The sequence below is a fragment of the Rissa tridactyla genome, chromosome 1 (assembly GCF_028500815.1).
Source record: "Rissa tridactyla isolate bRisTri1 chromosome 1, bRisTri1.patW.cur.20221130, whole genome shotgun sequence".
Taxonomy (NCBI): domain Eukaryota; kingdom Metazoa; phylum Chordata; class Aves; order Charadriiformes; family Laridae; genus Rissa; species Rissa tridactyla.
The window spans coordinates 144,920,273-145,064,451 of record NC_071466.1 but is presented as its reverse complement, the minus strand read 5'-3'; the positions used below and the strand labels follow the sequence as shown (position 1 = coordinate 145,064,451).

The 144,179-nt window shown below is 41.5% G+C and overlaps 1 protein-coding gene across 2 annotated transcripts; it reads left to right on the top strand.

Annotated features, from left to right (window-relative positions):
- The first annotated feature begins 52,651 nt into the window (after nt 1-52,651).
- On the top strand, nt 52,652-143,908 carry RASSF8 (Ras association domain family member 8). 2 transcript variants are annotated; one of them, XM_054207858.1, is made up of 6 exons: nt 52,652-52,810; nt 94,002-94,091; nt 121,014-121,209; nt 132,863-133,752; nt 137,483-137,627; nt 138,806-143,908. In XM_054207858.1, the coding sequence occupies exons 3-6, from the start codon at nt 121,107-121,109 to the stop codon at nt 138,925-138,927; spliced, it is 1,260 nt and encodes a 419-aa protein (XP_054063833.1). In that variant the 5' UTR covers nt 52,652-52,810; nt 94,002-94,091; nt 121,014-121,106; the 3' UTR covers nt 138,928-143,908. The 2 variants fall into 2 exon arrangements, with proteins under 2 accessions (XP_054063833.1, XP_054063838.1); XM_054207863.1 differs by lacking the exons at nt 52,652-52,810; nt 94,002-94,091 and adding an exon at nt 120,422-120,538.
- The last annotated feature ends 271 nt before the right edge of the window (nt 143,909-144,179 follow it).

Below are 144,179 nucleotides of genomic sequence, written 5' to 3'. Positions count from 1 at the left end.
ACTCCCTATCCCAAAAAGGTTTGGTAAGCCTGGGCTTAAGACTTCATATTGTGTCCCAGCTCTATGTAGTAGCACGCCCCTTCATACACAGGCAGCCCTAATGGGAGTTGCTCCTTAAAAAGGTGGAAGTCCTACTTTGATTCCTTTTTTTTTTTTCGCTAAGCTAAAACCAGAAGAAGATACGTTTCTATAGACTTAACATTGCTATTTGTTTATCAGATGCTCTCACTTAGATTTTCTTATTAAGGTTCTTTCGAAGAGAAATAACATTTCAAATGAAGACGCATCTATTAACTTTCAGAGGCATTACTTATTTGATAGCAGAATTGATGCTTCACTAATCAGCTGTTAGCACAGGGAATTGAAGAGAAATCCACGAGAACATGCCAAGAATAGGACAAGAGACACATGGCTTAGAATAATACAACACCCTTCTTGGGCCTTCTCAGACTTCCTCAAATTTGCGTATTTGGGAAGAGCAAGACACATTCAGCACTTCAGTTAGTATGACTGGCTCATTCTTACTGGTCCATAAAACTTATCAGAAGGAACATATTTTTCAGTCCTCCTATAAAAAGATTAGCCAATTACTCATATTATCCTTCTGTTTTGTTTCTCATACACACACACACTTCATTGGCATATTCTTGTCACTGGTTTTTGACTAATACATTTTTGGTGTCATTTTTCAGAAAGCAGGCTGTTGATTAGGAAGAAAAATGTAATTGTGCTTTCTCTTGAAAAAGGGACTACAAACTGTGCTTTATGACAGCATGTTGACTAGGTACTGCTTTTTTATCAAAACAAAAAGTCCATCAACTCTGCACTGTATTAACAAGGTTCTGGCTCTCAGAGCCCTGAGGGCACCTGGGGCCTTAATGACCCTGGCCAGCCTCACCCAGGACTCCACACACTCACCGCCCTGCCCATGGGCCCCATTGCAGCTCAGACCTAGGGCTTCATGCCTATGCCCAGCCCCATCCTAGCTCGCTGACTGGGCTTCCCAAAAAGCCCCAGACCTATTCTGTAGCCAGACTTATTTCCAGCCTTGTTTCTGACCCTCTATGCTGGATAGTTCTTGTACCGACACTCTTAGGCAGCTCCATCTCCAGTCTGGTCTCCTGCTGTCCTTGACTGGACTGTCCTGGACGTATCCCAGACCTGATTCAGCATCTCACCTTCTTTAGGTTTGTCAATGGAGTCTGCCATTGTCACCAGGTAACATAACCTTGGGCTCTGGGGAAAGAGGGTCTTGCATAGCCTGTGCCAGCATCACTCTTGGTCACAGCTCATCACCTCTGTGTAGGGTAGCCCCTATCGGGCTGCTCCATTACATTAGGTTGAGACAAAAACACGAGAATATGTGTTCTGACCTGAATAACAAGATCATGTTGGAAATCCAAAGGGAAACATCTTTCCCCTTGATCTACGTGCATGCTATGTATGAACAGCCCATTCTGCCTCAGCACAGCTAGTCACAGTGCTGTAGCAAGGCAAACACTGCCCATTCCAAGTACAGAAGAGAAGAGATCAAAGACTTGCTTCAAAATGCTTAACTGCTGCTTTCAAAGGCTTACAGTCAGGAAACAGGAAATACTGCATGCAGAGAGGCAGGTAGGACACAGGCTATGGAAGTTCAGACCAGAATTTCACCCACTGACTGCTGTCACTGCTACTACAGATAAATGAACTGGACAACCCAAGATAACACAGAAAGCTCACTGGGAAGTACAAGCGTACTTGGAACTAAGGGAACAGGAAGGATTTTAGAGAGGAGGAAAAAAAGAGGAGCTGATATCTCAAAATATCTTAAGATAGTCAATTATTCATATGCACTAATGGAGAGGGCGAATAGCAGTATTTCCAGTTCAGCATCAGCACATACTTAAGGGGCTGCAAAAAACCACCAGAGGTGTGAAACAGCTGTCAGTCATATTGTGAAAGGCCAAGATTAAATACCCCTCTCACCCAGCAGTCTTAGTCTAAGGATAGCAATCACGAACCAGTCATTCAAAGCTCCCAGAGGGCTTATTCCTGGAAAATGCCTTTAAGAAGGGCCAAGATGGTTTGGAAATACATACAGACAAAACCACATGAACAATCTGCCCACAAATAGTTGTTAATAACTAGAGAATATACATTCACAAGCAGACTGCTCCAAGCCACACTGGGTGTGGGGCAGGGGGGCATATCCTCCTATTCTGACTTCTTCAAATGAGCAACTGAGTATCTCACTAACGTAGGAAATGGAGAGGAAGGAAACCTCATATTTTATCACAAAAGGCAAGTCCAAGAAAAGCAGATGTTTATTTACAGTCTTCTAACGTCCCTGCCTGCCAGACGGTCCTTTGGGCCTCCTTAGTGTGGCACAGCTTAATTCTTCCCAGAGCTGGGCTGACCCTACAGCAAGAAGGAATTGGGGATTTGTACCAAGTGCCAATGACAAGATGACACCACACCGTATCAGGTGCAGATGACCTCATTTTCTGTAGAAGATGACATTAAGAACAGGGCTGTGGGTTTTTTTTTCCAGGGTTGGGGTAAGGAAGAAGGCTACTTTCGGGGGAAGAAAATAAAACCCAGAAATAATCCTAGGAAATAAATGTCCTGAGGAGGTTACACTAGATAGAAACCTAACTACCCTTTGTTCTTCTTGAAATACCTTCCTCCACCCTTAGCAACCAAACCAGGACCCCATATTACCATTCTAAGTTAAACATGGGCCTTATTGACTCTTGGGAGGCCAGGATTTAAACCTCTTTGTTTTCGTAGAGCAAAACATACATGCTTGCAGAAATCACTCTCATCTGATTCATTTCCTCTGGCATTGTATTGTTAAGTTGTTTAAACAAAATGTTCAGTTTTCTCCTTTTCCTCCCCCTCTCCTTTAGGGCCCGTTTTTCCCCCAGCTGGGAGAAAGTCTAACTTTCTTAATAAGCTGTTACTGTAGCTAATAGCCTAGAGGGAGAAAAGTCCCCTTGTGAACCCTGAAAATACTGTGTATTAGTTCTTGTAAAGTAGACAAATGAAAGCAGGAACACATGTTATACATTAGAGGTTCAAATTTTGATGGTAGGCTGCTGTAGCCTACTCTTGAATTCATTTCACCCCTGCTTCATTGCCTTCTCAAGTTTTCTGAACTTTAGCCATTAAATCTGTGTTTGTATCACTCAGTTTCTGAAGGTTTCCTTTTAGGTGGAGCAAAAGAGCTTCTGACCACACAAGTCCCACTCATCTGCTGGGATCTCTAGTATTTTACGAGATGAGGGATGAATTGAGACAGTCTTACAGACAGGCTGTAAAAAAATAGTCAAACATAACCACATAGCATTTATTACCACAAAAAAAAAAAAAAGGGAAAAAGAAAGAGAAACTCAGGTTCTGTAGCCATGCATCTGCTGAAAGAAACCAATTATCTGATTGCTAACCCCAGTTTTAAGAGAGTAACCTATAATATGCCTATGCTCCTCGTTAGACTCAATTACAAACTGCTGTGGGCAAAAGGGCATAAAACAGGAGAAACCGAACAAACAATCCAGCAGCAAACGTAGGATTTACTATACTTTTCAAGTCAACAGAAGAAAAATGTTTCAGTTGCAGCCTACTGCATCCCAAGGAATAAATACATACATTAAAAGTAATGTAAAACTGTTCAGACCATACCTGTCAGCTACCACCTATAAGAGTCAAGGGTAGGCTTTAACCCAAAGTAATGAAAGCATGCCTTAAAAATGCTTTTATCATCATCACGGCAAGCTTCTCCATAGCCCTGTTGTGTGCAGCATCTCTTGCTTTTCAGAGTAAGAGATAGCTTGTCACCACACGCACCAGGCCATATTAGCCTTAATAACTTGATGCTTTTAAAAATAATGGAAGATCATATCACACCATCATCTCAGTGCAGAGCTGCAAATTACAGGACAAGCCCATAGTCTCCTTTCCACAATACAGTGTGGAAATATATACATTTCCTCACAATACTTGTGAAAATATATACATTTCCTCACAATATATGTGAGGAAAAAAACAACCACCAAAAAAAAAGGAGATTTGGGATTAAATTGAACAGCAAACAAGCAGGGGAAAAAACTGGGAGTTCTTGGATAACCTTTCATTCATGCAAAGGCATCTTTGTTTATGCAACAATACCAGATATTAATATTCCGGGAATTATATTTTAACAACAAGCTCCAGCTATTTGTTTTACAGTGAAAAACCCTATGCGACACTTGGTGCATGATGTTGATGAAGAGATGAAATTCTACTCCAGTAAAAAGCAATTTTATTTATTATTACACACAAATATATGGGATATGAATTATATTGAGTAGCTAGGTCATGTGAATCATTGCTCTTTCTAGCTGTCTCAAAGCTTTAGTTGGGCCTAACTGCAGGTAATAGTTTATGCTTCAGATGGAATGACTCTTCTAGAGCAACAGTAAACACAAGCAGAAATTCAGACAGATGACCTAAGTGCTCTGTGTACAGTGTCAGAAGCTAATCCCATCTCTGCAAGGAAGGTGCAAGGGAGAAATATCAGTCAGCGTCAGAGAGGGGGCATGTTCAAGCTCCCTGGCTGATGAGATTCACAGAGCTCTTTAACACATGTTAGGCAGTTACATCATATGCATCGTTCTGGTTCCAGCAGTCTGCTTAATGCATCAAGAGCTGCTGTGGGGGAAAGGAGGCAGAAGAGTGAGCAAACTTCTCATCTGAGTGACCTCAATTAATGCCGCAGCCAAGTCTGTGAGGTTTGGATCCAGAACACCTCCTCTCAGCATCCAGATCTAGAGCCTCAATTACTGCCATTACAGAATGAGGGGCCAACAGGGGCAATAAATAAATAATAATTAAAAAAAAATAATGCATCTTCAGCTGTGACTATCTCCCTCACACATAAAGCCTAATATGCTTTCATCTGTGTTCATTTGTCCTTGGCACAAGAACGGTCCAGCCAGCAACAGAAGGCTTCAGGAGGATAGGCAGAGACCGTCCCCTTCATGCCAGAGGAAACACTTCTTGCCTTTGGCACTTTTCCCACACACATTAGTTCACCTCACTTCATGCTCGAAAATAAGAAGAGGGGGAAAAAAACCCATCATCATTCAATAAGAGCAACATCAATTCACCAGGGGAAACAAAAAAGGCAGGGGAACACTGGGAGGAAATGCTTACATAGGTGCAGGAACAGCCAAGAAAACCAACTAATGAAAAGACAGAAAATAAGCAAATCCCACCCTGCCCTACTCACCCCCCACCTCCAGCTGCAAACCAGCCAGGACATTGTGTCAACCTGGTGCGGGTGCCAAAACTTCCTACTGGCAGACATCCAGACAGCCAGGGGTTTTTGCTCCCCCCAGGCAGAGGGAAAGCAGGCAGTTCTCTTGGGCAGTAGAATAGCATTGGTGGTTAAAATAGCCATGCCCTGCTATTTGCTTTGCTTGTGGTCCACTGGGCTTGCTACTAACAACTGCCAGATAGGAAGCAGTCTGAGTGCACAAGGCTGCTCTTGCTGTGATGGGACGAGCAGGAGGCAGAGCATGCAGTGCAAAAAAAAAAAAAGGCTGTGATTGCCAGCAATCAGGCTGTCCTGCCTCAGCCACAGAAGGACATAACAGCAAGCTCATACCTCCCTCACGCCTATGAGCACGCATGCAATCCAAGTGCTGCACTAAGCCTCATGGAAGGTGCAGCCGACTCACAGCCTGTCCCTAAATACGTTCCTCTAAAGTGATTTTGTTTCTGCCACTGAGAAACTTCCATTTCTCATTGCTCCTTTCTACTTCATCATACTCTATGTAGAGTAAGCACATGGATTTGGAGTGTCCTACATTAGAAGATACCGTCACAAGGCAACTGCATAGCATCTACATGTTGACAGCCATTCAAGGGTGGTGGCAACAACTTTCCACAACAGCTTTCTAGTAGCAAGTAGTCCACAGCTGGTGACAGCTTTACAAATAGACCCAGGAACTGATTCTGACTGAGCTAAAGCAAATCCCCAATTGCCATCAACTCATTTGAGCTGACCCCACTACCCAAACCACTTCACATCCATCCAAGCTTTGAGGTCTCCCACAGGCAGTCCCCAGCCTCACTACCTTGCATACTTTCACCGTGAAAGGCTAAAACATCCGAACAGGTCATAAAGCAGCAGACTTTGTCCGCTCATAGCTAAACCTCTGTCTCCAAACAGAATGATGCTTCTGCTTTTGTGTTGTATTATAGAAATGCCAACAGGGACGCAGAGAGAGGGGAAAGGGGCGCAGAGAGGTGGAACACTTTATGGGAAAAGGTCTATACTAATGATACAGGAAACCTTTTACCTGTACCATAGCCAGTAGTTACATACCTGTGCTGTAGCCAGCTCTTACGAGTCAGATCCACAAGAGAAGGGAGGAGGAGGGGAGAAGAAACACACGCACAAACAAAAGACATTGCACCCAAGAACTCCCATGCTTTTCTGTGTTCCACTTTCCTCTGGAAGCAGCCAGCCATACACAGTGCGTTGCAAGAGACTAGTCGCATTTTATCTACCCACTTGCAACACTAGATTGTTAAGAATCAGCTTTTTCTTTTTTACTCTGCACACAGGCTGAAGTCATGTTCTTGTTGCCATTTCTACTCCTGAATGTACCTGGAGTCAAGTCAGTTACTGGGGAGCACTGAGTTTTACCATAGAACATATGGAAGAGAAGAATGAAGGCATACTGCATTCAGACAAGCAGTGATTTCCCAGAAGGTACGCAGGGCTATTCAAAGTTACGTACAAGTCAAGACTGAGGAATAGAAGAGACTCATCTTCTTTCCCGCGTCTGAAGGAAGACTCCAGTAGTCTTCTGTTGATATCTTCATTCTGTGTACTTTTAATATCACTGGTGTTTGTTCAAGGTTTAAAACCAGCAAATGCTAATCATTGCCTTTGCTGTTCCCATTCAGATCATTAACCTAAAGTCAATGGTCCTGCTTTTGGCACTAGCACATACCCTGTGCCTCTGAGGGAAGGTTGAAGACTTCTTACTGTGCATTAGCTCTTTTGCCATGTGCATACAGAACAGGGATTCCTTTCCGGCCAATGCTAGAAAGCAACATGTTCCCTAATCAACAAATTTAGCTCTCATCTCCCCTTGTGCATTTTTAAGTGTTGTAGTGCATAGAGCGATCCCACACAAAACAAACCACACACAAAAAGCCTCAAAAAAAACCCTAAGCACTTACTGGCATGACTCTTACACTGTTCCCATAGAGAGTCTCTTCTCAAAGTGAATGGCTGTAAAAATGAAAATAAATAAAAGGAAAGAGTGTGTAGATTCTGACAGAGTAAGCTAAAAAGGCAAGTGAAGTTATTTTAAAAACAAAAGGCTTCCCCTGGGGCAAGATGATCCTAAGAAATACTCTCGCATTTTCTTCCCACTTTCCAAAAGGCTGCACAACTCCAGCAGGTTCCTTGTGTAGATGGACAAGAGGCTAAGTGACAACCATTATCAGAGAATTCAAGCACCTTAGCCAGCAACCATCTAAGGCAAGGAGTATCTCACTTTTAGACAGAAAACACAGAGATATACTAAATAGAGGACACAAGCATTCACAACCTACCTGTCCCGACAGCGTAAGTCAGTCTGTGCTAAACATCTAGGCACAAGGGGAGAGCAGAGCCATAGTTTAATAGCTGTTCTGGAGATATCAATAGTGTTTGAAAACAGCTCACAAAAGCCTCATGTGAGGATTCAGGCCTACATGGCCTTCCGTGAGCTTCATTTCTTGCAGAAGCAACCAATGTTCACCTACTAATGAGACCTCATGGCCTCACAGTTGGCTTTTCCTCACCCAGCTGTGCTCCAAAGCTGTTCTTGCTTGCATAAGCTTAAAGAGATGGAGAGAAATACTCACTCAGGTCTCTAGAGTACAAAGCCAGGAACCTAAACATAGAACCACTCCTTTTCCTTTTGATGGGCTTTCATTGTCAGTGCTGAGAGTGTCATTATGGATCAGCAAGGTGACTACCAAAACACACAAAGGGCTTTTTGTCTTGTGACTTTAACTCCATTCTCTCAAGTGTCTGTCTCTCAAATACAAATGCTAATTCATGCTTTGCTTGTTCTTTTTAAATTCATGCACAGGAAAGATTTCTGTTGCCAAATTGTTATTTTAGTGGTTTCATCAGAAACAAAAGCAGACTAAACAGAAAAATTAACCCTGAGGTTTCAGGAGGAAACCTGGAAAACCTGAACCTGGCAATACCAATCACAATTAACATACTTTCAGGAACACTATTTTTGGTATAGTATCTGCAGCTTGACTTACTGAAGTTTTAAGGACCTCTCTTCCACTTCCTTATGACCTCAGGTTTTCATTCTTGGGTATATTTTATTTCAAAAAGGAAAGAAAAGCGATCCCAGGTGATCTCAGCTCTCTTCTCCATCCCCTTTCATTCTTCCTACCCTGCCAGCTCCTGTGCCTCAGCTGTAGTAAGTTAAATGACCACATCCCAAACTCATCATCTCAGCAGGGAAGAAGTTGTGCTCATTTATGACTGATAGAGGCAGTTCCAGAACTAACAAGAGCTTAAACATCCCTCAGTCCTGGTGGGGTGGGAAGCCATCAGTCCAGGTGGAAGTGTTCCCATGATGCTCACCAGGAACAAGATTTAATATTAAAACACATTTTAATAATCTAAGTGCTGACAGACCCTTTAATGAAACAGCTCTAGCACTCAGTTTATAGCAAGTTAAATAATAATCTATCCCTGAAAGCTTACACCATAAGACCATTAGTAATCTTTACAGCTCTCAAGTAACTTATTCACAGAATTTTAAAAACACTTAGCAAACACTAATGAATTAAGAGTCACAACACCTTCCAAAGCAAGTGACTGAAATGACCATGATAACATATTGGCTTTTCCTGCCTGTGCTTCAGGTTATTCAAATAATTTGCTTTCTCATCATTCTCCTCAGATGCAACACCCACTCTTCCCTTAGCAACCAATGCATTTGAACCCACTATAGATGCAGAGGCACACAGACATTTTGAATGAATGGGTTAAAAAGGGATTTTCACCTTTTACAAGCTCAGTCATTGCAAAGTCCAGCATTATTTTCCCCATCATCAGCAGGTGGGCTCCAGGGAAGTAATACTGCATGCTGGCTATGGAGGTCGATCTATATTAGATGTTGTTAGAACAGAAGATACATTCCAGAAAAGCAGGCTTCCCATCACCGCCACCCCCTGTGATTTGGTTGATAAGACAGAGAGGCTGAGAGCCCATATGGCAGACTTCTTTCAAGTGAAACTAAACAGAATGATCAGCTCCATTTGCTAATGGACGTTCAGTCTGCTAGATGAAACTAAGAGTAGCCCAAAATGCATGCGCTGTAGATACCAGGTCCTAAGCAACAGCTATTTTGTGCTCTAAGTCAGTTCCTATTGGGACACGCAATTTATTAATAGAGATACAGCCAAAAACAACCTACTCCTGAGAAGAAGCGCATGCTGAGGCTCTTTAAATTCACATCTTATCAGGGCAGGAAAGTCAAAGCATCAGGAGTGGAGGTTTCAGTTTCTTCCTTTCACACAGCAATTTGCAGAGTAAAAAAGCTTGCTTAAATTCACACAGAGGCAGAGCTGGTTGCCTAGGGCAGCCAGCAGCCAATGGAGCCATGGCTTTCTTAGCACTTTGAGAACTCTAGAGAGCCAGCTAGAGGAATGCCCTTGGAGGAAAGGGCCTAGATCTACAGAGTAACACCTCCTCCAGCCCTGACAATTTTCCCTCCTTCCTGCAATAAGAGCACCTGTACCCCAAGCAAATTTGAATTCTACATATAATGCTAAGAAGTTTTGAGTCACACCTACTAAAAGGCTATTTATTCCTCTTCTAGAGGACCTGCAACAAGTCACCAACAAACAAAATTAAGAAGTGAAATGGAGTAGAGTTAGCACATGCAATCTCACACTATTCACTAGACAAATATACCTCTGCAGATAACTGCATAGAGTACAAAGTAAGAGCAACTTTACATCCAGGCAAAAATCATTCAGTATCTTAAATCACAAGAGTTACCTAAGGCCAAACAGAGAAAACCTCAAAAGAAGCCAGCTTCACATCACAAGTAGACTACTAGACCAGACCCAGGATCTCAGCTTTCTCACTCTACCTAAAAGACAACATTGTCTGGCCAAATACAAGGGAGGGAAAAAAAATTGCTACCAGGAAGCATCAGCAGCTGTGATTGATACAGCAATGAGGCACAAAGGCTTAATTTGAGCCAGTCAGCACCAAAGATAGCTTATTGAGTCCCAGTAACACAAAAGTCCGGCAGGCAAAAATGGTGGGAAAGCCTAGAGCTAGTGCAAAATTGTGCACTGTAGGGAGTTTCTTGTACCTTAGCATTTAAGTGTGTGGCCATTTAAGTGCTCACTTGCACCACTGCTGCAGCTCAGTTCCATTAGAGGCTATTCAGTTCAGTTGCATTAAATCTGTGCTAATCTGCTTTTGAAGGAAAGTCAGCTCCATGGCAATAATAGCATAATGAAGAGGCACCGAAGATGCGTGTTTTAAAGATAAGGTTATTTTTCTCACCTGTAAACAACTTTGAACTTCCAGCTGGTGTTGGAGTTGCAGTACTTGGTCCTGTAATTTTAGTCGCTGTGAAAACTCTTTCTTGTGCCTATTGTTTGGGGTGATAAGAAGAAATAAACTGATATTGGCTTTGTTTGGTTTTGTGTGGTTGTTTTTTTCTTTTTTTCACAGTGAATCAATTCCAGTGAGTACTGTTGTGAAGTCACTGATTGCTAGCATCGAGAGGTGGGGGTAGAGAAGGCACTGCAATTTTGTGTGGCCAGTGTTGCTTTGTCTCTCCGCTACCCCAGTTGGTGTCTGTTGAGTAGCAGCCATGGTGGCGAGGGGGCAGATTCATCAGCACAAACACGTTCTCTGGTCACACTCCTGCCTCCCTACTTCTCCTAGTGCCTTTTGCAGCATGTGCCACTGATCTCGGTGAAAGCAGGATTTCACTCAGTGAGGCTTTCCAGCATAGACTTCTGTGAACCTTTAGGGGGTCGACATACCCAATACATGTCTGCTAGCCTGTAGGTTAGTTTTGATTATTTATAGAACAGATGTGACAGAAAAGCAGCAGTTTTTGTTGTTCTTTCAAAATGCACCAATTTGACCTTTCCAAGAGACAAAGACAAACCAAGTGGGGGCAAACAGACTTAGATCCTCCCTTCTTTGTTTCTTAACAAGACTGTTGGAAGCACTCACTTGGCTGCGAGGAAAATAGTTATTTGTTTTAGGACCCTCTTAGTAACCGCTTCTTCACTCTAAATAGATCATGAGCCATTGTTTTCCTCCTGTCTTTCAAACTACTGCTGGGGCCCAATTTTGCTAAAGTGACTGATTGTGGAGGAGGCTTTTGACTTCCTGGTTCAACTTCTGGCAAGCAAACTACTTGCTGCAGGGTGGTGGCCCCAGGTAGATACCCGTGTTAACTTTGTGTAGATAAGAAATATAATTACACCGAACCCCGATTCAGCAAGAACTTAAAAGAGTCCTCCCTTACCAGACTCAAGCTCTTCTTTCTTTGAGTAGGAGAGAGACAGAGTGTAAGCAAGTCACACATTGTCACTGAAGATTAAAAACTGCTGCTTGTTTATTTTTAATTTTAATGAGTGGAAACTTTTTTTAAAAAAGCTATGTAAAACATTAGCCTGAGGATCACAGAATCTGGCCCAAGATCTTTCAAAATTTCACTCGCATGGTTAAATACACACTGCAAAAAGACAATTGTGTCATATATTGTAGCCCATTGCTATATAGAATATCTAACTAAAGGAATGATCCAGATACTGAAGGCACTACAAATGTAAATAAAGTTCACTAGGTCGGGCTTGCTTAAATCCCTATTATGCTTCTTTTTCTGAAGGGGGAAAAGTGTTTTCAAATAAGGAAACGTTATTCTCAGAAGGCATCTGGTTTCTTCAAACACATTTGGAAAAAAATCTCTGCTTTGTAATATATAATCATAATTTTTCTTCCACAGAGATATGTTGTAGGAGAACTTGTTTCTAGCCCTGTTCTTGAATTGCTGTTTCAATTGGCCTCACACATGACCTTGCTTTTCCCTGGGGTTCACTGAACCCACAGGACAGGACCTGTTGCTATCACTGCCCCTGCTCTGCTCACAAAGCTCAGATTCAGTGGGTCTGTGCCCTGTGGCATGGGGAGCGCGTGGTCCTGGGGTCACCCTTGTCCCTCTGCTTGCCCTCCCTGCATGGAGCAGGTCCCATGGGCAGCTCCCTGATGCTATTCAGCTCACTACTTTGCCCTTTTCTTGGTCAAGGAGTTTTCATGCTGTTGCTTGTTTATTGTATGGCTGAGATGTTACACAGTTGTGCAGTAGGTTTTTCACTGGTAATATTAAGGCAGAATACTTAGCAGAAGGGCTGGTCACCTCGAGAGGTTACAGCAAAGAATTCAGAACTCTTGATTTCTGTTATTCATTACACTCTATTCATACCAAACTAAATTCTTCATTTTCATGTTACCTCACTCAACTGTCTCGTGGTAGGAGTAACACCGCTTATCTACTAGTTGGCTTGTCACAGAGCTTAAGTATACTTTACATTCTTTCAAGGTTTCTTGATGAAATGAAACATTGTCAGTGTGAAAATAATTCTTTATAACTGCTGCAGTGCCATCACGCACTCAAATTGCTGTTGTTACACACAAACACCAGGGTATATTGACATCTGATGTCTGTAGAGAGTTGAGGATGTGTAGAAATGCCTGGGGTTATGCTGACACTGGATACTTCAACACCCTGCTCAATGTTCTTAAAGTCCCAGGACATTCAGCAAACAGTGATACCTGGAGGCAATTCCTGATGGCTTGTTGGCAAGGAGAAGGCTTATGAGCTTCATGAAGCTTTTTCTCTGTTCTTTTCGTTCCTTTTTTTTTTTTTTTAAATAAGTATGCAAGGAACAAAAAAGCCAAGCTGAGATAATTTTATATTTACCTAGAAATGCAGAATAGTTACAAGGCAACTCCAAGCCAAGGCTGCTGCTGTTCCATCTCAGGTGATGGCTGGAGTCTTGGATGAGTGACATTTTGTGTCACACCAGCGCTGTTGACTCAACAGGAACTAAGCTGAATTCTCCACATGTCACTCAGACTAAATGCCCCTTGACTCCAGAGCAAAACCTGCCTGATCAATGCCTGAAGGATGCAGCCCTGAAGTATACAGTTCGCTGTTACTGCAAATTAATTGAGAACACCATCTCCATCACTGACTGGGACCATTTCCACTATATCATTATTAATGTTTACATGTTTTGCCAGTGCCTAGAAGGCTTAACTGAGTTTGGAGATACAATGTGCTAGGCAGGGTCTCAGTAAAGAGATAGCATCTGTCTCCAGGAGTCAAAGAGCAATACCTGTAGGAGCAGGGAAAAGAATAATATGCAAGTCCTCTCACTTTCTGCCCTGAGCTCTATCCATCAGGATGCGTTATCTTCCCTGAACTGAAACCAAAAACCAAGGTGTTCTTCCTCCCTCTGCTTAACATAGAAACTGCTAAGGTCATCAAAGTCCAGTCTGCCACAATCACAGAAGACAATTTTTAGTCATGCTGCTCCTACAACACATGCAATAGGTAAAAATGCTTCCTGGTGTTCCAGCACAGAAAAGACAAAAAGTCACAAACAGAAGGGGAAATAGGGTGTAGTAAATTGCTACATTGCTAAAACCTAATTTTTAAGATTTTGCTTCCAGCCCTGGAGAACTGCCAGGTTGCTTTACAATGCAGTGTTTTCCTTGGTGTTTTGCTTTCCTATTACCAGGTGCTAAACTGGCTAGGCTTCACGCTTGCCTCTCACACAGCAATCTTGGGTCTTTGAAGTAATAATACATGTGTTCAGATGTTGCACAAATAACCATGTCGTGTTGGCCAATTATACTCTGCTTGTCTGTTGTTAACAAACCATGCAATTTCTAGTTTCCTGTAATAAATTCAAGCATAATTGTCTTGTAATCTTACAGGTATAAATGTAATTAAACCAGGGAAACATGGTAATAATTACCAGGGAGATACAAAAGACACTATGTTGATCCTAAATGCTTCTGTATGACGCTAATCATGCCACATGGTATTTGTATTTCTTTGATACTTTCCTTAATATCTTTGAGAACAGCTATGTGAAACTGATTATCTTGTACATTATTAACTGGGGCCTTCAATTTAAATTGACTTTCCAGCTTGCAAGGCAATCACATATCTTACATGGGACAGATATGTGACTATTTGGTTCCTAGATAACAACGCAAATGTGAGACTAAGCTACGAATAACAATTGTAGTCGCTCACACCAAAGTAGTTTCATGTTGAATTGCATTGCTTGGTGAGTTTTTTGAGATAGCAGAGATTCTTATGCCCCACGTCGCCTTCCTGACAGGAAACGTCATCTGCCAAACTTCCTGCTTGCCACAGTGGGGAAGGAGAAGACAATAAACATTTTCTTTAGCAGGGCCATTGCATGGCACAGGACATCTGTGGGGAACTGGCTCCCAGCTGGGCAGGAAGAACAGTGAATAAATAGCAAAAAGGGATGAGAAGAGACAAGTACAGTGAGGAGGACAAGTTCAAAACATGTGAGACCTCTGAAAACAATTCACCTGGACACCCCTTCATTTTCTAACACAGTATGAAGCTGAGACCAGCACGATTTTGTGGGTGTCCCTGTACTTTCTGAAGACAGAACCATTCAACAAAGAATATTTTTTAAAGTCCACAGAAGTACTCATGTTTTACAGGGAAAAATAAGTTCTTCTCAAACTTATCCTAAGGGACAGTAGTAATATGTCTTTCTAATAGGCAAAGCCAAAAGGTCAGTTGTTGGGTCACATACGCCTCTCTATAGAGGAAGGACAGAAGGTGAAGGCCCAGTGCACCAAAAAGCTATTGCTCGTGCAAATGCATACATGAAGGCAGCAGTTTTGTCTAACTTAACAGAAGTTCTGCTGGCTTTTCATCTCCCTGGGGCTCATTCCCACTTCATCTGCTAATATAGCAAGTTATATTGAACTGATTCTCATCAAAGGTTGCTGATCAGGATCCAGATTTTCAAGCTGGCAGCAAGCCTTAGGTATAGATTTGTCACAATGGTAAGCAAGGCTAGGATATTTTGAATAAACATGGGCTCCCGTGGTGCAGGGTCAATTTGTCATCTGAATATGAGAAGTGTAGTTATGGGTAGTAAATGCCAGAACAGTAAAAGCCTGGAGAGTCCTGAGAACCCTACCGTGAGTCAGCTCCCCTATCTTGTGCACCTAAGCAGAGCAAAAGAGAGAAAAACCCTGGACCGTATTTGCACTTCAAAGGCATTTACATTTAATTTAATAATATTTATAATACATTCAGTGAATAAGCTGCAGTGAATTTCAACAAACTCTTTTATACCTAAGCAAACCTGGGCTCCCAAAGGAGCTGCTGACTCGAGTTAAAGGCACAAGCAAAGCAGACGTTTACGTGACGCAGCAGACTGCTGGGGGCAACGGCATGGTCCTGCTGCCCACTGTTTGCCATGCCAGGCTGATGCCTGCTGCTGCCCACAGCCAGAGAGGGCTCCACGTGTATTGGGCAGCTGTAGCTGCTGTCTGGGACGAGTCAGAGGAGGGGGATTCCTTCTTCAGGAGGGGTAGCTACCCTCTCACGCTCCCAGGGTGAGAAGGAAGAGTAAATGTGCCTTTCAGAGACTTCTCTTTGCGTCCTCCCCTGTCTCTGTCCCCCACGGCAGCTTTGTCGGCCCCTCTCCCAGACCGTGGCCTCTCGTCCCAGGCAGCAGAATTCACTGCTACCTGAGCAGCCAAACAGGAAGACGTCTCTTTAAAGGTCAAATGCCCTCACACTGGCATAGGTGCTGTTTGCACAGCCATGCAAATAAAATGGAGCCTATACACTCGGTGAGGAGTGCATTAGGCCCAGGTTCTGGTTGCTCGGGTTGCTCTGTTGGCAGCCAGCCAGCCAGCTGGTATTTAAGGGCAGCGGATGGATGCCATGGCAGCATGGCTGAAAAGGGTCCGGGGCAAGAGCAGAAAGGGGGCTTTTTAGCTAGCCAGTGTTTCTTCTGTTTTGGCGCTGACGAGCTGATGCCTGAACCCTGGCCAGCCCCCGACACAGGCGCTGCCACCTCCTGTAAGCACCAGCTGCAGAAAAATGTCTCCCTGTGCCATGGGGTGCGTAGGATCCACCCTCACACAGAGCCGGGGACACCCCTCCTCACCACCCCGATGACAGCGAGCAGTAATTTATGTCCAAGGCTATTATCAAGCCCAGGGGGTGCCAAGCACACACGAGAGGAAGCTGAGCATCCCACACTTGATGGAGCCTTGCCTGTTAGCGGCTTTCTGTGAACACCCCAGACATAAGAAACCCATGTGCCTTTTTCTGAAAACCCAGCTTCATTTCTTACCTTCTTCGAGGTTTGATGATGTGCCTGTTGCGCTGCTTAAGCTCTTTCCTGGCAAGACCCAGCAGCATGGAGGGTCCCCTTGGTGCCCTCAGCCTACACAGGTTTCCCTCCTCCTGCACTGAGAGCAGTTGCAGGTGCCTCACCTCTTCATGGCTCGCCAGAGCTCCAGCGCTGAGCTCCTCCGCTCTGTATATGCAAAAAAACCCCAGCTTTATCTAGTAATGGCCTGGAAATTTTTCTCATGCCTAGGGACACCATTTAGCAAAAAGCCCCTCCTGCTCCCTGAGAGGTGCTGTTTACCGGGGGCTACCACCCCAGGCCTGACCGTAGCCATGCTGCAGCTGCATCACAGGCCGGCCCCTGCCTGTCCCTGTGCCCACCGATCAGGACCTGCCCTGGCCCTGTGGATGGACCCCGGCTGAGCCCACTGCACCCCAGGGTGTCCTCTCACCCTGAGGGGCTGCGGGCCTGCTATGGTTCAGGAAGGGCCTGCCCTCATCACTACTCTGATTAGCTAAGAGAAGTGACTTCTCCTTAGGAGGCGGAAAGGCTTTCCTTAGGAAAAATGGCTCCTCTGTAAAAGGCAGCAGAGAACAAACCTGGTTCAGCACATGATTTCCTCTGGGGTTTTGTTGTTGCTGCTAATTGCTCCTCTCCTCTTGCCGCTTGTCACAGGTAATGGCTTTTTGTGAGGACTGGCAACCACCTCATCTTCTAAATGGCGAGCACTGGATGAAAGATTCATCTGCCTGGGGGAAATGAAGTTATGTGACCATTCATCAATCCTAGAGGATAACTTAGCGAAGCTAAGCTACTAAGCCATCAGCTGTTGCTTTCACAGTGCCTCAGACCTGGTCCTGCAATGGCAAGTCTCTCTGATGAGGCAGAAGATCATAGGATCATAGAATCATAGAATGTGTTGGGTTGGAAGGGACCTTTAAAGGTCATCTAGTCCAAACCCCCTGCAATGTGCAGGGACATCTTCAACTAGATCAGGTTGCTCAGAGCCCCATCCAACCTGACCTTGAATGTTTCCAGGGATGGGGCCTCCACCACCTCTCTGGGCAACCTGTTCCAGTGTTTCACTAGCTCCCCTTTCTCTCCTGACGTCTAAACTATCCAAACTATACAGTTTTATCTTCTATTTGCATCACCTTGCTGCAGCCTTCACATGCTTGGCCCAAAACAGTCCTATGCCCCCTGATCCAAGACTGCAGACTGGTCTGTCACCCACACTCAGGATGAGAGACTGCTTAACTCAGCTCAGAGACCTCTGTGGTATCCCTGAAGTGATCCACTCTTGCTCTTCCTTCCCATGTGGGGAAAGGCTAGCTGTCTCCAGCACTTCGAAAGTTCATTTATTAAGCTCATTGAATAAGCACAACACAAAGCCTGCAATATGAACTTGCAGTAATGTAATGAAATCATTTGTAGCAGTAACTAGCCATACCTAAAGCACGTTATGTTCCGTACAACCATCAAGCAACAACAGCTCTCTGCTGCAAGGTAGGGTCTTGTTTCACTTTGAACAAAATCCTACCTCACTTCTAATATGAGACTCTCCAGAGGAGAGAAAGCAGAGCTTTTGCTGATGTAGAACAGCTGCTCCAACTCATTGATTCGTGTGGGACACCCAGAAACCTGTACAATGGTGCTTTGTTACAGATGATGTAAGACAAACTGTTAAAAGCAGTTGCGACACAACATTAGCACCTCAAAGCTTCTACCAGGAACCAGGCGGTGCAGTGAGCAGGCTGGTAAAACACTCATTAAGAGATAAACTCTTCTCTGAACAAATTACAAACCAAACATGTAAGGCAGGCATTATATGGAGTTATTGTGATGTTTAAGAGGGTGAAATTCACCCTTAAGCAGAAAGGTCTGGGTATCACATCTCACTTAAGCCTGCAAAAGACACTTTAGCTGATACATAGATGTCACGTGTGAATTGCACCCCAACACAGCAGTGTATCAGTATGAGGATCTTGATCCAACAACTTCATTCCTCCAAAGGAACCCCAAAACCCAAGAGGTCAAGAAACAGCTCTTATTCTTGGCTAGGTGTAACTATGAGCATTAGAACATGATGACAAATCTAAATCCTGATGAAAAATTGCCAGAGGCCCATAAAGCTGCCAAAGTACAGTAGGCAGGCTTTCACATAATTGCAAGTCTTTCTTTCTCAAATGCCCAACCTGATTGACCAATTAAAGTGTTTAATTCTCTGAGAAAGAGTCTATCATTAACTGTAATTTGTTCTAGTCTCACCGGTCCTTTCATGGCTGCCTCTGGTGAAAGAACCATTATGTAAGATCTCAATCTCCATATTATAATGTGGAATTTTTGATAGTTTGCTATAAATAGGAATTGATTCATAAGGAGAATAATGGATTCATTGCCAGTCCTTTACCAACTACTTAATGACTGTCAAGATACATTAAACATCCTTTGCTCTACACTGGGGCCTGAGCTTATTCTTGGCTAACATATCTGACTGTATTCTGCACTCAGTGCATTAATGCTGAGTGAAAAATAGTCTCAGTGACTATGAATAAATTTTAGAGTGCTTTATTTCATCATAAATATTGACATTGACCATTATAAATGCCTTCCAAAAGAGGTGATGATATTGACTAGACAATCTATCATCATTAAAAATAAAGCAAAAAAAGAAAAAAAAAAAAACAACTTCACCCAACCCAGTCCAGCATAGCATATTCTTACCAAGTTCTCCTGGTTATTCTCACCTGAGCGAGCTTGTCACCATGTTAGGCCCTGACCGAGCTAAAGGCATTTTTTAAGCTATACATTATTCGGGCTAGCTGATTAGAGAGATAGATAGTATAAATCCATGTGTATCTTTATTTTCCTCAAACTTCACTTTGATCCCATGTCTATGTGTCGGTGTAATTACCAGTGTATTGACCACTGCATTTAGCTTCAGAATACAGCAGGTCTTGCCTGAAGATCACAGACCACATCCCCTGCTCTTGCCCAGCCTCTCCTCCCAGAACCAGCTGCGAAGATCAGTCCCGGGGCTGAGAGGACACACAAGCTCCTGAGATTTTCTGTGCTATCCAGGTGCTCCCTTACTGCAGGCTCATGGATCCCCAGGAAAAGATGCTGCAAAGATGTCCAAACAAAGCCTAAGATCCGACCATTAGGACGAGGAGAGCCAAGGGGACAGGAAAAATATTGTTGAAGGTTGTATGTCTCAAACCAGCATTCATTTCCAGCTCTTGCATTTACAAGGCCTGAGGAGGAGTATCTGTTATGCTACAAGAACATAAATCCATAGTATGTATTTTTAAAGAAAAACCAAGCAGATCTAGGCAATATGGTCTACAGGGAAGGTCTATGATGTGCAATTACACTACAGAATATTAGCTTGCATAATGTATATTGGTACTGGGAACAACCTGGAGGCTTCTCTGTGATTGTTTATGAATTCAGCATGAGACCTCATTATTTGTCATTGCACTTGGTACATACATTGTGCTAATTCAATAGCATGTTGTCAGGGACCGCAGGGAGGATGGATGACTACAGTCCAGATTACAGTCTCTCAATACACCTCCAGGATTACTAGGTTGCTACCTTTTCTTTTTCCTTTCTCCAATCACTTTAAATTGGCTGAGAAAGCACAGAAGAATTTTAGAGTTTGTGGATAGCTTCAAAGTCATTTCCTAAGAGAAAAGGGAACAAACATGAACTTTAAGAGTCTAGACCAAATAGGAAGTTATAGCTAGCTAAAGAAGCCACTCTCGGAAAGGAGACGATAGCAACAATTGACCTGTGCCGCCTTTGCTGGGAGCTGACCACTTGCCCCCTTGTTGTTCCTAACAACGTGCAGTAGAACCTGGTTCCTCACATTTCTTCTAAGGTCCCAGCTCATCAAGTAATAACAGCATCAGATCTGAGCAAAGAAGAACATCTGTTGGTGACACTTGCAGCCCAGAAAGCCAACTGCATCAAAAGAAGCATGGCCAGCAGGTTGAGGGAGGTGATTCTGCTCTTCTACTCCACTCTTGTGAGACCCCACCTGGAATACTGTGTCCAGCTCCGGAGCCCCCAACATAAGAAGGACGTGGACGTGTCACAGCGAGTCCAGAGGAGGGCCACAAAGATGATGAGACGGCTGGAGTGCCTCTCCTATGAAGACGGGCTGTGAGAGTTGCGGTTGTTCGACCTGGAGAAGAGAAGGCTCCAGGGAGACATTATAGCGGCCTTCCAGTACCTAAAGGGGGCCTACAGGAAAGATGGGGAGGGACTCTTTATTAGGGAGTGTAGTGATAGGATGAGGGGTAATGGTTTTAAACTAAAAGAGGGTAGGTTTATGTTAGATATTAGGAAGAAATTCTTTACTGTGAGGGTGGTGAGGCACTGGAACAGGCTGCCCAGAGAAGCTGTGGATGCTCCATTTCTTGAAGTGTTCACAGCCAGGCTGGATGAGGCTTTGAGCAACCTGGTCTAGTGGTTGGTGTCCCTGCCCAGGGCAGGGGGGTTGGAACTAGATGATGTTTAAGGTCCCTGTCAACTCTAACCATTCTATGATTTCCATATAGTCATGCTAATCCCTGCAATACATTTTCTTCTGTGGTACCTAGAATCCTACTGATCTGATCAATATCAGATTAAAGTTATCCTTGCAAATGTTAATGAAATTAATCCATGACATTTGAACATGGTACAGACACTTGAAGCTTTGCTTCTCTCAGTTCTTCAATAAACCAAGAAGAGACAGAAATAACAAGCCTTGTAATCTGGAAAAAATATATATACGAATTACCAGTCAAAGAGAAAGGAAAGTCTTTAGTCAATATTCCTGAGGCAAAAGCATTAAAAATATGTATTACCTTGTATATATTGGTTTATATACAAGAAGGAGCTGACACAGCTTGCTGGCAAGTAACACTAAAAACATACACGTTAAGAACTACTGTCTCAGTTTACTGAAGCACTCACCTTTCCCCAGATGCATTCACTAATCACTGACCATCCAAGAATATAATCCTAGTAAATTAACACTATTCGCTAAATTGGAGAGTATCACGTTCAAAATATGTTCTTTTCTGGCTATAACAAGCCCCATGTCCTACAAAAGCTGCTTGCATATAACAGCAGTACAAATAAGAAGGAAAGATTGGAAATCCAATTATTTAAATCCTGATTCAAATGAGGTCGAGGAAGCCACAGCAATAAATCATCTCAAAGCACAAAATACACTTCTACGGAAAATCTGGAGTAGTAGGTAAAGAAGCAGCAGCTATTATGAAAACAGACCCTTCCTGGTGCTCCCAAAGCAGAAATTTATACAATAGACAGATAGGGTCTAATGTTTACATAGGTACTGAAGCATGACGTATTCCAATTAAGCCTAACCACTGTTTAAAATGTCCAGTGACTGTTAGTGTAGCAAAGACTCTGATTGCTAAGTGCCATTTATCTGACAGGGGAATACGTAGGCTTCAGTAACACAATTTACATTTCCCTCTCCTTTGTATCCCTTCTTAAAGGAAGTGTTCAGTAGACAGTAGCAGAAGAAAGACATATGACCCTAAATAATATTCCTCACAGTCACAATGCCTCAGTCTGCAGCAGAGTCTTTCCAGAGGATGCTTAAATCCAAAGAACGTCAGCATTTATCAGCAGATATAATATCAACAGGCCAGTTCTCTATTCTGAGAATAAGGACTATTCCCAATATTAGAGCTGTCTCGGGAGCACTGATGAATGTTTTTCTTCCTGCAGAGAGATGGAAACGGAGAACAGGCTCAGGCATGAGAGTGGGTGTCAGGGAACAGGACTCTTCTGGGCTCTGCCACCAGCCTATTGGGGCACCCAGGGCAAATCACCTCATTTGTCTGAACCTCAGATGCCTTAATGATATGGCAGGGATAAAAATTAGAGCTGCCTGAAAGCTTATGAAGTCAAAAAGAAGCCTTGGGTTGAACAGATGCTGTTTGCAAGAAAATTCCTATTTTTGTATAAATGTTTTGGCTGTTTGCAATAAAAAATCACACAAGCCAGATTTTTTTTCTTCTCATTTTTGGCAATGAAAACTAAAGCTTTTCAATGAAGTCCAATGGAAAAATAAAAACTATGTTTCTTCCTAAAACCTTATTTTAGTTCTGTGAAAAAAATTGTAACAATAAGAAAGTAAATCTTTGACTAGCCCTAGTGAATCTTACTCATCATAGAAAAACACTTTGGCTGAAAGGCAGCATATAGGAGCCAAATACTGTTACAGATCAACTCTCTCATGGTAGTACAGTTACGCTGAAGTCGTAGTCCAGCTGACAGCATCCTGACTTTCACAGGTCAGGTTGGTCACACAGGTGGAGACAAGGTCAAGTTGTGTTGAAAGCACGTTAAAGTCCCATGCTGAACCATTTTGCCATCACTTACAAAGATAAGATTAAACTGAGCTACGTCAAGGTTAAAGCACTATTTTGCTTGAGCCAGTGACTCAGACATTGAATAAAATGAAGAGTTGATGGTACCTAAAATCTCTTTTTCATGATGGTCAAGGAAACCGTGCCAGACCTCTGCTTATTAAATCCTTGTTTAAACACAGTTGTTACTAGCTTCAGTTTCAGGCACAGTGAAGGCTCTGAAAAGAGTGAGGAACCCAGGGCTGCCTTAACAGACCAGTAAAAACAGACAAACCTAATCATGTTTTAAACTGCTTTTCTATTCCAACACAGAAAAGTAGCCTTACTGAATGAAACATCACAGCAATGGCTACGACTACACAACATTAAGAACATACAGTGTTTGCATGTTCGGACACCCAGCAGCACTGAAAACCTATTAGTAGTGTTGGGAAGGAGAGACAAAGGGATCTTCAGAACACGAACACATTTATTTCATAGCACTTTCCCAAAATAGTTTTAATGGATGTGGTGGTTAGATGCTCTTTTCCCCCAGGGATTTCATTTGGATTGCCCAGGGTAAATGATTCTGATGATGTTGCCTCTGCTTACTCTGGTTTGTAATAGAGCTATTACTTCCAAATGGACTTTCCAAATAACAGTGGAGATGAGAGGCCATCAAACAAACATCTGCTGTAAGCCTTGGGGATGCTAACCGGAAACAGTGTCAGAGGCATTGTTTGAATAGGCAGTCAAGAAAATACCCATCTTGATGAATGTGTACGGGCATTAGTCTCAATCATCATTTCCTACCAAAACAAAGACCTTGGAAATGAAGCACTTGAGCCCAGCTGTATTCACCGCTTTGGACATGTTCATAATGTCTCTTTCAAAACAGATCTTGCTGGGCTACTTCCCTTGACCTGTCAGAAGAATAGAAAATAATCTGAAGTATGCTAAATGCAGCTAATTGCTCTAAACTGTGACCCGTGACTAGGCACATAACAGAAATAAAAGGTATTTCTCTTTCCCAGTAGAAATCAACTACAGGAATTATTCATGTGGGAGAGAAAAGAATGATGGTCATTTGACATCATAAACCAATTCCCTTTGATGTTTGCAAAACAGAGCAAGATCGTAACATATGAGCAGAGTGAAATTACAGCTGAATAAATTTATAGACTTGTTTTCATTCATTTTAAAATGAGATTGTAATGTCTAAAAGCAATCAACTGATGGTTTTGGTCCACTTCTGTCTAATCACTGCTTCAATTGATGTATCTCCTAAAAATACTTGAAATTGAAACCGTCAGATGTTAACAATATCTCTTCTTCTGCCATTAGATAATACCCAATCAGTGATTATGGGCAGCAATGAAGCTTCTTAATTCAATGACTACACGCCACCTATCTGTCCCATTTTGCTGACTGAAGATCCGGCTGTTTCTGGTTTGTATCAATGCACTTCAAAGATTGGCAAGTATAGCTACGAAGCTAAAAATAGGAACACTCTGCATCCCACATCAGTTACCCTTTTGTAGTACAAGAATTTTAGACAGTTCTTGAATGGGACAGAAAGACAAATGGAATTTATTTTTAATAAGCAGCAGACACTCACATTGGTAATCGTTGTTATCTATTTTCTCCAAGTAACAAAAAATTACCCAAAGTTACCCACCCTCATTGGTGGATGGGTTGACTCTTGGGCTGCTTTGCCTCCAAAATAATTATTCTAGACAGGGAGACTGCTGCATCAGTGTTTAAGCCAATCCTTGCCTGCAAAGTGACTTAGGATTTGATCAGATGAGATAGTACATGTAGGTGTTAAAACGACTGTACAGCAAAATCAACTTGCAATTAAGTAGGCCTGCTTTGAGGATAAAGAACATTATTAACTTCAAAATGTTTTAAAGAAGTGTCTGACCACTGACTTCCAAGAGCTGAGAACTGTTTTAACCACAGTGTGTGCAAGGACAACTCCGGACATTGTGTTAACTCAAGGCAGTTTGGTTTACTCACTGCTATTTTTAGATGTCTGTAAAAAGGGCTACTTGACGCAGTGACCATGATTACTTTATGCATTTATCCAGGGTTTGTGTGGTATACTGAGCTCCATTAGCATACGTGCTCCTAAGTAAGTCAGTGAGGCTCATCCATGAATATCCACCACAGAATATTTGGTTTGGTAGATAAATTCATAAATGATGAATGCAAACCTGAGGGCCTGCCCAAATCAATTTTTGTCAGGTCCCTGGGAGCACTGCCAGCCATGACTGCCCCTGCCCAGCGTCCCCCAGGGCTCCCATCACTCTGCCCACAGCCCAGCACACCATTTAGATATGGAGATATGAGATATAGAGATATGGTTTGGTGATGGTTTTTGTCAGAGTTAGGTTGTTGGTTGGACTAGATGATCTAAAAGGTCCCTTCCAACCTAGGCAATTCTATGATTCTATGATTTCAGCCCAACCTGGGGCCATCAGTTCCTGCCCCAGCGACACTGCAGCAGTGCCACCAGTCCGCGCTACCCTGGCAGTTCTATGCTGGGGCATTTTGATGCTGTGGAAAGGAGAGCACACAATGCAGTGAGCAATACTGCACACGATGCTCCTCAATACAGGGACCACAGGAGGCACAGCTTCGGAAAGTGCAAAGGCAGTATTGATGTCTCTTCCATTTTTCAGAGTAGAGGTGCTCCTCTAGATCTATCTGTAAGTACAAGAAGCTGCTCTGATTTATGTCACGCTAGACCGGCTGCTGTCAGTTTTCTGGGGCACAGGTTTCTGGCCTGTAGTGTGCCCGGGTCATTCCCTCTCTTTCTCCCAGCCCTCCCATGCTGTTGATGCAGTGAAGAAGCAATGTGGAAAGCCTGTGACGTGCTTTCGGGTGGGGAGATCCCCTCAGGTCCTCCCAGCCTTCTTTCTGCTATGAACAGAGACCAAAAGGGCTGCAGTCTAGCCTAAGGTGCTTTATCTGACTTGTCTCTAGTAAATACCACGGTCCCAATAGCAAATTCTTGCACAGAACTATTTATGGTCAATTCACAGCCTGAAGAATAAATGCCATTACAGAATTAAAATACTTTTGAATTACAAAGCTGGAGAAATTGTGTTCTGCTTTCAGGGAGACCACAAAAAAAAAAAAAAGAAAAGGCAAAAAAAAAAAAGCTGCCTTCATCACATGGCCTTGACTTGCAAACTCTTGCAAGGAGGGGGAAGCAAAAGCAACACCAGCAGTGCTCCCAGGGATCTGCTACAGGATTTGCTACATCAGTGGGGTCTGTAGGGCCCCCGGAGCCTTCTCGGGAGCATTACACTTCCCGAAACTTGCTTCTCCCTAGACAGTTCTTTGCCTGTTGTCCGTCTCTTGTGGCTGGTTTTCCTTCTTCCATCCCTGCTGGGTGTGGATTTACTACTAGGAGCAATAGTACTGAGCAAGGAATGTAGCCCAGTATTTTATTGCATTGTGTGTGTCAGTGCACAAAGATGCATGTCAGCCCAATCCCCTTTTATTTGCATCGGTTTCCCACCATGGGAACTCAGGTTTGGGTAGGACTACCATACATACGCCTGCATTTCCTGGGTGTGGCCAGATTTTCTAGCCAGAAATTTTATCTCGTAGGTTAAAAGAGGAGTTCAGACATATCCCTCGGATCTCTTTTCCAGGAACTCTGTCAGAACAGTATTTCTGTCCAGACAGTCTTAACATTTTACTATGCTGCATAGTTGGTCACTATGCATGTACTGATACGCTCTATAACATATTCCCAGTGGGTTCTACACATCTTGATTGCATCAGAACTACCATGCATGCACAAAGCCTCTGTGCAATGGATGTGCAGTGCCTTCAGCATGTCTACGGCATGCTGGACCCTCCACATGTGTGCAGCCTGGCACAAATGGTTATTAATGCATACTTATTCAGAAAACACCAGAAAATAATACGGGAACGCCAAAATAAAGGAGAATAAATTCAAAATATATTTAAACCTACCTGAATGTAAGCCACAGGTATAGATCTATACTTCCCTTTAAGTCTAGCATTTTTTTGTACATTGGGTATTCGTCTAGTATATTGGCACTCGGAGGGCTAACAGGACCTACCTACTAGTCTCTATAGAATGTCTCCAGGGATGGGGCCTCCACCACCTCTTTCCCAAGCCCTGCAAGCAGAAATATGGGAGAAACCAGCACTGAAACTGGGCTTTCCAAAACATGGCAGCTTCAATTTAAAGAGATTTGTGGGTCCCTCTTCAGTTTGAGGTCAAAACTATGGTAAAAATGGAGGTGAAATAACTGAATTTACCTAGTTGCCATGGCATGGCCAGAGGACTACCCCCATGGATAGCTTATATTGTAGGGACAAAGTTCCCCCGTCATGCGAAATAAAGCCATGTTTACTTGTGCTGGAAACAGATGAGTTCTCAATACTTGGGCAACCAAATGTGAAACTGGTATTTTGTGAATTGGATAGCAGAGTTAAAGCTGATTTATCTCTGCCTGCTTCCCTGTATACCCTTTAAAACAAAGTCCCTCCATCCCAACTTCAGGTTTTCCCTAAATTCATGATACTGATCAGTCCAGGTCTAGATACTAGCTGTATGGTCTAGATGTGCTAGGCACAACTGGTTTTTCCCCATTCCAGCCATATTTGGAGCCTTTACATGGAACCATATGAAGCTCCACGTGCTCATAAATTAGCTTTTGCTCAAATGAGATTTTCCTCAATTATTAAATGTGCTTCCCTTTTCCCCTCCCTCTTTGATTCTTTTCTATCTTTATGCTCTAGGGAGATTTTCAGAGGTCTTGTGTGAGGATTACAAAGGCAATAAGCGGATTATGGAAAAGTAGCTTTTTGATGTATCCAGCATAATACAAATTAGGATTGTTTATAATTTTATTCCCTTATCGGTTATTACTGTGTGTATGCTGATGTACTTTGAGGTCTCCAAATAAACCAAGAGGGCCAAAGGTAACTGAATTATTTTAATTGGCACATTAAGGAACGCACTTGCCAAAGAACGGATCACGTGTAGAATACTGCTAATACGGAAAGTTTGTTTTATTATTAAAAGAATCTCTGGGAAAAGGGGTAATCTTGTGAAGAATGACACGGGGCTTCTGCAGGTCTAGTTTCTCTGCCTGTGAAAAAAGGGCTGTCCCTGACTTTGATGCCTCTCTGGTCTCTTTGGTTTTTAAACTCTTCAAGGGAAGGAATGCTTTCTCACCTAGCCCAGCAGCATGGAGACCTCAAAATGTTCACCTAAGGTTAATTAAGAATAATGTTGTTGAAGATTTCTCCCTTTATCTGCTGGAAAATCTACCATATATACTTCATAGTGTATCTAGTGAATCTAAATAAAGATAAAAATTCTCCATCCTATCACCAGGAAATCCAAAGAATGCAAAACTGGTTATTTCATTTTAGGCTTTTCTACTTTCAGCTCTGCAGCACCCGCTACATTCAGGAAGGATGTTGATGCCCAGACCTACCAAATGATAGCCCAGATGCTCAGGTAGCAGAACCTATACAGTTTCTCTGGCTTCAGGCATTCCTGTGTCTTTCAGACGGGTGTAAAAAGATGGGAGGGAAGTTAAAAATTAATTGCTCTATCAACGGAATGAATACATCTTCTGGCATTTTCTGTCTGGCAGAAGTGGTCAGGCAGTTATTCTGCAGCAGTGTTTATATTGATAAGAATGTCAATAACAAGGTGCAGTGTACTGCAATGTGGTTTTGCTAATGAATTGATGAAAGGAGAGAATTATTTTTAGATTGTGAATAAGTGTGAGAAAGTGAGCTCTAAAATTCTTCGGGGAAAAAAAAATAATAAAGATTCCACCGTTTTCAGGTTTACCAGTACTGTATGCCATTCCCTTATCTCCTGATAAAAAATACAAGTGTAAATGTCAAGCCATGCAAGTGATGACCTCTGACTTCTTTCAAAATGCCGTGATGCTTTTAAAAGAGCACTAGGAGAATAGGCTGAATGACTAACTGGTAGATTGTGCCCTCTGGAAAATCCCAAGATGGTGTTGAAATTGCTGAGCTTCCCCAAAGGCAGGATGAGTTGTACTGAACAGAGATGCTGGGATCTGAGTAACAACAGCTCTGCCTCCCTCCAACACCACAACAGGCTCCTTCCCCACATCTGGTGCTCAGGGGAGGAAAGGAACGAAGAGAAATCATCTTCTTCAGCGTTTTCCCCCTTGAAACCTGCGCTGATTTTGAAGTGTATGTTCCTGTTTTCCCTTCTTTTCCTCTCCACCTCCTGTTCCCAAGGGCATAGGTGTTAGCACAGGGGCAGCTGCTGAAAATCACACTGCCTTGAGCTAGGAAAACATTTTGGGGTGGGAGGGTCAGAATCCATAATCCCTCTGCCGCCACCCAGCCTCAGAGACTACCGCACTTATTTCAGACCCTCTCTTTGGGAGGCAGCAACTGGTCCGCCGATAAGGCTTATGAATGAACACAATTCTGTGTGCATTCCTGTGCTTCGTAGTCTTGCGGCTCACGCTGTCTCATTTTACCGCTGTGTGAAGGGGCAGAAGGTGGTCCTAAGTGAGGCCGGAGATGGTACCGCACGCACGTCAAGGACCACCTGGTACAAGTATCGCGAATCAGATACGGTTTCTCAATACAAATATATATATATATTGCACCTATACGTATACTATAGATAGGTATATATCTCTTCCTCTGTCAAGGTGTTTAAGGTTTTATGGAACAACTCAACAAGAATAACATTAAAATATGCTACAATTCAGGCTATTAGGTAGGCTGACTGTGACATTTCCACTCCTGCAGATTTTCAACCAGAAGAAACCTTGCTGAGGATTGCAAGACAGGCTGTCCAGTGGCATTCTTAGCATGCCTCACCCCCCCACAACTGAGACAGGCACCTCAAATGAGGAACCCCCTGGTCATTTGTTTCCAAACTGGCTTAGGGTCTCTCTCTGCCCTAAGCAACAGTGACGGGGGTGCAGCCAAGGTGGGGGAGACTCTATCACACCCTGCAGACATTACTTAATACTTACTTGCTTTCTGGAAGCTCCTACAGGTTAAGTCTTCCTGATGCCAGGAATTCGCAGTTGAACATCAACATGGCAATAACCACGTACTCTCAATCCCTGTGGTTAACTCGGGCAGATTTGTTGTTGGTTGCTAAAGGCAACTAGTTCTGATTGATGGTTTCCATGAACTTTCCACCAGCAGGGTGGGGCCTGGGCTATCATGTTTCCAGGGCTCTGCAGGCCGGGAGAGGCAGTAGGAGAAAAAGAGGGAAACTGGAAGACCATAAAGGTATGTGCCCTAATCTCGTAACTGCAGTAGCACAAGGGTGGCAAAGACTCTATGAGGGAGTTTGTGTGTGATATGGGTTGCACTCTGTACAAAATAAAGTAAAACAAAACAAAAGTTTGTAAAGCTCTTTCTAATCCATGAATATTAAACCCCTGCTCTTTTCACTTTCTCATACTAAAGGCACCCTGGTAAGACAAATCTCTTTTTAAATATTTATCAGAAAAAAAGCAAAACAGTATGAAAGAGATTTGCACAAAACTTGTTTATCAGTCCTAGGCGTGTGAGCCTATCTATCAGCCCTTCCGTGACTCTTGGCGTAGTTTTCTCTGTCTAGCTCATACACTTCAGATGATATGAAAGGATTTCAATGTGCACTTGAATCATTTTTATCCAGATTTATTCTACCGGCATTTTTCTTTAACATGCTTATTTGTCTCTTTTAAGGTCTGCTTTACATTACATAGTCTCTTTGTATTCCGTGGAGATGAAAAGCACATGCGTTTCCACTCCTCCTTCATTATAATGCTACTTTTTGAAGAAAAGCATCTCATGTGTTCTAAAAAAATGCTGTTATTACGAAGTTTTAAAAAACCTGTTGATGACTCATTGGGAAATAGTGAACAATATAATTTTCCCAGCTTTTCTTTACTCCCATTCAATCTTAGATCTTTCTGCCAAAAGGGTGCAAACCACTTCTTGTAGGTGGGGCTGGCAGCTCTATTGTTAAGATTGCTTAAGTACGTTTACCAAACATTAGATATTTTAGCTAAAATTTCCACGCTGAATATTTACCTAAACCTGAATTACATGGAAAACTCTTAGCCAGAAGTTTCTCTTATCTCTAAAACCAGGGCTAGGGATATTTTGCAGTGTCAAAATATTCTGGTAATCTTTCTCAGAGAGGCATTAATGCCCTTACCCTTTGAAAAAGGAACATGAAATTTGCCTTTGTGAAAGCCTGCCCCAATTTAACCACATTACGAGGCTTTGAAAAACTGCAGGCGCCAGCTGATCAGATCCAGAGACCGCATCTCTCTGGCCAACTGAGCTTGTCCAGGGGCTGTGGGCTAAAAGAATGCGGAGGTCCATGCCCGGCTCCTTCTCCTGGCCAGGTTGTATCTCCATGTGTCAGTTTTCATTCTTATCAGGCCCCTTTGTGGGCTCCCCTAACTCAGCTCACTAATCCCACAGAAAGTGGCTGGATTAGTTTTCTGCCAGCAATCAGAGGTAGGTCTGAGGGATACAAGCACCAGTGAAAAATAAAAGGTGGCAGCAGGCCCTCCACAAGAGGAGGCAGGGAGACCTCACACTTGCTGGCAGTGAGCTGTTAGATCAGCACACCTGTGCTTGTAAAATTGAGCCTCAATAAAGCTTCACAGCTTGATTTTCTAAAAATTTGGTAAAACCCATCTGCATTACACACTTGGCATCCTAGGGGCAAGCAGAACTTTTGCTTTAGTTGCAGTTCTGTCTCCTCTAGCCTGTGGATTGAGGTACCAAAGCAAAAAGCAGGCACTCCTTCCCTCCTGCTCTCCCAGAATTTCCCTCCTCCTGAACATACGCCATGAAGAAGAAAGCTACCAGAACTGTACAGCGGTGTGAGAAGCAAGATGGACAACCAGAGAAGGAGATTAGGCTGTGAGACAATACCTGAGGCCAGAGACTTGAGGTTTACAGAGGTTGGACTGGGTGCCTGGAGTAGCAAGAGGGGACCGGGGCATGACACAGCGGTCAAGACATGGGACCGGCATCTGGCTGTCAAAGAGACCGAGAGTTGGGGAGAAAAAAAGATGCTGAGACCAGATGAGAACTCAAGAAAAGGTCAATAGGGATGAATGTTGTTGTCCTGGGGAGGGGGGCTGTGCCAGCACTGACTATGCGGAGGAGAAAGATGGCTAGCTGAGTGAGGAGAACTGCAGTGGGGAAGAGACAGGACTAGTGTATGCATGTACTGCACACACTATTTCCATTGCCATTCCTGCAGGCGTACCAAACCTACCTTAAATTTAACTGCTAATTGTAGCTGTGGCCCCTGGGAACTCAGCATGGTTTGCAAAACCCACCCAAGATGGTGGGTGAATGCATAGGCAGCACTTTTCTGAGTAGCATCCCAAGAATGAAAAGGAGAGGCAGGAAAGACCATGCTTCAAAGAGACAGGCTTGACATGCTTCAAAGAGACTGTGCCCACTGCAGCATATCCCTGTCTGGAGCCTGGAGAGGACATCAGGAGTCCACTGGTTTTCTGTTGCCAGCAAATACCTGAAAAACCTAGCTCCACAGTGTGTCATGCCTCTCCAGTGGCAAGTTCATAGCCATTCATGGCATTCCATAAAGCCCAAATAGAAGAAAAGCTTGAGCTGAAGAGAGGGTCCCCCTCCTTCTGCTGGTCACTGTGGACAGCCACATGACACTCTGTTAACAAGGCTTGGAGGGTCAGGGGAAATGCTAATCCAGTGTAAAAACAGGTACTTGAAATTCAGAAAGCTCCAGTTCTCAATATATATAATCCTACTTCATGTTCTTTATGCATATCACAAGGTTCGGTAGAGTAATAGCTTTTTATTTCTGTCCTTGTGACCCTTAGTACACAGAGAATGGGTGAGCAATGGGGACCAGTTTGGTCAGGTTTATTTAATGAGGCCATTGCTTTTCTACAGAAAAAAAAAAAAAGTACAAGGTCATGGAAGTAAAGACGTGTTCAGGGTGGCTGTGAACAAGGGACCAGATAAAAGTTTCAGTGACCGTGTAGCTTTGGCCTTTCCTAGCACTTAAGAAATTGTCTTCTCAGAGTAAAAATGATCTTTTAATGGTTTGCTTAATGTTTATGCTCAGTCACACTATTATTCCATACTGCCACATAACCAATTCCCAAAGGTTTAAAAGCAAATTTGACCTCGAAACTGCCATGTTGGCTGCAAGTTCTCAAGATTTTCCTTAATTTACCGGCCATGAAAGGCTATTTGAACTAAGCCATGGGACTAACCACTGAAACAAATGAACAGATGAAGTAAGTGCTCATACGACCCGTTCCAGCAGTTCTGCTTACATTGCTACATTTCAGCTGTGAACACCTCAGCCTGGCTGTAGACTAGGTTAATTCAATCGCTTTAAAAACTGACCAAATTGGTACAAATCAAAGGGCAGACCTCATCTGAGGAAGTTAAGCTACCAAGCATTTTCTAAGAAGTAGCAACTTTGAATTCTTCCTCATTTGAAGTTGGTTTTAATCTGCAATTCAGAATTGAAAGTCTATGCTTCATATTATTAACGTTCTCAGATATTTAGCCTTGGAGAAGTCTGTTTTTCCAAACTGCAACAAGTAACAATTTCTTTCCAATGCCAATATGTAGGCTTGTCTTTCTGCCCACCAAAGCAGACAATGAACACTGCAGCCTCTCCAATCAATAATGCCCTCAGTTAAGGCTTTATTTAGAGGAACTGAACCAAACAAAACAGAGCAACCCAAACCATTAGACAGACAGCCAGGTCAGGCTCTTTAGGTCAGGCACTACCAATCTTTGGTGATTTTGGGGCTGAGAGAGAAAGCTGACCCAATACGCAGAAGAACTTGAGTACTTTTGAGCACTCCCTTCAGGCTGGATGTAGTTAAATTAAACACCTAAACAATACCCCTCACTTGTTTCCCAACCCCTGTGTGCCACTCTCTTTCAGAGAGGGCCTTGCTGCTTTTCCAAGTCCCTAAAACCCTGTTACTGTCCAAGTATCAGGTGTTACTGCTGTGTGTAGGGTTGGTGACAGTAGCCCTGATGTGGTCAAGCTGTCCATGATGGAGTGACAACTCTTGACCTGTGATCTTCAGTTCCCATTGTATCCACTTGGGATATATTGCAATTTTGAAGAGATATTTGTGGCGTTCCGTGTCTTTGCATCAAACAGATCATCATCACTTTCATACGCTGATCTTTACAGTTCTACGAAGACTATTTCTCTTACAACCATACCAAGCACAGATTTTTCACTCCAAAGCCCCTCAGTCGTTGGCTCCCATTACCTGTCAGGCCTCACCAAGGCTAACGCCTGGACTGCCTCCCTTCATCACACAGCTCACTGAATCCTTCCTTCGCATTTTTCTCAGCAGCCCACTGACTGCTCAGTGCGCCATCTGAAGCCTTTTTTGTGTTGCGCTTTATTAGCTAATATATCATGCTGTAGCTATAATATGCAAAGTAGCATTTCACTGCATAATTTCAACACTGGACGCATTCATCTTTTCCCCAGTCACGGCTCAGAAAGCTCCTCTGAATGGCTGATTAGTGAGTCGAGAAGTTTATTAGAAGACAAACAGCATACAAAGGTAAAAGCTATAAACACAAAGCAAATCGCTTGTGGCCATTGTTCTTCCTGGTACCAAGAGTAATGCAACCTTTAAAGCTGTGTTTGATGGCCTGTTCCTGGTTCTGTCTTGGTCTCCTCAGGTTGTCATTCTTGCAGGCTTTAACAGGGAGTAGAGATGAGTTCAAATTTGCTAGAACAGAGTTTGTCCCAGAAGCAAGCATGGATCTGGATCTGAAGTTTGCTTATGTCGCTATATAATTGTATAAAGTTACATTTTGATGGTCCGGGCCAGACCGCTTCCCCAGGTTTTCTAAGGTACTCAGCAGGAAACAAGTGGGGGGAGTGGGCCAACCACCCCACCCCCCCCATATTTCTATATGAAAATATGTTTTTAATATTGGGCTTATAATGCATAGAGGACCAACATAAGGCATGTAATATCAGGAAAAAGTCAGGAATACATCATTACCAACATCAAACATTCAAAAAATGCAAGCTAGAGGTCAAAACATTGTGAAATTTGCCTTCAAATAAAAATTTTAAATACTAAACAGTTAAAGTTGATGGTTTTCATCTTTTTCTGAACACAAGGACTACATCCTGCCTTTTGTGTAATGTTTGAATGATGCCGGGACCAAAGGCTCTAGAGAAAATGGTAAATATTTTGAGATATATCCAAATTAGAGTTTTTAACCTGCAATCTATGTGCTCAAAGAGTGTATTTAAGGGGTCTGCAGAGGGTAACTAAGAAAAGCAAACCTATTTTCTGCAGTATTAAATCACAATACAGGAACTGACACTTCCACTGGGGGGGGAGGGAAAGTTTTAAGGTGCTGCAAATAATAAAAGGTTGAAAAACTTGTTTCTGGCAATTCTAACTCGAGCTTTCAATTATTTAAGTGATGTGAGGGCCCCAGTTCTACTGAAGTTAACCAGGATTTGTTCTAAATCCCACAGGTACTTCGGAAAGTTCAAACCAGAGTTTCTGGATGAGTGGTTCCAACTGCGTACAATGTGCAGAGCTCTAAACTTCTAAACGTGGTTTTTTTTTTTTTTTGTTCCAGGGAAGGTGTAAATTCCTGCATATGGAATTTAAGCGTATGCATAGCAAGCTAGCATTTTTTGATTACCTTCTGCAGACCCCTTCCTGATAGTTCACGAGCCTCGGCATTTCCAATTATACAGACTGCCTGAGCTTTTAGTGACTTGCTCCTGTCCTTCAGCTAATATTTCTGGAAGGGATTTCAGTGACATTTTTGGCTTGGGAGTAGTTAGTTAAACTGTCAACAAAATGATGAATGGCATCTGCACCCATGTGTTACCACAAAGATGCCTTGCAGACATTTCCTCAGATTTTAAGGCATCTGGCTAGGACTTTCTTACGTCACCAAATACAATAGAAGAATAGTAATGATTAGCAGTCGTATAACAGTATACTTCTCCAAGGCCTTTTTTGCTTGGATGTTTATAAAGCTCTGCTGGAAGAAAAACAATAATTCACAGATGGGAAAACTAGGGAAGAGGTGAAGTTGAAGTTCCTTTTTTAAGCCACGAATCCATTTCCAGTCGGAGCCCAAAACACAATTCGGATTCTGTGCTCAGATCAAAACTTCACAATGAAGGCAATTTTTTTTTTAGAAATTAGGAGAAGAGATTTTAGTTTCAAAGCCCCGAAGATTTCTTGACAGTAACACTGAAAAAACCCCATTCAGTTCCTCTGAAAGCTATCTTACAATTCAGAAACTATGAGTATTAATTTTCCCGTGTGTCTTTCTCACATTAAAAGTTGCTAACTACCAGAAGGTGAGCATGGGAAACAATTAGGCTCATCCTTAAAAAACAAACCTGTGCAAAAGGAAAGCAGGCAATTCCTGAATATAAATGATTTCTTGGTGTTCTTTTTCATCTCCTCTGCCTGAGGCCAAATCACTCCTTTCAAGGAAACATCCACAGGAAGGGCAAGGTTGCTCATGCTCTGAGTCAGGGTCTGTCGCTGGGTTGCTGCTGGCTAGCTGCCCGAATCCTGCCTCCCTGCTCCTCCCGCTCCTGGGCAGGGCAGGAGGAGGCTGTGTGTTACTCATGGTATGGGATGATGGAACCTAGAGTAACGTCTTGCGGCAAAGTATCTTTGCTCTGGCGTCTGGGATGTGCCTTTCCCGCTCCATGGCATTCCAGCTCTCAGCGATGGCGCCCTGTGAGTTAGGGAAATGCAGGTAACGTCGGAGCTTCCCAGGCCCTCGGAGGGGTTAAAAACAGAGAACGTTTGGGGAAAAGGTGGCTGTTAGGAGCCAAAGATCTGGAAATGATTTGTGGTCTCAGAAACAGTGCACATCAGGTAGGGCACTTACTGCTGAACTTTGAGGGTGTTGCTTTTAAATTCTTAGGACTGACTTAGAATTGCAATAATTAACAAAATCACTTCAGCATAAAGCATGTTTTCTTCATATTCTTTATCTCAGCTCTCTCCTTCTAGCCTAATTTGGCATTCACGTATGGGAAATCATTGTACGGCTCACCCAGACGTAAGAGAGATTCAGCCTTCGCAGTGATAGCCTCCCCGCCAGGCTCCAGCTCCCAGCCCCAGCCCCAGAGCAAGACACTGGCAGGAGCTTCCCCCCTTACACAATCTTGCTGACACAGAGGCCAGGTTCAAGCCGAGACCAGCTTCCAGGGCCTCTCACACTGCTGTCTCATATCACCAGCCTTTGCTCTTTCCTCCTCACTCCCAGACGTAGGTTTTCCACCATGGTTGCCTCTATCCAGGTCTTTCCCACATTGCTGCAGCAACCTCTGCAGCTCAGCATTGATTCCAACAGAGATTTTTTTTCCCCCCTCCCCTTTCTGCTTAACAGCTCTACTTTGAGAGTTTCTCAGCCAAAGCAGTGGACCTGCAGGGATGATCCCAGTGCACTGAGTGAGGCTGAAGGACCAGCTTTCCTCCAGCTCACATCTGTCACCTTGCCTTTTTGCTGACACTGCTGCTTTCCGGCGTGTTGTTCCTCCAGTGCTTCTTACACTGAAGCAAGTTATTAACCTCAGTGGCTCGTCCTCTCACTGATGGACTGTGTGTAGCCTTCAGGTTTGACTTCTGACGTTTTCTTTGCTGATGTCACACGGGCTAGAAACACAGCCACCCTCCCTCCACCACAGCCACCGTGATCTGGGCACCTCCATATTCCCATGGGGTCATTTTAACAGCAAACATCTACCAAGAGATAATTTAGCAAAGGGTTGTTCACTTTGCAAGCCTCCTTCAGATTTTCTGACAGGCTAGTTACTTGATGGGGCATCCACACTGGCTTTTTGCACCTTGTCATTGTGAAAGCTCTTTGGTACAGGAGCTTTTTATTTGCACATGGCTGGACAGTATTTGGTGCACGCTAAGTGAAGTTAGCGGCCGCTTCTGTGATGTGCTACAATGCTACCCAGTAAATGAGGTTTGGTGCGTTTCCTTTTTTCTGCGTAGGCTCCACTGCTGCGTGTCTCTCCATGCTACCTTCCCAAACGATTACTGCCGCCGCACTGCACCCCTTTTCCTTGGAACAGGCAGCTCCATTAATGCAGCTGTCTCACCGTATGCTGTTATCGGCTCGACTCATCACAGCAAGACCTCTAAAGCCTCCCAGGAATTTCTGGCAGATATTATCTCTTCCTAGATATAATACATTACCTTTTAATAAATTAGCATGTGCCTAACTTTAATGACCCAGGAAAATGTAATCTTTGAATTGATGATATCCTTTTAAAAGAATTTAACCAAATATATGTCTTATGTAAATCGCACAGTGTATTATAGTTATATCCACCTTGAAATGACTGAACGGTCTGCCTCCAGCTTATAGGAGATTTAAGTTTTTTAAAGATACAGCATAGAGAACAACAGTTCCAACCTTCCCCTTTCATTGCTCCATACACTGTAAGGAGCGTCTGGGTTTACATCCCCTCTCTGGGCTATTTTGCTACTACATAGTTAAAAAAGGTGATTTTGGAGTTATGCATTGTAAATTCACTTAGCAATTCTTACTGCTGTATGAACAGCGCTGCCCATTTAAGGGCCATAAAAGTGCCCTCAGCCACAGCACGAGACGATGTGAGTCCCGCTTCTGGTACCGTTTGGCCCTGAGTGTGTTACGGGTTGCAAGAAACTCCTAGCAGATCCCATGCCGTGTACCAATGTAAACTTGTCAGCCAGTAACTGGTATAATGGTGTTTGAGGAACATACCATTCATTTGTTAGTTCTGTTTAGTTTGCTGGAGTCTATGAAGGAGTTTAATTTTCCATACCCTCCAATAAAAGGGACCGCAGGGAGGAGAAATCATGAGTAAGCAGAACCATAAATATATTACAGATGTGTGGAGTTTTCTTTGGGGACTCTAGTCAGAAATCATTTGGCCGGAGCTGTCTGACGCTCGCACTGGTTTCCTGTGTCATAGCTGTTACACAGAGGGAAGTCTCTGTTACGTGGAGGTAAGGTCACAAAGGCACAAGGCAGATACGAAGGGTACCTGGTTGTACCAGCAGACTTTGCCAGTACCAGAGGAAAATAGGTATTTTCTCAGAACAGCTTTGAAAGCTAATGCTGGTCTGGGGGATTTCTGTGTCTACGCAAATTAAGAAGATGGAAACATATAAATCCACTCAGCAGAAAGCATGGGCTTTTGCTGACACTCTAGGAATTTTCATGATGCTGAGTGAAAAACATTTCCTTGACATCCCAGATGACGCCTTCTATTAGCCTGCCATGTAACCAAACATAACATCGCATGTTTGAGCTCTGTTTCAGAGTTTCTCCTGCCAAACCTCAAAGAAAGAGCAGAGAAGGTGAAATTGGCCCCCTCGTTTCCTGAAGACCACAACACACTGTCTTAGCCCTCAGATAACAAGGTCTCTCAAGTGTCACACGTTGAACATGGGACTCGCAGAACAGGCCACTACTTCACATCCCTCAGCCCCTTGGCTTCTCTCTCGCATGCATTTACACCATAGGTCCCTGGCCTCTTTTCTTCTTTGGGACCATGCCAGGCATAGCTGTTTGTCCTGACGTATGATCCCCTGGCAGGCTGTACCTGGTCCAAGGGGCCAGGAATCAGGGGAATGCCCGGGGCAATGAACTGCAGGACACCTACCAAGGCTTCACAGGGACAACAGCCCTGCTCCGAGGTGTGCTTCTCCTTGGCTGTAGTCTACCTGTGCAGGCATCTCCCAGGGAATGATCAATAGCAGCACTCTTTCACCCACTTGGAAAGCAAACACTGACTGTGAGAAAACAAATTAAAAAGGAATATGGGCTCAGATATGCAACCTGCCCTCTTTGTCGATGGAGGCCCACAGTGCCGCACCATAAAACGAGGCTCTTCTGAGAGCTTTTTACACTCCATTCTTTTCCATGGAAGACGTGCCACGCTAATCCTGAGGATGCTGGGTCTTGTGGGTGTCTACAAATTGCTTGTGCAGAGGGGAAAAAAACTAATATAAACCCCAAAAGAATAAAAAAAATCAAAGCCATCCCAGATGTTTCATTGTAACATTTCTGAAATAAAGCATTGATTTTTCAAAGCAATATTTGGTTTTGTAATTTTTTTCAAGGTTATTATTCCTTTGAAGTTTGCAAACACTTAATACTGGAAGAGAGAAAAACACCCCTCATTTGTCCCAAAATCATTTAGAACCTTGTTTTCATGTTGAGCCTCTTTGGCACGGCTTGTGAAAGATGAAATATTCACACAGTGCTAGGCCTAAATAGGTGTATGACTTTGCCAAATTTTCCCCAAAAGTTTGGTGTGAAACAGGGATGGGAACATTGTTTTAGAAAGAGTGCCTTTGGATGAAAAAAAAGAAAAGAAAAAAAAAGCCCTCAGAAAACAAAAGCAGTTTCACAGCAGGGCATAACTGGCAAATAACAAATAGGATCATCTCCATAACCCTCTCACTATTAAGAAACAAAACTCAGTCTAAGCCAAATTTCCTTACAGTCGGCCTCCCTCTCTCTGTGTGTTTCAAGTAACAAGGCCCTATTATTGCTATTATTGCTTTCCCTCACTTTACAGCCTACAGGAACTATTCTTTCTTGCCCAAAGTGCCTCTGATTTCAACGCCAGCCTTTGTAAGGGAAGCTGAGACGGAGCAGACCCCCAGCTGCCTATACACAGAAGCAGCTAAGAAGGTATTGATTAACGGGGAAGACTTCGGGGGTGTTTGTCAGAAAATATCTATTAGTCAATCTAAAAATGTATGTTTCAACACAAGTTCTGTCAGCGCTCCTCAGGCGTGGCACGCTTAAAGTCAGAGAACCCCCCAGAGAGTGAGAAGGCGAACGGTGGGGATTCGGAGCAAGGTTGAGCCGTCCTCGCTCAAAGCGCAGAAGCAAAATAGGGCATCGGCCTCTTGATGCCCCTCTCAGTGCTGAGAGCCAGCCCGCTTGCTTGGGCAGGGAGATGTAGGTAGGTGAGAGGGAACTAACTGCATCCCTGCGGACAGACGAGAGGCAGGGTCAGAAAGACCCCGGCTGGCATTCCTGCTCTGAAACAAAAAGAGCAAGGAGTTTTAATCTGCCTTCCTCGTGTCCTTTCCAGAGGAATGGGGATGCTCGCCCCAGTATTCACAGGTTATACGTTTCACTAGACTGTAGGAGAAGAAATTTGTTGACATTTCTAAAATACTCACTGGACCGCGTGGAAAACTGTTTCCCACCTGCATCTAGGCAAGAGCCTCTTTTGAATAGGGAGATCTGCAGGGCGTCTCAGAGAGATGCCTGCATCAGCTGTTTTATCTAAGTGCAAAGGGCTTATCATTACTTTACAAGCAGTGTTTGTACAGCACAGATAAACAGAATGATTATTTTATAGCAGCTCGACTCTTCCTTTGTTTCTGTCTTTGGTTGAAAGGCCAGCTAATTAGTTGAGAAACCCTTTTTTGCTACAATACCTAAAAAAAAAAGTCAATGTTATTCAAGACCTTCTGGTTTTCAACCTTCCTTAATATTACAGTCCTTATAACTCTGCGGTCTGTGAGTACAGCTCATAAAAAAAACCCAAACAAAACAAAACAAAACAAAACAAATTAAAAGTGACCAAGAACAAAAGATCATTCCATCTTTTTATTTAGGCATGACACAAACTGAGTGACATGAAAAAGCAAACAAACAGCAGAAAAAGTCATGGACAGGTCAGAAAAACAGAGTTAAGAGGTTACTTGCTATTGCTTGAAAGAATAAAAACTGGCCTAAATCAATTTAGTGTGTGTTTACTGCTTTCCTGCTTGGCACGTTGTTTGCTGTTACTTACTGACCGGACCCTTGAAAGCAGCTTGGAGCTGTGATTTTACTACAGCAGTGGAGAGGAATACAGCCAGTCTTGATCCAGCTAGTGTCAGAAGGCTGCGCTTGCACTACTTAACACTTACATTTCAATAGGAAGTTTTAGTGCACAAATAAAATGATGTCTTTATGTTAGAAAGTTCTACTCTGAATTTCTGCCGTGTCACAAACAGGTTCCTTTTACAGCTGAGTTCTTTAGAAAAACATCAGGAATTTAACAAAACTATTTTGCTGGGGTTTGACCACCTACACTTCGTACTATTTTTTTTCCTGCCGTTTAGCATTACGGGTCTTTTTTCTGCGTTTACACCCCTTCCGTTCTCCCCTGAGGAACTGTGCTAGTGGGCTGTCTGACATAAAAGATATAATTAAAAAAAAAGGTACATCAATAATCACATTTCAAGGAAATTCACTTATATAGCAGACTACCAGGCAAATGCAGATACTTAAAAAACCAAACAAACAGAGCCATTCTCTCTAAAGCCATTACTTTCTCTCTTCCTCTGCTTCCTCTAATAAGAAATTAAAATCCATCATGTTCAGGACATTGGAGTATTCATCATTCTGTTCACTGGAGGGTTGTTCTTCAGGCTATAAGGAGCGGTGGGGAAAAAAAATTGAAACCAGTGCTCATTTTCACTTGGTATAGAAAATTACAGACCAGATCCTCATTTAATATGAATTACTACAGGTCTTTTTGAAGCAATGCTGAGAATATGGCCCTAGACACAAAATTAAATTAAGCCTCCTCCAGGCATTATAGTTAGGTGCAGAAACATTTTTTGTAGTTACATTTTCACATGCGAGCACGATACTTTTCGCTTGGAAAAAAAAAAAAAAAATTATTGTAGATCTGAGCTCTCTTGCTCTGTGGTAGATTTATAGTCAGGAGAAGGTGCCGCTTGCCTTTAACCACCAGCAGACCGGCTGAGTTCCCTCCTGCCAAGACTCTGCTCTTCCTTCTCCTAGGAAATGCCCCAGAGGACCTGCAGAGTCTATGAAGCTCTACCTCTTTCCAACAGAGGTGTACGGTTCTTACCGCAAAGGGACCCTAGGTGGGTGTTTAGATAACCCCTGCCATGACAGAATATAAGGAGCAACAGCACGCCTTCTGATAGCTCTGTGCAGCTCACCAGTCCTTCCCAGTTACAAAATGATGTGGCTTTGCGGAGCCACAAAAAGGGAACTGGCTGGGCTGGAATGGGCTTGCTATTCAGCAATAGAGCTGCAGTTTTAAATAACTGGTCTAAAATACTTCCTTAGTATAGAAAAAGGTACATTGTGTTCAGCTTATTTCCCAGAAGGGTAAATTAGCTTGCCCTGATCTCAGGTCAGACCTGACCTTATCAGACCACTGTTACAACTATTCTGTTAATGGTTTGGATATCTCTCTACTGTGCTTCAGTCACTCCCGTGAGCATATCCATATCCCAGTCTTCAGCTAGCCTGGGTGAGGCTTTCTCCCTTATATCGGGATGCTGGAAAACGCACCTTTCTTATGGTCCCGTGAGACCGAGTGTTGGCTGTGCAGAAAACGGCCTGTGGGAAGAAGTGCCGATCTGCTTCTTCAGCGATATCTCTGTGCAGTCGAGCTTCGTTGGGCATTGGCCTTCGCTCGTGTCTAGAGCTGTAACTCTGGCTGTGGAGTTACTCTGGTGATGGAGCAGCCCAGTGCTGCCTAGCGCTGAGAGCACATGATTTCAGAGCCTGAAGCTCAGATGACAAACTCTGCTACTGGCTAGCTGAGTGACTTTTAACCACGCCAATGGTATTTTCAAACACTGAATCCAAGAGAAACCCAGACCTGTGCCCTCTTCTTACAACCGGCCCGCTCAACTCCTGGGTATAGTTCCCACCCATCCGTAAAACTACCATGAACCCCAAAGCAGCGTGAAGGCTTTATTTCATTTATAGCCTCCAAGATGATGGGGTCTGCTCAAGTGACAGTTGCTGAAACAGATTTACGCTTTGTTATGCCCAGCAGCCCATTTGATCCCTATCAACAGAGCTCTCTACACTCTCCTGGGCCAGGAAACCTCAGTCCAGATGTGGGTTATGTTAAGGTACAACCAGGCAGCTGTGTCGGGCCACCTGGCCAGCCTGCCTGTGGCATTAGGAGGGAGGGTCCCACTGGAAACCTCCCTGTGGAGCACCTTGGGGAGCCTGCAGGGCAGCACCCTGTCCCGGCACAGCCTCTCCCAGGTTGTGACTCCATATGCTACTGAGTGACTGATCAGATCCATCAGTGCTCCCAGCATGGGGTACCCCAAGGACAAGGAATTAGGATGTTGCACAACAAATTTGCAAGATCTGTGAGTTGGGAGAAAAACAGAAGGCACGAACCAGTAGTGAGAATCTCCCACGTTGATTCACCAGTACACTAGGCACTTCCAATAGATGCAAGAAGCCAAGATACGTGTCCTTAAAAATTTAATCCAGAAAGCCCTAATCCTGTGAGGATGTGCATAGATCTGTAAATACATGTGTGATTGTGGATGGAGACTCACACAGGCACAAAAGACTTTTGAACATTTTTGCCTTAAAAAAAGACACCATGTAAAAGGAGAAGGGACAAGAAAAGCCGCAGGAAGGAAACATTAATCCCAATAACAACCGCTTTATAATGTACGTATCTGAAACCTTCTCACAAGCCTGCCTTTGCTATTCCCTTTGCTCTTTTTCAGTTGTGTCTGAAGTAGACACAAAATGAAACCTCTCAAAAACAAAGTGCTTGATGAGAGGCGACTACAGGTAAAGCCAGGAAAGAGCTTTCCACAGCTCTGATTTCCAATAACTTACTTGTAAGGCATCGAACTACCCAATTATCCTAAAATACTCATCCAATTTGTTTCTCTGTGGGGAAGCTTGGCACGCTCAGGTCAGAGGGATCAGGAAATTAGTTCTTTGTTGAAAGCACGTATCTTGCCCTCTCATGTTTCCCAACTGACGGACCACAAAAGCAAGGAATGAGACTGAGAAAAAGGCTTTACAAAACAACAGGGAAACTGTTCTCAACAACGAAATTAATCTGCCGAATTCATGTTAAATACAGACCTTGCAAAGCAAAGCACCAATTTTTGCTGCAACAGATTTGCTAGGATGACCTAAAACATCTATTACAAAGCTTTGAAGATCTGTTGTGATCATTTTAGTGTTTATTCCCAAGCTTTTCCACAAATCCATGAGAAGTAAAAAACTTCTTTTTTTTTCCCGTGCAAACTTCTTAATATGGAAACCTCAGCAGCAATACTTTGTTCTGGTTTTTTTCCTTCTCCATTTTGATGTGTGCTTTTGAAAGCCCTCTAGGCATCTATTTGCATTTTCCAAAAGCCTTGGAAATCTGGCCCTAACTTACTTATGAAAATGGGGCTTAAGCTCGGGAATTACTGAAGTGTTTTTGAAATTTTGCACTCTTTGTATTTTAAAGTATATTAGACTTGATTTTGCTGCTTCAGGGGACGGGTAATTCCCATCATTTTCGATGGAGATGAAGTACTGTGCAGTAGGAAAAATAGGGGGTTTAGAATTTATTGACAAGGGCAAAATATGAAAGGGGTTTAGTATTTCTTTTTATGTGCATGATAGAAATCTGTGCATAATAAAAAGTAGGCATGTCTTTTGGCATACGTTTGCCAGCTTTATGGAAGAATAACAAAACCGTGATTTATAAACTGAAAGTGAATATAGCTATAAATTTATTTAAATGTATTTAAATATATTGCTCATAGAGCCAAATCTTACACTGGAAATTATAATTGTGCTAATTGTATTGGTAATAAGCATGGTAATAAGCAATATTACCATGATAGGCCCTTCAAATATTGCTGATTTGTGAGTTTCATAGAGGGACATCCTAGTATCGTAAAGCTTTGTATCGCACCTGGAGAGAGAGAGGATCCCTCTATGTTTTACAGGAAAAACAAACAAACAAACATTCAAATCATGAAGATTTTACAGCCTTTCTGTGCATTACAAAAGAATATTATTGTCTAAATGTCCTTGATCAGAGATTTCCAGGTATGAGGGAAATTAACTCCTATATTAAATATCACACCTGTTTCGAGTGCACATTTCCAGGTTTCCAAATGAAAATCTTTTTCTTGTCATTCACTCCTAGCTAGCTACTTTTGTCCCTGTCATTGGTTTTTTTTTTTAAGGTGTGAGATTTTTTCTATACTAAACCAACTCTTCAACAGAAGACTCATTTTTAGGCAGCTTGATCTTCAGATGGTTTCTCAGTCCTTGGTTAGCGTAGTGGTACTGTCACCATTTAGCTTCTCTAGGGAAGACGGATGCAAGTTCCTATAGGGATGTTTGTTTGTTTTAGCTGATGTTTGCCCATACTTTTATCAGAGCTATAGTAAGTAATTTTCTCTCTTCTAAGTTGCTTGAGATTTATACTGATACCCCTTGTCAGGATTTGTCAAAAAGATGATGCGAAGTATTTGCGTAAAACTTAATAGGCAAAGCATTTTGCTGTCATTCACATTAAAATTAAATGTCTAAAGACTAATATCAGTAACTTCTCCCCCAATATCATATGTCATTTAGATTTCCTCTTATTTGCATTTCATAGAATCATAGAATCATAGAATCATAGAATTGCTGAGGTTGGAAGGGACCTTTAAGATCATCGAGTCCAACCTTTAACCTACCCTGACAAAAGCCACTTCTAAACCATGTCCCTAAGTGCCCCATCTACCCTTTTTTTAAACACCTCCAGGGATGGTGAATCCACCACCTCCCTGGGCAGCCTATTCCAATGTTTAATAACCCTTTCAGTGAAAAAATGTTTCCTAATATCCAATCTAAACCTCCCCTGACGTAACTTGAACCCATTTCCTCTTGTCCTATCACTTGTCACCAGGGAGAAGAGGTCAGCCCCCATCTCTCTACAACCTCCTTTCAGGTAGTTGTAGAGGGTGATAAGGTCTCCCCTCAGCCTCCTCTTCTCCAAGCTAAACAACCCCAGCTCCCTCAGTCGTTCTTCATAAGGTTTGTCCTCCAGACCCCTCACCAGCTTTGTAGGCCTTCTCAGGACACGCTCCAACACCTCAATGTCCCTCTTGTAGCGAGGGGCCCAAAACTGAACGCAGTACTCGAGGTGGGGCCTCACCAGTGCCGAGTACAGGGGGATGATCACTTCCCTAGTCCTGCTCACCACACTATTCCTGATACAGGCTAGGATGCTGTTGGCCTTCTTGGCCACCTGGGCACGCTGCTGGCTCATATTCAGCCGGCTGTCCACCAACACCCCCAGGTCCTTTTCTGCTGGGCTGCTTTCAAGCCACTCCGCCCCAATCCTGTAGCGCTGCATGGGGTTGTGACCCAAGTGCAGGACCCAGCACTTGGCCTTGTTGAACCTCATACCATTGGCCTCAGCCCATTGGTCCAGCCTGTCCAGATCCCTCTGCAGAGCCAACCTACCCTCAAGCAGATCAACACGCCCGCCCAGCTTAGTGTCATCTGCGAACTTACTGAGGGTGCATTCGATCCCTTCATCCAGATCATTGATAAAGATATTAAAGAGAACTGGCCCCAGCACCGAGCCCTGGGGGACACCACTTGTGACCGGACACCAACTGGATTTAACTCCATTTACCACCACTCTCTGGGCACGGCCATCCAGCCAGTTTTTTACCCAGCTAAGAGTACACCTGTTCGGTTTTGAAACTGTCAAGGTTCACACCTTTCTCGTGTTTCTTTGTAACCACGGCAACTACAAACTTACTTTTTTTCCTAATGAAAGTCTGGACTCTAGTGCAATGATCTACGGAAGACAGAACTTTTAAGAAAAACACTTCAAAAATTATGTTTTACAACTGACCATGCCAGATAACTATTGATTTAAACAGGCCAGTGAAAACTTAAAACCTGGTTTATAAGTATGCATCCAGATCTTATAATCTTATGGCTAAGGCACAGGGGTTAGATCCATTAGTAATGTCTTCACTCCTCTGAAAACACTCCCCAGCCTAGATTTCAAGGTATTCCTCTAACTTGAGTGAACTGAGCTCTCTCTGAAGGCAGGAGATGACTTTCTATTAATCAAGCAAAAACAGAAGAAAAGCCATTTATTGATTAACAGGTAGAACCAGGCTTACCCAGTTCCCATTCCTGTGCGTTAAACAGAAGAGCCTCAGTCATGAGTGATGAATATCCTGCCTGCCAGAACTGTAACTATTCCTGAATATTTTCATACTGTGCTTAGGCAGGAACCACGAACTGGGAGAGATACCAGCTATTACTTCTGGCGCTGACAACAAAGAGAAGAGCATAGGATCGCCCTGGTTACTTATTCCAGGCTAGATCCCCAATTAAAATGAGTTAACATACGTGGCCTGGTCAGGAAGAACAGGGAGGAATTCGGTTGGGATTCGTTTGTTTGACCTAATTTGTATTTCTTCCATGGAACTGAGTCTTGAAACCTGTAAGTCTCTGGGAGCATCCAGAATCCGCTGTGAGAAACGAAAATCGAACATATTTCACATCTTGGAATATCAGTCGTTTGGATTTCAACTGTTTTAAGACGGAGATTGCATTTTTCTATATCTCTAACACAGCATGTCCCTCATACTCAATAAACAGCAAATAATGAGGCGAGATCTAGAAAACTCGGAGGAGAAACAACCAGGAATTATTGCTCTTCAGGCTCCAAGAAATAAATATTAACTGGAGAGAATAACAGAACTAAGAAGAAAGAGCCTGAAGAATGCACTTAACTTAAATTCTAATCTGATGTTTGTTTGCTTCCCCTGAATTTCAGACAGCAGCTCTATTTAAAAAAAAAAACAAAAACCAGGCTCTTGAAATGTTCATTTTACAGCTAAGCAAATACACTGCAGGACATAAATTAACCCCGCTCCAAATTAGCTTGTTTTTCTGCTTGTTGAGTATCAGTTCAGATTTATTCGCTATGGACCAAATTCAACAAAGTACTTAAGCACATGCATAACTTTGATCATGCAAGCAGTCCCATTGAGACTATTCACATGCTTGAATATATGTACACAGTTAAATAATTTGCTGAATCCAGACCTACTTTATTTTTTTTCTCAGGAAAGTGTTTGCAGAGACAGAGTTGTTTTATTCCGATCATGAAGAGTTTACTGCAAATACACGATACCGAAAGCTACGTCGATGACTTGTAACTGGTCACACAGAGCTCTTTCTGTTCTCAGGGAACCCGATTTTATAGTCTGGATTATATTTAAAGACCCCACTGAGACATTGGATTTCTCAAGGTGAAATGACAGTGGAAAGGGCAGCAGTAGCTGAAGACAGATCAAGGAGAGGAGGAAATTAAGGAACCTCAGAAACATTCTCTTCCTGGTTTTGGTCAAAAAGGCATAATTCTTGGAAAACTTACATAACCAAAAGGCTTGTGGGCCTATTTTCTCCTTTTTCTCCTCATTAAGAACATATGTGTAAGACTCTGTGTGTGTGTGTGTGGCTGTGTGGTGTAAGGGATTCCCTGTGCAACGCTGGGCGCTAGCACCAAAAGGACGTCTTACTCCTTTCCCGGGATACTTTAATTACCTCTTTGGCAAAACTGAAGCAGGATCTTTCTGGGAAATCTTCCTCCCCAAACATCAACCAGTGACACAGATCTTAAAACATCTCTGGCTAGAGCCTCAGGATTGCCACAGACATCTAAGGATGTGCTTAAATGTTTTACTGAATTACAGTCCCTACCCTTCTCCAGCAATGTGCGAAGGAAGGACTGACTGAATAAATAAAACACAACTTGTTTAGGATTACACATGACATAACTGAGTTAGGAAGCGACTGGCGTGGGCACTACGAGCAAGGAACTGACTGCCACAGCAGAGACATCCCACAGTGGCACAAAGTCGTGTCCTTGGCTGGTACGATTTAGCATCACTCTGTAACATCTTCCTAACAAATTTTCTGGGGAAACAAGGCACCTTGTTCTTTCAATATAGTTCAAAGAGCAACCAGGCTGCTAGATTAAATAGAGGGTGTATTTGTACAATTTTAGCCCTATTTTATGGCTGGATTTGAGGGTAATTTCCCCCATTTTTTGCTTAAATGGCCACGTCCTCTTCCCTGTTGGAGATAGCCTTGGTCAAATTCTACACGTTTATGCAATCCTAGCAATACAGAGATTTGATTTTCTCTTTTTGCCACCACCTCACCTTCCCAAAGAATTCATTTTTTTACGTGAAAAATCACTCTGAAAAATGTATTTGATGCCCTCCCTGGACATACTGGCTTATCAACCTGGGCAAAAATTACCCTGAAAATTTCATTAACATTATTTTGAAGCAGGAGAAATGTGTTATCTTTGGTGCCTTCATAACTGTATTACAAAAGGGAAATAGGAAAAAGAAGACATTGGAATGTTAAAATGCCAATGCTCTTTCTAGCTACAAAAGCTCTGTCACAGCCAGCAAGTGAAATATCACACCAATAGTGAGCATAAACATCTTATGCCTTGTTATGCATGTTCTCAACATCTTCAACCAGAAATGTCTTAATTGTGGCCATTAATTTCTCCTCTATAAAAGGGTGTTTTTCATGCACCAATGTAAACTTTCTAACAGGAAATTATATAGCAAGCGTATAGAAATTATTTCTGCGTTTGCGAAACTAATCAGTGAGCTAGCTTTCAACAGAAAATGTGATGTTTGATGTTCTGGCTCCCAGTTCTGCTGAACACCTGGAGTGGTAAACAATACAAACTCAATGACTTATCAAGTACTTGTTTTCAGTAAACCATTAACTCCCTGAAAAAGGCTTTTCTCCTTCTAGCAATAACTTCTCAGGTCATATAGTTTCAATAGTTTCCCAGATCACTCGCCTTTCTTCATAAGAGCCCCTGAGGAGCCTGGATTTTGAGAAAAGATCTCCCATGAATTTTACAGCTCTTGGTGTGTTTACATGCATCGTGAAAAAAGGAAGCAGTGGTATTCCGAGCACAGTACTTCTTGGGATCTTCATGGGAATATTTGGTTAAATATTTGTAGCAATCAATCTACCTGGAAAACACATCCCTTTTTTCTGCCTGTTCTGCCGACACTCTTGAAAGTCACAGTAAAAAATACTTGGTGCAAACAAATCTCATCCAGTAGACTGCAGGAGAAATGGTCATCAGCACCATTCCTTTCTCCTGGAGGTATCCCTCCCGTCTTGGGTTTTTTCAGCTTCCTAAGGTGAAGGTATGTGTGTAGCTGACCACGTAAACCACTTGCTCCCCAACAGATTCACCTGATCTTTGCAATTTCTTCCTAACCTTACCTAATTTCATGTTATGCTTCAAGTCTTTCTCACAGACTGCTTAGCACCTCTTCCTGTCTAAAAGAGCATAAAAAGGCAGAGATGCAGGTCAGGACTAGAAGCGATGCCCTTATGTGTCCAGAAGACTTTTCCAGCAGGGACTTTACATCTTGCCAGATGTGCTTACAAAAAACATACTCAGGGTATAAAGCCATGAAGGAAGATGTGGTCATAACCCAAGATCCAGACCAACTAGAAGGATTTGCAGAAACATCCCCAAACACAAATCTTGCAAACATATATATGCTTATATTTAAATTGAAGGATGTGCATGCTCTTAAAAATGTTCTTCATGTAGCATCAATGCCGGGTCACGTGGAAGCAAAATACTGCTCTCCTCTAAAGGATCAGGACTTAAAAATCACACCAAATATCAAAAAAAGAAAGCATGCTACACCCAAAAGCCCGTAAGAGGAATGGTACGGAAATAGTGTTAAAATGGTGATAACACAAATAACCAAAAAAAAGTTCTCTTGATGAGATTCTTCAAGTGACAAGCATGTCCTGATCTCTGAACACGGTGCATAGCCAGTTTTGGAAAGGCCACCAGCCCAGAGAATGACTACTGCCTTCTGCTACTGGTAACTGAGAGCAGACCCAGCGCAAACGTTCGCAGACAGGGAACAACGCAGGGGAAAATGCCTGAAGTTCATTTTCAAATAGGTTTGGGGTTTCTTTTTTCTTTTTTTTTTAGAAATGGTCATTTTTCCTATTCCAAGTTGCAGAAACACAAAACTGATTAAAACTTCTTATTCAAAACTTTCTGCCACAAAAAGCCGCCCCGCTTAGGAGTCTTTGCTCCTCCGAGTTGTTTTTGGAATGTTTTTTTTTTCCGGGGAATTTTCCATCGTCAAAACCCAAAGCAGAAACAATAGAAAACACTGCCTGCCGCCTTTCCACATTTCGGTTGAAAAAATAAGCACCAACGGCATTTTTGCTTCTTCCAGAAACAACAGAAAAATCTCAGGGAAAAAAAACCAACAAAACAAAACACCCCAAACCCCAACCACTCAAAACCCCGTGCCTATGCCCCCGCCAGGGGCTCTCGCTATTCTTCCTCCTTCGGGTCCGGAGGTCTCCGGCAGCCCTCCCTCCAGCGGGATCCCCGGCTCCCTGCCCGCCTCCCGGGGTGCGGGCTGCCCCGCTCTCACCGGCACCGACCCCGCCGCCCGCCCCGAACTCCCGCTGCCCCCGCACGCCTTATCGGCCGGTCGGTCGGTCCCAGGGACTCCGCCGGGGGTGTGTATATTTAGGCAAGGCAGTAGCGCCTCTCCTTTAAAAGGCTGATGCCGCCGCTGCCCGCCCGGCGGCGGCGGCGGCGGGGAAAGAGGGGGAGGCGGCGGCGCCCTCCGCCGGGCCGGCGGCGGGGAGCAGCGGCAGGGCTGGCGGCGGGCGGCTGCGGCTTTAAGAGCTCCCACAATGCCGTGCTGGCGTCCCAGTTCCGTTACATGTCTCTCCCGCTGAAGGGGACCGAGGGAGAGGTAGGAAGGCGGGGCGGAGGACGCCGGAGAAGCGGTGGCGGCTGCTCGGCGGGGCCGGGGGGTGGAGCAGCGGGGCGCCCCGGAGGGCCGGGCCGGGTCGGGCCGAGCCGAGCCCCCGGGCGCTGGGCTGCGCCGCGGGCCGGCCGCGCCCCCCCCCCCCCTCCCTCCCCCCCGACTCCGCGGGGCGTGAGGCGGAGCCGGCGGCCGTTGGGGCCGTTGACGCTGCCCGGGGAGCCGCCGCGGGACGGACGCCCAGCAGCCGCCGGCCGAGCGGTAAGTGCGCGGCCAACTCCGGCGCGGTCTCGTCCCGCCGGAGCCCGCCCTCCTCCCCTTCTTCCCTTCCCCGGTTGCCGCTGCCCCGCCGCCCTCCTCGTTCTCTCCCTCCTTCTCCCGCAGCCCACCCGGCTCCGCGTCCCGCCCCGGTCTCTTCTCCTCCCCGGCTCGTCCCCGCTGCGGGATTTGTGACCCTTCTCTGCCGCCTCGCCCCCTTCTCCCCGCTGCCGGCACTCGCCAACTTTCCCGTCCGTGTTGCCCGTTTCCCACTTCCTCTCGGATTTTCAATTTTGGGGTTGGTGTGGGTTTTTTTTTTTTTCTTTATTTTTTTTCTTTTTGTGTTTTCGGCTCTCCCGTTCCCCCTGACGCGTCTCCCCTGCCCGCTCCCACTCGTTCCCGTCCTTTCGCTTCTCCATTCGCTACTTCCCCAGCTCCCGCCAGCTCTTCCTCTCTCCTGGCATTTTGTCTTTTTCCTTCCTTCGGGCATCGTGTGGAAAAGTAAGGGCTATTTCTCTGTGTCCTTGGGAAAGGGAGTTCAGAAGCTACTTTTCTTATGCAGGGAAATCTTTGTAGTATTTTTTTTTTTATTCCACTCCTTCTTACTGTCCCGTAAAAGAAAACTAAATCTGTTTTTTTCTTTCCTTTTTTTTTTCCTATTTCGACGTGGACTGTTTGTTTTTGTCTTCCCCCCCCCCCCTCCAAACAGTGCCGATTTGTCTTACGATTAATCTCTCTCGTTCCTGCCCCAGACCTTCCCTCTTTCTTTCTCTCCCCCAGTAAGAAAAAAAAAGATTAAAAGAAAATCTGTTTTGCCAGCAGGGAATGTATGAGACTTGTTCTTTTTTTTTTTTTTTTTTATGGGGGAGAGTGGGAGACTTGATGAGAAAAGCTTCAGCAAAATACAGTACGGTAGAACAATACAGTGAGATGAACTTTAAAGGGTAAGAAAGTGGATTCTGCTCCTTGGTTTATGCAGCTTTAAACTATTGGTGAGAAGGTCTGGTCCAGGGTCCGGTTTGGGGTTGGAGTAGTCCAGCGTGTGCCAACCTTTCTTCTGTTCAGCAAAGCGGCGTTTGAATATGCCAGCAGAGTGGTGTGCTAAATTGTGGTTCAGTGTTGCTTGTGGATCTCATCAGTGTGGAAAATCAGAAGCAGGGAAAGGTTACAGATTTCAGCGTCCCCTTTAGAATTACACCTGTCACGCTTTCCATCCCCAAACTGCAGGAGTATCGGAGGTTGACACATTAACAAAATTCCTGGAAAATGCTGACCTCCGTGTCAAAAAGTGCCGTCGTGTGGTTTATGAAGTCTGGTTCGGACCTCATAAGCCTCGGCTCTAATCTGCATCGCACATTTAAATTAAGTATGCGCTGGGCTGTGGAGAGCAAGTAAATCAATTGCCTAATGAGTTCTGCAAAGACACCTGTTTAAGGGTTTTCAAGCTTCCAGTTAATTGTGTTTGGTAGTGGTGTGATTGTGTGAGATGTTGTAAAAGTAGAGCGCCATGTGTTTTTTCGCTAGAGAATACGTAGTTCATGAATAAAATGTCAACTTTTTATGTCAGAAGGAAGCAGCGTGGATCTTGGTTGTGTTACCTCTTTTGATAATACCATTCCAGAAGGACCGCAAGGTTAGGTGGCTAAATTGCAAATTAAGTAAGCCCTACTTTTTTTCCCCCCTTTCTTTAAGGAGGAGAGAAAATTACTATTTCAGATTGAATTTTGTTTGATCATATCTAATTAGAAAGTAGGCTAGACTTCAAACCAGAAGTATTTCTCTTTTTGTGTCTTATAGCAAAAAATGATTTGATGTGTGCTCAGTTGCTGAGGGAACTGAAACGACTGCTTGGCAGTCCTAGTGTTTAGTGGTATGCCCTTTACTCTGAGACAACTGAGAGAATTAAGGTAGTTTACTTCTTACACTTTAAAAAATCACTCCATCCTTCTCTTCCTCCCCCCCCCCCCCCCCCCCCCCCCAAAGCCCAACTGAATTTGATCAGTTGTTTGAATTAATCCTCTTTTTTAATCTTCCCTGGAGATGAAAAACTTGGGGATAGGGGGAAATATAAGGAGAAAAATAACAAGTCATATTAGCAAGAAGTTTAAGTCTTTTAAAACTGTACCTTGAACCGTTTCTGGAAAACACCACCAATAATTCTAAAGAGCCAAATTAAGTTGATTAGCATCACTTTTTAAAATCCTTTTTGAGGGAAGCCCTGAAAAGGAACATGTGAAAAAGAAAGGAGGAGATTGAATTGCTGAAGTGCAGAGCTGAGCACTGAGGATGGTGGGTTCTGTTCCAGCTTCTGCCATCGCATGGCAGTATGACCTCTGCCTAAGCTGCCTTCCTGCCTGTGCCTCATAGCATAGGGAGATTTTCCTGAATCCCTGCTAAGGGCTTTTACACATGATTCTAAGAATAATTATGTGTAAATGTATCACTCTTTGTTTACTTGCGGTTTTAAATGCTGATCAGATGGTAGTTTTGCTTGTGCTAATATTCATTCTTTGAAAGTTGTAAAGCACAACTCTTGATCATCACCATTTATTTTTTAAGCGGCATAAGATTTTTTTTTTGCATTGCTGTAATGGTTTTGAGACTAGAGTTACGTTTAGCCGCTGTATATCTCTGACAATACCCACGTATGCTTCTTCTGTGGTACCTTAACAGTCTGCCCCAAGCTGAATTTGAAGGGCATTGCTGGCCTCTCCAGAAAGAAACTCTATTAAATTGAATTGCAGGGTGGAAAACTGTCTTGTGGGGGCTGGGCTGAGGACCCCCCTCAGTGTGATTCGTGGAGTTCCCGGTATTTTTTTTTTTTTCTGGTGAGCTCTGTAATTATGAGATTGGCTTAGTACATGTGGGGTTTTTGTTTGCTTTCTAATTTTAGGGTTTTTTTTCTTGGATTTTTGAGTCTTTAAGATCTCTATCTTGAAATTAAATGTAAATGTTGTGTGGTTTTCTAGGGCTTTTTTTGAAAGCTCAGGTTTTCTTGTAATTCTTTTCATGCTGGGGTTGCGACTTTACGGCATAATGGGATGTATTATAATCTCAATGCCTGTCTTCCTGTGGTGTTTGAGACTTGTAGACTTTGTAAATACAAAGCTCTAACCTGTTGCAGGTAGTTCTCTCTTCTCGGTGAAAATGAGAGACTTGATTCTGTCGAAACTTGCTATTAGGCAGCTGCAACAGCTTTGGGTTATAACTTAACTGCCCTCTTGCATATGCACGTAGCTAGCTCTGTGCTTCTGAATCTGGACAGTTAGTCTAGTTTCAAATTCCGTTTCATAAATAACTAATTCTTGCTATCCTTCCTAACCCCCTTCAAAGTGTATGGTAATCTCACCGCTTTGACAAGAATAGTTTTCCTGGCTGATGAGAGGATGTTCATGATGTTCTCTCCCGTTACTCTTCTGAGGACTGTTGTGTCATCTTTCTGTGTACTGATAAAATATGGGGAGGAGGAAGACTGGCCGGTGTGTGCCGAGCAGTGCCGTGCTGTTTTCACTGTCTCCGGTTTGTTTCCCGTGAAGCTGAGATCACAGAACTTGTCCTGCTTGGGAATAGACAGTGGATTTGAACTGTAGCTTATAGGGGCTTGTCACATCTGCAGCCTGGGGCCCTGCAGGCTGTTACTTCACTCGCATCTCCATAAGCATCTAGTGGTCTTTGTGATATTGTAAATATATGGAGAACATTGAATATATCTGAGAGGACTTGAGGAGATAGGTATTGTGAGCTTTCGGATGGGCGGCACTTCAGAAATCCACTTAATTCACCTTTTTACTTTTGAGTTACTCCTCAAAGGGGGGAGGAATCTGTTTACTCTTGTCGTGCTTGGAAAAAGGGCTTACCCACAACAAAAGACATTGTAATGCTTTCTATAGTCCAGGATTATTGAACAAAAGCGTCTTGCTGTGCAATATTGTTGCTGTGCTCAATGTTGTATGATAACACATGTTTCTCAGCTGTTGTTGATTCCTCAGTGGCACAGACTTCAAAGGAATGTGCTGAAAGAGAGCCACGGCCAGAGAAAAAAATGAGTTTTGTTCCAGTGGCCTGTACCATCCATCTGTTTAAATACTTTGCTGAACTATTCCAGAGTGCTCAGGCATCCAGTTAGGGCTGACAAGCAATTACAGCTGGGAATGGAGCCTACTGCAAAGAGACCACCTAGCAAAGGCTTAAATGCTACCTCCCCTCCATGGGTCAGAGCCCCCCCTGCCATCCCAGCCAGCGAGGAGAGATAAGGCTCATCATTTAGGGTATCTTTCAACATGACATTGTCTAATTCCTAATGCTATTGAGGACTTATTTATTTTTACTCCCTATGCTATCTTTAGCACAAGAAGGGAAGAATGGTAATGAGGACAGAAGGTCATCTCTGTGGTCTCCTATTTACGTGTAACAAACCAGGTCTGTAATTCAAATGAGTAAATACTTCTTAAAAAAAATAATAGTGAATTCTTCTTTTTGTTTCCCAAAACATGTGGGATAGTTAACAGATCACTCAAGTGTCTGCAAAGGTAGCAATATGAATTACTGAATTAGTTTTAGTTCCAAAACATCACTAGTAAGGTAATGTGGAGCTAATTACGTTGTGTTATTTCAGACTGAGTTTGAGGAAACACCCCACAACTTAATCCACAGTAACAAATGAAAAAAACCTGGGTACTCTTGCATTATGATACGTGAAGACACTGCCAATTTGAAGTATTATAATTTATGTTTTTACTTAAACTCTGATATTGAAGTCCACTGTGCAAGACGGGTCTCAACTTGTGGTTGCCGACTGAATCTTCAAATCATGGCCTATGTGCTTTCTATAGTCTGGAACTCTCTATAGCGAAAGCCAGAAGGGAATATTACTACAAGTAAACTATTGATAACCTGTAAAGATCCTTGAAGTTTTTCCTGTGTGAGACTGACATTCGTTTTGAGGATTGGGATGGGTACTGTGGATAGAGTAATGTGTGTTTCAGTTAAGAGGGTTTAACCTTCTTTATGAATGGAGAGTGATCATGCAGATGCACTAAGAGGATATTTGAGCTTTGAAAAACTGTGAGGCACTCCAGGATTTGTTTTTCACCTGCAAACAAGCAGCACAAGTCTAAAGGTAAGCTTGAATGTTGTCCTCTGCTGTAGTATTACTCCTGCCTTTGTACTGTAATGCGACATTTGAAGAGAGAGATCTTTTTCCAAGAGCCAGCAGTTGTGATAGTTTTTTTGGTATTTTCAGACATCAGATCTTAATGCCTTACTAACTTTGAAAGGAAAGGGGAGGGAAACTTCTAGAAATGCATAATGTAACTGACTTCCATCCAGCTTCTGCCCTTGCTCCAGGGCTGATGTTGTAGTTTGAATTCATTTACTTGCTTTGAAAGCTGTACTAGGTGTAACCTTGCATCTTATGTCCCTTACTGCAACAGTACCTGACGTGTTTTCCAGCATGCACCTTGCTGTGTCTCTAGATCCTCCAGTTTTAAAATGGCGAGGCAGTGTTGGTGCGTTCTTTTTATTGGATGCTTCCCTTTGAAGAGCTGTAACTTCCTTTTGTTTCTACTGAACTGAAGAGGTTTTTGCTAAAAGATCTTTCTGGACTCCTGAAGTGTTTGTCAATGTTTCCGAGCCATTATTCAAAGGGGGTTTGGAGTTTCCAGAGCAACCTTTTGAAACTTTGTTTTATCATCAGTCAGCAGTTTCATGAGCACGGATAAGAAAAGGCTGTAATTCCACTAAGCGGCCAGATGTTTTGCGTCTGTGCCAAAGTGGAGAGACAGTGTGGCTTTAGGAGTTGGAGAGTCTGCTGTTCTTGTCACTGGACTGCTTGGGGATCTTCAACAGATCGTATCTGCTTTCTGTCCTCTCCCTTCCCCTCCCTCCTGCCATGCCTATACTGATTGTGATCACCTCCTTTTAAGTAGACTGAGAGCACAGCATTCTTTGTTGCTTTCTAAAAAGTAGATATTTTTGTTGTCAGTTTGTGTTTCTTAATATTAAGCTTAAAGACATAGAAAAGCTGCATGTAATTTGCCAATTAGTGAATTTATAGCTGTTCTCCAGTAGATTGATACTAACATTAACTCTGACTGGTGTGGCATTAAGTGAACAATATAAAGTAAACAGTTTCCAATGCAAACAGAGGGGAGAGTACTCTTAAACTCAAATTGCACCTTTTTTTTGGCCAATACTGCTTCAAGACTTCTAGGATCCTTGTAGATCCTTGTCTTGCTTCTCCTGCTTCAATGTGACATGTGGAGGAGAGAAAGAGTGAGGAACTCAGATGTCTGCCCATGTCAAACTCTTCCTGGAGAATAAAGTAGGAAGATGCCCCAGCTAATAATATTTAAAAGTTGATATTGGGAATTAAGGTACCAAATGCTTAAATGTGCCTTTGCAGCTGTATGGTTGGCAGTGTTAACTAGCACTGCTGCCTGGAGTAACTGGCATCTGGAGAGAAATGTACGGCAGTAGTGGAAAATGCCCTTGTCCTTTTCCATCAGAAAGTGATTGTGTGGCTTTTTAAAACACGTTCTCAGTCATCAGAACTGCTCCCTCAGTGTTGTATGTGTGCTTGCTTTGGGCTTCATCCATGGCTCCAAGTCGATCAAAGCCTATGCACTGGTTTTGTTGGGAGCAAGGACAGAAACTTCTAATGAATAAGCTGTGTGTTTAAGACTATGTATTTCAAATAGTGGAATCTGCGCTGATGAGCAACAGGTCTAACAGTCGCTGAATACAATGCAATGCTTTCATGCTATTAATGGGATTGGAATGGGTAACCTGATACTCCAAAGAGATAACAAAGGCTATTTATCACACAAGGGAACATTGATGGGGTTTTTTTTTTTTTGAATGAGTTGGTAAGTAGCATGGTAAAATCTTTCCTCAGAACTCATTCTAGTGAACAAGATCTGTCAGAAAATGACTGAATTAACAAGAATTTACAAAATAGTCTGAATGGAAAAGTAATTTTCTGTCTTACTGCCAGTATTCTTTCACTGCAGTTCCTGTATTTGCTTACCAGTTTACCTGTTCATCTCACGGCCTGTAAACTTAGCTGCTTTCAAACTGAGATATAAATAAAAAGCATTTGGGCATTTCTTCTTCTTACAAGAATTGAAGACTTAAGGGGATGACAAAATGAAATATGTGCAAAGTTGACATAACAAATACTGTATGTGACTGTTCCTTTGTTTCCCAAGAGCACACCAGAAGGCAACCAACTTGATATAGAATATAGCAGTGGTACGTGGGATTAAGCTATTCTGTGTGAGACTGCAGAGAACTCTCTTTAGAGGCCTTTTAATACAAGTAGGATGGACATCTGCAAGGGTGATCTGGTGCAAGAAAACTCAGTCTGACCTCGTAACTCAAGAATTACGGTAACATTCTACTTCAGGCCTGCTGCTTACTAGCAGGAAAAGCTGACTGCTTGCCTTCTTTGTGTTTTTACTTAAGCAGAGGAACTCACAGTCCCTGCAGGCAAGGCTAGAAGGTAAAAGGAGCACACCTTCAAGAGGCGATGTGTGTTTATGGGAGGAGATTTCATTTTAAGTTTCCTGTCGGTGAACTGGGGTTCGCAATGGGTCATGTTGTGCAGCAGAAGTGAAGGGAAGGAGGCTCAGCTTTCCTTGGTGGGATAGGAAGGAACTGGGGTCTCACCAGCAGCCAAGAATCGCACTTCAAAAAGCACTCGAAGTGGTGGTTTTAGTTTACTTAAACTTCTGGCAAGAGAGAAGTTTTTTAGAGTGTCTGGTCTCTTGGGACTTGTTGGTCTCCTCTTTGTGATGCATTGGCAAACAACTTATCAGCAATGATTTGTTACTCTACCATTCGGAGACCTTGAATGAGATCCTGACCTCCACTGCTAGGCTGTGTGCAGGTGCCAGCGAGAGGAGTGCTGGCCTCCTGTCATGGCTGGAATGGACAGCTGGTGACAGTGTTGGCGTTGACCTGCCCCCAGGCACGGCAGGAGTGAGCTGGAAAAACCGTGTGGGTCTGTTGCCTTCCAGACCAGCGTCCTGCTCAGAGGCACCCTCAGTCACTGTGTCAGCTGCTGCGGGTGTCTCTGTAGTCCAGGACATCCGCTCCCGGTCTGACTTGCCTGTTGAATTTGCAGTGTGCCTTTTGAAATACGGGTCTCTTTCTCCACCTGATGTTGCTGGTTTCCCACTGCACCTGCTGTCATTCTGATAGCACTTTCAATTAGTGAATTGCTCATGTGCTCTCTATGTCTGACAGTGCTACCACTTCTTTCTGCTCTGCAGTAAGGCCTCCTAAATACTTGTTCGTGAACTGGTGGCCTTCTAGGTGTTCCTTTGGTTGCAGCACAGCTTTTCCTTTTTGATAGGAGGGAAAGATACTGGGACTTTCTTTTCTTTATATCTTGCAGCTGCAGATAGAGGCATTCCTCTGCTGCCGAGCTGTTTGGAGCCAGGGGTGGGGGACACTTGCTTTGCTGTTTCCTTGTCCTGCAGTTGGGCTTAACTTAGGCAGAGCACCTGTCCTGTTGTGATCCTGACATCCTGTCAGTACTTATTCCCCTTGCTCCTCAGGAGACAGCGTGTTTGTTGCTGGCAGCTCTCTGCCTTACGCTTATAGGAAACCCAAGCCAGGAATTTTCTAGAATTCTTCCCCTCCCTCCCCTTGTCCTTTACTGACCTCTAACCACACTTTTATCTTTCTTGACAAGATTGTTAGTTTCACTTATCTGCTGCTTTTCCCTTCACTCTTCAGCTTTGATTATTTTTTGAGGAGCTGCTTAGAAACATTAACCATTGCAGATGTTTAGACTGTCAAATACAGTCAAATTCCTTAGTGTTTTTTTTTAGCTGGACTCTTAAACTAAAGTGCCTATGACAGGTAAATATTTTCTATGTACACTACTTGTCATGACAAAAATATCTATCCTCAGCAGAGGGTAAGGAACTGCACTGGCTATATTTCGATATTACAATATATCAATATTACCTGTTGTAAGAGCCCTGTGTTTCCCTCCCTGAGTATAAACCGCTACTGTGGTAAGGGCATGTAAGTTGAAACTTTGTTTTGTATAGAAAAAGTTAATGACTTTTAAAACATATTTACGCACTGTAGGATTAAAATGTAACATAAATAGAAGGAGGTGGGAAATGTACTTTCCTGTCTTAGGCTTATGGCTTCCTAACTGCTTGAGAAATGCTCTGTCACCTCTAGACAGTATTATTTTGTTTTAAAAGACTTAAATGATTTACCTCAACTTTTGTAAAAACATATTTGCTTTAACTGTGGGTAGCAGAGAAGAGGATGACTGGATTTATGAAAACATATGCCACAGGGATATTTTTTCCTATTTTGTAGTGTCCTTCATGCTTGTCATTCTGAATGCATATGCAGAAACCTAAATAATTAGAAATCTCTATGCTTTCTGACCATAACTTACTTTAATAGTCCATAATGATCTCTGGACAAACTGTATTTTATTTTTGGAAGACAACATATCAAATTAACCTCCATTATCTTTATCTTCACTAGTATGAATGAGGATAGCATTCAATGTATATACTGTTTTTAAAAGTACCCTTTTTTTTTTCTTCCTCGTATGAACATAAAGCATGTGGTAGGCAGAAAACAGTTTTGCTGTAATAGAGTGCAAAATGAAACTGGAGGGAAGATTGTGCTGTAGTATCTGAAATGTTCTCCCTACACTTCTGCTGTAAAATTCTCTTGACATGAAAAGGTGGGTAATGGCTTCCCATCTTTCCGTCAGATGGGATATATCTTGTCATCCCCCAGTTCTGCGAATGGATCCTATTCCTCAATAGAGTGACATGGGCAGGAGGCTTCTGTGAATAGACAGTGCTTCCCTCCTATCCACCATGACCCATGTGGAGTCTCAAGCCCAACAGGACTTCTGTTTCAGGTCTGGGGCTTACAAGAAGAGGTTGGCTTCTGAGCCCTGCAATTAGGAAGTGGAGCTAACAGAAGTCTGGACACCATCTGAAATTGGAACCTCATGGAAAAAAAGGAAAAGGGCTGCTTTTTAGACCAGTGGATGGTGTTATTTGCATCCCTTGTGATGTCCATAAAAAGCGTGATGTGGTGATGTGTAGCAGTAGTGTTGAAGTTCTTACTTGCTGGGATTTCGAGGACTGGACAGATGAGAATACCTCTGGTTTGGTTTTAATACTGAGAAGGGAGCTATCTGAGATGCTTCATTCATAGTACAAACCTTAAGACAAGATTACAGGACAAACTTCCTTTGGATATCCAACCACTACTTCTCAGCGTCTTTTTTTTTTTTCATGAAAATATAAAAGGTATAGCTACTAGATGACTAATTAGACCTTAAACCATCAGTTGATATGTGTACGTCCCATCCTGAGTCAGGGATACTGTTGGCAATCTCGGCAAAATGTCACTGTAATGAAGTCCTGCTCTGCAAACAGGTACTAGATTAACTTTATTTCAATGTGACCAATTCCGTCAGTATTTTGAAATGCTTAACAGCAGGATGCTATTCTGAAGTTGCAAAGGCACAGATGGAAAGCTACGATTGTCAAACAAGATGCCACCTACGAGCCCTTGTAACTATTAGTGCCTATGTCCTGTGGCTGTCAGAAGTCACAGGAAACTTCTGGAAAACATGTTAAGCTAACTGATTTACCTAGCACTTGGAGTGCAATAACAACATGCACGCAGCTAAACTACAGCGTCTCTGCTGGCAAGAAGCTCATGCAGAGAGATATCTAAAACATAATGTTCTTACGGCATACTTAACAACAGTACTTTATGAATGATGTTTTAAGGAACCTCTCCTTTGACACTTGTTCATCTTGTAAGTGGACACAGTTATGTCAAAAGTGCTAACTGGAAGAGTTAGTATTTGTTACGAGCTTGTTAATTAGTTTCAGAGGCAGAGGTGAATTGTTAGCTTACCTTGTTGATTCTAGTAGTTGCGAAGTGTGTATGTAAAGTGTAATCTAAGAGTTGACGCTGTGTGTCAAACTACTGGCTACTCTTACAGCATCTCTTCCTGCCACTTCTACTTTAGCTTTTCTTGCAAAATTGTAGCTGTAATGACCAGTGCTCTAATACTGGTAGAGCATACAGAGCTTTTTATGAGTGTTTGTGTGTTCTTGCGCCCGATGGAATTTCAAAATAACCTTGCTGTGTGTCCACTGTTTTCATCTTGCTCTGTGTTGTCTTTTCCCCCTCTGACTTCTGCAACCTGTTTTAATAAAGTCAGTCCTGTGCTTGTTGAAGTGCCATTAGAAAAATGGAAATAGCTATATGGCCCAACATGGATCCTTTCTAGTAGACTTGATGTTTAAGTGAGACATTAAAGCCACGGCAAATCTAGTGAGTAGCTTGACTTTTGTGCCTTTTTTATAGGCCTCTTTTAAAAATAAATAAATAAAAACCTGTCGTGGTCGTATGATTTCCTGCAGTGACTTTATTCCTGATGTTGAGAATTAGTACAGCCTTTCAAAAGGGTCACAAAGTAAAGAACTGACAATATCAATTCACAAGCTTTTACTGTTTGTTTTTTAAAATTATTTAGTAGCAAATTGATGGGAGCGTCCTTTGATAAATTCTTTACCTGTTGATGTTATAAGGAGAACTTTAGGTTCTGTTTTGCTACGGTGAGCCCATCATCAGGGTGTCTGACTGGTTACCCTGTGCTCTTTAGCACTCTTGAGATGCAAATAGTTTGTGCTCATCTCAAAAGCATTATCCACACTGAACCCTGTGGATGTATTGAGATATGTTCTTTCTGTGTGGTGTTCACGTGATCTAATTTCACTAAAATGAAGGCCAAGCATGTCTGTGAAATTTGTCTGTAACTAGTACTTACTTGCTCAGACCAATTTTACAATGTGTGAACCTTAGGCAGACCTTGAATATGTCTGAATTGGTGACTTGTGTCTACATTTGCATCTCCTTTTGTAGATTTCAGGTTTTTTTGGTTGAGTTCTCAGTTATTTCAAAACTTCTACCATTTTATTAAAGTGCTTACTCTTGTTTAAGACTTCTGTTCATGACTCTGCTGACGTGGAATATAATACCTTAATCCAAAATGAACTTTCTTTGAGGACTGTGAAGATAGGTGTTGAATCTTTGCACAAGCTTCAACAGCACGAGTTGCTGGGAGACTTTGAGGAAGAATCATCCTTAGGAAGTGAGCAAAACATTCTTCTCTGGCTAAACTGGATTCCCTTACCCAGGGCATGTCCTTAGTACTCGTTGATGGGAGCACAAGGATCTCTCTGCAGTCTCCTGTGCTGTAAGAAACCCTCAGGAAAGAAACCTGTCTTCTGGCCTTCTGTGCTGCTGTTGGAGGGATGTCTTGGTACCAGGCTGCCTGCCTCTGATGCTGTTGCCTTTTCTGGTTTGGTCTTGACAGCAGGCCTGGAAGACGAGATCCAGTTTGTTATTATGGGCTAACACTCAAAGATAGATACACTTTATTGGGGGGGGGGGGGGAGGAAGCTTAAAGTATGGATCTATCTAGGCCTGTAAAAATGTGTGTCAGGTTATGCTATTAAAGTAATATACAATATATGTAAGAATAAATGTATCGGTCTTCACGTGATGAGAAGTTCCTGCGCTCAGTTAATAAATGCTGAAGCTTATTTGAAGCGTCAGAAACGTAGTTGGTACTGAGCGAGGTAAACAGTGATTTGGTGCAAGTTAATTTAAACTGTCATCCCCAAACAAATAATTGTGACACAAATCACTTGTGTAAGTTTTGCTTTTGTGTGTTTTCCTATTTGGGTTAGTCTGTGGTAACTGATTTATCTTGTGTCTTGGATTGGGGGAAAGCGATGGAATTGTGACAGTTCAGATTAAAAGCTAATGTGTGAACTTATTTACATATGCCATTCATATGAAATTCAAGTTGACTTAGTCTACTTAAAGACACTGGTCCCAGGCTGTGAGAAACCCAGTTGCTTTTTTTCATAAGCCAATACTAGTTGTCTTCTGAGACTCTACTTGAACTCTGCCGATATAGATTTATTCATGACTCACTTGTAAGTGAATGTGACTTGATTAAAAATGGATTAAGCATTAGTATCAGGGGATGCTGTTTGCATTTTAAGAAAAGCTTTTTCAAATGTTTTGGAAACTGGAGTAACTCAGTAGGTCTGAACTTTGTTAACTGTAAAGGTATTTAATGAAGAAGAAGATAAAGATTTGTCCCTGGCTTAAGGCTAGTCAGAGTGAATGATCTGAACGGTGTCATTAATAATGATGATATGTAAAGAATCAGAGGCTTTCATTATCTAGAGAAGCATCTTCATCCTTTGAGTCAGTCTTTTTCAAAAAAAACCCAGCTGGTGAAAGCAACCTGGTCTGAATTGTGTTGGCCTTCCTTCCAGCAGGAGGCTGGGCTGCTGCAGCTCACTTGAAGGATTCTATCATGTTATTTATTTTCTTTTTAAGAGGGGTTTGTATCACACAACCGTCATCAATTGTAGTGGGATTGCCTTGCCGATACTCCCAGCAATTAAACCAGAGGTGAAAATAAATCCTTGTTCTCAAGTATTATTTAATAACACTTTTTTGCTTACCTTTATAGCACTTCTGCTGCATAAATGCAGAATATCTAGGACTTTCTCTGCATCTTTTTTTTTCTGGCTTTTTATTTTCTGCAGAAATAAAAATTTCTGCAGAATCTTTGTTTAAAGAGGTGGAGTAGGGCAAGTTGATATGACCTTACTCTAAATCCTAGGGTAAGTTCTCATCTTTCCAGAATCTGAATTTTATATGGTATCTAATGATTCGGTGTTTGAATGCAGCAGACAAACTGTGCTTTAGGGAGACTTGTCGCAGATGTATAGTATATTGAAATTCCCTATGAATTATTTAATGAAAAAAACCCAATTACTATAAGCATAGTGAACATCAGAGATGTTAATGGAAAATGTATTGACTTAGAGGAAGAAAACTTTTATTCGGGGTACTTCTAACAAAATTTGATTTATACACACATGTGATGAGACCTATAAAAATACAGGCTTTACTAAAGGAAAGGAGCAATGAGATCTGTCTCTTAATTGGTGTGCATGTGTACTTGAGTAAGGTGCATATGGAAAAAACATATGCCTAACAACAGATCCAGAATTTCAGGTCTGCTTTTTCACGCACCACTTCCTTTGTGAAAAGAATAGTAGAGTGGGTGTTCCTTTCTGTGTTTAAACTTGTGCAACCTGTGCCGCAGACAAGCCTGTAACACACTGATGATAACTGAGGCTTACAGAAACATCTCGCTCCTAGTACAACACGATAAATCAAGCTTTCAGCTACGAGCTTTGAAGTGGGAGCAGAAGAACAGACTTTAATGAAGTTGCGGGGGAATAAGCGATTAATACCCCGTGTTTCATTGGGTGCTACATCATTGGAACTTCTTGAAATTAAATCCTTGATCAGACCATTTTACTGTCACTTTGTGTTGAGGGAAAGGTCTCCCCCTTTGATTCAAGTACCAATGGACAAATTTTATACAGTTGGTAAGATGCTGAGTAGGTTGCTTGGTGTACTGTTTTCATGGAAACCTTACTTTTTCCTTTCAGTTATCGGGTTATTTTTTTTTCCTGGTAAAACAATGCTAGAACATGCTATCAAGAGAAAGGGAGGAAAGTTAATTCTTCACTATTTTATTCAAAGTAATCTTGGGAGAAGGCAATAGTAAATGGAATAGAGATGGATGAAACTTTACAAGAGTAAGAACACAAAGGAGTCTCACTAAATGGTCACTTGTGTGAAAATACTCAGCAACTACAGCATCAATTCTTAGAAAGTTTGGCAAATACCTGAGCATCGCAGTATGTGTTTAGCTATTTACGTATAGGCCCCTGAATTTTAAAATCTTGAGTTTCTTAGTTACAAATCAGTAAGTTAAGAGTTAATTTAATAGAACCTACACTATGAGTCGGGGGGAGGTTTAAAGGGAAATCTCAGGGTAGCAGTATATTCTGGCATCCTCTGCTGATTGTTTAGTTATATCATGGGAATAGAAGAGTTAATTGTAGTGGGCTCCGCATCTATAGGCATGTGTAGATGCAATGCTTTCATTTAGAGTTGAAATAAACATTGTAGTACTTCAGTGCTACCAGCCTTACAATAATATGCAGGCTCGTTGCCAGAGCTGTTGTAAAAGCAGTTGTGCCAGCTTTCGTAAGAAGGTCTTGGAGGTCAGTTAAGTGTCTGCCTGGGACCAGTGTTTACTTATTACTGACCGTGTTGTGGAAGTAGGACATAGTAGATCATGGAGAGCCTACCGTAGTAGCATCAGGCGCAAACCACAGTATTCACGATGTCGGCAGCAATGTGCATGGAAATGCAGTGATATTATTGGAAACAGTTTTTTGATGGCAAAGGATGTTTAAAGGTCTGGGAACTCTGGGCTTGTCCGATGTTTCTCTAGCATACTTTGGCCATCTTTTAGCCACTCGTGCTGGTAGTCTGAAGAAACATGGCATGCTTCTTTTAAAGGGATCAATTGATTAAATTGCTTAACTAGTGAACTTTGTTAACAAACGCCACCTATAAATCCTGGCTTCTTTTGATGTGACTTTAAATATCAGAGCATTTGTGTGCTTGTATATATCTTCTTGAAAGGGGAAGAAGAAGCTTCCGTACTTCTACAGCAACTGTACTTTAAAAATACTTAGCATTGCCTGTGGAGTGCTTTCTAACTGCGTCTTTGGACATAAGAATTTTGCACTTTCTTTACAGCGACAATTTACAGTGGAACAGCACGCTGTATTTTTACCAATCTTCTTAAAAGGGCCTAGATTAAGATCTCTGACCTACAGCTGTTGTAAATAGAAGTCTTTTTGTTATAAAGCCTTTTAAAGTTGTTCCCTTCTTGTGTTAATTGATTAAAATATGTACTGTGTTGGCCCGAGTTCCTCCTGCTAATTGGATATAATGAAACCACAGACTACATACAAAAATCAACAGTACAACTTCCTTGTTAGGAAGGCTGCTTATTATCTTGATGGGCTCTGTTTGTGTGTTGTGGGCATGTATATATGTGTGTTCTAGCCCCAAGACCCCTGAGACTGACATCCTACTTTACTAGGTCTGTCTGAATGTTACAGAACAGATGGCTAATTCAAAAACAAAGAGTATTAAAGCTGAGTAGCTAAATCTGATCTCCTAAAAATGAGGTTGCCAAAACAAGCTGCTGTATTTGGTGTAGCTGCTGAATTGGCCTTTTATTTGGTACAAAGGCAAACCTCAGTCTAATGCTTAAATGCAAAGAGGTTGGTAACTTCAAATTTTTTTCATCTTTTAATTTCTCAGAACCTGTAACTTGAAGCAGAAAGTTGCTTACATATTGTAGGACTCCGGGAAAAGAAAAAGGCTTATTTCAAGTCCATTGTTTTTTTCTGGGTTTATCACTGTGGTCCTGGGTTTTAAAAGTAATAAAAGACAAAATACAGCAGTGGAATAAGACTGGCACCTGATTTTTAACTTGCCGTGATTTGCATTTTTCTTCTATTTAGGTGGTCAGGGAAATAAGAAGAAAAGAACAACTTGTTAGAAGAAAGGATTACTGTGTTTACAGGAAAATTCCTTCTCTTGTTGTTAACAAATAGGATAGATAATTTGAGACAGGTGTTGTGCCAGAAGAAACCTTTAGATCATCTAATCCGACCTGCACACCACAGATCCCAGTTATCTCTGGACTAAGCCTAATAGTAAATGAATCTACACACATGTGTACTGATACCAAGGGATTAAAGCATTTATTTTCTGCATTCATCCTGTTGGGATTATTTCTTAGGGAGGCTGTTTCACACTAACCTACTTTCCTACTTTCAAATGAAACAGATGAGCAGACTGGTGCTGTTTATCTCAGCCCTTAGGGTTTAAATGCTTATGATTCGTTCATGAGCTGCTGGAAGTTGTAGTCGCTTTTCAGGAGTCTCTGTCTTGCAATCCATTTTTCTATGGTGGATTGAGTATTTGATCTTAAAGAGAGTTCTGTATGTGACTTTTGGGGGGTTATTTTTCACTTACGTTATGCTGTAAGATGAGCTATTACATTTTTTAGGAATACTTTATCTTTATGTCATGCGTTATGATTCAAGATAGCTTGATCGTTGTATAAAAGTTGGAGAAAACAGTGAAGTTATTTGTGTATGCTTCTGCCTTGATAAATGCCTTAAAGCTAAAAAAATTTCAGGCTTGCAAATCTTTATTTGCCTTTGCTGGTTCTTTTAATGTTTTAGTCTGTATATGAAAGGTATCAGGCAAACAGGTGGAAATAGAATCCTTCCATCTGTGTGATTTACACCACAACTTTTGTGCGTAGAATTGGGCTTGCTGTGTAAGAATCTCAAATGTCAAACTTTTGTGGAGTAGCCCACTATTTGCTCTACAGAGGACACTGCTTTACTTGGCTGCATTTTGAAATGCTAGGTGAAGTCTTGATGTCCTTGGGGCTTTTGGGTTTTTCTTAGAAAAAAGAGTTAGTTTTGGTTCTTCTAAAATTCTGCTTCCCCTAATGGGCCTCAAGACCCTTTTATTTCAGAGGGTTAGCTCTGTTGAAGCTATCAGTCATATCCTCAGGCTTCTGGCGGTGATGGTTTTGCAAGAGGAGGTCATTTGAAATACCATCTATTTGTCTGCTGATCTGTGATTAGGGCATGGGGTTAGATGTTCGTACCTCAAGTTCTTGCTTACAACTTGAAATGGCCCCTTCAAACCTGGTGAAAGAGCAAAGTTCAGGAACTAGAGAAATTTTGGCAAAGCTTGGAGAAAGCAATGCGTTAGGGAAGAAATTGGCAGAGGCACCAAAGTGTCTGAGAACAGATGGAGTGTTGTCATCAGTTGCAAAATCAATGTAAATACTTCCAGAAAATTGCTCTTCCTCTGCTCTTGCCAAACACAAGGAACAGGAGCCATAAATACCATTGGCAAATTGTTTTCGCTGCCAGTGAGCATCCTGCAGTTGTAATCAACAAGTCAGAATTCTCCCTTGCAGTGCTGGGCAGCGGCTGCTGCAGAAGCGTTGCATTAGTGGTGATAAAATAAACCTTTTTGCTTCTTGCCTAAAGACAATGGATTTTTACAGTTTAAAAATCCCACAGTTCTGTTGCTGTGCTATTCTGGTGGGTCATTTCAACAATGAAGATGGGATTTTTTTCACTGATTGTTCCTTGTGGTTGCATTATATGGTACAACTTTCCTGTTTTAATGGTTCAGTGTTGGGCTGAATATGTATTACCATTGTGTAACTAGTAACCAATCTGTCCTCCTGAAAGCACAATTTTGGGATACTGTCACATTTATAAATTGTGTCTGTCTGGCTGCCACTAAGTTGACCACTGTGGTGCATGGTTTATAAGGGGATGGCTACCTCTAAATGAAAATGAGGAGCCACAAGGCAGGATGAGTTACTGGATCACTAATGTGTATGGCATCTGTGTCTCTCTTGAATCCTTGTTTCCTAGGAAAATAAATGTTGGAGTAGAGTGTGTAAGATGGAGAGTGTTTGGTTTGAGATTCTGAAATCTCTGTACTGATCCAAATTCCATTTCCATGGAAACTGGAAGTTTAGTACTCTCGCATGTCAACTTCAGCTGCTGGCTTTGGGGAGACTGAATTGTTCCCTTACGCTAAACCTTTCAAAATCAAGAGTCGTGTTGGTCTATTAGTGCCACATATTTTGTGGAGACTGAGAAATTATACCTAGAGTTATTTAATGCATGTAATTTCTGAGAGATGCTTAACTTCAACTGCTTACAGATCAGAAATCTAAATGTTCACAGCTCATGCCAGGTTATCTAATTGTTGAATTGTCATGTACATAATGCGTAAGATCATAGTTTTCTTTCCTTATAAGGGTAGTTTCTTCATTATGGTGTAGTTTTACAGATTATGAAGCAAACCCAGTTCTTTTATTAGCTTACTGTGCAGTAATGCAGGTGTCCTCCCTTGCTTTGTACCAGCTGTGGAGTGCTGTGCATGCATGAGCTGCAGCAACAGCTTACATCTAAAGACGTGGTGAACCTGCACTCTAAGTGACTCAGGGGCTCAACTGCACCATCTCGTTATGAAAATTTTTGACATTCTGGTTATGCTCTTGCCAGCAAGACAGAGCTCCCAGGCCTGGTCTGTGTGGAATTTGTAATGGCATAATGGCTATGCCAAACGCGGGGGGGGGGGGGAGGGGGGAAGTAAGTGAAGGCTTAACTTCCTGGAAGAAGCCCTGAAGGAACCCATGGCTCTCCCTTTTCCTCCTCATCCTAAGATCACGGAGAATATAAAGAATGTACTGCTATGTTGTGTTCAAGACGAATTGACAGGAGATACTTGCAATCCTTTGCTTGATCACTAAGTGTTCTTTATTGTGAGAAGGTAACTTTTCTGTTCTTGAAGCTTTGGCTGGTTAAGTGAAACTTGTTTTTCCTAGTTACTTAGACATACTTTATCAGTGTTCCGCTTTCACTTAGAGCTGCTTCGGGGAGCATTATAATCACTGCAATTACTATTTGAAAGCAAGTACTCTTTATGGATTGGCACTTCTGTATTTCTGTAACTTGTACCATTCACTTTAATGTAGAAGAACATGACACAGTAAAAGTATATTGAGTGTTCGGGGAAACGAGATTATGTTAGAGATTTATAGCCAGAAATGTGTTCGCTTAGTCTTTGGTGTAAAATAGTAGTGTGGTAGTGCCTGTGTGGGCTATTAACCCTGTATGTTTAGGTCCTGGTTCTGCATGTAGAACAGCTTCACCAGAAACACTGATCCCAGTTTGACGTTCACCAGGTGCACTAAACTTCAAGCCCTCTTCTCTGTGGGTAGGTATTTGAGAATTAAAACATTCAATTGTCAGTCGGGGCAGGTGAGTGACCTTCTTCCGTGTAGGTGATGTATTCTGAGAGCACAACTGGCATGTGGGCTGTCCTGGATGTGTATGAACAAAAACAAGGATGCAAAAAGAGCTTCCCTCATTTATTTTTTTTTTTGCAGTAATATGGCAGTTTGAAAGAAGATAAACTGTTTTGGTAGGTAAATAGTACTACTTTTAAAATAAAGGAGAAGTTAAGACTTTCAGCTTTGTAAATAAACTATAGCAAGGTGTCTTTTTGATTTGAAAGAAAATGAGGAAGGTGGTTCTAAAGCAGTGCCTGAGATCTTGGCTCAGCAAATATGTCTCAAACATTTAAGGAAAATTTGTTTGCAATTAAGAACTTAGGTATAATTTTGTGCATTTTACGGTTTCTTTTATCTGACAGAATATCAGTTTGTTCATTAGCATATTTTTTCTTTAATGATCATGAAGTCAGTAAACTAAGTAGTATCAGGAATGAAAAAGGCGAATAGTTTGATTTGGACATACTCTTCTGTCATGAGCTGAAATCTTCTGGAGATCTGTCTTCCTGTCTAGATTCCTTTTTTCAATTCCAAAGTTCACTGTGCTTGGTTGTTTAGGTGCAGTGTAGCCGGCTTGTTTAAGGGGAGGTTGTCTTGCGAACCTGCAGCATCGCTGCTGAGATGGTCTTGTCCGTCATCTCTTGAGGTGGCAGGTTCCAGGTTCATTCTAAAATATATGGGGGACTCTTCCTCTGCTGTGATGGCTGGAATTCAATTGGAATTTGCCAATGTAAAACCAGGAGCTGGCCGTGTGCATTTCTATCTGAACATAGATACAGGGTTGGGGGAGAATGCAACAGAATTACTCAATTATGGTTATTTCTGGCTATACCTGTAAAGACTAGGTGTAGCCAAGAAGTCTTGTTTGTTTGTAGTAAGAAGTTTGCCTTATGTTTGAAAGGTGTTGACATAATGATTTTTTTTGGCAGTGATTTTTGTTCTCTGTTCCAGCAGTCAGTAAGTCTAAAAGCTAAAGACAAGTTTTAAGAAGGTACCTGTACAAGGTAAACCTTTACTTGAGGAAAATACTCCCAAACTACCTGCAGCTAAATGCAGAAATAGTAAGTAACCCAATGGAGCTTCTCATCTTCCTGAAAAACGTTACTTGAAGAGGTGCTTTAACATACAAAAGTCCTTTCCTCCTGCTTGTGTTTCTTATCTTGCACAGGAATTTAAATGAATAAATATGAAAACCTCAAGTAAACTGAAGGCACATCTTCTCTTCATGCGCAGCGGGTGTTATTTCAAGGGCCAAGGGAGAATATCTTTGTGCCTGGTTGGGCAATTATTCAGCTGCTGCTTGTCTCAGTGAAGAAGCTATTCAGCTGCTTGTTTTGTTCCTGGTGTTCAGTTCTCCCATGATTACTTGATTTCCCTCCACTTATATAGGTTACAGACTTAAAGAAAATAAGACACCACCACCAACAATGGAAAAGATGAGTATTACTGTGTAAAAGCCTTGTGTGATGCAAGTGTATCATAACTGACTGATTCAAAGTCTTGTGGGTTTTCCTTCCCCTCACAAGTGGGAATAATCTCACGTTGTTCTCGCTGAAAATGGTGTTCTGTCCATGTTGTACAATGGTCATGCCGTTTGAGCATAACAGGTGATGTTTACCAGGGATTTTGTTGTTTATGCTTTGTTCAGTGTATGTGGAAAGTTAAGACAAACAGGTATCTTAACCAGCAGGTAAACAATGACAGAAATACAAAAAAGCAGAACTTTTTTTTCCTTTTTTTCCACCTCCAGATAATATGTCTAGATAATAGGCATAAACATAATCATATATAAACGTAATCAATAAGGTAATCAGGTTTCTGGTGCAATTAGTCACTTGTTGATACCTGTAAGTAGCTATCTCCTCCACCCAGAATCTAAGAGCTAAGATTCTCATTCACGTCATTCTTGGACGTAATTTGCTTACCAATAGTCACGCTACTTACATTATACTACTTATTTTTAGAAGGCTCCAGGAGTTATGTATGTTGTAATTGAATTACTGTGAAGAGTGATCTGATCCATTATCTAGCACATACTCAGTCCTGGTCAAATGGCTTGTAATGGTATTAAAGAATAACCTCATTAGGACTGGGAATATACATGTTTTCCCCAGAGCCATCGCTTGTTATGAATCACAAGCACAGAAAAAACTAGCAGCATTTCATAGTCTTGTAACACAGCTGAATGGAAAGGAAAGCACTCAAGCTGCTCTGGTTTGTAAACATTTGGCCTTCCATCCCTAAAGCAGATAGGGGCCTGTACTTGGCTGTAACTGGTTTTATTTTTGTATGAGCACTTCATGTACTATGCTGTCAGTGAAAGGAGACAAAATTAAAAAGCTCTTTCATGCCTCTTGCATTTCTCTTGAACACATGCAAATGTTAGTAGTGGCAGACCTGCAGTTATATTTGCTTTCAGAAGAAGAAAGCCAACAGCACCCTGGCCTGTATCAGGAACAGTGTGGCCAGCAGGACTAGGGAAGTGATCGTCCCCCTGTACTTGGCACTGATGAGGCCCCACCTCGAGTACTGTGTCCAGTCTTGGGCCCCTCACCACAAGAAAGACACTGAGGTGCTGGAGCAGGTCCAGAGAAGAGCAACGAAGCTGGTGAGGGGTCTGGAGAACAAGTCTTATGAGGAGCAGCTGAGGGAGCTGAGGTTGTTTTAGCCTGGAGAAAAGGAGGCTGAGGGGGGACCTTATCATGCTCTACAACTACCTGAAAGGAGGCTGTAGAGAGCTGGGGTTGGTCTCTTCTCCCAAGTAACAGGTGATAATGACAAGAGGAAACGGCCTCAAGTTGTGCCGGGGAGGTTTAGACTGGGTATTAGGAAAAATTTTTACACTGAAAGGGTTATTAAGCATTGGAACAGGCTGCCAAGGGAAGTGGTTGAGGCACCATCCCTGGAGGTATTTAGAAGACGGGCAGATATGGTGCTTAGAGATATGGCTTAGTGATGGTTTTGTCAGAGATAGGTTGACAGTTGGACTAGATGATCTCAAAGGTCCCTTCCAACCTAGGTGATTCAATGATTCTAAGTCTCATCTTGAAGAGATGAAAAGCTCCTTTTGCTAAAGACAATAACACCTATTCATTCACACCGTGGACTAAAAAACTGGTTTTGTCTTGGTGACTTAGCTCTAAATCTTATGTTTCTAAGACTTATCTAGACCATAAACCATGCTATGGAAATAGCTTTTGGTTGGCTTTTCAACTAATATATGTAAGAAGCCAATTCTGAAGTCCATAGAGTAGTAATCGTCGTTGGTTTGTGAGTGTACTTCTTAAACTGATGGATTTCCCCTGCGCCCCTTTATGACAATGTATGCCTCTATGTGTGTAGTTCCAGGTTTATTTTAGGCAATATGTATTTAATTAGTGTGGTTGGCTAATAGAATCAATCTCTGTGCCCCAAATGATGATTCCTTTTGCTGTTCTCATAGCTATTCTGAGGTATTGTGTCCTGTTATGTTTTTAATGTGAAACATTCTTAGAGCTTAATATTGATGTCAAGTCACTGCTTAGTCTGTTCTTCTCCTTCATAGGCCATACAGACCTGGGATTTTCTCTCCTGTAGCTGCATTGTAACTTGCCTTATGAGGTACTTTGTATTTGCTTTCACATGATGTAGCAGACCAAGGGCTAACAATGTTGATTCTGTACTTTCAAGGGATGGCTGATTTGATGTGTACCTAATGCAAGTAATCCACATGCAATCCAGTTCAGTGCTTCTTTCTGCTGCAAAGGGAAATAAAATATTTCACCTTCCCCCTTCGGCAGCAACAACAACTAAAATAGGGTGAATGATGATGAACAGACCTTGGCCTTGTAATCAAACTTGAAAACTGCCTTGACAACTACCTCACCATGCTGCTCTCCTAATACGTGGTTTATCCAGTGAGCCATTTGGCTACAGCATACCAATTGCCGCACCTTTAATGTTTTTGAGATGGCTAACATTTTGTTTAGAAAAAGGAGTACTGTAATTCTACACGCTGCCCAGCATTTTGCACGTGGCTTAGGTTTAATGATTTGTTCTTTATTTTGAAGAACACTTCAAAATATCACTTCAGCGTATCCTGGAAGGTATTCCAGAATGGAGTAGCTATGGGGAGGGCTACGTGTGCTGGTCAATGACGCCTCAGTTGTATGGCCTTGAAGACTCACGTTGTTGTCTGTGAAGGGCAACTCTGCAAGTTAAGAATGAACTGTTTTTGCAATTTCAGTAGTAGTCACGGAGATCTGTGTCCAGGCACTTAGGAGGGGTGAGGTGTATTTGGTGACAAACACTTCAGTTACCTTCTCCAGCTTGGTCCCTGTTGACCTCTCCAGTAAGAGAATAGCAGCACTTTCCTGTATCTTCCAACTTCTGTGACTTTTTCTAGAACATTGCAAGTTCTCAGTTTGGTTTTTGGGTAAGGTTTTTTGTAGGTATGTATTATTGCTGCAATTTTAAATGAGAATAAGTGGTGATCTTTGTATATGGGGAACTTTCTGAACTCTGCATTCAGTCTAATTTTTGTGTTACTTTTTGGATAAAACATGCACAGGAGAGATTTCTTTTCTGGATACATTGCTTTATTTTGATGAATGAACTTCCAATTCTGAATAATGCAATGAAAGCAGATATTTGCAAGAGGAAATGATGATGTAGGTGTGTTTTACCCTTCAGGTTTCCCTGTAAGGGAACTGCCTCAGACTATGGCAAACCTGCTGCTATGATCCGGTGCTTTTCTAGGATGTAGGATGCTACAGTATTGAATATTGTGGAAGTTTTGTATGTACCTATAAATTGTAGTTCAGCTATCCAATGGATGATGTACCTTTATAGTCAAGTGACAGCAGTCTTGCTTTTATTGCATTAGTCAAATAATGTAAAGCAATTTCAATTAATGTTGGATAGGAAAAAAGCTTGAAACAGAATAACTTTCCAGTTGGATTGCTACCAGCTTTCTGTGCTGGCAGTACTAGTGCAAAAATGAAATAATTGTTGATCTGTTAATGGCAAGCTGCCAAGAAAATGCTGATTTGGATTTTAATGCATTTTAAAAACTTACTTATTAACAATTACGTAACAACATATCAACAATTATTTATTAACACTGCAGCGTTGGTAGCTTGTGTGGCTTCACTCTAAAAATTGGTGTGGTTTTTTATTTTTAAATTTTGTTTCTTAGAATCAAATATTAAGAATATGGGATTTGGGTTGTATATTTTTGTGTTGTTTTGTTTGGTTTTTTTTGTGAATACGATAAATTAGTGAAATGTCTTACCTGTATATTCTTTTTTTTTAATTATAAAGAGTTCTTTTGGAGGTGACTGAACCAATGGTTTTGTCCTATCTTACTTCCATCTTAAAAATATTTTGTGTAACAAAGAAATAATTGCATGATGATGCCTGGTCACTTTGTATGAAATCCAATAATTGCGCTCATACGGGGTATTATGTCCTATGCAAAGTATGTGCTTTCCTACATCAAATTTATCTCAAGGGGAAGAAGGACAAAAATGACTGGAATAAAGAGTAGGGAAATAAGATGTATATTTTCAAATGCAAAAAAACCAAGGAATGTAGTTTCTGAAATGTATCTGAGAAATTAAAGTGAATAATAAGGGTCTCTGGGCCTATTAATGCTGGTGGGGTTTGTTTTTGTTTTTTTTTTTTCCTCTGCTGCACATCAAATACAGATAAATCTTGTTGCTCCTAATCCTCATCAAGTTGGACATAGCCTTAAAAATTTACCTACCTCTTCTAAAGATCTGGACTGCTTAAACTTTCTCTCCTGTTCTGAAAGTTTCTCCGTTTAACTGCTATTGCCTGGGAGGCTGCAGACAGCCCCTTCTGTCTTCTAGTGGAGAAGGCACAGTGAGTATGAGCATGCATCCAGTGCACGGGGAGGGTGGGACTCCTGAAGTACTGAAGGAGCTAAAGACCTAGATTTCAAAAACATCTCTTCTTACCATCACTTGGAATGTTGTTCGAGGTTGTATAACGCTTTGCTGTCTAGGTGAACTCCTCGGCTCTAGCCAGGGAGCGCATCGCTTCTGCGCCGTCTCTCCTGGTGCCCGACGGCGCTGGGCTCTCGCATCCGCCTGGTGAGCGCTGGAAGAAAAGCTAGTTTCTGCCTTTTGCAAATACCACCAGCACAGTGGGGTGAGGAGGTATCTTAATCTCTGAAGTAGCGTGCTCTCCACATGCTATGTAAAATCTTCTTAAGTTTGGGGTGGTTTTATTTTTTGGTGCAGTGTTGTAAAAGCTGTGTGCAACTTATTAGATTTCTCTATCAATTCTAGCAGTCTATTACTTGTGGTAAGACTTGCTACTGAAAATGCTGATAAAAGGCTATGCTTTAAGCAGTGAATGCAGTCATATTTGACTTCTGTGTAGCACAGGTTTGAAAGCCAGTGGTCTTTGTTGTTTTTTCCCCTCATTTAATTTCTGAATGCCTCCTGTGAAAGCTTATAAAATTGTATTGAATGCTTTGTCAACTACATTTTTCTAGTCATTTTGCAAGAATTATTAGCTTTCCTGGGATAATCATGTCATACATACAGAATTATTTGAAAATTACTTACTTAGCCTTTATATTTCTATTTTTTTTAGTAGTCGTGCCAGCCTCGCAGATCTGGATTAACACAAAGAACAATTAGCTACAGGGTTCTGGAAAGAAATTTGGCGAAGGAAGCTAGTATTGACCTTAGCTGTTAGATTTTTGGGAGCAAAATATGTCTTTTATGTCAAATGATACACATTAGTGTTGTTGTGGTTTAACCCCAGCTGGTAACTAGGACCACGCAGCTGTTCGTTCACTCCCAGCACCCCCCCAGTAGGATATGGAGAAGGGGGGGGGGGAAGTGAAAAAAACCCTCATGGGTTGAAATAAAGACAATTGAAAAGCAGAGTAATGGAAAAGAAAATAATAATGGAAAAAGAATATACAAAATAAAGTGATAGAACACAAGTTGCCCTCGCCACCAATGATCAGTTGCCCAGCCTATCTCCAGCAGAGATCACGGATTCCTGCCCCCTGGCCAACCCCCATTTATATACTGAGCATGACATTTATGGTATGGAATATTATTCCTTTGGCCGGCTTGTCCTGTCTATGCTCCCTCTCGGCTTCTATGGGAAGCTGAAAAAGTCCTTGACTTAATACAAGCATTACTTAGCAACAACTAAAACAAAATGTGTTATTGACATTATTCTCATACTAAATCCAAAACACAGCCCCAGACTAGCTGCTATGAAGAAAATTAACTTTACCCCACCCAAAACCAGCACAGGTTGCAAGTTAGGAGTGTTTCTGCCCAGCAGTGTTACCCGTGCTTTCTTTAGCGTAGGGCAGCCACTTGGCAAGTCAAGATTATTAAATAGTGTTGCTGCCCTTGGAAATGGTTTGTAGAACTTGACTACAAAAATCATCTAATCAGCAGTACTTTCAATTAAACTCTGGTATTGGAAATAGAGAGAAGTCTCAACGCAGGCAGTTGGTGCTATGGCAGAAAATCACCTTTCATTCTACAACATAGAATTATTTAGCTGTAGTCGATAGAGTGAAAAATCAATCATTTTTTGTGCTTCTGTCTGCAAAGACAATGCCTAATCCCCGCAGCCAAATTTAATATTGTGTGCAACTGGTGTATTATATTATAAAAAGAGATATAGGTTGATTCTTTTGTGGAACTGAATGAAATTTTCATTGCTATAGATGTATTTCTTCTTTCCAGCTGTGAAGAGATTGTGTGAACTTGGACATCTTCCAGTGATTATAAACAGTAATAGCCAGTAAAGATGTTTGAATGTTGGTTTTAACTCAAACAATTTATTGAAGTGGGCCACTTTCTGTCTGTAAAGTGGTATTTCTGCTTAATATTTAGTTAATCTTAGAAACTGTGTAAGTGTACTTTAAAGCTTTTGATAGTTTTAAATCGTAACCACGCTAATACGGAGTTAAATGAGTTGGTGCATTCTTAACATAATACTTAATCCTTAGTATTGATAACTGAGTTGTAGCTGTGTTTTTTCACAAAGCATTTATTTGAGGAGGAAGCAGTATAGACTTTTCACTTGATAGGGCAATAAGAAAGCACACAACAGAAGAAAAACAAATACAGACCTTTTGGGGATATCTGTACTCTTTCTTCCCAATGGAAGTTTAGGTGCCCATATGGCATTTCCATAAGGACCTAATATGTGAAATACTGTCCACTTATTGAGGTGTTATTGAGGCTCTTTGTGGGTGTTAGGGCTCCCTGCTTGATTTGGAAGTGGATGCTATCAAAGGGATAATTAGTGTTTTTTGCTGATCTTTTTGAAGGGTCTTATGTCACTGTGGGAATCAGCATAGGGAAGAAGGAACTGGACAAATTCACATTCAGTATGTTTCTTGAGTAAATATAAAAACCTTTGTGCGTGGATTTTTTTTGGTGTCGTTACCAGAAAAAGTCATCAGTGAGCGTGTAAGGTAGAGCTCCTCTCTTAACTTCTATCTTGAAACCTTTAGGCCAGGGATAGCTGAAGTACTCTGGCTTCAGACCAGTGCTGGTTGAAGCACCGGTACAAAGCTCAATTGCATATTACCGTTAACGGGAATTATATTTGTGACTTCAGTTAAATTCTTCACATGTCCAGTTCTCATTGCTTTCAGTTGGAGCGAGACCAGCATCTTGTATGGCCACATACAGTATCAAAGACTCCTTTCTAAAAGAGAAGAGAAAGACAAAGCGCAACGAGATAGGGATGAGTGTTTTGAGTAACAGATGGGAGGTGAACAAGGGAACAATGAATTGGATCATTGATGCTGCTGCTATTAGATAAAAATGCTTGGAGCGTATTGAAGGAAGATATTGACTCTATTTAAAGTAGTAAAGCTAGATAAAATGTTTCCTAAGTGATAGGTACATCTTTATCTTCTCTTCGTTGTTGGAATCTTCTGGGTTAAGTATGAGGTTTACCTAGTGAAGTGGGAATAGACCCTGTCTCTCTCTTCCATTTTGAAGACCTCCAAAGACTTGTCAGTAGAGGTAAGCCCAAGCATTCAACACTTACTGATATAAGTGATATAAGAGATACTATAGCTGTATGTGTCTTGTTTTGGTGGGGGACATGGGAGGGAAGTTGTATATTTACTAGGGATTTATTTCCAAAGTTTTGCAGTACCAAATGCTAGTGTACGTCTTGCTTATAATGAAATATTTGAGCTGGCAGTCATGGGAGAGCAGTCTTGTCATGGGATAGCTCAGGTCTGGGGTATCTCTTTTGTTCAAGTAATTTCACTTGTTTGCACTTGGTCACTTAAGACCCTTTCGTTAAATCATATCAAGAATAACGGGGGGGAAAATACACACTTTTCTCAAATAATTTGCAGAGGTAGCACTTGTACTGCAGGCATAGGCGATGAGTTTGGTCACTACAAAACTCTTCTACTCATAGTTTGATTATTTCTATGGCATGACCATCTTGTGTATTCACAGTGCTACTGCTTGAATGTAGTAGCAAGATAGGTTTTTTTTTTTAAACGGGTTGGGATTATACTGTTCTTTTTCTAGAAACAAGCTGTGCATCTCATGCTCTAAAAGCCTTTTAACTCTTCCTATAGTCTTTGTCACTTTAAGAGGGTCAAAACATCCTGTTCAGCCTCTTGTCTCTGATATTTGCCATTTCAAAAACTGTTCCATTGGTTGGGAATGTTGGTTTTGAAAATATGCGCGCTTTGCCATTGACTATTTGAATGTTTTGTATGTGGATGGGTTGCATTTGCCCTCAGGGAAGAAGCCATCCTAATTAGTTATTTCTTGGCTTTGATTGAAGACTGGGAATTGCAAATGAGGGCTAATCAGAATTAGTGTAATCTGCATGGAATCTGGATCAGTGTTAACTTAAAACATCTCCAAATCTGGGGATACTAATTCCATTTTTCTTCTGGTCTGTTCCTCTCAGCTGTATGCTGGCTGAGGAGGAATTAGATTTGTAATAACTTAACAAAAACGTTTGCAATTTTGAAAACAAATAACTAGGCTTGGGGAGGAGATGGGAGAGGAATTTATTAAACTGTCTAGATGTAGTTGAAAAAAGAGCTTTGATTAAAAAAAATAAAATTAAAAAGCTGGCAAAGTAGCGACTCGTCAAAACAAGCAGACTTATTTTCATATAATAGCAGATCCGCACAGCATATTTTTTTTGGCTACTTAAGGTCTCCCTTGACTGAGCAGTATTCTGAAGCTGGTGAGGGTCGTCAGATCCCAACGCAAATATTGGAGTGCGTCTTTCGCCCCCCTCTAAGGGTCTTCATGCTTCTCCTGGGAAGTGGCCAACTCCTGCTAAAGCCTCATGCGTTCCTGCGGTGAAGGAGTAAAACTTCCCATCTACTGGTATTTACATGTTGGAGCATTAACATTGCAGCACATCTTACCAGCATGCCTTCCTCATGAGTATTTGCAGTTTTTTGGCTTTGAACTGCTGAATTTTGACTAACAGCTGTAGTGCGCGTGTACCTCCCACATGTTGTTGCAGTGCATGCAACCTTTTCAAAGGGAATTTGGGGGGTTTGCTGGCCAGTGCTCTAAATCAAGAGAGATGTTTCCAAAGAATTCTGAAACCAGCACAACAGACCTCATAGGCTTTATTGCTGCTATTCTCTTTATCTTGACTTGTTTTTCGCTTGTTCTGTTAATGGCAGCAGGATCTGAATCCTGCTTTTGAACTTCGAAGAAAAGCTTTCCATTTCCTCTGGCCTATGTTGAGCACTTAAAATTAAGTAGAGAGTCTGATGGTCCCCTACAAAAAAAAAAAGTAAATGGTTGTTCGACTGTAAGGAAAAGCCTTTGAATCTAAGTGGTGACTTCTGCTTTGGCCTGACTCTAGAGTTAGTGTGAGGACTTCATTGGTCAATTAGAAAAACTTAAAAAAAGAACGGATTTCCTGACTTGAAGTTCTCATGAAGACCAGGCCTTGGAGATACAAAGAAGGTTGTCTCTCTTTCCATTGTAAAAATGCTGGGAAAGTCTGGCTGGCATTTATTTTCACTTTGCTATACAGCATACTTTCTGACCAAACCGTTGTCGTCTTTATTGCAACATATCTTTTTGTGTGGTTACTTTCTTCTTTCTCTGTTTTTTTTTTTTTTTTGACATGGTAAGCTTGAACAGTCATCTAAAAATAGCTTCTCCCTGTCTCCCATCCCATATCTTGCATTTACCCAAAAGTGTATATCCATTGATTTTTTTTTTTACCTTTTTCAGAGACAATTAAAGTACTGAATGGTAGGCATCATGTTTGTGTAAGAAAACTTGCTTTTCGCATTTTCATTATAGCCAAAACTAGGTATTTGCATTTAGCAACCACAGTGATCTGAGATGTGAAGACATTGATTTAAAAGTGACAGCACCAGCCCATATCATAAGCTGAACCGTAGGACCTCTTACAGGAGAGCAGAAACAGCGAGCTTAATAATCTGTCAGGTTTGGTTTTGTTTTGTCATAGTGATGTTATAAACAATATAGCAACTTGTGATCCATCTTAAACTTTTGCTTCAATTAGTGCTGTGTACATAGATTTAGAGTTTGTTTAGCTTTGCAGAAGTATATTCAGATTTGGGTTCTTCCCCCTCCATGGTAGGCAGAATGTCTTGAGATTCGTCTCTCTTTTTGCCTTTCTGAGATGAGCGGCCTGACACTTTCCGTAGTCAATTACTGAACAGATCTGATTTTTCTGTGCTTTTGAGTTAGGATATTTAAAATGAGCCCTGTGTTTGGTTGGATTTTTTGTTTGTTGTTTTTTTTCCCCCCCCGAGTGAGTTAAGATGTAATTGTCATCCTAAGAGATTTAAAGACATAGTTTGCACCAACAGGATGACTATGAACTAAATTCCAGACAGGTTTTCGTTCATGGTAAACCTAATGTAATCTTGGACTGCAAAGTGTCACTTTCTTCTTGGTTACATGTGGCCTTTTAAATATTGACTTATGTTGCCAAAACACAAATTAAGTTTTGTAGTAGATAAAGCAAAAACTTGCTATTGCTATTTACCTTTATACTATCAAATAAATAAATTGAAAGGACTTTAATGGCATCAGTTGCCACTTCCTGGTAGCTGGTGCTTAGTTGGCCCTGGTTCTGCCAGGTGATAATTAACTCCCATTACGTGTCTAAGTAGAGATCATCATTACTTGTGAAACTGTTGTGGAATTCCTGATTGCTTTCTACAAGGTTTCTCCTAAGCTAATATCTTTACTGAAATACATGTTATGGCTTTACTTAAGGCTGTTTGAGATGGAGGTAATGGCTTGTGATAGGGAAATTTTTCTCCATCTCTCACATTTGTCTTGCACCTAAGCCAGGTCCAAGCATACTTGAAATTCCTTCCACTGGAAGGATTGCTTCCAGAGGATTGATTAAACTTCTATCACAGAAGTGCAGCAAAACTGGCAAAAAGTCAGTTTTCTGCTTGTCTTCCACTGACTCATTGCTAATTGCAAGGAAAGAAAAAGGTAGTTTGGCTTCAGTTGACTAGATAACGAAGTAAGAAATTAAAGCTCCAAAGAAAAAGAAAGCTGTGATTTATAGCCGTTACAAACTGTTCATTCCTTTGATTAGTAACAATTAAGAAACTGTGTGTTACAATCCCACTAATAACGTTTCCTCAAATACTTAGGATGGAGGGGATATGACAACAGACACGCAGATGTTGGTTGGAGGTCTGATGGAGGATGTGCATTTTCAGCCAGGACAAATGGTTGTGGACAAAGCTAGAAATCTGCAAGCTTTCAGGCCCAACCTGAGTCTCTGCAGGTGCCACCTGTGACTGTTTTTACAACCATGAAATGCATAGCAGCTGTGTACTTCAGTATTTTATCTATTATTATTATCCAGTGTGTGCTTTCAGTTAGAGACATTTGAAGTTCATTTTGTAGAAGCTGGCTATTTGCAGACACGAGTTACCTGAAAGAGACTACTACTTAACCGAACTTGCTGTATTATACTGCAATTGAGTTAGTTTGAGTGTTCCGACATATGATGTGTCGACTTCTTTTTTTTTTTTTGTGTGTGTGCATCAGCATAAAGAAACTGAACTGATGATTTTTTCCAAAACATTTTTGAAGTAAAGACTTTATCGATAACATAGAGATAAATCAGTGATAGCATACAAATTCTCTTTGGCCCTTGAGCACTCTAACTTTGCCGCATCTTCAGAAGACACAGCCAAGAGGTGGGGCTTTCTGGTGTCTTACATGACTGGAAATTTTTGTCTCGGTGCAGTCCTTTCCTTGTAGATGAACACTGGCTTGTGTTCATCTGCAGAGGAATTCACTGGCTCTTTTTATCCTCTTAGCAGTGGTGAGCCATACCAAATAGCTTGCCACTGGGGTTTCATTGGCTCGTGTGTTTTGCTGGACGCTTAGTTTGCAAGCTTTTAGCTCTTATAAATCTGGATTTGATTCCTGACCCATTATAGTTCACTATAAATCGAAGGATGCCGTGTGGGACAGGAAGAAATGGGAGCGGGCAGGGAGAATGGTGCAATTTTTTGATGCAGAGCTGACTTCTGCTTTCAAGTGTGAATGGAACTATGTGCATTTGAAAGAGGGAAAAGATGCCTTTGTGGAATCAAAGGTGAAGGCTGTGGCACACTGCATGCAAGATGGCAGTCACAAAAGAAAGCACTGCAGGCCTTTAGAAAAGGGGCAGGTTTTCTCTCTGCCAGTTTTTGCCACTGCTGAGCACTGTCTTTACTTCAGTGCTTCACTTTGCCCTGTGAAATTCTAAGGCTGGAATTGGGGTGTTTTTAAGAGTGGCTTATAACTCTTTTTTTCCAAGGAAGGGTAATTGAAGTTAACCCTTAAACCCTCTGGGAAATCACAATTTTGGATGAGAACTTTCTTGTATTGAAAGGGTTAGTTGGAAACACAGAGCGATGGCTGATGTTTCCTGCTAGTGTTAAAGACTGACTTGAAACCGGATTTTTTTGTTGTTGTTTTGCTGTTGGTTTGAGTTAATGCTTAACTGAAACAATTTGAATTTACAAATAACTTGCAGTGACTGTTTAATTCTGATATCTTAACTATTTTCTGTTCCCCATGAGGATTCTGCACACTGTCTTACCTCAGTGCTCATATTAAAACAGGCTAAATCATCATTACAAAATGATGCTGTGTAAACAGCCTACGGAAGCAGAAAAGAATGGCCTTTGCAAAGATGACAACAGTCTTTCAGGATTTTTTTAAAATAGAACAGGATCTTCAGATCAATAAATTACTACGATGTAGAAATAGAAATTGTCTGGCAGTGCTGAAAAAGTGAATAATTGTTTCCTCAAGATTTGTAATATCAACTATTTGAATGAACTGAAGGGACTGCTGGATTCTGTGAGTATTGCAAACACAGGCTGCACACTAAACTGCTGCTTTGCCTCTAGTTTAGTTGTTACACTGGCAGGGACACAGGCTCAGTGAGTGGCAAAGGAAGGGAAATCTGATTTTATTCTTTCACTAGTTTTGCACGCATGAGTGTTCTTAACTACACTAATGCAGATAAACCAGAATCTCGTTCTAGTCTTTTTTTTTTCAGTTACTGTCAATCAGACTTATCCTTAAAGAAAGAAATTAAAGCAAATGCCACATCACTGTGCTACCATTTTTATATGCTACCAATGTGCTACCACTTTTATGTCACCTAAATACCTAGATGACTTGTCCAACTATACTTTTTCAGAGATGTGCCTGGTTAATGACATGCATGTTTTAACTCGAATTGTTATTTTCAGATGCCTTGCTATGGTTCTAACTGCTGGGAATAACAGTAGACAACTCAACTCGCTTCCTGGTGACCTACAACCTGAACAGGCTAGTGGATATGTGAATACACAGACCTAATCCCAATTTCTGCTAAATGACACTTGACTGGATTACCTCAGACTCGTTCTCTTTTTCTTCAAATATGCTTTCTCATACATGCTTTTCTGAGATTCAGTACAAAATATTTAGTCATATGTAGGCATGGCAAGAGTTTGACGCTGTGCTTGAAGAATTAATAGTCAAGGGTGAAATTGTACACTTGTGTAATGCTCGTTGTACTTTATAGAGCAGACTTCGGTTGATTGGGAGCAAAAAAGACTATTGGGGAAAAAAGAAATTTTCAACAACAAAGCAAATTCTTGCTATGACTCCACATCTTCTCTACTACTATGTTGGATGATTACCTTGTGAAGTGAGCCTGAATACGTCCCAACTACCGCAGTATAGCCAAGGCGGTGTTTAAGGGAGGTCTCTGATCAGCAGTCTGCAGGAACCTTCGCGCTTCTAGGAGTGCTGAAGGAAGCAGAGGAAAGCATGCCTCCTCTCAGTGAGTGTAACGTTGCAATGCCTGCTGTCTTAAGAAAAAAACCTGCTGCCGAGGAGAAGAAAAAACTACCGGTTTCTGTACTGTTACCCTAGTATACTTCCAAATGGAGTTGCGCAGAACAGGCGAGGAGCTGAGGGAGTTGTGTAGTATGTGCACAGTCCACGGATGAGTCTTGATGGCTCTGTGTTTGTATCAGCATGCCCTTTTGATTGTGGGGTAGTTGTTACAGTGGGCTTTAATGACAGGCGTTGCCAAGTGAAATGGTAGTAGTTTGGAGGAAGAGAAAACAACATGCCCTACCCGTTAAGTGTTTTACTTTACGTGATGATGTCCTCTTAGTTTATATGCTGGGGCTCTCTTGGATATCTTGTTTAATCAAAAAGAAAATAAATCTCTTTGGTTTTCTTTCCCTTTTCTCAATGACTGGAACTCTAAAGGTTTAAAACTGTAGTAAATTATTTAATTCAAGCCTGTTGTTCCTGAAAAGCAAACTGTGGAAAGGAAATCCCCTTTACATACTTGCAAGGAGAAAACTGACAGGCAGAACTCTTCAGATTGTGGTCAAGACACTTTTTACATCAAGCTGCCTTATAATTTTCATTTCATTCTTTTTGTTTTATGCATCACCGTGATTTTTGTAGCACTTGCTTTTCAACACTTCAGTAGAGCTTAAAGAACCAGGATACCATGTTTGTGGGGTGAAGAGGGAGTAATTTAGGGTTGGATTTGAAGAGGTTATTATCCAATTTTTTTCTCTTCCTGGGAAGAGCTAAATAGTAGTAAGAAAGAGGCAACTTCTTTTCTGACTGGTACAGAAAGCGATGTTAATGCCGTTGCTCCTGCTAACGCAGGATATGGTTTAAAAAACAAACACACAGAAAACTATGTGGGAATCACTGATGTAGGCTGCTCACTGAGATGTGACCGCAGGCTAGTGGTAATGCAGGCAGGACTTGAGATGAGTGCTGCAGAGAAAATGGACACAGCAGACATGGGACTGACTGATGCAGTGAAGTCAGGGCTGTACGATTCCTCTGTCAGGTCTGTTTAACGTGTTATGTTGGTCTGGGGGAAGAGGGGGGATAAACTTTTTTGATCTTACTGTGACTAGTCACAGTCACTTCTACAGTCAAGTGAAGACATGAACAAGTGACTACAGTCAGTGAAGACCTAAACAGGTTGATGCTCCTTATATTCTCCTAATAATGTGTCTTGCTTCCAGTTTGGATCAGTCTTCTGCCCATAGGTAAGAGCGGTAGCCAAAATAGGCTGATATGATACAGATGCTGTTACTTTTGTTTATTGATAGGGTCAGAAAGGACAGAATAGTGAGCTAGCAGGAGGGAGAACTGCCTTCTCCTCTCCACTAGTATACCCCTAAATTTTTCTTGTCAACCTTTATTCCATTTTGACACTTGATGTGAAGACACTGTCTCGCACCTGCACACCTTCATGCCACAGGCTTTTTAATGAGACTCCAAGCAAGGATGCTGCTTTGCACTCACTGATTTGCGACAGGGAAGCTTTTTTCTTGCTAGGAGTCAAACACCAATTCTGGATGTGTTTTTACGTATGTCATTATATAGCTGCTGAAGGATAACTTTTGATTAACTGTGATGAGAAGATAATTGGGACCATCTGACCCAGATGTGGTGGAAGCTTGCAGCACCTGATCTTCCTCACTACTCTGTCCAAAACAAACATACCTTTCACCACTACCTCAAGGCATTTACATCCGTACTTTGGATATGATCGTGTATCTCTTCTAGATTGTGACCTCAGGGCTAATAATTCATAGTGGTAGGCTCCATGTGATGTCTGCGGTATTTCAGAATTGTCATTACCTTGATAGAAACATAAGCTAACATCGTGTACCTCCCATTACCCCAAAGAACTGACCAAAACATTCTGACCTTGTTAAAACTACAGACGTGTCTCCTTGGAGATAATGACTCAGTCTTCTGAGATTACTCTTTCTGTATATTTTTTCCTTTGTGGCTAATTGCTACTTCAACAAAGACAGAAAGGGCTTTCATTTTAAAGATTTCCTGCTTGTAATCAAGGATGCTGCTTTCCTGTATTAAGGAAAAAAAAAAGGGGGGGGGGGGAAAAAACTTTTGAAAAGCCAGCTTCATTCCTTTTTTAATGCTGTTTCTCCATAAGGTCTTTTTCAGTGTCATGAACTACTTCATGTTTCTCCTGAACTTCATTTCAACAGAGGATTACTTTGGTTTTCGTAAATTGGGACGTAGATTTCGTCATCCAGTAAGCAATAGAACAACTGTGAAGGAAATAAAACATGATTTAACATAAAAAGACTTGTTACCATGCCAGTCCTGTCTTCCTTCCATGTGAGTGGAAGGGTCACAGTTGCTTTAGAAATGTGTTACTGAAACAGACCACCTGAGTTTGAAAGTAATTTCTTGTTCTTCCTAATGATCCTGCCCTGCAGACTATTGAGTAATAAAAGTTTAGTCAAAGAAGCTTTGGAAAAAAAACATCAGTGTGAACAGATCCTCAGAACAGACATTCTGCATTTTCATATTCTCTAAAGTGGTGACTGACATGTCAACCTTGTTCAATTTGCTTTTGTTGGTAATGCCATCATGTACTCAGATGTTGAATTGTTTTTGGTTCTCCCTTCTTCCATCATTGCTAGGAACCCCTTTCTTCTTTACTGAGTAGGCTGCAAGGTGTGATGCAAATAGTTGCTTGGGATAGACAGGGATAACATAGACTCCATGTGTGTCTCAAAGTGACATCTGAGAGTACAAGAATGGTCAGATGCAAAAAAGCTGTTGCAATTATGTCTTTTTCTTTTTTTCTTTTATCTTTTCTGTGCTTTTGAATTCTCAACCTCATACCCTCTTTGAGCCTATTGATTGAGTAGGAAGAAAGGGAATGCTTTACCATACTTTCACTTTTTCTTTATGTGCTTCCCCAACAGTGTGTATATATTCTTTATGAACAGAATTTTACCCTGCAGCAGCGTGAAGCTGGCATACTCCTGTGCCCACTGAGCAGCAGAACTGAAGCTGAGCAGTCTCTCAAGTTTGGTTTGTTTGGTGAAGCAAAGAGCCTGCCTAGGTTTGGTTTTATTTGTCTTCTCCCCTCTCCCACAGGAGGAGATCTTCCCACCTGCAAGAAAGGGAGTTTCCCCACCTACAAGAGCTAGAAATCTTATTCTTCTTTCTGTGCTTCCTTGCTACCATAGAGTTCTTTGCATGTGCAGCGTTTACTTCCTCATGATCTGAGAATAACATGGTCACTTGCATGATTTTACCAGTTTGGAGACACCAAAACAATTATGTAGAATATTGTGTGGAATTGGTCATCTTGGTTCACCTTGCTAAGAAATCTGGCCTCTGGTGGAAGGCCTTTATTGTGGCATCTGTTAAAAGAAGCTCTTCCTTTCAGCTGCTCGTGGCCTGCTTCTGGCATTTGCATGTGTGCAACTTCTCAGAGCCTTGTAGGAATAGAAGTGACTTTTAATGCTTCTCTTGTTCTACCTACTTCTATTAATATAAAAAAAAGTTCTTGTTATTTTGTTTCTTGACTCAGTATCCTAGGGAGCCTAGGCAGCAATTTATTCTGTATCCCTATAACAGATTCAGTAAGGCTGGACTCCTTGTTGGCTTGACTGACTTTTCTCTCCTCCTGTATCTTTTTGCATTTTAATGTGTCGGGATCTCCTTCTGCAAGTACGTACTGGAATTGTGGCTCCAGTCTACAAGGCTGCAGTGTGAGAACAAAGACGACTTTAGTATTTTCCATAAAATAAAATACATAAAACATCCCTATTAAAATGTCTGGATTGATGAAGGGAAGGGGAAAAAAAAAAGTCCCTTTTCCTCCAGCAGTGGCTTGATTAATGGATTTATTGTTTATACAGATTTTGTCAGGAAGCCATATGGCTTGAGGAAAACAAAGAGGAAGTGGCTGATGTTGAGAATCTGATTTAATAGGGGTCCCTAAGGACAGAATGTGGCTCTTATCCTTGCTCCTTCCCACTCAGTTTGCAAAGTGGTCTGAGAAGAGCTTTAGTGCTTCAACAGACCTGAAGATAATGCGGCTCTGTTTGAGTGGAAGTGTCGGTCCCTAGTGCTGGATTAGCATCACAGCTACTCCATTCTCAGGTTAAAAATCCACTATTCTTTGCCTGTTGTGTAAAATATTCCGGAGTAGTTAACAAGGAACAGTAACTGAAATGTTTACTACTTGCATCTTGGCAGTTGATCAGTTTGCAATGGATGAAGGCAGCTTTAGCATTTTGAAGCTGAGCTCTCATAGTGTGGGGTGAGATATTTCTCTCCTTTCTACCTCTCCCTACCCTGGCAAAATTCAAGCATACGCATCTCTGGATTAACCGAGTCACCATCTGTATCCTGCAACCAGGTTTATTTTCTTAATCTAATGTGCGTATATGAGATTGATAAGTAATTGGGGCTCAAGTGCTGGTGATACAACCTGATGTGGTAGGTCAAATGAATGTTTGACTCTAGTTATGACTACATGGTGAATAAACTGGAGTTGAGAGTCTAAAGCAATGTTCTGTAATGTAACTGCAAGCAAATTCATTAAGGATGTTTAACAAGCACTTCTTCCTTGTATGAAATTGGAGCTTCCCTGGGGAGGCATAAACTCACCAAAAACTGAGTGTCGTCATTTCAGAGCTAAAATAAAAGGCTCGTGTGACCCATTAGTAATTGTTAGTGGGTCCACAGAGTGGAAAGCACAAAACATCACTTCATAAAAACATATTCTGACAGCTCAAGAATTTAATGCATATTCATTCGTGAATGGAAGATACATATTCAGCTGGTGGTCATGAAAACAATTTGATATGTACCTGAGATCTCTGGAGCTCCTGAATGTCCTATCTTGAAGTTTTTGGCCATAATGAAAGAAGTAATTACTCCTATAGGGCTTTGATGCATAGTGCTTGTGGTCTGGTATTTTACAACAGGCCAGTCCTTTATTTCCAGATCCATAAGAGGTTTTCGTTGTGTTCTGGACCCTTATGACATGCATAGGCTGGAGTTGGTGCTTATTGAATCTTTTCATATATCTCTGACAGGTACTAGGAGAAAACCAGTTTGTCTTGACAAAAATTCAGTGGCTGACAACAGTGAAAAAGGAGACACTAAAAGACTAGAGGAAAGCTTTCCTGATTTAGATCTATTCTTCTATGCTTCAGTCAAACTGCAAAGTTCCCACTTACCGTTACACATAATAGATATGTTTCTTCAAAATATTATTCAAAAAGTCTTTGAAGGTTTAAAAATAACCACTTTTCACATGTTCTCCTTGGCTATGACATAGTATTAGGCAAAGTTTGTAAGTCTGTCACAATGATGTTGTTAAACATCATTATAATAAGTATCCCTTCTGAGTGATTAATATTAGTCTTAATGAGCAGTTTGGGATTTGTTACCCGTTGCCTAGTTTGTTTGACTTCTTATGCATGCATTGGCCGTGATCCACTACTGCAAGGGAGTCGGGGTATGCAGTTTGAGAGCACTTGGAGGCTTTTACATCTGGAACACCCCCAGTTTGAGGATTATTTTCCTTAAAAAGAAAATTAAGAAAGAAGATTGTGAAATAATCTCCTATATTTACAATTTAGCAGTGGTAGATTCTCGTGACTACCTAATACAGTGATTAGGTTTTTCCTAATGTTCTGGAAAGCTGTTGAAGTGTTGTTTACCACACTTAGTTATTTATAGCAGGAAAAATGTCACACCAGATATAAGAGGAAGCAAATCAAGTGCAGTATCCACATTTCTTTTGAACTAACTTTTAAAAAATAAAATGCTACATGTATGTAGCAGGCTGTTATGTATCCATATCTGTAGGTGCTATGTGAACACTGTTTCTCCAAGGCATTGAAGGGGGGAGGGGGAACAGGACTTTACCCTCAAGAAAGTAGTTTTTACTAATGTATAACACTATTTCAATTTTTTCTTCTAGCAACTGACCTTGTCAGCAGAGTTGGCACCTATGCCTGGAGTAGAAGATTGCGCTAAGCCCACTGCGTAAGAAGTGCATTTTCATCTGCAGGTAAGACGTTATGACCAAAAAACTTCAAATAAGAGTCTTCCTTCTCACTTCTGAAAGTAGTTGCACATAAAGCATGCCAAGAACTCTAAAGCTTAAAGAACTTTATGAATACATATTCATCACTCTTCCTTTCTTCCTAAGGTTAGAAATCTGAGCGAGACCCCAGCTCCCCTGCTCTGTGCAATGTTTTCTCAAGTAGTTGTATTACAGAGCAGACCTGCAATGGTCCTGCCAAGTTTATCTCTCCAGTGATGATGTATATGCGCCTTCCAGCTGTGTAAGTGGGACACCCAAGGCTAATCTGCCACCGAGCAGTGTGCCCCAGATGAGAGGAGGCTTGTCTCTGGCTCCTCTAGCTGTCGGGCCCTCTTGGGCCGCAGCTCTTAGTGCCAGCAACAGCTGGTAGGTGACTTGTAGGGCGGTCGGTCGGCTGTGGCTGCACGTGGGATTGGGGATTGCAGGCCGCAGTTGCCTCTTGCGTTGTGCCGTAGATGTGCTCTGAGCAGAGGGCCCCAGTCCCCTTTGGTTTGATAGGGTTCTTGACTTCATTTGGGCAGGGGGGCTTCTTTTTTCTTTTCTTTTCTTTTTTTTTTTTCTTTAAATAGAACTTCTGCAGAAGTACTGTGACTAGGTAAATGACCCTCACTGTACTCCAAACAACCCTGCCGTCCAACTGTTTCCCATTCTTAACGTGAGCATACATTTAAAACACAGTGCTGCATATAAGGAGACATCCTCAGCTTGGCAAGTCAGACATTGCCAAAAATCCAGAAGAGATGTCAGGAAAAGAAAACAGTAGCAGATACTGTTTTTCCTGACAATGGGATTAATTTTTGATGTAATGAAAACATCAGATCTTGGAATTAAACACTACAAGAATATATACTGACAGATTATGCATTGGTATTACTTTTCATATTGCTTTGAATTTTGAGTCCTTTGTTTTATGGTGTAGATGAAGTCAGTTGAAGCAAGTGGGGGAAACTCACTCTTTCAGTGTGTTCTGGAGTCCGTGAGCAGAATGCAGTTTCTTCTCTGGCTTCTCACAGTTTACAGGCCTTGCTTAAAGCTAATGTGTCTTATGTACATATGTCAGCTTTTAAGTGGTAAGCATCTATACCAATCACACCTCCTTCAGCATTTTCATGTATAGAATACCATTCTACAAGTCCTTCTATTGCAAATACAGTCTTTTGTAGTAGTAGGCTATTGATAATTGAAGCAAGTTAGGGACCAGTATAACTAAGCAGGACAAAATACTGTGGTCATTTGCCAAAATGGTAGCTTGTCCCATGTCTAAGTTCAGTGTATCTGAAGTACAGGCAAGCATAAAGGTTCAGCAGCTTTTTCTTACTGCAGGAGACTGAAGTGCACCTTCATTGGTGGTTCTTGCAGCTCTGTAAGGATAGGCAATAATATGGTGTGACTGAAAGTACTTACTTTCATTGTCCTTCATATAGTGTAGGATGTTAACTAGTAGAAATACATATACACAGATATAAAATGTACTCTGAAAACTATATAGCAGCTTTGCTGAAGTGTGGCATACATATGTGTGCGTATGCATATATATACACATGTACAGCATTAAAAATGCTATGTTGTCTTGGAGTCTAGCTTTAGAGACTGACACTGTCTTAAGTTGTCCTGTATTTGGGACATCTTTTTGGTTATTCATTACAGTACTTTCAGTCTCACCTTCTGGGCATGTTAAGTATCTCTAATATAAATCAGTTGAGCACTTCTAAAGCAGACTTTTCCAGATTATTAATTGCTGCCCACAACCGACGCAACGTATTCTTGCTAAAGAATATGATGGTTCTGTATAGTGGAGTACTACCAGCAAGGAAGATAATCCCGTTGTCTGAAAGAGCATGCAGAATTTATAAAGCCACTGGTCTCTTATTTTTCCCGGGTGGTGTTTAGACAGAGAGTGCATGCATATATATATATGTGCGTGTGTGTATATGTATGTATAGTTAGCCTTTCACTCCAGGAAAGTGTGAATGTGGTGGTACTGAGTCAGGTTTTCTTCTCTGCCAAGGTAAAATATTTAAGTATCTGATGTGACTAGTTGAGTAAATTCCTTTCAGTGGAGCAAACCTGTGGCTAGCTGCCAGGTGACTAGAGTGTCACTCCTTTATTTGTCACTTTGAAATGAGCCGTTTGAGTTATGCTCTTTGAATGATTTTATTGCATGAGAACAGGAGGTATGTGCCTGCCGAAAATTTTCAAGATGGTGCTTGCCCATCCTCACATGGGGGGAGTTACTTATTTACCTTCACTTGTTTTGAATAAACCAATTTTTTTCCTCATAAGCATCACTAATTTGTTATTATTATGTGACTTCAGTTTGCTGTCTGTTTGGGGGCACAACAGAAAGGATCAGCTTGTAGCATGTGGCTTATTAAAACACTTTTTCTCAGCTGAAATCATGGAGTCGTAATAGATTTTTGTACTTAAAAAAACCAAACTTTTTTATTCAGTGTCAATCAATAAATGTCATAAGAAAAACAACATTATACCAATATATAAATTTGTGGTTCCAATGCATTTTGCAGTCTGGTTCCCTTATCTTAGAGAGAAGGCAGTAGAACTGGAAAATGCTTGGAAGAGGGTAGTAAGGATGATGAGAGATGCAAGCAATTTAGTGAGCTAGGACTTCTCAGTCCAAAGCAGCTTAACGTAGGAGGGAAGCCTGCGAAATCATGAATGAGATGAAGGCAAACAGGGCTTATTTTATTCACTCTGGCAGCACGAGAGCCCGTGGATATCAAATAAAGCTAATAAGAACTTAGTTCGAAGCAAACAAAACACAGGTAATTCTTCGTACCACAAGAATTAGATCTGTGGAACTCCTTGCCACAAAGCTGTGGTGACTGGGGAGTGGAAGAAGAATCCAGTTGAGGCTAATAAATACAACTCACACCTGTGAGTCCTGGGTGTGGGGCCAGCTGGAGGCCAACAGGGCATTCTGGAGAACTGTAAAGTTCTGAACACAGAAAAGGGAGATACTACATGCTCTGAGAAGCTTAATAAGCAACAAAACCAGACTTTGTTGGTGTTTGAGCATTAAGCTCTGGCTCGCATGCCATGTATGTGGCATACATATGTGTGTTGTATTTGTATCCTCCAGCTGTAGCCGCTGGAGTGTTTCATGGCCTGTGTTGTGCATGAAGTAGATGTCTCTTGACCCTCCTGAGCTAAGAGATACTCTTGCCGTTGTCTGGACTCACAAACCTGAGTGTACTCCCTTCCACTAATGTATTTCTGCCATGTAAGCAGGGTGGAGTTTCTTTTTCATCTGAATGTCCCAGGTCATGAATCGGAAAATATCTCATTGATTGATCTTGCTGTGATTCCCCTTGTCCCCATCTTTGCTGCTAGTATCTACTGAAAGGAACGAAGAGATGGGACAAGTTCATGGGTACTTTCTAAAGGATCTCTGGTTCAGGAGGAGTTTGACACACCAGGAAGTTCTGGTTGATGTGAGAAATAATCTCAAAGGAAACATGCTGCCTCTTGCACTTTCATTGCTTCTCTTGCACGTTTCAACTTAACTGTGTATACACCTTTCTCGTCCTGTCTTTTGGATTGAGTCAGTACAGAAAAAAAAACGAGATTGCTTCAACAATGTTATCACTGAGATCCTTGAATTTTGCTGCATTCTTTGGATTACAAGAAATGCTTTTCATCTCTTCAGTTGCTATTCCCTGCTCCCAGCTCCGGAGTTGAACGCTGCACAATGTATGTCTTGTTTCCTTGCTATCTGTGTTGCAACTCTTCAATGACCTTGCGCTTGTTCAGACTGGGATAGCGTAGCTGAAGATACCATGACGTGTGCATCTGTTTCTTTCCTTTTCCTCACTTGTTCACATTTTTATTACTTGTAGCTGCTTACTTTCTTGTTTCAGGGTGATGTTCCTTTCCTTTCTTACTGTCCTACGTAAATTTGTCCTTACATAAAACTCAGATCTTATATCCAGATCTAAATGATTTGTTTACATTTGTAGCACCTGTACTTCAAGTTTCTGAAATGTATTTAAAGTTGAATGCTATGACTATGTTTCTGAGGAAATATACTGCTCTTATGTTTAAAAAAAAAAAGTAATTCTGTCAGTTGTTTTTTTCTGAATTGGGATTCATCATTATCTTGTCAGCTGAGGGCACCTGAAAATAGAATGTCGCTGAAGTGGAGACAATATGTCTGGAAACAATTGACAATAAAGGACGGGGAGGCTGGCGTGTGGAAATGCCAGTTATGTGAAGAGACAGCGGAAAGCCTAGCTTTTCTGCTTCAAAAATGTTTGATTCACTCTTTACTACTTGGGACATGGGTTGCTGCGACCAAACCCTTGATGTTGCAGGCAAACAATTTCATACTTCTGTTCATGAATTCATTGAGCTTTGGCAAGGCTGGCATCCTCACACTGCTGCACTTGCTGGGTTGGCTTTTTCTATAAAGCTGTGAAAAGAATGGTATCATGCGTTTCCTGTGCACTGTAACTTTAAATGTTAAACTAGCCTGACTGACCTTTATGAGGTCATAGTTTGGCTTCTATTAATTTATCAATCACTGGAGAATTCTGCAATATTTACTATTTGTAGGAGCAAGATGTAAAAGGCCTCACCTGATAGGTGTATAATGATACACAACCGTCGCATTTGAGAGGAAAAAATACGTGCATATTACCCAACTTCTGACAACAGCTCAACATCTTTTTGTTTATGACATTTATGACGTTTGCATAGCAGTTTTTCCCAGCCTGCAACTGCAAAGATAGTATTGATTTTTGCACTAATTGCCATGCACGTTAGTAATTTCTCTCTGTCAGGAAAGAAACTCTGCTTTTTGGAGGCACGTCATTCTGATACAGTCTTGTTTCTTTTTTCCATGGAGGTTTGGCAGTTCTGTAGACTGCTTCCTACAAAGGATAGCTTCACAGTGTTTAAAAATGAGAATTTCTAGGCTTTAAAGAAATAAAAGTTTACCTTTTGAATTTTAGTTGTTAAGGAAACACACTTTAGTAATTGGTGTCTTGAAGCGAGGAAGAAAAAATAGCCACTAAATGGAGTCAAATTTAAAGCTTCTCACCTGTCAAATCTGCAAAAATCTCACTTACAAATACCTTCAAGTTAACATTCAGATCATTCATCGCTAAATAGGAAGTGAAACATGGATGCCTGTCTTCACTCTTTAGCTCTGTACTTTGGAATTTCAGATTTGTTTTCTATAACCTTTCCTAGGTCTGAGAAGACTTCTAATTGAAGTCTTTAAAGCTTCTCCAGGAAGCTGTAGAAAACCACTGCTTGTCTCCAAGCTGGCCAAGCCTGACACCTGTCACCTGTAACAGAATTACTATGTTTTGGACAAAGCATCTCTTTGAAATCCAGAACAGGGCTTTGTTTCTTCACCAAAAAAAAAAAGGCTGAAAGCCCATGTGCTTTCAAACAAAAGCAAAAGGTTAACATTCCAGATTTCTTCTAAAAACAAATATTCTGTGGTTATGTGTGTGTCTTTGTGCTGGGTGAGGAAATTATTATTTTCAGAGTGGTCTTTTTCAGTTCACCAGCAAAGTCCTTTTCAAAACAGAAAAATTAAGGATTATTTTGCGCACGCACACCGCTTTTGTGGAGGTTTCTGGTTTTGTTTGTTTTTTCAGGAAAATCAAACTTTTCAGCTTTTTGTTTCATCCCCAGGCTTTCCCATCAATTCAGATTATTGCTAAAGGAGGGAAGCAAAGGGTTAGACTGCCAGAACTCATTGCTTTATATTCTTTAACGGATCAGTGGTGAGCACACTTGTAAATAAGGTCCAAGCCTCTCCCTTGCCAGAGGGCATTTGAGCAGGATTCCTCAGCTGAATCTTCTCCGTACGGTACACTGAGACAGCTTGCTTTCCTCGCTCTCTTGATGGCTGTATCTCTGTGAGATTGCTGGGGTTCAAAGTCCACATTGCAGGGAACACCTTGGTTTTGCATGCAAAATGAGAGCGTGCCTGGAATAGTTTTTGTTAAAATCCTGTAGCCTCATGATTAGCGCAGTTTCTTGGGGCATAGGTGATCCGCATCTTGGGGTTTGGGGTTTTTTTTGGTTGTTTTATTTATTTATTTATTTTTAAATAAAGATCTCTTAAACCAGGGTGTTGGCAAGGAACTGGTATATGCACTCTATTTCACTTCTGCTCTCATTTGGAGAAAAGTCATATTTTTACAGATGTTTGTAGTCAGACCCTTGCTCTCAAGAGGAATTATGTGTATGCTTAATTTTCCTGCACGTATTTCTACTAGTACGTACGAAGCAAAGCATGTGTTGGAGCCTCTTTAGGCTTGTGACGCTCTCTTTGTGTTCATGTGTTGAAAATAAGATCTTGTAAACCATGATGGTGTTCGTAGATTATGTAGTAAAGATTGGCAATGTGTCTTCTCTTACCATATCCAAGAAGCTTACTTGCGAAGTACAAACTCCAACACTGCTATACTAATTTAATATCGTAATATAGATCACCAGTAGTTTGCTATTATTAGTTGAAACAGTGTTATCTTATTCTTGGCTTGGACAATAGGCAACCGTTTTGATGTAAAAGGTAAAAAGAGAGCAAGTAAAACATAGCTACTGTGTGTATGCTCACTCTTCTTCCCCATGCTCGAAAAAGTTCTGAGATGTTATTTAGATGTTCTTAAAACTCTGTCTATCCAAACAGGACAACAGATAATTAATGACTTTGCTCAAACAGGGTTTTCAGTAAATGGGGTGAGGAGTGACTCTTCCATATGTTTTTAAGTTGATTTAGAAATGTAAGACTTAAGAAAGGCACTTGATTTTGAGAGGCTCAGACAGGGTCAGGTTGCTGTAATAGCACTCAAAGAGAAAATGCCGTTACTGTGCTTCCTGTAACACAAACGAACGAATGGTTGTCATGATTGGTTCTGGTCATTTAACTACATAAACATCAGACGACTACCATCTGAAGTAGATATGCAGTCAATAAGCTGAAATGTGTTATTCTACTAAGGGTCTTGTAAGGATGAAGCTTATTTGCTATTTTCAAGTATTTCCAAGTATATCTATAATAGATGGAAGAAGCTTGCTGGAATTTTAAATATAGAAACAAAGACTTTATTCAAGCACCTTAATGTAGCAATTAATATGGCCTTGGCATTTCAGCGTAATCAGTGATGATTTCATTCATTTCGTAATCAGTGATGATCTTCTTTTCTTGGAAAAATGGGAGTTGTTCAGTTTTGGGGCCTGTTTGTCTCCTCCATTTCATGCAACTGCACTCTCCATCCCTTTCTTTGAAACAAAAGTCATGGCATATAAGTGAATGCAAGAACCATGAGATATATTAAAATATATCTCATGTTAATTTACGATGTCAGCTTAGCGCTTTCCTCACTCTAAACCTGTATGATTTTCTTGACTTCAGCACAAGAGTCAATGTAAGGGTGAAGCACTGTTTGTATTTCTCTGCTGCTGAAAGCAACCTGGCAGTCCGTGTCTAAAGCACGTGTAGGCTGCTTTCTGCTATGCTGTATGTTAGTGAGCATTCATCGCTGATTTGTTGGTCAACATGCTTATACGGTGGTCTAGCTCAGCTCCTGATATCGCGTACACATAGTGCAAGCTGTGGAGGTACAAATAAATGTACGGGATAGTACTGACTCTCAAACTAAGATGTGACAAAAACACTTTTACAAATTTGTTAGGTATCTTTACATGCTTTATACGTGTTGTTAACAGGGTTGTTGCAGCCACGTGAGAAGTATCTTTGCCAAGCGTAGTGTTATCAGAGATTTTCAGAATGGTTTGTGTTATTTATGTACTGATTCTGAAAAGCAACACAAGGTGGGAGCCTTTGCCAAAGTCATAAATATTTGCTTACTATTCAGAACGTGCAAGCTGCATAATTCCCTTTCCCCTGCATTGTACTCTTATCGCCTTTTTCACAGGATGATAGAAAATGTTGTCTGGAAGGGTCCTCGTGAGGTCATGTAGTCCAACGTCCTGCCCAAACTGAACCATCACCAACACAGTATAAAGTCAGCTGTGGATTTCACCTGTCCATGGCTTGAAAAGGGGCGTGCACAGGGGTGGGAGTTCTCACATCCATCCTGGCTATCCTGTTCCAGGGCTACCCTACCCTGCTATGAAAGAAGTTTTTCCTAATGTCCACCTTAATTCTGTATGCTATCCCTGGTCTTCAGAGCTTTTTGGATGCTGGCTGGAACGCTCTGTTCCCCAACCTTAGCATGCTGGGGTCCTGGGGCAGTTAGTACTCTCTAACTTCCAAACAAAGTGTCTTAAGACATTTCTTTCAACAAAGAGCAATGGCTAAACCAAAATACAAGAAGTAGTGCTGCTAACCTAACTTCTGATGGATATATGGAGTGAAAGCTTTTGGGTGAGATTTAAGACTGCTTCATATCTTGGTATTGAAATCTACTTCAGAATTTGGGGAGAAAAAGAAGTCACCCTTCTTCCTTGTTTATTTTATGTTTGAAAGATGAACATTGTAGTCAAAAGTACAATGGTTTTATCACAAGAAAACAAAGAAAAGGGACATCAGCGGTGTATGATGTAGTTGACAGTCTACTTCAATCTCTTCAGCATACCCTTAAAGAGTTTCTTTACAGGGTTGGGGTTTTTTTTTTGTGGGGGAGGGGGGCTCGGGAGTGGTGTAGGGGGTGGGAGGCAAATCTTTGCTTTCTTCATAGCTAAAGAACTTCATATTTTTTTCACTGAAGTGTAGCTCTACAAAATACAATACTTAAACATGAATGCAGGGAACCCCTAGAAAAATAGGTAGCAGCAGTTTGGGTCTCGGAGCTCGTGTAGCCTGAGATAGGAGAAAATACAGATTTCTGCGAGTAACACATTAAACTTTCCATTTTCAGTTCCATAGTGGCTATGTGAATCTTACCCTGCATGCAACTGATACAAAAGCTGTGGCCGAACTGGAAAGATAAATTTATCTAGAAAATATAGGTGGTAATGCAGTCTTATAGTGGAACCTCAAATGCCTTTACCTGCCTGGAAGTTGCGTCAAAAGTACCTACAGACCTATTTAAATCACCAACTTCTCTTTGCTCTCTCAGTGCTGGTAACATGTTGTGGAAGTGCTTTACAGGTAAAGAAAAATAGAGGGTTTAAAATAACATGGAAAGGGACCTGCGTGTCATAGTCTGTCCCAAGTGGTTAGAATATCTTTTTGCTGTGACATGCAAAGGTCTATTCTGTTAGAGATTCTAAATTGAATCTACCACATCTTTTTATTTTTTTCTTACCTCACTTCTGAGTTATGCATAACATTGGTAAAATATGCTCTGGAGCTGCAGTACACCCCTTTGCAGGGGCATAAAAAGGGTGTAAATGGGTATAAAGACATGTGCAGACATTATAATAGCATAACCTTTCCCTTAGGTATACCAGCAACAGTTTACTTGCTAAGTTTCCGCAGAAATTTAAGAATATTGAGGAAAAAGTGCTTATTAGTCAAATCCACTCACTTCAAAGCTCCTAGGAATGTACCAGAAGGTATGATTTTATTTGGGGGTTTTTTGTTTTTTTTTTTTTTATAAAAGAAAGTAAAGTAGTAATAGTTACTCTTAAAAAAATGTTTCTAAAACTGCCATCTGCCTTTCTGTATGAAACCACAGAGGTGAACTGGAGGTTGAGCCGTGTGTATGTCTTGATAAGCCTGGGCAAGTGGTTCTGATGCTGAATTCTTTAGTTTTAAGCTAGGAGGGTTTGAGTGCCATGTTCCCTTAGCAGTTCTGTTTGATTTGCGTTATGTTCACCTCGCTATGGAACAGAGCTTGTGTGCGACTCAGTATGTCATCCCTCACTCTGTGCTTGCTGACATCTGACATTTGGCCTACTAGGATTGATTCCTCTATTAAGTGAGAGGAAGGTCATGCTTGTTTGATAGTTTAGACAATAAGCTCCATTGGCAGTGATTTATGCGACACTGGATTGGAATAGAATTAAGGTTTCCTATGTTTAATTAGGCTTTACGCTGTGTTTTAGTGTTTTGCATTTTCTTCAACCTTCTCTTGCTGCAATGAGCAAATACCTGCGTGTAACTGTCTGTGTTCTCTCAGGAGACACGCAAGGGGTTTGGAGTGTGGGGTTTGGGGTTTTTTTGAGTGCCAATGCTGGCTAAATATTGAGACTGTAGGTTGACCTCTGCAAGAGATTTTTTTTTTTAGTCTCCACACGGGTAGAGACTATGTTAGCCCTAGGCCAGTTTAAGGATCTCGGAGCCTGAAGCTCATTCTACACCTTCACTGGTGCAATTTTAGTCTCTTTCCACACATTCTTGCAACGAGCTGGCACTAAAGCCGCAGGACATAAGTAGGCTAAGAAAGTTTTGTGCGGGTTTCCTAAGCTCTATGTTATCAAAATTTCTTTGTGCTTTAAGGGAGAGTTTTGTCTCCCAGTGAGTGTGAAAATAACGTTGTTCTGTAGTAGACTCCCTCCGCTTGAGAAAACGAGTGCTTTCCGCCACTCTGGGCCAAGGCAACATCCTTGGCACTTCTGTCTGTCAGAGACAACTTCAAGGTTGAAACTAACCATATATTAGATAACTAGGTTTGAGCTTCAAGGCAAATCTTGTTTCATAAAGTACTTGAAGGGCAACTTGACCTCTGCAAGAAAGCTGTTTTGTTTTTTAAAAAAAGACAAAAAAGACTGGAGCCTAAACGTTATCTACCAATTATATCGTACTGTACTCTTCACTTCCTCTCATCTTGCGACATCGCAAGAAGTGTCAGCAGAAGCAAGAAATCCTAATAGCTATCTGCTAGCACAACAGGACAGAAGCTTTAACTGTTCCGACTGCTCCCTGGGTGCTGAAATCAGAACTTAATAACAGTTTCTGGTGCTGATTCATTCGGTCAGTCAGTCTTACTTGATCCACGACGTAAAAGTTGCTTTGGGTAAGCTCAACACTGACTGATTAACTTCCCGGTTAATATGCGCATGTTTGTATTAACCTGCTGTTACACGTTGACGGGCAATAAGAATCATAGAGCAATTTATGATAGAGAGAACTTCTGAGACTGGACTAGATGATCCAGCACTTATCCAAAGTATGTCCTAAAATGAAGCTGATATACTCTTTTGCTTTGGAGTGTGTTTTCTTCAAATTTTGCTGTCCCCATGGCATGTTAAAATATTATCAGTGAATTATATTTTTCAGTTTAGTGTGAAGGTGTGTCTGTCTGTCTTTCTTCCGTTGGGTTAATACTTTCAGAATACTAAATGATTGGGGTTTTTATAAAAGTTGTAAATTTCATTTTTTTTCTATTACTGAACAACTCATGCAGTGATATACATCTGGTCCTGGTTTTAGTCACTGTTGGTCTTTTAGAGTGTTTGAGAGATGGCTTTTGTGTTTCACACTCTGAAAGTTAATCTAATATTCACCCAGCAGTACTGTACTGGAGACCCTGATGCACATTTTTCTCTGTGCTTTGGGAAACATACAGTGTGAGCTTCCTGAGTTCTCATTTTTGCTGCCAGGACTGTGTACACATTAATATGAAAGGATTTTTTTTTTTAAATCCAAACTCTGTAAGCAGTATGAGGAACTGAAAATTGTTCCGTACCATAACAATGACTTTAATTACCAGATCTGTAGAGCTAAAATCCCTCTTGGTTTTTCCACAGTCTCATGTATGTTTTGGGGCTTTTTTTGCCTTTATGACAGGAAGAGGAATGATACGTGCCATCATCTAGCATAATACTTACCTGAAAGTAAAAGATGGGATTTGAGGCCCTTCGAACAAAGAAGAGTCTAGAACCCCGCTTGTCCCATTTCAGGGGTAAATGCTCTGAGCTACTACATGCAGTCTGCTCCTTGTCCCTGGGTCTAGTATTCAAATCCAAAGGGGAGAATTAGGTACTAAAATTCCTGAGAAAGACTGAGCTGTGAATGTTCCCCATCCTCATGCAGCCTGACTGAAAAGCCTGAACGCAAGAGAGATGCATTTGCAAGTGCATCTGTCTCTGGGGGGGTTTGGGCACTGCCAGTTTTATGGAGTCCATTCCTGGAGACAGAAAGAATGCAGCAATGTTTAGGGTGCCTGTAAGGTAGTCTTGTTCTTGGTCTGTCTTTACCAGAGAATGTAACCTACAGAGTTGCTTCCAGTCAATGTCGTTCATCGCTGTCTTGAATACTGTTTTCTAAAGCTTTTCTGTCCATTCTGGAAGTTGAAGTGCTATCAGCTGGAGTTTGGTTTCAAGCCTGAAACCGTGCTGCTCGGATATCTGTTCTGACACTGTTATTCAAAATAATATTCTTCAAAGCGCTCATGCAGCAGTGTATTTGTTCTGATGTGAAGGTAAGAACTCGTACCCCCATTTGCTTTTGCGTTTCTGCAAGGATGATATTTGAGAGGTGGTGGCATCTGGAAGAAAGCATTAGAACTCAGGCAGGGCTAGTGTCTGATCTTTTTTTCCTGCAGGTTTCGTAGCATGTTTATCCTTAAAAGTATGTTTTGATAAAGCGCCGCAGTTAATGTGCAGCTGACAGTGGATTACAATATTGTTTGTTTAGGATTCAGAAGCCTAGTATTAGATTGCTTCTTGTCAGCAAAGTGCAGGATATACCACATGGTGTTTGCACATGGAAACAGTATGACCCCAGCCCTAGCAGTGGAATTCAGATGAAGTTACTATTCTCTAGCATTTTTTTATTTCTCTAGTAAAAGGCATGAGATTGCATGAGTAAAGCTTTACGCCATAGTTGAATGCGCCTTAACTTCGTGAAAGCAAAGATTTCAGAAATATTTGGAGGTATTATACTATCTCTGGATGCACCTAGTATTAAAGCACTACTAAAGCAAGAAAGCATATTACTAGCGTTGAAAGCTCTCAAGTTTGGTTAGCTCAGCCTGAATGTTTCACCTTTCTGTATCTAGGATCCCAGTGAGCTTTTGTAAGTGGAAGGACTGCAAATAGTTGAACAAGCAGGACTCCAGCTCCAAAGTTGTTTTTAATTAAAGGCTTTCTCTTCTGCGGACTACTCCCACATACAGGGTTGAAAACTCAGAAGTTGCCACGCATAGAATTTTTCTTTATCCCCCTGGGAGGATAATGGACGTGACCACCTACAAAGGATGCAGATATTGCAGCGAAAGCAAACTGATTCCTGTCCAGGCAGACATTGTCTGGCAATGAAAATAGGAGATGAAAGTTTTGATTGTACTTTTCTTCTTGTAATCGTTCGCACCACGGTTTCATTTTACAAGAGAAATCCAAACTATAACTATCTGGTTTTGACTGTGTTGGTTGCATACGTGCAAATGAATTCTCAGGCAATGATAGTAGCTGTTCTGGGTCAAAGTTTAGGCTGGTCAGTATGTTGAGGAGGAAATTGCATTCAAATTCAGGTTATGGTGAAAATGCATTAAAAGTGACCTGTCTGTGATCTCTAGGTCACAATGGATTTCTTCCATCGAGAGCAGGTTTAATCCTTTCTTTTCAAAACGTTGCTGAAGTATGTTGCCTCTAAAAGCAAAAAGAGGAAAGCCATCAAAACTTTGTGATTGGAACATTGTGAGGAGATTCCCCTTTTCTTATCAATCTCAGTATGTAGCTGTCACATTTCATTTGCATCCCTCAAATTTATAGGACAACATTTACTCTGTAAATGAAGCTTTATTTTATGAGCTCATCAGTAAAGAAAACAGATGCAATAAACAAAGGTTCGGTCCCCTTCGTGCAGACTAGTCTAGTATGTGAATTCACTAATTCGTCCCTTAATTCATGAGTTTTCTAACTCAAGTTCTCCAATTCGTAACTTTCAACTTATAATTCATGTATATATGAGCAAAACAGTTACCTAGTCGACGGTGAGGGTACTCATCCTTCCTCTGTCATGGTGCAGGCATCCCCTGTGTCACGAGAAAGCACAAAAGCCTCAGCATTCCAGCTGCTGTTGGATCTGCTTCAAAAGCTTTTTTGGGTAAGCTGACATATTTATACCTTCCAGGTTGGAAGTTTGGTCTTGCACCATTTCCAGGAGTTAGCAGATTCTGAAGAAACTGCCAGACAACCAGTATGCAAGGATTATGGCTGTGGGTGACAGTAAGCTGCAGATGATGATGGCTGTGTAATGACCTTTGTCTCTTTCTGGCCACTATGTCCTGCCTATGTGTTGCCCTTGCGTTGACCTAGTGGCGCTGCTCCCAGCATACATCAGGCCTTAGCATGAGTTGTGTGTTAGCCAAAATCTGAGCAGGAGTTGAGTGAACAATCACTAGCTTGTAGACAGCAGAGCTGAAAGTGTCTTTTAGGGGTTCAGAGATGGTCTGAGATCTTCCCATTCCCAATGGAAGGCTGCTGCCCTGCAATCCTGCCTCTTCCAGTGCCTTCCCTTCAGAGATATGAAACTCTGTCTCTAGCGGATGTGGTATTAGCCTTCAGAAACAGCCTTTCAAAGGACTTAAGTGTGGGGTACCTTTATGTGCACAACTTACTAATTATGTGAAAACATTCCACTCTAAAAATGGTCAAGGTTTGAGCAATCTAGTCCTCCTGGTTTTGAATGGGCATGGATACATTGAGAAGCAGGATCATGAAATGCAACGAACTCCATTGCAAATTCTGTTACGACGCCCAATTTGTCATACTTGGTTTCTAGCAGATAACCATTAAATTATTGTAACCATCCTAATACATTCCCCTTATAGTATACAAAAGTCTTTAATATGAAGTTGATCATAACAACTATGTCTGTACATCTATGGAGCTGCAGGATGTGTTTTCAATTATTATATTATATTGTTCTGCTGTTGTGGAGGTTGCTCAGATCTCTCCATACCAATGGCTGCATTGTTTACGCAGTAGAAGAAAGGAAGAAGAGAAGGAGAAGGGAGAAGATCATGAAGACTTGAATTGGTGTTTGTTGCTGTTCTTTGCATATTGGACTTCGTCACAGTGCAGTCATTTTGTGAGGAGAGATGGTGACAGTAGAAGTTGTTTCTATAAATGAGATGAGAAGGAGAAAAGAAAGCAGGAGGAGGAAGATTCTTTAGATGACTTAAATTGCCAGGGGTTCCTTGGAAAGCTTGAAGATCACTCCTCTAAAATAATTAACACAAAGATGATTTGCCCTTAGAATGAAAATATGCAGGGAAAACCTTAAGCAAAATAAAAAGAGAAGATGGGGATCTTAGTAAATGAGATCAAAATTTTGAGTCACTACGGTACATCAGTTTTGGGCTATGCCGTTTGAGGTGTTTGAAGTGATCCAAGTTGCAGAGCGTGAGACCTCAGCGCTTTCTGGAAATTAAGGCCCCTACAACATATGAAACACTTAGAAATGTGTGCAATGTGAATCATCTTAAATTAGTTGCTATTTAAACCATAGACCTTTATTGTCACCTCTTCAGTAATGCAGGTGTCCCAAGGACTACCACTGGGGTTTGGTTTGGTTTTTTTTAAGCTGGCCTGCATTACACGCATATAATGTAAAACTCAATTGTGCACTCTATTTTGAACGGAAACCCAAGAAAACTTCGTATGTAACTGTGCTGAGGATGTCCAAACCATGGACAAGAATGTTGAACTGTTTCCCAGGACTGCTAATGCCTAATAGCTGCTTTAGAGGAATAGATACTTTCTTTTTGATAAAGATGCTTAAAAGCACATGGGTAATTTGGACATTAACGTTTAATGTGGCTTTTCAATTTGCTCATTAAAAAAACCCCAAACTTTAATTCTCTTTTCTGATATATTGTACTTCTGTAATTTTTTTTTTAATTTTAATGTCATGTTTTCAATGTCTGGACTCCTTAATGCTTATATTTTATATAATTTTAGGTCTTCACTTGTTCACTATCGTACGAGTAGCAGAAACTTTCTGTAGGCACGTTGCCTTGAGTTCTTTCCAGGATTTAGATTGTGTGCTAGGTAATTGTGCTTAGTAAGCCATTCTGGCTTCCTAATATTACCTGGTATGATATGCTTCCATAGCTGCATATCAATAAAGATTAGAAATACCAGCAACCACTTCTTTTTTAAAAGAAGACTGGCCAGGCTCTTTTTGTTAAGATCTCTCACAAAGGTCTAAATCCTTAACCCTGTCTATTAACTCATTCCCTGCTGCTGACGGCTAACACAGGCTAACAGAATGACACAGCCTGTTTCTGGGGAGAGGAGTGGTCCACAGAAATGGCTATTTTTGAGGTTTGGTAAGAGCAAGCAGTAGAGCTGACAAATGTCCTCATTCAATCTTCTGATATTTTTTTTTTTTTAAACAAATAAAAAAAAACAACCAAAAAAAAACCGCACCAAAAATCAATCAAACAAACAAAAAAGAAACCCACCCCAACAAAAAAACCACAACGCGAGCTGGACTTTGTACTTCATAAGCAGTTTGATGATTGCCCAGAGGGTACGCATATAATGTAAAATGCACCTTCAACTCTTATCACGCCATTATGGAGCAGCTGAGATGCTGTTTTGTTTAACTTGGATGGGTGTGTTCTTCAGTACCAGTGCATGGCATCCCAAGCATCTCATAGTGAAGTTCAAAGACATATTGTGAGGACTGACCATGAGAGGAGGAACGATACTAAAATTCCTTCTGCTGGGACAAATGTATTCCCAAAAAGGCTCGGTTAAGTTGTCAGTCTTCTGGATGCTTTCCAGGAGCTCTTTAAGCAGACCACCATTTGTCTTGGCCTCTCTAAAAGGCAAGAGAACCCCCCTAAAAGAATGTACATCCCTGCCTAAGGTGTCTGTAGGGCACATGGAGACCAGTAGCATAAGATCAGTTAGCATGAAAAGTAGGGTCACAACGTGCCACCTGTTGATCCATTGTGTTTTGGTAGGTGTTGTGCAGAAGTAGGTTAAGGGAGAATTTGAAGGACATTGAACCAGTAATTTGGTGGAGTTTCTCTTCTATGCACATGTCTGAGGTGACTCTTGCAAATGAACCGTGAAGCGGTACAGTTCACTTGGAAAAATATATGAGAAATAAGAAGGGCGGAGGTGACTGTGGAAGGACTTCCTGAATGAAAGGAAGTAGATCGCATATAATGTACTAGAGAAAGGGGAGGGCTACTTTGCTCTCTCTGTTTTTGGCACGTCTGCAGACTCCAGAAAACTGTCCTGACATCATCATACTACGCAAATGGACAAGGTGGGATTGCTGAGGAAGATGCAGTCATTAAGACTTGAGATGAAAGCCTGTAACGAAAGGCTGTATCTCAGCAGGTACAAAATGTAGACAGCGTCTGAAAACGGGGGGAATTGATAAGTGGAAAGTGATGCTGGCTTACAAATTATTGCTACAGAGAAAGAAGGTAGGAATAGGAAAATGAAAAGTTTTTTTTTTTCCTTGCTATCTTGAATTGACCTAATATCCATTTTCTAGGGGTGTTGCAGACTGTGACTTATGTTTAGTTGCTGTCAATTTTTTTTGGCGTCGTGTTTTTCCTGAAGAGCTCTTTGCTGGGTCATTCTATGAATGCCATGTGTGATCTTCGTAAGAGAGCTTCCCGAAGGGAAGTATGTCTATAATAACGTTACTCATCTTTACACTTCTTGCCCCTCTCGGTGAGTTTTGTGCCTCTTAAGTGAGTTTTAGGCAAACGTAAAGAGAATTAGTGGTTTAGAAAGTACAAAGTTTGTAACAGGTTCCCTAAAATTATCAGCTGAATAGAGCAGAGAGATACCTAAGTATATTCTTCTCCTGAGGTGGCGTTGCAGTTCCACATCCATTTTGAGGCAGTGCAGCCAGTTGGCCAAAGTAGTGTAGACTTGGCTTAAGAGCTGGCTGTAGCACTGCTATAGCACCGAAAACAGGACTAGGGGAACTAAGTAACGCAGTTGAAGTATTTTAGTCCTTAAGCTATTGCTGTGTGTTACGATTCCCTCAGATGTTGCTCTAATAAATAAAATTACCCAAGCTCACAATTGTCTAGAGAGGGGACATTCTTACGTGAGCCAGTTGAGTCCTATAAATAGAGAATAGAAGAAGCAAAAAGGTTCTTTTGTACTTGGGGAAATATGGAAGTAAGCATAGCCTAATGTAAATTTTAGAAAGGGATGGGTTCCCCCCCACTTGTTTCTCTTACTTGCCTTAACTGTTTAAAGACTCCTTGTAGAAATATGTTCTGTTCTGTCTCGCAGACTTTTCTAGGTTGCCAGGAGAGCAACGTGAAATTTTCTCATCTAATTTTTAATGAATAATGTAGCTGCTCTCTGAATAAAGCTTTGAGATTATAATTTTTTAAAACAGTTATGTTATTAAGTTGAAAGTGCTTCACCTTATTTCTGTTTCAGGAACTTAATTACAGTGAGGTTTCTTTTCAGGAGTCATGTAGTAGCATGGCTTTAAACCATATACTCAATTGACTTTTAAAACTTCAGATAATTCAAATTTAAATAGATATTTCAATTGTAAGATGCATTTTATTTCTTGCATCCCTCAGTGCAAGCAAGCACTGAAGTGGAGAAACAGACTCCATTTACACGCAACTTTCCCAATAATGTAGCGGAAGAAGGTGTTGGGCTTTGGTCTGTATCTTGAAATGTGGGGAGTGTAATAAGGGGTTTTGTGTATTTTTTCTGAGCTGTATTTGCCCTTGGTTAATGTTTGGAGTCCGAGGAATGCCACACTTTCTCCACAGTACAGCCACCACAGACTCAGGGTGGCTGTAGTCAAATGACAAAGCACAGCAAGTGTTGCTGGTGGGCTTGACTGAAGTGTAAAGAACAGATTTGGCCTTACAAAACCAAGAATTAAGCCAGTTCTTGCCAAAACAGAGCAGATGACCTCATTGCCGTTAGCGTAAATATTGGCAATTGCACACAAATGTCTTCAATGAGTCTCTCAACTGGCTGTAAGTGTTTGCAGACAAACTGTAAGGGGAGGGGAAAATGTTGAACGGGTTGGGGCTGGGTCTTCCTTGAAACCAGCGGAGAGAATGACCTGTTTTCTCTCCTTTGAAGCTAGGGCATCTCAAGGTGTAAGGCAACTTTGAAGTAAGCTGTCTTTTATATTGTAGCTTTCACATAAATATTTCCTCTACAATGAAATAGCTTTCTTATTCCTCTGCTCTTTGTTTTGTTTTCTTTCACTCCCACGCTGTATTTAGAACATATTAGAGGTGTATAAATGTGACTTCAACTTAATGTTGCTGTTATTAATAAAGTTGTGGTTGCTATTTTCTCAACTGCACTACATGTTTGGTACTAATGAAGAACAAATACTTGCAGGGCTTTGGAAGACATTATGGTGTAGTAAATGTATGCCGGGTGACTTGAGATGATGAATCATGAGATGTTTATTTAATGCATGTGACTTTTTTGAGCTGTTTGTCACAGAGTTTATATGCAGCGCAGTCTCCTTTGCTAACATATCTGGAAAAGGATATTCATCTGCCACAGAGTAAAACGCATCCCAGCTGCTAACTGTCCTAACCTCTGCCATGCTGCTGCCAACTCTCCAACTCTTCCTAGAACGGTGGTGAGCAGTGAAGCTTTCTAGGATGTGTCCATTCAGTCCTGCCTCTCTAGTAGGACTGTGATGTTTCATATTGATAATTTTGTTTGTTAGTAGCTGGAATACGGAGTAAGGAAAAGGAGTGCTTCATGTAAAACCACCTGCAGGATGATACTTCAGTCCTGATCCTGAAACAGATTCAAGGTTGGGATTTAGTGATTAAGCCAATTTCAACTGGATTCAGACTTGTATCAAAATAAATCCTATCAATCTCAAGAGCTGAAAGCAAGCACTGCATCAAATATTGTTTTGGTTTGCTGGTACATATCCTAAATATAATGCTCTTAACTCAAGTTTTAAACTTCAGCTTTGAAATTGTCTGACTGAAATCTAGTTAGTAGAAGCAAAGATGCTTGGGACACTCCGACTTGAGTGCTGTCACCCTCTTCAAAATGCCCTTGGGTTTTTGCACCTCAAGTCTATGTGGAGTGCAGATGCTTTTTATATCTAATCTCAGGGAAAGGAGAGTATTCATTTCAGAGTTGTTCCTGTTGAATTAATTCAAGTGTGAGGGTGTGAAACTTCCTGTTAAAAATGCAAGGTTATGTTATTAAAAGTTCCTTTTTATTTGGTCACTGTTAATAAGCCATCTGTTTCACTAGCTCACCTGCTGGTTTGTTTTCTTTCAAACATTTTGTGGTGATTTGAAAATGTTATGGAACATGGTTGGGTCAAGCCTTGTGGCTTCAAAACTGAGTCAAGATACAAGGTGTGACAGGCTGTGATGGGTTTTGAAAGCACTCCAATGTCGTTGGTACTAATGAAGAACAAATACAGGGCTTTTGAAGACATTATGGTGTAGTAAATGTATGCCTGGTGACTTGAGATGATGAATCATGAGATGTTTATTTAATGCATACGAATCCATATCAATATTCACATATTGATGGCACTCCAGCCATCGATGTGTGAATTTTAGACACAGTCTACGATCACGAAGCTTTCTAGCTCTCTCCTCTCCTGTACTGCAGCTCCCAACCTAGTGAATACTGGTTGGTGCTGCAGCTAAACCATTGCTAAATGGTATCTCACATTTCTTCAGTTTGTTGCTTGTAATCATGAGCCATGGTGCAATGAAGCAAACTGGTAATAGTGGAGGAAGAGCGCTGATGATCATGGTGTACCGGGGTGGCCTTCATCTTGCTTGTTAAAGGTCACCAGGACAGCAAAGACTCCATTCAGCTTCCATCCCTTTTGTTGACTGGTGGGGGGAAGGAGGGTAAGAGACAGATTGTGCTGAGGCCTTTGAGATAGCAGTCACTTGTTTCTGTGTGTCTGAAAAGGAAACAAATTACGTATTGGACAAAGATGGCTTAGAACGGCAATGAAAAATCAAGACATGCAAGGGCTGAGATTAAAACTTGGTGAGGGAAGAAGATGCTCTAAAGAAAAGCAATCTTTCCGAAGTCAGAAATCAGACTGAGAATTAAAATAAAATACTGAAGATAAAAATACAGTTTTCAAGGTGGAAGAATTATTTCAACTAATAACTCACTTGATATTGCCATTAATAACATTTACCTTTAAAAGAGATGACAACAGGTGTGAATGATATATTTTTTTTTTTAAACCTTCTCTTTGCACGCTCCCGCACCCAAAGGAAAACAAGTGAATATTTTTTTCTGGCCGGTACTCACCGATATAAAGAAAAGAGAGACCTCCAATTTGACTTTTCTGTGCTGTAAAGACTGTAGCTCAAGGAAAGGTGGGGGATGTTCTGTAACTAGGGAAAACGCCTATTGTAGCATCCCCAGCTTCAAAACAATTGTTTCTTTTCCTCATTTTTCCCCCCCATATTGTTAGCTGCATTGCACAAGGAGAAACTGCAAAGCAAGCAACAGCTCTTGCACTAGGCAGTTGAGGGTTCTTGGATACAAGTCGACTAGTAATTTGTCTGGGAAACTGGGACTTTGGAACTTCTGGGGAATTCTGGGTTCTCTGGAGGCAAGATTTCTGGCAGCTGTTGTTGCTGGAAACAACCTCTTGTAGTTTCGAGTTTATACAAACTCATATATTGGTGCTGCCTTGTCTTCTCACAGATAGTGCGTATGTGTATAGTTTGCATGTGGCTTGGATATCGCTTGTGGCATCTGGATTTTGGCCTGTTTCACACAGGCATGTGTTAAACCATCTCTTGGCCAGCCTCACGTGAGGTAAATTCCTTGGTGCTTAAATTCTCTCTGAGGCTTGTTCTCAACACTGTCATCTTCATGGTTGTGGGACCTCTGGTTTGTTTGTTTTAAGCAGTGCTTATTATCTCTGAGCGTTCTTCTGGAATAGTAAAAGAATAACACTCCACAAGAGGAAATCACTTAGTCTCACTAAAAATATTGGATGCTACCTCTGTATAAACACTCTTTGTTTTTTTCAGAGAAAGTCATATACTGATTTCAAAACCACAACCTGTTCCTTTCTAATAAAATTTTGTGTGCAGTAGATTTACACTTTGTGTTTTGGCTTGACCCTGCCATGAAAGGTTTTCTGGTTTTGCCCATTTATTGACGGGAAGCAGCATATTTTGTAGGATGTTTCCCCTTCATCAATCCAAGGGAGAGGAGGCTTTTTGGTAAATAGTAGTTAGTTCGTATCCAGTAGCCAATTCTGTATTTGCAGTTGTCTCCATCTGGAAAATGCTACTTTGCTCTGTAAGAGGATGCTTATGGTAGGGAGGATGTGCCAAATGCCTTCCTATTCACAGGGGGTGCTGTCATGCTCTTCTGGATGGTTTATAAGCTCTTTCTGGTTAGCTGAACTGTCTTATTTGTACTTGGATTTTTTCTTTTCCTTTTCCAATCAAGCCTTGCTTGCGCTAACTATCCTTATTAACAGCTTCCAACCTGGGTGAAACAAGCTGCCTCTTTGTCCAGAGCCTTATCTGGCGTCATAATAAGGAAGGGCAAGGAGCACAACTTGGCCGTAATGCACAGAGAATGAGAAATAAAGGGGAAGTGCCAAACTCTGGATTATGTTTTGTTATAGCTAATTATGAAGGAAAATGTGCTTACTTTTAAGTATACTAAACAGCACACTGATTATTGGTTGGGGGAACAGAAAATAACTGAAGTAGTTGGTCAAAATTCTGCAGTTGGCTTCAGCTGCAGCAGGATTTTAGCCCTGATTTGAGGTGCACGCTGCTTTCAGCTGATGTGTACCTCCTAAAAATTAGAAATAAGGTGAAAGCAACATCTTAATTTTAGCTCTCGGAGTTCCTTGTGACTTAACACTTACGTCAAGGATAGATAGGTTTTGCAAACATCTGCTTGGAATTATCTCTTTTTTTTTTTTTTTTTTTTAAATACAAGAAAAGCCCTTTGCGCTTTGTCAGTTCTGCCTGTCACCTGTGAAGCTGCAGCCTTTTTGTAGTTTGTAAACTAGCTGGGAAGAGGTAGCGGAATTGTAGCATATATATGTGTATATATACATATATAAAAAATGGATTTTTCTTTCCACTTAAAAACTGAACAAATATCTGAAAGAATAAGGTATCATCATCCAGTTAGGGTAAAAGGAGAATTTAGGGAAAACTTGTTTAATGCGTGGCAAACAACTTAATTGAGGAGGCTTCAGGCAAGGTAGAGGAGAACAAAAAGCACATGGGAGAGGGGTGGGGGGAGGAGGTAGCTGGGGAATGTCAGATTTCTGATGCTTGGTTCCAATCAGGAATACCTGTCACTATGGAGCTGATCCCTGAAAAACTAGGGGGGAGCTATATTCAGAGGCATGCTTTGGCTTGTGTACCTCTCCTCAGTAAATTAGCTTTGCATTCCTCTTCCCAATTATTGTTAAAATAAGAAGTTATGCCTAAGGTGAACTGGTTTTGAACTTACATGATTGTAAAACCTCAAGCAAGCTTTTCCTCCCTCACTGCCCCCTTCCAGTGGCTTCAGAGAGAAATTTTTCCAGTATTGGAGGTAAGGGTAATTTTGTCTTCTCTATTGCAAAAGCACGATGTGCATCTGGACGCAAACTTCAGGTTGAAAAAATGCATTTGGGGCTGTCAAAACGACCCTCGGAAAGACAAAGAAGCTAATAATGGTACGAGTTAACTGTCAGCAAATGAAGAACTGAATACATACGAAGGAAAAGCAAAAGCTAAGAAAAAGGTGTTATAATTTGGAAGCAGAGATAAACATATGGCCAAAAGATTTTCTGGTTTTCAGACTTCTCTGTAAACTTCTACTGCACAGTCCTAGAAATCAAACTAACTCTAGATTTTTTTTCTTGACTTATTATAGATTAGCTTTACTTAGAAACTATAATGAGACACCGTGATTTCAGCATGTAGATCTTGAGTTTCTAAAGTCCGTGTGTGTGCTGGTTTTAGTGACCAAGAGATCTCTGAAAGAATCCCATTAGCACTTGTGGGGCATGTGGTACTTTAATTCAGCCCTGTGTATCGGTCCGGCAGAAAGAAGAACATACTGCGGGCTGCTTTTAGTCTATTAAAACTGTTCGCCCTGTAAGAAAACGAATGGGAATATTTCTCCTGGGCTTGGCCTGTTTCAAAGACACTTTGTTCAGATCATTTGCTGCTTTGGTGAATGTTGTTTTCAAAATGGGAAGTGTCAGCAAATATTTCATTATTAAATGGTGCCTCCCTTTAGGTTTGGGTTTTGGTTTTTTTTTTCTTTTTTTTAAAAGGTGGATGGTAGAAAAACAGATGACCAAAACTGAACTGCACTGAATGCAAGACTGTACATTGTGTGCTGACTGGGGGGAAAAAAATGCCCTTGCTGCCTTGCTAAATTGAGATAATACTTTGGATGATGTTGACAGACAGAAAAACAATTAGAGCTGTCGGATTCTTTGCTGACGTGTGCATTGTCACATGGAGAGATGGCTTATTTCGTGCCAGTAAATCTGAACTGTTCAACTCTCAGCAAGATATTAAGTTAATTAATATAGTTCCTTACAGCTGGGCTTGGAATGTGGGGTCTGTTTATTTGTGAAGATGGCTGGTCCGGGAATAAACAACAGAGGTCGCTGATGGGGCCTGTTAGGTGTTTTCTCAGTCACTGTTATATTACAGGCTAGTAAAAAACTTTCTTCTGCTTAGTTTATTGGTACATTAAAACAGTGTTACCTGACTGAAGTGTTTCTCTATTTGTACGCTGTTAATACTTAAGCGGATAGTACTTTTCTTTGAAGTGTGTCGCTTTATGTGTGAAAATGTTTATTGAAACTCTGTGACTCTTTGGGTTTGCAGGTGCTTACTAATCCCTCAAAAGACTCTACTTCTGTATACCCTGGTATTCTTAAAAGCTATCACTTTTTTGCTGATCCGTTATACAGGCATATTTGAAATCTGGTTTTACTTCTGCATTTGGACTTATTCCTGTTTCTTTTGTTTTCTAAATGGGTACCTCTGGACAGGGGTTTTGGGATGTGTGCTGGGCTGACCTTAGAGCAGACTTGCTTAGCGCTTCTCCACTAAAGCTTGTCCTCTCGCTCTGGTGTGACCTCTCTGGCACGAACGGGCTTTGAGGTGTGCTGCTGCTGATGGCCACAGCTTGTCAGGTCTCCTGGATCAGCGGTCTGTCTACTGGATCCCATGTCGATATTTGTCAGCTGCTGAATGAAGTATTTGGTGGTAGAAGGGAAATCATCTTCCCACTCTAGCTTGAGGGCTGCACTAGTACATCTTTTTGATACAGAACAAAATGTTCACTTCATCGGGAGAAAATAGCTCTGATTAGACTGTAAACATGAGCTGTACTAAGTATTTGCGTAGCTTTTCCTGCACCATTTCTGCCTCTGCGTGCAGTTCTGTTAAATCCATCAGCATCATCAGATTCCATGTTTCTTGTGTAACCCTACCCTGCTTGCCTTTAGTAATCTCCTCTAAATAGCTTTCAGATTTCTTTTACTCTATTCCTGTTATCCATTTTCCTGGTACTTAGTTCTTAAAAAATATTGTCTTTAGTTTTATCACTTTATCCATACTGGATTAGCTGAATACATGAGCTTTCTTTATCGTATTATCAGGGTTTATTTTTCCTTTATCTGCTTAAATAACCCAGTCCTCTCATTAGGTTTTTTTGCTTGTTTGTTTTGTTGTTGTTGTTTGGGGTTTTTTAAAAGAAAAATCACCGTTATTAGTGGTTTGGCTTTTGTTTTGGAGTAGTTGGTTTTTTGTTTGTTTGTTTGTTTTAATTATTTTTAAGGCAATTCTTCTTGGAATTGTTACTTTTGAAATTTTTGAAATTCGGCAACTCAGCAGTTCTAGGTAGAAATGAACTTGTGTGAGCCGTGATGCCAGTGGATCTGCTTATGCAGAAGAAAAGCAGCTACTGGAAAAGCCGAGCCCATAGCAAAACCACTAGCATTCAGATCAGTAATTAATCTAGAAATTAACACTAGGTAAACCTTGAGCAGCTTAACTGTTGGTAACCAGATAGCAGAGGGCAAATAGCTCATTGCTAAGTCCTAACCTAGCTCTCTAGGTTTCTAACTATTTCTGTGCTTCTGTTTTTTTCTGGCATTTGACTGCAGAATGAGATTCTTGGACTCATGGGATTTTTCTTCTGCTTCAGAAAAAAAACAAACCTGTGAACATTTTTTCCATTTACAAACTTCGGGAATTTTCTTTCATAAAATGAAATTGGGAGCTAGTACATCACAGTAGTTGGCATGACTTTGGTGTTATTTCAGCAAAGGCAGTAGAACCCGCACTCAAAAGCGAGAACTGGCTAGCCTCGATGGTACAGCTTGCTTTTTGGTTTACTATCCTTGCAATGCATGCGAAAAAACCTAGGATAACACTCCAGAGAAAGTCTGTTTCCTTACAGAACCAGCACGGTGTCAGCAGGGGTCAAACCCCATCTATGACACTTTCCCTGATGCATCTCCTTGTTTTGGAGGAAGGAAGGAGTCCGACTGCTCGCTTTGCTTTCTGGGTTTTCCAGTGGTGGTACTAAATGCACAGGTTTGTTGGGGCTAGGAACCTTCATCTACTTCTGTACTCTCACAGATGGTTGTAATTAAAAATATTTCCCCTTGTTTTGCTATGCCGCCACCTGCTAGGAATTATGGAACAAACACTAAAAACATCTACAACCAGTCGCTTGACACGTTGAGGCAGTATATAAAGGAAGAGGGGCACCTGTTACCGGAAACTGTTACAAGATTATTCCGGAGTTGTTTATTTAATGCTATTTCTCTTGGTGCTCTTCTTGTAATAACTTTCAATATTTTAGGAAATAAACAGTAATGAAACTTCTGGTATGTCTAGAGAATGGGTAAACATTGCCGGAGCAAGGGATGTTTGATTCCTGTTACTATTTTTAAAGAAAGGAGGCTGTGTTGCCTCTTCTGCCCAATAGATGTTGAGGTCAATTTGTTAACTTTTTAAATTGGTAATGCCTCACTATAAACACCAGGATTTTTTTTCTCTGTTCTAGCTGCTGAGCAAAGTCCGCTGCAATATTTCTGGTATAGCTGCAAGTATGACTTGACTGACTTGCATTCATGGCTCTTGGATGATCTGGTGAACCATGGAGCTCAAAGTATGGGTGGATGGAGTCCAGAGAATTGTGTGTGGGGTCACCGAAGTCACAACATGCCAGGAAGTTGTAATAGCCCTTGCTCAAGCTATTGGTAAGTAACTCTGTCAGCTGGGTGTCTGGGAACCAAAGTGAACCTTTTTCTATGAAGCTAAACCAAGGGGAGGTGGGGTTGCACTGCATGTCAGTAGAGCACGAACATATAATGCACCATGGGATAACCTTGCAGCGTAAACTTGCAGCCTTTGATTTGTAACCTGCTGGAGAGGGGTTAAAAAGAAAGAAAAGAAACACTTTGACATCTATAAACTTTCATTCAGAACAAATTTATTATCTAAGTAATAATATGCTGCCGTTTGACATTGTAAATACAGCCTGGACTAAAGAAGATGCTAAATTGTCACTGGTTTGAGTACCAAAGAAATATAAAAGCGGTGCAAAATAATGGGTTGGCTTTCGCAAGCTAATGATGTTCATTGAAATGATACACATTGTAAGTATCCCTAGCTGTATTGGGTATAGTATAGATCCATGAAATAGATCCTTCAAGTTCTCCTCATACTCCTGCACACCACATAACTCAGTACTAATGAAAGGGTAACCTGAAGTCTGTTCAGCGTTAGCTGTTTGCTGAACAGTTTAGTGGAAAAAATAATAATCTTTCCGGCTGCATTACAGTGTTGTCAAATCTTTCCCAGTGATTGAGAGCATCCTGAATAAGCCTCAGCTTCATCCCTTCAGTGCTTCCTGTGCCGAATCTTATTCTTTGCTAAAATTTTGTAATTGACTCTACATGCTATTTAAATTTGGGCATTAAAACCTGTCTTACCTAAAATCAAGTTCTTAATTTAAGGGCTAGCTTTTGCATTTTTCAGTATTCCAACAATTTTGCAGGATTGTGTTAGCAGTCTGACTCAACTGCAAAATAATAATTTTCTAATAAAAAACAACTTAGGGCCATGAATGTCTACTAGATATTCTCCCTGTAAGCATGAAGTCAGTTTCTGTGAACTTGTGATGTTTGTTTATTTAAATGTGTACTTCTGAGTGTCATTTCCATATACTTTCATCTGATGGAGCAGAAGACCGGCACTTTTTTATTTTATATCTATCACAATGCTAGCACGTGTATACTCTTATCCATATGCATCAAATACCTTTTACGGTTTCATTGAAAAATTGTAGAAAGTCAGTATGTCTCTAAAATCTTGTAGTTGATGGTTAACTGCTAAGCGTGCTTTTACTGTTTGTGTGAGTTGCAGCTTTTCATTTAATTAATTAGTTTATGAATCGCTTGCTTCCATATCTCATTTTCTGCCTGTAGGGTTTTTTAAGACACAATTATGCTAGCATGATTATTTCCTAGTAATGATTAAGGAGTGTTACATTTAGAAAAAATAAACAAACTGGTTGTGATGGACTTTTGTTCTTTACTTTGCTCTCAGTATCTCTTTCGTCCTGATTCCTTTGCCTCCTCCGACAAAACAAAAAATGTCAGACTCCCAGTTCTAGGCAATAATTTAATGTTCTCCTTGTAACTTATCTTTGTTTTTTCTGTATCTTTAGTTATTAGCCTAAACTCTGAAAAGGCTCACATCAGTCTTTGAAAACACACACAGTCTTTGTCAACTCAGCAGGCTTCCTTTTCTGTAACGCGTCACTAGCTCATCTGCAGCATGCGACTCTGGTTCCATGCAGAGATAAATTTCGGTTGCAACCAAAGCCAAATTAGGATAATCCTTTGGAAACTCCTTCCTGAGGCAAATGACCCTCTCTAGAAAACACCTAGAGTAATTGCACTTCAGTTTCTCACTCGCTGCGGCTGTTAGGACAATATTAAACACCATATAAATTACACTTGCGTGTCTTTGGCAGATAGGGCTTTCCCAACCCTCCTGTCGGGCCACTCATCAGAAAAGCAACCATATGTCTGCTCCTTTGATTTGGCTATAGGTGCCAGCTTACCAGGAATATTTGTCCCTCAAATTTGAATGGGAATCTATTAAAATATATCCCTCTAGTCCTCACCTGACATTTGGAGATGGAAAAAAGCCAGTCTTAGTTGGCTTCCTCCTTTGGTTGGCTCTGATTGGATTTTCCACTTTGCAGTCTGGCTCCTTCGGCAGTCGCATAGCTTAGCAGGACTCAATGTTATTTTGTCTGTCTGTTGGTCTGTCTGCAAAGTTTTTGAGATGCTCCTTTTGTTTTATCGTGTCTTACAGTTTATGGCTAAGGTCTTTGACTTAGAAAATGTCACACGCACACCCCTCGTATTTCACTGAGACTGAAAGATGAACCGCAATAGGTATATTATTTGTGTTGAAGTGCAGTGTCTGGAATATCTGCAAATTAACTTATTTTACATCTGTATCCACTGAAGAACGCACAAGCCATAGATACTTGGATTAAGACAGCCATCGTTCAGGAAGCTTCTCATGGACAATCTGAAACTGCCTCTATTCTAGAGATAGGAAAAGTAAAGCTTTACAATGTGTTTCAAAAAATAGGAAAATCAAAATTATTAGGGAATAGGTTGTGGTTGAAAGGCACCTGTGAATATCATCTAGTCCACCTCTGCTGCTCAAAGCGGGGCCAGCTACCGCAGGTTGCTCAGGACCATGCGCAGTCGGGTTTTGAACACGGCCAAGGATGGAGACTCCACCACCTCTCTGGGCCACCTGTTTTGGTGTTCAGTCACCCAGGCCAGTAAGATGTTCAGATGTTTTTCCCTTATGTTTAAATGGAATTTCTTGTGTTTCAAGAGATTTCGTTTCCTGTCACTTCATCAAATGCAGGGCCATGTCTCCTGATTTCCAGCTCTGGTAAGTGCAACAAAAAGATTTCCATCTATTTATTTTCTCACTCTCCCCTCATGTCATGGAAATTCAGTAATAACTTTCTTCAGGATACAAAAGTTTTGTTATCTTGGTTTTTTTGTTTGTTTGTTTGGTTTTTTTTAGTGCAAAGGCAGTAACTTCTGTACTAGGGCTATTTTAGCCAAACAAAAATAGCAAGTCATGCTGGGCTCTGCCCCTTTGTAGGAGGTTCTGTCCCATACCCAAAGTGTAGTCTAATCCTTTGGCAGTGGAGTTCTGTCACTTAACTTGCCTGGCTAATGCTCCTCGACTGATTCCTTAAAATTGGTATCTGCCACTATTAACTCTTCCAGTGGAAAAGCCTGCATGCCCCTCTTCCTTTGGGGCTGTACCCCTCATGGGTAATATTTGTGTTACCTGTTCTTGCGTTATGATCTTCCCCTGTTGTCCATCTCTTGATCATTGCAGAATAGGAAATGAGAGCACTCCAAGTTTCTGTAAAAATAAGGTTTTTTTTAATTTCTATTTGTCTTGAAGTTAAAGGGTTTGAATAAAATTTCAAATAAACCTCATTCTTTAAAACAAAAAAAAAGAAGGGAGATTCATCTCCTTGGTGATCCCAGTAAAGCTTATTTTTAAAAACACATCTATATATTTTAAAGAATGCAAGAAAGAATAATATCAATTGGATATAATTTTGGATACTCTAATTGTTTGTGTCTCTAACTTAGAAAGAGTTAGAAATGCCTTAGCTGGAGGGAGGGTCACTGGAATTCTGTTCAAGGCAGACATCAAGTTACAAGTTTTCCAGAGAGTGAAATCGCCTTCCACTGGGATCTTGAAGAACACTTGATACTACCTTTTATGAGTTTTATCCAGGGCTGCTTTATTTCTTTTTTTATTTTATTTCTTTTCTTTTTTTTTTTTTTTTTTAAATTAAAGCTCCTTGCAAATTACGAAGAGGAAGATTTCGCCTTATAATACATATAGGAGAAGTGATCATTTCATCATGAGAAACTAAGCCTTCACCAAAATGTAAAAATATACCACAGCACGCCGTTTAAATGGAGAATCACGGGTGGGTCTTATTTTAAAAATATTTTTGCCAGGAGAGATAAGCTAGATTTTATCACGTCCATCATTGTCTGTTTCAAAAACGTACATTTGACAGCAAATTCTGCCTGGTTTTCTGCTTCCACTAGCTTTTCTGGGCATTCTGTAAAAATCATGCCAGAATGGCTTCATATAAATGTTGCATGTTCATTTTGGTTCCTCTTTCTTAATTTTGGGTAACTGAAAAACAAACAAAAAAGTTATTGATACTTTTCAGCTGGGTGTATGATGAGATGATTGATGAATCCAGTCAGGAGTCTGTTTTGCAAAGCAGTACATGGACTTGTAGTGGGGCGTGTGTGAGCGTAGTGGCTCCTCTCAAAAAAATCACTGTAATACTGAGGGGGAAACCAGATGGTATCCTAAAAGAGAGCGAGCTAATGGTTTTAGCTGATAGTTTATGCAAGTTTTGTTTAACCAGAGGTTTTTTAATTGGCTTTTACTTGGTGTTGTCTGTTCAGATCTAAAAAGCATAAGAATGTGGTGGTGAATAAGCGCAGTCACAAATATACTTGCCCTGTTTCTCTAGAAGTGTTCTTCTCCTACTTCTAGCCCCTGTGAGGGTTTTTACTGCATTTGTTGTGATTTCTTTTCTCTCTGGAGATTAGAGTGCATCTCAGAATGACGTGTTTGTTTCCTAGAAAAAGAATATTTTAGCCCAGAGAAGCGAAGCTTGAATTTCTTGCCAAAGTGCACTTTTGTTTTCTGCCCTCCCTATGATTTTCTGTGGCAAATAATTAAAATGGCCGCCTTGCTTTAAATAGTGCTGTGGATTTTGGTTTTCTGACTGTAGCACAGTATCAGGAGAATATGAGCAACACTTCACTGAACAAGAAGTGCAGCTGTCTCTTTTTAAAATTAAACAAATGCAGCTGTCAATTTTTTTTATTGCTGTTAAGTATTTTTCCTCAAAGATAAATGGGGTGTATTTATGAAAATAAAGGACAGATTTGTTCGTGCTGTTTCGAACATGCATTACAGAATTGTGAGGCTCAACCAGAGTTGTATCTGGAAAAATCACACCACTTTGTTGATGTCTCTTGTATTTGTCCCATCCTCCAAATAATTTCTGCTAAAGCAAGTGCCAGAGCTGGGTGTCAGACACTTTGAGAGAGAGAAGGAGTCTGAGGTTGAATTAAATTGTAGCACTGAGTCTGAAGAGAATTAGAAAAAGGGAATAATATTTGTTGCATACAAACTAAAGTTTTGAAGCGTTGAATTAATCATATAGTTTACTGCTAAGAATCACTAAAACTTGTGTTATTTTTGACCCGAAAATTTCATTCTCTGCTGCTTCAAATAGCAACATTAAGAGGGATAATAAGTGCGAGAAAGCTGCACGCTGTGGTGATCCCATGGTGTGATCATATAAACTTCATAGTTCAGAAATGTAGTGACAGTCACCTTGCTGAAAGGCACGGTGGTTGGGTGGGGGAGGGTTTGTGGCCACCTTGAATGATGTGGTCTGTCTAGTGTAGCGGTGGCATGTGCGGCAGAGACCTGGCCTGCTTTATCTGCTTTGCCATATCTTGCGGTTTGACCCCGGCCAAACCGCTCCTCCGCATTGTTTTACCTATTTAGGAAAGGGGTCTAAAATAAGTGTGGTACGTCAGGGTGCTTAGACAAAAGGCAATGGAAAGGATGAAATGACTCTTAAGTGCTTTGTCTTGTCAGATCATGATAAACTCCTGTATACCCTTTTTTTGAGCGAAAGGATAGTAGTAACAATCTAAGGCTTCAGTCCTGATAAAGACACGTAATCACATTGTGAGCACAGCTGTACCTAGTGAACTAAGCAGGCTGCCCTCACTGTCATTAGACTTGAGCCTTTATATCTCTGTGGGCATGTTTTCCTGGGACTGGACCCCTACTCTGATTTTCATTGTTTTCTGAGGTGTGCATACATGTGTGTACATACTACGGCATGAGTTAAGAAATCTGAGCAACGCAAACTCTAACCTCTATTTTCAAGGCCTTTTTATTCTTAATCTTTCTCGGGTGTTTAATGAGTTCTCAGGTAGCTAGAATGGTATTTTTTTTAAATTGCTACGGATGTTAACTTAAGTATCACATAATGAATGAAACATCAGCTTCATATTTCAAAGATACTGAGTTGAAATCATACTGGGTTTATTAAAATTGCCAGCAATTACTTTTCTATCAGTGCTGTTAAATATTCAGGAGTTAATGCTGTTGCCCCTTTGGTAAGACAGAGCATTTTCTCCCGCGTGTTCCACATGTTAAGAGTTCTCACAAGATTTTACCCACGTACAATTATTTTTCTTTATGTTACCTTGCTAAGGAAGACAGCATCCATTTGCCTAGAGCTAGAGGGCTATCTCTGGGAAACCAAGTGGGTCAGGCTGGGGAACGGGGTGCATCGGCAGCGCCCCCAGAGCTCTGGGCAGTCTGGGTTTGGCTTGTCGGCATGTGTCGGCATACCTGTTTTTTACCTCCATGGAAACCTGCGCAGAGACAGGCGACAGTCTGTATATTCTCACTGTGCACTGTTGTGAGTTAGTCGTGCTAATTCAGATTTAGCTCAAGAGCGAGACTAATGCAGATTCCTTTTTGCAGTCTTAAAACTTGCATGTAAGACAGAAGTTGCCTTTTCTTTTTTCAGACTCTGGCCAGCGTGCCACCTTGCAGGAAGGGTATTTGGCACAGCTGCAATGCAGCAGCAGAGGCAATGGGATCCCTGGGAAAAATGGGAGCTAGGAGTATGCCTGCCAGAGAGCAGCTCCCCTGGCACCAAGTGCATCCTGGTGGTCCTGCGCAAAGAGGAGAAACTGGGAACAAGACTGCGTGACCTCTAGAGAGAGAGGCCTGCTCTTGCCCACCTTATCCTCTTCCCTAGGGAAGGAGATGTACCCCCATGTTGAAGACATGGCTCATCTAGCCACCTTTCCCAGAAATAACATGAGACCAGGGCAATGACTCCCTTGCACTGACTCACTGCTGCAGGTCCTGGCTGTGAAGCATGGGAGACACTTAATGAAAAGCTGGATCTTACTTGGTGCTTGGAATAAACTTTTGTAGCCTGACTGGAAAGATAAAGCACAGATATGTTTTTACATGGTGGATCCCGCAACCCGCATACAAAAAATGTAGTGCCTGTCCGTGAAATGCTTTGCAAGTAGAGGATGATGCATTTTTGTGAGGGAGAAAAGGGATGAATCATTTCTGTCCTGAACAACAGTATTGGTGACTTCTCAAGTTACATTCCTGCCAAAAGGGTTGCATGACAAACACTACTGTTGCTTTCCTTTGGAATTTCATTTTTACTTTTGGCAGCAGAAATAGTCACTCGTATCTACTGTGTCAGCCCCAAATATTAAAGCCTATAGAGAAGCTTAAAGTGAGTAATAGTTGCATGGGTCCTACGACCTTTATGGAGTGTAATTTAAAAGTCCACCTCTTGAGAGTCTAGAAAAAAAAGTTCAATTACCTTGTTCTATATTTCATTAGTTTAATCACCATTCATTGTAATGGAATCTGTGTTTAAATTACCAAATTACATCAATCCCAAACTAAAGACTACAACAGTTGGGCACGTGACCTGGGCTCTCAGATGCAGAGCTTGCTGCCTGGCTGTACAGCAGAGCAGCGGCTGATCCAGGATACCGACTGTAGCTAGCTCCTTAACGTCCCATTGACCAAGCGATAACTGGCAGCGTTAGAGCCGGGTTCAAACCACTCATGACAGCCAGTTGCAGGCTATCAGAACATCAGCGTTCTTGAGTCCGTATATTTCCTTTTTTTATCTTTCTAATTTTTAAAATAAAAGATTCTTTTGAAAATGTTCCTGTATTAATAGAATAATTAATAAAAATTTGTATGCTTAGGTAGCCGTAGGCGTAAATGCAACCTGTTAACCTTGACACTGCCCTTTGTGCGGGTGCAGTGTGCTTTATATATGTAAAAATCTACCTACTTCTGTTACAGCTTGTCATTTGCTCTCTTGCAAAACATACAAATTCTTGATGGTTGTTTTGAGATGGTAATATTATATGGTCCACATGGGGGACCATTATACGGTCAGTGGGTCAGCACAGAATATTAATGGGAAATAGCTGGCCAGTGAATGGGGTGTAGAAGCTCTGTGCTTTCTCCAGTCCCTGAACTGCTGTTTTCTGAAGAGGTTACCACAGAACACAGCACTGCTGGTGCTTTTTTGGGGCCGTCTGGATTGTTTTCTCTACCATTCTCATTAGTACCGAGCTTTGATAGAAGTACTAAAAAAGACCCAATATATCTAATATGTTCTAGTCATACATGTTCTTAAAGGAAAGTTTAATTTCAGAAGTTGTAAGGGGTCCCTTGACAAGGCACATAACGCGTTGTGAACATCAGTACAATGGCAGCTTTGGCAGCTCCTTGAATTGACTGCTCAGCTAACTTTACCTGGAAATAGTTTATAAAGCTGCATGAGATTCAATGTGTTCAATATGCGGCTGGGAAAAACACACTGTGGTTTAATGAATTCCATACATTGCTGATATGGGGCGCTTTACGTGAATACAACAGTAACTAATTTTTAAAATTATAAGGTTTGCGTGAGTGAGGTAGGACTGAGTTCTGCCAGGTGCTGTGTAAGCACAACCTTTTTCAGAAAGCTTATGGACAACACACAAGACAAGAAGCAGCATGCAGGCGTTGAACTGTTCTTTGTCAACAACCCAAGCAGCCTGCTTTCTCCTGCTCAGTGGTAGCACATCAAAACCAGCAGTTAGTTCTAAGGATGCCTGTGTTCTAAAATATTCTCTCATTAGTTTTGAATTAACTCATTCACCCTTTCATTTGTGAATTAATCCCTTCTCATGCAAGCTAACATCACAGTTGTGGTTGTCCAGGCATTGTTAATCTGTGTCATACGTAGCTGAATACAGTAAACCTAGGTAATGATCGCAGATGAGGACAGCTTTGTTTTAGAACAGTACTGAACTCCAGGTCTGGTTTTTGAACTGTGTAGGTATTACTTCTACAAAACACTTTCTTTTATGTGGATCTTGAGTGCTGAGTTCATTATTTAGAACTACGTGTTGATGTGGACACCTGAGCTAAGATGGAAATAGTCCTTGGCAAGTGCCTCACTTAATTCCTTAATTCACTTTTGGTTGAGATTGTTAGCTTTATTCCCCACCTCCCCCCCCCCGCCCTTGTTTTTGCCTCTTGTTATGTTTCTTTAAGTAGCGCATTTAATAGCAAAGTGAAAAGAAATTGCATGCTGCTCACTCCCCTAGCGGTGCTCTTGTTTACAATTTCAGGACTTCTTTGAACTTGGCTGCTTCTGACATAAGAAGAACATTAGTAGCATTACCATGATTACAATCTTAAAGCTGAAAGCTTTTAAGATTAGCAAAATAGAGTGGTAAAATGCAAACTTTGTCCTGGGTTCTGTGGTATGTTTTTACTTCATTTTTCTTCTCTGGGATTTTATTGTTAGTATGCTGTGGCAAACAGCAAACAGCACTAGGTTTATTTTTCCTATAATAACAGTGGTGCCTACTACAAACTATAAATCTTCATGGATCAATGAACAATATTGTGGGTTGGCAAAAATCTCTGACTTTGTATCTCGGCATAGTGAACTTGTTTTTGAAGTGCTTTATTACAATAAACTTTAAATCTGTTTCTGAGAGTGCTGGCCAAGCATGTTGGTATGCTGATAGATTCCCCCCCCTCCCCGTGCTTACCTCAAGTCATTTATTTGTAAGGCATTAGGGGAATTGGATTGCTGTTCCCACGCTGCTTGCCTTGTTTTGCCGACTTCTATCGGTCAAATCTTCATGTACTATTTGAGCTCTCACTCCTAACTTGGAAGTGAACGTGGGCATTTTGGTCTCTTATTTGGCTAGTTAACTACCACTAGTATGACCCGTCAGCCAAAGCAGCCTGTTTTTTAGGTGGTGCCTGTATAACTGATTTTTTTTGTTGTTGTTGTTTTTCTTTGCATCATGAGCGAATTGGAAACAGCGAGATCAGAGGAACCATTTCCAACACAGCAGCTATATCCCGGGGAGCTCTTTATAAGGCTGCTCTGACAATATCAGGTTTTAGGGGGGCTTAATAGTGTGTTAGTCTGTGTGAGTGTTGTGGTTGGAGACTGGAAGCAGTTCTTCAGCCTGAGATTAGGATATTTTTGTTCTTTTAGGAAAAGTGCAGTGGCTGGGCAGGTGGTGCAAGGAAAGAAAATGCATCAAATGGGTTACCACTGATAACTGCATTTCATACGATCGTAGCATTGCCTGGGTTGGAAGGGACCTTTCAGATCATCTAGTCCAACCATCAACCTAACTCTGATAAAAACCATCACTAAGCACTATGTCTACCCGTCTTTTATTCCAACTCCCCCACTCAGTTGCATATATGACAGGTATTTTAGGTATTTATGTGCTGAAATAAATCCTGGTTTGAATGATGATCTGTCATGGAAGTGGATATATGTAATGCGTTAAAATAGCTAATGATGTTTTTAAGGCTAATGCCAATTGTGTAGTTGTTCAGAAATTCATCAGGATCACATGCTTTAAAAGCAGTTGATCTTTCACATCTTTTTGTAAACAATTCTGTGGCTTTTAAGTGAAGTCACTTTCATGATAAGGGAAACTTTCTCCTGCATTTGGGGAATGCTACATCTCAAAGTAGTAAGAGTGGTTAGAAAAAATAAAAATAGTGGAAAACCTCAAATGTTGTATTTTTGATGCATTCAAAGCATCCTATAAGGAGTGTCAGAGGAGACTCAATTAAGTGTGTTCGGTAGCAGCACAAATGAGCTTTAGACATAAGTTTTACTTCTTCGTACCCTAAACGTAAACCATATTGCATCGTACAGCTAGTTGTCAGTGTAGAGGTCAGAAAACATCCTGACAGTTAAGGATTTGAGCACCTTCCTGAAGGCTGTGTACCGCAGGGGGGACTTGTGAGCTGCTCTTACAGATGAGGAGTCTGTGCGGGGAGCTCAACTTGCCCCTTTCCCTTTGGGGCAGCCTCTGCCGCGCTCATCCCTTCTGCTCTATGAAGGTTTGTCACGTCAGCGGCGCTGCCACGGGCCACGTGAGCTGGCGTAATGCTGCCGTGGCCTTGGGCCGGCTTTCCCCAGTGCCTCAGCTAACGGGGCTGGGGGACAAGATGGTGAACTAAGGCTCACTCAGTCGTTAACAGTTGCCTCTGATGGATGATATAGTTTAAAAGCAAATACATCCACTCCAGTGTTTGATTTCTCTTTCTGGCTGTGTGAAAGATGTGGAACTCTTTCTATTCTTGTTTTCTTCCTCTAGAGATGTGTGTTTGACGTATTTCTTTGCTAGATACCAGCATCACCAGGTCACTTGTTTTAATTTCAGCGACTTCAAATCTGAAAGCAGCCCCGGAGTTGTGTGTGCCATGTAAATCGGCGCTCGCTTTTCAGTTACCGCTGCTTGCGGACAGGATATTCCTGAGGTAGTTTGCAATTAAAATAAGTAACGCGTAGACGCTGTGCTCAGTCAGCTCGGTAAATGAAGGAGCAGGCATTCCTCTCACCTGAGAAGATCGCGCTGAGGACTGTGCTGCTCCCTCTGCGGGGAGGGCAGCGCCCGCAGGTGCACGCGCCCCTGAGGCGGCCCCGCGGCTTCCCCTCTCCGCGGCTTCCCCTCTCCGCGGCTTCCCCTCTCCGCGCCCCCGCTGCCCCGGCGGGCCCGGGGGGAGAGAGCGGGGCCGCGCGGCCGCCAGGGGGCGCCCAGGTCCCGCGCCGTCCCCGCCGCGCGCCCGCGGCTGTCGCTGTCCGGCAGCGCCCCCTGGCGGGCCGCCCGGCTGACGGCTGCGCTTGCCTTGCAGGTCGCACCGGCAGGTACACGCTGATCGAGAAATGGCGGGACACGGAGCGGCACCTGGCACCGCACGAGAACCCCATCGTGTCGCTCAACAAGTGGGGACAGTACGCGAGCGACGTGCAGCTGATCCTGCGCCGCACCGGGCCCTCCCTGAGCGAGCGGCCGACTTCGGACAGCGTGGCTCGCATCCCCGAGAGGACTCTGTACCGGCAAAGCTTGCCGCCCCTGGCCAAGCTGAGGCCTCCCGGCGACAAATCCATGAAGAGGAGGGAGCCGAAAAGGAAATCCCTCACCTTCACCGGGGGGGCCAAAGGGTTAATGGACATCTTTGGGAAGAGCAAAGAATCCGAGTTCAAGCAAAAGGTGCTCAACAACTGTAAAACAACAGCGGACGAGTTGAAGAAATTGATCCACCTCCAGACAGAGAAACTTCAGTGCATTGAGAAACAGCTGGAGTCCAACGAAGCCGAGATCCGCTACTGGGAACAAAAGTATAACTCCAGCCTGGAAGAAGAAATCCTCAAGCTAGAGCAGAAGATCAAAAGGAACGAAGTAGAGATTGAAGAGGAAGAGTTCTGGGAAAACGAGCTGCAGATCGAACAGGAGAACGAAAAACAGCTGAAGGAGCAGCTGCAGGAGATGAGGCAGAGAATCCTGGAGTGCGAGAGCAAGCTGAAGGACTACCTGTCTCAGATCCACAACATGGAAAGCGGCCTCGAGGCAGAGAAGTTGCAGCGGGAAGTTCAAGAGTCCCAAGTGAATGAAGAAGAGGTCAAGGAAAAGATCGAGAAGGTGAAGGGTGAAATTGATATTCAGGGCCAGCAGAGTCTGAGACTGGAAAATGGCATTAAAGCCGTAGAAAGGTCTCTGGGCCAAGCTACCAAACGGTTACAGGTAAGAATGTCCTTTTTATCTGTACCGACTGTAATGAATTTTTCTTACAGAGATTTGGAGCACATGAAGGAAAACATGAGAAAGTTTCCACAGTGAATTTGGGTAAAAGGAAGCGTTGCTTTCATTTTCAAGTGTATTTTTTTTTTTTGAAAAGCATACAATTTTTATTTCATCTATGTGTATTTTACTCATTCAAATAGCCTGAAAAGAAAAACAGTAGTTAGTTCTTTGTCTAAAGATAAACCATCAGACGTTTTTGTGGATGTGCTCCTGGCCATTCAGAAGGCCTGGGTGGACTGCAGGGTTGGAGATGAATGCCACAAAACCTCTCATTTATTTATGTGCCGCCTCAGTTTCTTTCCCATCGGTTACAGCTTTGGTTTGCTGCTGTTCCCTGACTGCCTGGTGACCTCTGAGAAATCACTCGAAGCGTATCTTCACCACGCAGTGGTCCACGATAGAGAAACACCAGCGCTAATGTCAGCTAAACTAGCGAAGAGCAGTATGGCTGCACCGATGGCAAAGCATCTGGCCACCTTGCCCTGCTGAGAGGGATTCCTCACTAGCTCCAGCGAGGTGCTGCTGTGCTAGTGGGTCTGGACTCCTTTACACCTCGGGCAAATAATATCTCCTGCATGAACAATAGCGCATTTAGGGCTAGTGGGGAATAGAGGTACTGCTGGGTGCTAAATGGGACCATAGTGCTCTCGGCCTAATGCCTTTAAAAGTATTAGTCTTCAAATCCCTTTTGGTTTGGGGATAGATATCGTGAGGATTTAGGTCCTAGACCTTGGCAGCTCAGTGCTTTATACTGTTAAATTTCAGGGAAGTTTGCACCATCATAGCCTTTTCTGAGGCTAAACTTCTGTTTCTTGCTAGGTTTATCTGGCACCAAAATAGATGAATTAAAAAGAACAGTCCAACAGCAGCTAAAATAACTGTCAGCTTACGGGGCTTTTGCTTTAAAAAATAGCATCTCCCTTTTCCTGTCGGACTTGTTGGTGTTCAGGATTTTATTTTCTCTGCACCTCAGGCATTCGTGGCACATGTGTCAAAAGAGAATCCAGTCTCTAGTTCCTTGCTGAAGTTAATGATATCACTTGGAACTTGATAGAGCGTGAAAGAATAAATATAAATGGAAATCCAGCTGCTAGCTGGATGAGGTGAAGGAAAGATTGTGGCTCCTAGGGTTTTCATGTGCCACGTAAGATAGGACTGAGGCACCACACATCAGTTTGTGTTGTGATTCTTGCTGTATTCCTGGGGTTCATAGTTACGATGTTGAACGGTGCTGCAGTTGCAGTAAGGTGATTCTGCTGTAAGTATGTAAAGGGATTTTGCACCCTAACCCCTGAGCACCTGGAACCATGTCAGTATAAGCTGGGTTTACTACATGAGGAGGGAAAAAAAATGTAATCTCTTCATCCAAAGCAAAATTGATGAAAACTCTAAGCAGTTTGGGCCATATTTATCTATCCTAAGTTTCCAACCACACTACACTTAAGGATTTCCGCTAAACAGAAAGCATCAAATCCTCTGCATACATTTTACCTATCTTTAGTAACACTCAGTGAGACTATGATTGAGTTCAAAATCTTTCTCACTTTGTTTTTTTCATAAGCTAGGGTTTCACTTTCTTGGGAAAGTTTCCGTTAAATTCAGATCTTCCAAGCTTGTTCTAAACCTAAAGGTGCGCTAATCTGGAAGTCCAGGAGAAAATAAACTCAGCTCTGTATTACACGGTTTTGGGGGGAGGAAATCGAGAAATATTTTCTTGCAGGCTGAAAGTTAAATATTAATATTGATAGAACTGCTGAATTGAAATTAGAAGAGTTGAGCATGGGTGTTTTTATAGACCTTTCAGTAAGGAAGGAAAGAAAATTTTGGTTCACTAGATTTCAAGTGATAAGAACAGGAAGGTGGCACTTTTTAGTAGCATGTGAGAAATTTCTAGCAATGTTCTACATCTTCCTTTATTTTAGCCACCTCGATAACGTTACTTTCCAACAATATGAGACTGTGTTCACTTAAGGATCAGATGCAGCACTCTGCTGGCCCTGTTTCTAGAGAAAGATTTTTAAATGCAAAAAAAACCCAACCAAAACCAAAAAATCCAAACCCCACCCTTCTTCAGGTAAAAGATCTCACTGAAGTTTCACAATTAGGTACTAAATTTAAGAGCATAAACCAGTAGGATTTGGGGTGATACTTAACTTTTTTACCTTATTTCCTGTGGAAGTCGAGAAATGTCTAGAACAAATTATTTATGATGTTAGTTCTGCTAACCTGTGTATCTCACCAATTGCATTTTTTTAAAAAAGCCCACTGAATTCCCTTCAGCAACAACTTTGTTAAAATCTTATAGAACATGGAGCTGCAGAATTAACATTGCAATAAGTAGAGACAGTTGAGAAGTTCCTGTATCCCAAGTGCCCAGTTGTAGAGTCTAATAGACCTAAAATAAATTGAAGATTTTTTTTCTGGAGAATTGCATTAAAATTTGGAGGTGGCCTGGGTTCCATTTCTCAATCCTGTTTCTCTGAAAGCTTGTAGCCAATGAATGGAAACACAAGTCTAGCACAGAAAGTTGAGACCAACCATGTGATACGCATTGACTGAACAGGTCAAACAAACACATCAGCAACAAAGCAATTGACATTTATAAGGTCCTAATTTAGACATCAGGTTATTTGTGTTAATTTTCTCACTAACTGTTGGCTTCAGCCTCAACTGTGACCTTACTGCAAGTTTAAAGTGAATAAGGGCTGTGCTGTTGGGCACTGTTCCTAGAACAGATCCACCAAACTATTCCGCCCCAGTCCTTGTCTGAGTTCATGTAGAACTCTGCTTACACAAGATAATTAGGGAAAAGAAGGTTGACTCAACCTCCATCTCTTGCCAAAATGAAGATGTAGTGGTACGCACTGCACAGACATGCTGCCTGGCATCTGGGTATCTTGCCCATCCCCTGTGTGGCCAACAGGTGAGGCCCATCCTGGCTGTGGAAGAGTACCACATGCAGCTGTCTGCTAATGAAGCTGAATCGGGGCGGGGGGGGGGGGGAATAATAATTGTAGTCTAAGACTCTTGTAATCTATCAGAGCTGTAGGTTTTGCATAACATGCCAGAATTAGAGAGCCTTGAGCAAGAGCCTAAATGGTCATCCTCTGTGCTTGTGAAGGGGTGGTGAACCAGCCAGGATTTGGCCTCATTGTACAAAACACAGTACGCTTGCGGACTGAGAGAGTTCTGTCCATAAAAAATTATGCTCTAAATAGAAAATGGAAAGAACAAGAAGAGAAGGGACTTATTCTCCTTTTAGGAACAGAAAAACTAAATAAGCTGTCCAAGCCATGCTGGACACTTCTGGCAGACCTAAGATTTGGTGCCAGACTCATGCTCAGTTGATGTATTTTTTCCGATTGCTCACTATTACCTTTATTTGCTCACATGTGTCGTTCCAGCATTTTCTCAGGTGGTATGAGAAACATCTGCTAGTCATCCAAGAAGCAATATAAACGGACCATAGTAACCCTTAATAAGTAATAGTGAGTGTTGATTTGCTTCCTAAATGACAAGAGTAAAATACATTTCAACTCTTCCCTTTGCATTTGAATTTAAAAAACAGAGCCTTTCTCATCAAAAGGAGAAGCGTTAGTTGCCCAATTGCATCTTGAAATGCTGCTTTATGCTTGCTGCTGCTCAGCAGATGTTTTCTCTTTCTTGATAGGACAGGGAACAAGAACTAGAGCAACTGACAAAGGAGCTGCGACAGGTCAATCTCCAACAGTTCATCCAGCAAACAGGAACGAAGGTCACAGTGTTGCCAGCAGACCCTGTTGAGGTGGAGGCCCCACATGTGGAGCTTGAGAGAGGTGCGGTGCTGAGAATGCTTTTGGTGGTCGAGAGAAGGGGACGGCAATGCATTTATCTGCTGCATTAATGCAAGCACTCACATGTCGAGTGAATGCTCTGATAGCGACAAACTTTGCAAAATATTAAGAAAGCAGTGTCAAATATTTCTTTTTATTCCAAGGGTTTAGCAAGCTGTAAATAAAGCGCAGTAAGTAGGTAACGTCTCTCCCACTGTGCTTAGACATGTGTTTCTTCTATCAGTAACCCACTAGGCCAGTAGCTTTCAAGTGTGGTGCCATGGCAGCAGGCATATAAGCTGGCATGCAACATGATTCCACATCTGACATTGCTGTTTGTTTGGGTTCTTCCTCTTCTGGGGGGATGTGTTGTCAAAGTAGAAAAAGGAATGTGTCTGGGTCTCAAGAAATCTCAGACAGCAGCTGCATGGGAATAGGAGCTAATCCAGCTGGGCTGCCAGCCATCCAGAAGTCCTGCACAGATGGCTGTTACGGCACGTGCAAATTGACTTTGCCCCTAGTGAGATCAGTGCGTCCTGCACATGCCCACATCTGAATTCAGAACTTCCTAGAGAGAAACCTGGGAGCACTTTGAATGCGTGTCACAGCTGTGGCACAAGCAGAAACTCCTCTGTTGTGGCTCAGCCTCTGCTGTGGTGTGCTTTACCCAGTACCCTGCTTGCAAGGGGCCTGTTTCTCTCAGTGCTCTCCTTTAGCTGGTTCTGTCCCTTCTCTCAGAACACTGTCCAACCAAAGGCATTGGGGGAGGGTAGGTAGGTGGGGAGAGAAGAGAAGACAACCAGGCCTTAAATGTCAGCACTTGTATGAACTTTCTTTTTTAAGTGGGTAGGAAGCTGAAGCTTTGAGTTCTGTATAGATACAAGCTCTTTCTGCACGTTACTATATAAATGTATTGCATACATCCATGTGCATGTTCCCTGTGGGAGGGTAATTATATTGAGTAGGTATAATCTTTCTGTTTTGAAATGAGTAGGAGGTGCGCACCTTAGATCTCATCACTTCCTAGTCAGGCATTTGATTTTTTTTTTTAATTGTATGTGGTATTAGTTTTTCTGCACTGCTCTAAGCGCACACTGCACTAAGCAGGGAGAAAAGGAAAGGTGTTGTACAGGCATCGCCCTTGGATGATGACTTTTCTAACTGCCCTTTTTCTTGTGCAGAGCCAACATTTCAGTCTGGGTCACTGAAGCGCCCTGGCTCATCGAGGCAACTCCCCAGTAACCTGCGGATTCTACAGAACCCCCTGTCATCTGGTTTTAACCCGGAGGGCATTTATGTATGACAGTACATACCTCTTCTGGAGAGGATCTAGCAAGGTACCCTGGACAAGATACACTTTTGTTTTATTCTGCCAATGATGAATGGAAGAAGATATTTTTTTTTTTTGTTAAGCCACCATATTTTTTTTTCTTCTTCCTCCAACTCACCACTTGGAGCCATACCTGTGCACTGATGCTAAGGAGACAGAGGAACTGTCTCAATTCATAATTGGCAAGGATGAACTTGCTATCAACACAGCTAAAGTGCAAAAACCTTCATTTGTTTTTGCCACTTCAGAAGTGTTTGGGAAAATATCGTTCCCTGTATAGGCATAAATAAAAGACTGAGGGTGAAGGAAACCACGTATGCAACTTATCTGAGGTTTAATTTATTCCCGTTAATCAGTGGACGTGTGAATGTTGACCTTTTATATTTTTATTTTTAACTTGTGAATAATCACATGTGGCTGTATGTCAGTCTGACAAGGTGACTTTAATTTGCGTGTACAACCATCCACCATTTGATCAAAGCAGAGTTCTGTGGAGTGCTGAACCATTAAAATGGTTTCTCACCACTGACTTTGTTAATTTCTGTTGTGGTCATAATATGTCATGTTCCATCCATTGCTACCTTTTAAGGCTTGAAAAGTGAGCTTGTGGGTTTTATTTGCTGTTGAATCTGCCTTGAATGAAAGCACCTAGTGTTCAAAAGATTTATGGAATATAAACCTTGGCTTGGTAAAAATATTTCCAGCATATGATTGAGGATGCACTAGTTAGATGATATTTTATTATATAGAATGTATATTTGAAATATTTTGCCACATTGTATATGCCTTTTGAGAAAAGAACAATGTAAGAAGTTGTCTTCATATATCTTACCAAAAGAGAGTAGGAGGCTTTCACTGTGTGTGATTTTATACTTCATTTTTTCCAGTAGCCATTACAGTGTTCTTGTTTTGCCGTAAATCTTGCTGTTGGAGGAGAAAAAAAACACAAAACAAATGAGCGTTCTCTTCCAGCCTTCACTCAAGTTTTGTGGAGGGAAGAAACCTGGCAGAGAGTCCCATGAAGTCAATAGCAGATCTTCTACTGACTTGAGTGGGGCCAGGATTTCATTCCAGGTCCCCAGTGTTAGATGGTAGACCTTTAGTCGCTTTGAAAGACGTATTGCTGCTCAGTCACTTACAGAACATAAAGCTGACAAACAGGAAATTCACACCCTTGGTAGTCATTTTTTACAAAAAATGTGAAAAGAGAATATTATTGTATCTTGATGTCACAGTAAGAATTAGAAAAAATGGCTTCCACGCAGAAAGTAAGTACACTACCAAGCAGCATGTTGGTTACAAGCCTTGAAATGAGATTGCTAAAAGTGGACACCAAGTTTGTAGAGAAAGTGACTGGCATCAGTGGGACGCTTTGTATACGTTAGGAGGCTGGCCCCATGGATGAGTTAGAGAAGGGATGGGCCTTACCTAGTTGTATTTGGATTTCCTGTTCTAACAGCAACTCATACTATGTCAACCCCACTTTTGAGATCACCTCGACATGAGAGGGGGTCACCGTGCTTTCACTGCAGTATTGAACACCTGGACTTCAATCAGTGGCAAAATGACAGAAGTCCTGGTGTCTTTGGTAGGGTCAAGATTTTACCACAGGTAGGAAACTCCAAGCTTTTTGCCATGGATAATACTTAAGAATGTTTAACTCCTAGCATCCTCTTATGTTGATTTATTGATGTGCAGATAAATGTTAATTTAAGTTTCAGTTTTTAAAAGGAGCTTCCTGACAAATGGAAGTTTTAAAAGATGTAGTAGAAGATGAAGGACTCTTCAGTGTAATGCATTTTTTTCCCTTTCCACTTATTAATGGCATCATATATTCTAAAAATGCTGCTGTATTTAGACTAACAGCAACAGACAAGGCTGTGAATATATAAAGGACCTTTCCAAATACATCCTGAATTTTTACTGTTTAACTTATCAGGTTTTTTTCCCCCCTCCCTTGTGAGCAAACTGGAAAATGAGATGTTCCTACCTGAGGAATCTTTGCAGTGCTCACAGATTTTACTGTTTGTTTATCACAATTCTGTGCTCATGTTTACTGTGCCCATAACTTTGTATTAAAAAAAGAAAAAAAGAAAAAAGAATGTGTATATATATATATTAAAAAAAAAAGTGTAAAATATACATAGTTTGGGGACAATATCTGTCCAAGGTACTTGAGCATATATGCCTTACATTCTGGGTTCAATTTACAGAAATAAAATGGCCCTCTCCAGTGGATATCTTGCATCTTCAGCACCTCTTGATGTTAGAGAACTGAGGCACTCAGCACCTTGCAAAGTCTGGCCCAAATTATGCTGCATGGGGGTGGGGGGAAACACAAGGAAAAGCCTGTTGCAATTTCAGTCTTGTACTGAGATAAAATATTTTTAAGGCAGATCAGCATACTTACCCAGCTAATGTTTTTGTCATACTTTGTGACTGGTCCATCTCCCACAGATGTCAGTTTGAGCTGATTGGGCTCTTGTAGCATAAAAACTGATCTCTTTCTCTGCCAGGTTATTCTTTAAGACAGATGGAGGAGGAAAGGAAAAGGATTAAAAGGAAGGGGGAAAGCAGCTTTGGAGGGCTTGAGTTATGGCTTTGTAATAGAATCAAGGAAGGAATTTGCCATTTAAGTTAAAAAATAGCCAGAACGGCCAGTCTGGAGCTGGCTCAGGAGTGGCCACTGCATCATCACTGAGGGGACCCTCCTTGTCAGGACTTTAGCAGATGTCAAGGTGATCTGGAAAACATTTAGAGCTTCAGCCACTGTTGTGGCAAAGGAGAGACCTTGGTATCCAAACCTGTCATTTGTGAGACACTGACAAATTCCCCTGCCCCCACCATACTCCTTTTGCTTATTGAATTTCACCCAGGCTAAAGTTCTGTAGCATTTTCACCCTCTCTGTAAATAAACCAAAAAGAAATGGCATGCCCTTGCATTAAATGTGAATTGAACAAAGTATTACAGTTATAAAAATTCCTCACATTACAGCATTAAGAATTTTGCTTCTGATCAACTGCAAAACCTCACTCTTTCTTTACAAATGTAGAAAAAAATCATTTTCAGAAGTGTTTCAAACTTACTTATGGGGCATTAGCAGAAAGGAAGCTAGACATACTAATTTTAACAAGTGCCATATTATTTACTGGCCAGCATGATAAAAATGGGGTTTTTTGCTTGCATTAAATAGTTGAATACACAAGCACTATTTTCCAGTGCATAGGGAATTTATATGGAGAACTCCTGTAATTTGTTACTAATGGAAATTAACTGTGTTACCTCTCTCATCCATGAGGATACAGTTTATTTTTGCCAGTGATGCTATGTTGTTAGGGGAAAAGGGGAGGGTTGACCATTTGAAAAGCCAGTAGGTTAAGGCTAAGGTAAACGTTCTGAATGCCCAAGCAACGGAGAAACCCAAGTCCCACTCTGAAAAGTTGGCTAGGAACCTGCCTCCTGTTATGTTTCAGTGGGACTTGGGTTCCCAAGTGCCTGAATTGCTTCTGGAAATGGTATGTTAGCTTTGAGATTACTTGCTTTTCTAAACCCTAGCAAGTTGGAAGGAAGTTCTTGGAGAAGAGAACTACCATTAGCAATAGCAATATGCAAATATGCTTTCATTGTGAGGTAAGAGGGAAAAAGATCCTCTAGTGAAGTAAAAATCTCCTCTTGGGGCAATAATTGCCTTGTTTTTAGCATGAAGAGTATTGCGTTATTTTAGTGAACTGGGATCGTATAAGCGAAACAACTGATCTTGTAATTTTTAGCGAGTTATCTTGAAGCATATAAATTCCTGATGTGCATTAACTTGAGTGAATTGGGCCTTAATGATCCATGTAAATAACAAAACTGTATTCAGATATTTTTTCCAGAAAATAGTCTCTAATGGTCTGTACTGTATTACAATTAAGTGTCAAAGTGTTACTTTTATATTACACTTTTTTTTTTTTTAGAACATTGAAACATGCATGTTTATTCTATTTGCTACAGTATTTTAATGTTTTGGATGAAGGCCATCGGTTGTATGGAGATGACAAAACAATCATTCTGTCTATTTATTCAGTATTGCTGCTTAAAGTTTTCAAAATAAAGCTTTCAATGCCAATGTAGTGACTGATTGAAAGCTGTTCTAGCTCTCTTCTGACGCTTTTTTTTTTTCCTATGTTTGTAGAAAGCTAAAGAAGTGAAACTTGGTATATAAACTGTTATACCAGCAAAGAATTATTGCAATAATATTGTGAGAAGGGGCTGGGGGTAAGTGTGTGTAGTATATACATAAATGTATGCATGCAGCGAATGTGTTTAGGTCTCAAGTAAATGGAGTGCTGCAGAATGCTTGAATCCTATGTGGTCTTGCAAGCAACTTACACATGTGATCAAATACTGGTTAATGCTTCGTACCAGTCTGTGTGGAGTGCCTGTGAGGGGCAGAACAAGCAGAGGTGGTCACAAAGGATCAACTCTGGGCCCTTTGAACCAAATGGGATTTAAGCACGTTCTTGAGTATTCCGTAGATGTGTTTCTGAATTGGGCCTAAAAGCATGTTCCGATTCAAAAACCTTCCGGTTGCAGCAAGGATACCTTGTTTCGAGCATAGCTGGTACTTCTCAAAATTTGAATAGTTCTGAGATGGATCAAGTATGCCTGTTCTATTTGTAAAATGGAGAAAACTACACCCTCGTGATCACCCCGTGACACTACTAACTAGGGGTTCTGACTGGAAGATTTGAGTTGCTGACGCTTTAACCTACAGAAGCAATGCAAACTAACTGTGAAAACATGAGTGAGCGTTCTATTACAGCTCTGCTTCAATGCAAGATGAAAATTTGTATTATATGTAACTATATTTTTTGTCATTTAAAAAGCTTCTATTTTTTATTATTCTCATGAACGGTTGACAAAAGATATTGGATTATGCTCCCATAAAATAAATTCCCCTCTGAAACTTTGGGTCTTTACAGTTCATGGTTCGCTGGAATTGCAGTGTACATCTCGCGCACATCTTGTGATACAGCTACTGGAACCCTGTCTTTCAAAAACCACTTAGTCTGAAAGCAGGCCACGGTAACGCTCGGTGTGTCTAGAGCTCAAACACTTTCATAAATGGCCATGTGTCGAGCATTAGAACACAGTGAACACTCCTAAATGGCAATTTACTTGGAGATGTGGGACACACAGATGGTTGGTGTGGGGCCTCTATGGCAAACAAGAGAAGTCCTCT

Bases quoted from the DNA above. Each gene is read 5' to 3' on its own strand.
- RASSF8 (XM_054207858.1), top strand. From the start codon at position 121,107: ATGGAGCTCAAAGTATGGGTGGATGGAGTCCAGAGAATTGTGTGTGGG. The intron at 121,210-132,862 runs GTAAGTAACTCT...CTTGCCTTGCAG, and splicing joins AGCCCTTGCTCAAGCTATTG to GTCGCACCGGCAGGTACACG. The intron at 133,753-137,482 runs GTAAGAATGTCC...CTTTCTTGATAG, and splicing joins AAGCTACCAAACGGTTACAG to GACAGGGAACAAGAACTAGA.